The 143,524-nt window shown below is 49.0% G+C and overlaps 3 protein-coding genes and 1 pseudogene across 3 annotated transcripts; 1 reads left to right on the top strand and 3 right to left on the bottom strand.

Moving 5' to 3' along the window:
• Positions 1-39,045: 39,045 nt before the first annotated feature.
• On the bottom strand, positions 39,046-94,423 carry LOC147412726 (serine/threonine-protein kinase PAK 3-like). The gene is made up of 22 exons (XM_086481079.1): positions 94,398-94,423; positions 94,089-94,254; positions 93,587-93,683; positions 93,308-93,503; positions 88,878-89,049; positions 86,166-86,223; positions 85,893-86,076; positions 84,483-84,549; positions 83,835-83,940; positions 83,447-83,476; positions 82,532-82,569; positions 81,418-81,548; positions 80,280-80,437; positions 56,620-56,681; positions 55,494-55,544; positions 52,754-52,866; positions 51,763-51,880; positions 50,812-50,911; positions 50,183-50,379; positions 46,126-46,285; positions 40,622-40,739; positions 39,046-39,121 (listed from the first exon to the last, which is right to left on the bottom strand). Exons 1-22 carry the CDS (start codon positions 94,421-94,423, stop codon positions 39,046-39,048), a joined length of 2,424 nt encoding a protein of 807 aa, XP_086337205.1.
• LOC147412727 (serine/threonine-protein kinase PAK 3-like) lies at positions 64,063-75,890 on the bottom strand (the record flags this gene model as incomplete). The annotated part of the gene is made up of 6 exons (XM_086481085.1): positions 75,850-75,890; positions 70,828-70,945; positions 69,879-69,978; positions 69,246-69,442; positions 65,664-65,801; positions 64,063-64,119 (listed from the first exon to the last, which is right to left on the bottom strand). Coding segments are annotated over exons 1-6 (651 nt in total), but the record flags the coding sequence as incomplete, so codon positions are not given.
• A 1,032-nt stretch (positions 94,424-95,455) lies between the features above and the next one.
• Positions 95,456-108,342, bottom strand: LOC147412728 (coiled-coil domain-containing protein 40-like). Its single transcript, XM_086481082.1, has 18 exons — positions 108,220-108,342; positions 106,867-107,035; positions 106,494-106,684; positions 105,888-105,971; positions 105,580-105,799; positions 104,594-104,748; positions 103,648-103,770; positions 103,130-103,251; positions 102,164-102,407; positions 101,874-102,056; positions 100,388-100,633; positions 99,434-99,647; positions 98,713-98,882; positions 98,497-98,588; positions 97,774-97,894; positions 96,922-97,110; positions 96,552-96,710; positions 95,456-95,788 (listed from the first exon to the last, which is right to left on the bottom strand). Exons 1-18 carry the CDS (start codon positions 108,316-108,318, stop codon positions 95,543-95,545), a joined length of 3,027 nt encoding a protein of 1,008 aa, XP_086337208.1. The 5' UTR covers positions 108,319-108,342; the 3' UTR covers positions 95,456-95,542.
• A 30,590-nt stretch (positions 108,343-138,932) lies between these two features.
• LOC147412729 (acrosin-like) lies at positions 138,933-141,425 on the top strand (annotated as a pseudogene).
• Positions 141,426-143,524: the final 2,099 nt, after the last annotated feature.

A 143,524-nucleotide genomic window follows, 5' to 3' on the forward strand; every position in this document is an offset into this window, starting at 1 on the left:
ATCACTTGCACTTACTTATTCCTGCACCAACACTGACTTGGCTTATCCAGCCCTTCCCCTGGGCATAGCCCACTCCTTAGTGAGAATAACCATATCCATTGGAAAGCAAAGGCTGCAGTAACTCCCCTCCTCTGGTCTGAACCACCAGATTTCCTGCTGCAACCCAGCTGTGACTTGTGCTGCCTGTCCTGGAAATCACAATCTGAAGCAGTCCTAGTGATACCCTCCCAGGGAAACAAGCTTCAGCTGGCGCTGCAAGTGCTGAAATGCTTGCTTTAAGCAAGTCCCTCCCCGAGTTTTAGGTGGGGATTAATACAGGCTTACCCTTATCCTACCCATCCTCCTGAACATGGCTGCTTTGCTGGACTAGAGCTTCTCTTAGGCTCACCTGCTGCTGGAGCTGAAGGTGAGCCCCAGAGACACTCGCTTTTATGGCTGGTGTCACTCAGTAAGGAGAACCCTGGGAGACCAGCACTGCAAGGGCTTCATCTATGGCAGGACTGGTATCTGAACCAAGCCAGCACAGCTACGCCTCACACCAACCCACACCACAACCCCTCTGGTTTGGTGACGGGGGGATGACAATGATGAGAATCAACATCATTAACTTAGAGACACTCGTAAGTGCAGTGGCAAGTCAAGCACAGAGACGAGCTCCTTGCAGGTAGCATCTAAGTCAGAGGGCTCACCGCTAAAATGGAGAGAAGATGTTCTCATCTCACCAGAGGAAGGTCTTTCCTCTGTTGGGAACCAGGGAGGTGGAACTGGCCATCTTTGTGCTGCCTATAACGGACACTTTTGGCCTCTGCTCTGTCAACCCTCTGAGCTCCACCAAGGTCTCTGGAGCAGGGAAACCCTTTGGGGACACTATCCTGGGGAGTCACCCATGGAAGGCTTACAGACCTCTTCTTCTCTCAAGCCTTCAACATTATCTGTGTGTATCTGGGCTACCAACAGAGCTTGTAGGAAATGTTTTTATTAATCCTTCCTCCTTCTGCCTCAGTATAGCCAGCACTCAGCTCCCAGCTGCTTAAAATACAGCAGAGCTGAGGCTGTAAGCCTTGCCTTAGTCTCTAACATTAAAGCTTGGGCACAAGTGCAAGCTGCTGTGGCTCAGTAACTGGCTGCTGGCCAGCTGTCCACAGCACTCACTTTCCTGCTCTTTTGCAGCTGTTTCCCTGGCTTTCAGAGAAGCGTAATCCTGGAACAGGTTCACAAAATAGATATACGGCCGATTTCTCACAGCTTTGAGCAGGCAGAGGAGAGCAGATGCCATGTTGCAGGAAAAGAGGGTCTCCAGGCCATCAAACAACACGCCTTGGTAGCTCAGCTGTGAACCAAGTCGAAAAGGAGAGAAGGAAAGCTATCAGACGCACTAGGGTCTCAGTGGGGCAGTAAATCCCAAGGTCAAAGGACACCACATTAGGTGGAAAATAGAAGTTCCAGAGCATTTCTATGGCATTCCATGGCAACTAGAAGTTCCAAAGCTTTCCATTGGATTCCAAGGCAACTAGAAGTTCCAGTGTCTTCCATAGCGTTGCGTGGCAACTTGTAGTTCCAGAGCGTTTCTATGGCATTCGATGGCAACTAGAACTTCTGCAGCATTTCATGGCATTCCATGGCAACTAGAAGTTCCAGAGCATTTCTATGGCATTTCATGGCAACTACTATTTGCGATGTGTTTCCATGACATTCCGTTAGAATAAGAAGTTCTGGATCGTTCCATTGCATTCCATGGTAAGTAGGAGTTCCAAAGCATTACATGGCATTCTACGTCACCTAGAATTTTGAGAGGGTTTCTGTGGCATTCATCGGCAACTATTATTTGCGATGTGTTTCATAGCATTCCATGGCAACTTGTAGTTCCAGAGCTTTTCTATGGCATTACATGGCAACTATTATTTCCGATGCGTTTCCATGACATTCCATGGGAAATAGAAGTTCCAGGGCGTTCCTTGGCATTGCATGGCAACTAGGAGTTCCAGTGCGTTTCTATCACATACCATGGCAATTAGAAGTTCCAGAGCGTTCCATTGCATTCCATGGCAACTAGAAATTCCAGAGCGTTCCATACCAATCAAGAGCAAGTAGTAGTTCCAGAGTTTATTATGGCATTAGGTGGCCAATAGAAGTTCCAGAGAGTTTCTACGGCATTCCATGGCAACTAGAAGTTCCAGTGTTTTCCATAGCGTTCCACGGCAATTAGTAGTTCTAGAGCGTTTCTATGGCATTCCATGGCAACTGCTATTTGCGATGTGTTTCCATGGCATTCCATGGGAACTAGTAGACCCAGAGCGTTTCTATGGCATTCCATGGCAACTGTTATTTGCGATGTGTTTCCATGGCATTCCATGGGAACTATTAGACCCAGAGCATTTCTATGGCATTCCATGGCAACTAGAAGTTCTGCAGCGTTCCATGGCATTTCATGGCAACTAGACATTCCGGAGCGTTTCATTGCATTCCATGGCAACTTGTAGTACCAGAGCGTTTCTATGTCATTCCATGGGAACTAGGATTTCCAGTGCATTTCTATCGCATACTGTGGTGGTTTGGCCCTGGCCAGACGCCAGGTATCCACCAAAGCCACTCTATCACTCTCACCTTCTCAGCTGGACAGGGGAGAGAAAATATAACAACGGGCACTTGGGTCAGATAAAGACAGTTTAATGAAGCAAAAGCCGCGCGCAGAAGCAAAAGTAAAACAAAAGATCTTATTCTCTACTTCCCATTAGCAGGCAATGTCCAGCCACTTCCTGGGAAGTAGGGCTCCGGTACGCGTAGCGGTTGCTCTGGACGACAAATGCGAAACGAATGTCCCCCCCTTCTTCCTGTTTTCCTGAAATTATATTGCTGAGCAGACGTCATGTGGTATGAAATATCCCTTTGGACAGTCTGGGTCAGCTGTCCTGGCTATATCTCCTCCCAAGTTTTTACCCATCCCTAGCCTACTGGGGAAATGTTGGGGAAGCAGCCTTGGTGCTGTGTGAGCCCGGCTCAGCAGTAGTCAAAACATGGTAGTGTTATCTAGCTACCACTGCACAGCACGGTGAGGGCTGCATCTCAGGCAGACCCATTACACATACCATGGCAACTAGAAGTTCAGGAGCGTTCCATTGCATTCCATGGCACCTAGAAGTTCCAGAATCTTCCATAGCGTTCCGTGGCAACTAGTAGTTCCAGAGAGTTTCTACATCATTCCATGGCAACTAGAATTACTGCAGCATCTAATGGCATACCATGGCAACTGTTATTTCCGAAGAGTTTCCATGACATTCCATTAGAATTAGAAGTTCTGGATCGTTCCATTGCAATCCATGGTAAGTAGGAGGTCCAAAGCATTACATGGCATTCCATGGCAACTACAATTTTGAGAGGGTTTCTGTGGCATTCATCAGCAACTATTATTTGCGATGTGTTTCATGGCATTCCATGGAAACTAGGAGATCCGCAGCGTTCTGTGGCATTCCAGGACAACTAGTATTTCCAGAGCATTACTATGGCATTTTGATGGCAATGAGAAGTTCCGCAGCATTCCATGGCATTCTATGGCAACTAGAAGTTCCAGAGCGTTCCATAACCTTCCATGGCTACTAGTAGTTCCAGAGCGTTTCTATGGCACTCCATGGCAACTAGAAATTCCAGAGCGTTCCATACCAATCAAGGGCAAGTAGCAGTTAAAGAGCTTTTTAAGGTATTAGGTGGTAACCAGGAGTTCCAGAGCGTTCCATGGCATTCCATGGCAACTAGATGTTCCAGAGCATTCCATAGAGTTTCGTGGCAACTTGTAGTTCCAGAGCGTTTCTATGGCATATGATGACAACCAGAAGATCCAGAGCGTTCAATGCATTCCATGGAACTAGAAGTTCCAGAGAGTTTGTATGGCATTCCACGGCCACTAGGATTTCCAGTGCGTTTTCATCGCATTCCATGGCAATTGGAATTTCTGGAGTGTTTCATTGCATTCCATGGCAACTAGGAATTCCAGAGCGTTCCATAGCATTCTATAGGAACTAGTAATTACAGAGCGTTTCTATGGCATTTCATGGCAACTATTATTTGCGATGTGTTTCCATGACATTCCATGGCAACTAGAAGATCCACAGCGTTCATTAGCATTCCATGCCAACTACTATTTCCAGAGCATTTCTATGGCATTTTGATGGCAACGAGGAGTTCCGCAGCGTTCCATGTCATTCCATGGCAACTAGAAGTTCCAGAGCGTTCCATACCCTTCCATGGAAACTAGTAGTTCCAGAGCGTTCCATGGTATTCCATGACAAATAGAAGTTCCAGAGCGTTTCTATGGCATTCCATGGCAACTCTTATTTGCGACCTGTTTCCATGACATTCCATTAGAATTAGAAGTTCTGGATCGTTCCTTTGCATTCCATAGTAAGTAGGAGTTCCAAAGCATTACATGGCATTACGTTGTATCTAGAATTTCTACAGCATTCCATGGCAACTAGTAGTTCCAGCGAGTTTCTATGGCATATCATGGCAACTAGGAGTTCCAGTGTGTTTCTGTCATATTCCATGGCAACTAGAATTTCCGGAGCGTTCCATTTCATTCCTTGACAACTAGATATTCCAGAGCGTTCCATACCAATCAAGGGCAAGTAGTAGTTCCAGAGCTTTTTATGGTATTAGGTGGCAACTAGTAGTTCCAGAGCCTTGCTATGGCATTCCATGGCAACTAGGAGTTCCGGACCGTTCCATGCCATTCCATGGCAACTAGATATTCCAGAGCATTCCATACCAATCAAGGGTAAGTAGTAATTCCAGAGCTTTTAATGGTATTTTGTGGCAACCAATAGTTCCAGAGCCTTGCTATGGAATTCCATGGCATCTAGGATTTCCTGAGCGTTCCATAGCATTCCATAGCAACTAGTAATTACAGAGGGTTTCTATGGCATTACATGGCAACTTTTATTTGCGAAGTGTGTTTCCATGATATTGCATTGCAACTTGAAGATGTGCAGCGTTCCGTGACATTCCATGCCAACTAGTATTTCCAGGGAATTTCTATGGCATTTTGATAGCAAGGAGGAGTTCCGCAGTGTTCCATGTCATTCCATGGGAACTAGAAGTTCCAGAGCGTTCTATAGCCTTCCATGGAAACTAGTAGTTCCAGAGCGTTTCCATGGCACTCCATGGCAACCAGGATTTCCAGAGCATTCCATGCCATTCCATGGCAAGTAGAAGTTCCAGAGCGTTTCTATGGCATTCCATGGCAAATCCTATTTGTGATGTGTTTCCATGACATTCCATTAGATTTAGAAGTTCTGGATCATTCCATTGCATTCCATGATTATTAGGAGTACGAAAGCATTACATGGCATTACATAACATCTAGAATTTCTGCAGCATTCCATGGCATTCCATGGCAACTAGAAGTTCCAGAAAGTTTCTATGGCATTCCATGTCATCTAGGAGTTCCAGTGCACTTCTATCGCATACCATGGGAACTAGAAGTTCCGGAGCGTTCCATTGCATTCCATGGCAACAGAACTTCCAGAGCTTTTCTATGGCATTCCATGGCAACTCTTATTTGCGATGTGTTTCCATGACATTCCATTAGAATTAGAAGTTCTGAATCGTTCCATTCCATTCCATGGTAAGTAGGAGTTCCAAAGCATTACATGGCATTCCAAGGCAACTACAATTTTGAGAGGGTTTCTGTGGCATTCATCAGCAACTATTATTTGCAATGTGTTTCATAGCACTCCATGGCAACTAGTAATTCCAGAGACTTTCTATAACATTCCATGGCAACTAGTAGTTCCAGAGCGTTTCTATGGTATTACATGGTAACTATTATTTGCGATGTATTTCCATGACATTCCATGGCAACTAGAAGATCCGCAGCGTTCCTTGGCATTCCATGCAAACTAGTGTTTCCAGACCATTTCTATGGCATTTTGATGGCAACGAGGCGTTCTGCAGCTTTTCATGGCATTCCATGGAAACTAGAAATTCCAGAGCGTTCCATACCAATCAAGAGCAAGTAGTAGTTAAAGAGCTTTTTATGGTGTTAGGTGGCAACTAGTAGTTCCAGAGCCTTGCTATGGAATTCCATTGCAACTAGGAGTTCCGGAGCGTTCCATAGCATTCCATAGCAACTAGTAATTACAGAGCGTTTCTATGGCATTACATGGCAACTATTATTTGCGAAGTGTTTCCATGACATGCCATGGCAACTAGAAGATCTGCAGCGTTCCGTGACACTCCATGCCAACTAGTATTTCCAGAGTATTTCTATGGCATTTTGATGGCAACGAGGAGTTCCGCAGCGTTCCATGTCATTCCATGGGAACTAGAAGTTCCAGAGCGTTCCATAGCCTTCCATGGAAACTAGTAGTTCCAGAGCGTTTCTATGGCACTCCGTGGCAACTAGGATATCCAGAGCGTTCCATGGCGTTCCATGGCATTCCATGGGAAGTAGAAGTTCCAGAGTGTTTCTATGGCATTCGATGGCAACTCTTATTTGCGATGTGTTTCCATGACATTCCATTAGATTTAGAAGTTCTGGATCGTTCCAGTGCATTCCATGGTAAGTAGGAGTTCCAAAGCATTCCATGGCATTCCATGGGAACTAGTACTTCCAGAGAGTTTCTATGGCATTCCATGGCAACTAGGAGTTCCAGAGCGATTCTATCGCATACCATGGTAACTAGAAGTTTTGAAGCATTCCATTCATTCCAAGGCAACTAGAAATTCCAGAGCCTTCCATACCATTTCAATGGTAAGTAGTCGTTTCAGATCTTTCTATGGTACTAGGTGGCAACTAGAAATTCCAGAAAGTTTCCATTGCGTTCCATGGCAACTAGAATTTCCAGTGCCTTCCATAGCATTCCATGGCAACTTGTAGCTCCAGAGCATTTCTATGGCATTGAATGGCACCTAGTAGTTCCAGAGGGTTTCTATGGCATTCCATGGCAACTAGGACTTTTAATGCGTTTCTAACGCATACCATGGTAACTAGAATTCCAGAGCGTTCCGTTGCATTCCATGGCAACTATACATTCCAGAGCGTTCAATACCAATGAAGGGCAAGTAGTAGTTCCAGAACTTTTTATAATATTAGGTGGCAACTAGAAGTTCCAGAGAGTTTCTATATGGCATTCCATGGCAACTAGAAGTTCCGGAGCGTTCCAATGCATTCCATGGCACCTAGAAGTTCCAGCGTGTTCCATAGCGTTCCATGGCAACTTGTATTTCCAGAACGTTTGTATGGCATTCCATGGTAACTAGAATTTGCAGAGAATTCCACTGCGTTTCCTGGCAACTTGTAGTTCCAGAGCGTTTCTATGGCATTTGATGGCAACTAGTAGTTCCAGAGCGTTTCTATGGCATTCCATGGCAACTAGAAGTTCCAGAGCATTTCTATGGCATTTCATGGCAACTACTATTTGCGATGTGTTTCCATGACATTCCGTTAGAATAAGAAGTTCTGGATCATTCCTTTGCATTCTATCGTAAGTAGGAGTTCCAAAGCATTACATGGCATTCGATGGCAACTGCCATTTTGAGAGGGTTTCTGTGTCATTCATCGGCAACTATTATTTTCGATGCTTTTCGTGGCATTCCATGGCAACTAGTAGTTCTAGAGAATTTATATGGCCTTCCATGGCTACTAGAATTTCCAGAGGGTTCCGTGGCAAGTAGAAGTTCCAGTGTATTCCATAGCACTCCATGGCAACTAGTAGTTCCAGAGACTTTCTATGGCATTCCATGGCAACTAGTACTTTCAGAGCATTTCTATCGCATTCCATGGCAACTAGAAGATCCAGAGCGTTCCATGGCATTGTATGGCAAATAGTAGTTATGGACAGTTTATATGGCATTCCATGGCTTCTAGGAATTCCAGAGGGTTCCGTGGCAAGTAGAAGTTCCAGTGTATTCCATAGCACTCCATGGCAACTAGTAGTTCCAGAGACTTTCTATGGCATTCCATGGCAACTAGTACTTTCAGAGCATTTCTATCGCATTCCATGGCAACTAGAAGATCCAGAGCGTTCCATGGCATTGTATGGCAAATAGTAGTTATGGACAGTTTATATGGCATTCCATGGCTTCTAGGAATTCCAGAGGGTTCCGTGGCAAGTAGAAGTTCCATTGTGTTCCATAGCATTTTATGGCAACTAGTAGTTCCAGAGCGTTTCTATGGCACTCCATGGCAACCAGGAGCTCCAGAGCGTTCCATGGCATTCCATGACAACTAGAAGTTCTGGAGCGTTCCATTGATTCCGTGGCAAATAGTAGTTCGGAGACTTTCTATGGCATTCCATGGCAACTAGGAGTTCCAGTGCACTTCTATCGCATACTATAGGAAGTAGAAGTTTTGGAGCGTTCCATTGCATTCCATGGCAACTAGAAATTCCAGAGCATTCCATACCAATCCAGGGCAAGCAGTAGTTCCAGAGCTTGTGATGGTATTACGTGGCAAGTAGAAGTTTCAGAGAGTTTCTATGGCACTCCATGGAAACCAGGTGTTCCAGAACGTTCCATGGCATTCCATGGCAACTAGAAGTTCCAGAGCGTTCCATAGCCTTCCATTGAAACTAGTAGTTCCAGAGTGTTTCTATGGCATTCCATTACAAATAGAAGTTCCAGAGCGTTCCATGGCATTCCATGGCAACTAGAAGATCCGCAGCATTCCGTGGCATTCCATGCCAACTAGTATTTCCAGAGCATTTCTATGGCATTTTGATGGCAATGAGGAATTCCGCAGCGTTTCATGTCATTCCATGGCAACTAGAATTTCCAGAGAGTTGCATAGCCTTCCATATAAACTAGTAGTTCCAGAGCATTTCATGGCATTGCATGGCAACTTGTAGCACTCTACAGTTTATATGGCATTCCATGGCTTCTAGAAATGCCAGAGGGTTGCGTGGCAATTAGAAGTTCCAGTGTGTTCCATAGCATTCCATGGCAACTAGTAGTTCCAGAGCGTTTCTATGGCACTCCATGGCAACCAGGAGTTCCAGAGCGTTCCATGGCATTCCATGGCAACTAGAAGTTCTCGAGCGTTCCATTGCATTCCATGGCAAATAATAGTTCCAGAGCGTTTCTATGGCACTCCATGGCAACCAGGAGTTCCAGAGCGTTCCATGGCATTCCATGGCAACTAGAAGTTCTCGAGCGTTCCATTGCATTCCATGGCAAATAATAGTTCCAGAGCGTTTCTATGGCATTCCATGGCAACTCGGAATTCCAGAGCGTTCCATACCAATCAAGGGCAAGAAGTAGTTCCAGAGCTTTTGATGGTACTAGGTGGCAACTAGAAGTTCCAGAGAGTTTCTATGGCGTTCCATGGCAAGTAGAAGTTCCAAAGCATTCCATAGCGTTTCAAGGCAACTTGTAGTTCCAAAGCGTTTCTATGGCATTTGATGGCAACTAGAAGTTCCGGAGCATTCCATAGCCTTCCGTGGCAACTTGCAGTTCCAGAGCGTTTCTATGTGATTATACGGCAACTAGTAGTTCCAGAGCCTTTCTACGGCACTCCATAGGAACCAGATGTTTCAGAGCGTTCCATGGCATTCCATGGCAACTAGTAGTTCCAGAGCGTTTCTATGGCATTCCATGGCACCTCTTATTTGCGATGTGTTTCCATGACATTCCATTAGAATTAGAAGTTCTGGATCGTTCCATTGCATTCCATGGTAAGTAGGAGTTCCAAAGGATTACATGTCATTCCATGGCAACTACAATTTTGAGAGCGTTTCTGTGTCATTCATTGACAACTATTATTTTCGATGTGTTTCATGGCATTCCATGGCAACGAGTAGTTCCAGAGCCTTTCTATGACATTGCATGGTAACTAGTAATTACAGAGCGTTTTTATGGCATTCCATAACAACTATTATTTGCCATGTGCTTCCATGACATTCCATGGCAACTAGAAGATCCACCGCCTTCCGTGGCATTCCACGCCAACTAGTATTTCCAGAGCATTTCTATGGCATTTTGATGGCAATGAGGAATTCTGCAGCATTTCATGTCATTCCATGGCAACTAGAATTTCCAGAGCGTTCCATAGCCTTCCATATAAACTAGTAGTTCCAGAGCGTTTCTATGGCATTCCATGGCAACTAGAAGTTTCAGAGCATTCCATGGCATTGCATGGCAACTTGTACTTCTCGACAGTTTATATGGCATTCCATGGCTTCTAAATATGCCAGAGGGTTCCGTGGCAACTAGAATTTCCAGTGCCTTCCATAGCATTCCATGGCAACTAGTAGTTCCAGAGCGTTTCTATGGCATTCATGGCAACTAGGAGTTCCAGTGCATTTCTACCGCATACCATGGGAACTAGAATTTCCGGAGCGTTCCATAGCATTCCATGGCAACTAGAAGTTCCAGAGCGTTTCTATGGCATTCCATGGCAACTATATTTGCAATGTGTTTCCATGACATTCCATTAGAATAAGAAGTTCTGGATCGTTCCATTGCATTCCATGGTAAGTAGGAGTTCCAAAGCATTACATGGCATTCCACGTCACCTAGAATTTTGAGAGGGTTTCTGTGGCATTCATCGGCAACTATTTTTTCCGATGTGTTTCCATGGCATTCCATGGCAAGTAGAAGTTCTGCAGCATTCCATGGCATTTCATGGCAACTAGAAGTTTCGGAACGTTCCATTGCGTTCCATGGCAACTAGTAGTTCCAGAGGGTTTCTATGGCATTCCATGGCAACTAGGAGTTCCAGTGTGTTTCTATCACATACCATAGCAACTAGAAGTTTCGTAACGTTCCTTTGAATTCCATGGCAACTAAAATTTCCAGACCGGTCCATACCATTCAATGGCAAGTAGTAGTTCCAAAGGTTTTTATGGTGTTAGGTTGCAACTAGAAGTTTCACAGAGTTTCTATTGCATTCCATGGCAACTAGAAGTTCCAGTGTCTTCCATAGAGTTGCGTGGCAACTTGTAGTTCCAGAGCGTTTCTATGGCATTCCATTGCTACTATGATTTGTGATGTGTTTCCATGACATTCCATGGCAACTAGGAGTTCCAGAGCATTTCTATGGCATATCATGGCAACTATTATTTGCGATGTGTTTTCGTGACATTCCATGGCAACTGGAGTTCCAGAGCATTCCATTGCATTCCGTGGCAACTAGTAGTTCCAGAGCGTTTCTATGCCATTCCATGGCAACTGGTAATTCCAGGCGATTTATTTGGCATTCGATGGCAACTATTATTTGCCATGTGTTTCCATGAAATTCCATTGCACATAGGATTTCCAGTGCCTTTCTATCGAATACCATGGCAACTAGAAATTCCAGAGCGTTCCATACCAATCAAGAGCAAGTAGTAGTTCCAGAGTTTATTATGGCATTAGGAGGCCAATATAAGTTCCAGAGACTTTCTATGGCGTTCCATGGCAAGTAGAAGTTCCAGTGTCTTCCATAGTGTTCCATGGCAATTAGTAGTTCCAGAGTGTTTCTATGGCCTTCCATGGCAACTCTTATTTACGATGTGTTTCCATGACATTCCATTAGAATTAGAAGTTCTGGATTGTTCCATTGCATTCCATGGTAAGTAGGAGTTCATAAGCATTACATGGCATTCCATGGCAACTACAATTTTGAGAGGCTTTCTGTGGCATTCTTCGGCAACTATTATTTGCAATGTGTTTCAATGGCATTCCATGGCAACTTGGAGTTATGTAGCGTTCCATGGCATTCTATGGCAACTAGTAGTTTCAGAGCATTTCTATGGCATTCCATGGCAACTAGCAGCTCTGCAGCATTCCATGGCATTCTATGGAAACGAGTAGTTCCAGACAGTTTCTATTCCATTCCATGGCAACTAGGAGTTCCAGTGTGTTTCTGTCACATTCCATGGCAACTAGAATTTCAGGATCGTTCCATTGCATTCCTTGACAACTCGATATTCCAGAGCGTTCCATACCAATCAAGGGCAAGTAGTAGTTCCAGAGCTTTTTATGGTATTAGGTGGCAACTAGTGGTTCCAGAGCCTTGCTATGGCATTCCGTGGAAACTAGGACTTCCAGAGCGTTCCACGGCATTCCATGACAACTACTAGTTCCAGAGCATTTCTATGGCATTCCATGGCAACTAGAAGTTCCAGATCGATCCATGGCATTCCAAGGCAACTAGAAGTTCCAGAGTGTTCCATGCCATTCCATGGCAACTAGTACTTACAGAGCGTTTCTATGGCATTCCTGGCAAATAGAATTTCCAGAGTGTTTCTACGTCATTCCATTTCAACTATGAGGTCTGGAGGGTTCCATGGTATTTTAGGCCAACTAGAATTTTGAGAGCCTTTCTATGGCGTTTAACAGCAATTATTGTTTGCGATGTGTTTCCATGACATTCCGCAGCATCTAGAAGTTCTGAAGCATTCCATGGCATTCCATGGCGACTAGAAGTTCCAGAGCGTTTTATAGAATTCCATGGCAACTAGTTGTTCCAGAGCCTTTATTTGGTATTCCATGGCAATTAGAAGTTTTATAGCGTTCGATAGCATTCCATGGCAACTGGTAGTTCCAGAGCGTTTCTATGGCAGTTCATGGCAACTAATATTTTCAGAGGGTTTATTGTCATTCCATGGCAACTAGTATTTCCAGATCATTTTTATGACATTCCGTGGCAACTAATATTTTCAGAGGGTTTATTTGGCATTCCATGGCAACTAGTATTTCCAGAGCATTTCTATGGCATTCCATGGCAACTAGGAATTCCGGAGTGTCCCATGCATTCCATGGCAACTAGTATTTCCAGAGCGTTTCTATGGCATTCCATGGCAACTAGGAATTCCGGAGTGTCCCATGCATTCCATGGCAACTAGGAGTTCCAGAGCATTCCATGGCATTCCATGGCAACAAGAAGTTGCGGAGCATTCCATGGCATTCCATGGCAACTAGTAGTTCCAGAGCATTTCTATGGCATTCCATGGCAACTATTATTTGCGATGTGTTTCCATGGCAACTAGAAGATCCGCAGCGTTCCGTGGCATTCCATGCCAACTAGTATTTCCAGAGCATTTCTATGGCATTTTGATGGCAACGAGGAGTTCCACAGTGTTCCATGGCATTCCACGGCAACTAGAAGTTCCAGAGGATTCCATAACATTCCATGGACACTAGAAGTTCCAGAATGTTTCTACGTCATTCTGTGGTAACTAGGAGTTCCGGAGGGTTCCACTGCATTCCATGGCAACTAGAATTTTGAGAGCGTTTCTATGTCATTCAATGCAACTATTATTTGCCATGTGTTTCCATGACTTTCCATGGCAACTAGGAGTTCCTGAGCGTTCCATGTCATTCCTTGGCAACTATTAATTCCAGAGCGTTTTTATGGTATTATATGACAACTAGAAGTTTTGCAGCATTTTATGGCACTGCATGGCAACTAGAAGTTCCAGTGTGTTCCATAAAATTACATGGTAACTAGTAGTTCCAGAGCGTTTCTATGGCATTCCATGGCAACTATTATTTGAGATGTGTTGCCATGATAGTCCATTTCAACTAAAAGTTCTGCAGCATTTCATGATATTCAATGGCAACTAGAAATTCCATTGTGTTCCATGGCATTCCATGGAAACTAGATATTCCAGAACGTTCCATAGCATTACATGGTCAGTAGTAGTTCCAATGCGTTTCTATGCCATTCCGTGGCAACTACTATTTGTGGTGTGTTTCCATGACATTCCATTGCATCTACAAGTTCCACAGCCTTCCACTACATTCCATGGAAACTAGAATTTCCAGAGCGTTCCTGAGTATTCCATGGCAACTAATATTTCCAGAGTGTTTCTATGGCACTACCTCGTAACTAGTACTTCCAGAGAGTTTCTATGACATTCCATGGCAACTAGAAGCTTCAGAGCGTTCCATAGCATTCCATGGCAACTAGAAGTTCCAGAGTGTTTCTCCGTCATTCCATGGCCACTAGGAGTTACGGAGGGTTCCATGGCATTTAACTGCAACTAGGATTTTCAGAGCGTTTCTATGGCATTTAACAGCAAGTATTACTTGCGATGTGTTTCCATGACATTCCATAGCATCTAGAAGTTCAAGAGCATACCATGGCATTGCATGGCAAATAGAAGTTCTGCACCGCTCTATGGAATGCCACGGCAACTATAGTTCCAGTGCGTTTCTAGGGCACTCGATGGCAAATAGGATTTCCAGAGCGTTCCATGGCATTCCATGGCACCTACAATTTTGAGAGCGTTTCCATGGTAAACAACGGCAACTATTATTTGCGACATGTTTCCATGGCAGTTACATTGTCAACCCAGCTTCATTTCTTAGTGGGAAGACTGGAGAACCAGTGGACCACGACTGCCTCGAGATGATTGAGGCCACGTACTCTAGCCGCATCGACCTCAAAGATGCCCCCATGGATGGGGTAGAGCACTGCTTCACAGATATGAGCAACTATGTTCTGGGCAGAAAACAACATTCCGGCTACGCAATCACCACTACGGAAAAGGTAATAGAATCTGGACCACTACCGGCTGACACCTCAGCGCAAAAGGCCGAAATCATAGCCCTCACTCGGGCCCTGGAGAGGGCTGAAGGAAAGGCTGTGAATATTTGGACTGATTCTAAATACACCTTTGGAGTGATAGATGCCCACGGAGCAATTTAGAAGGAGCAAGGACTGTTGAACTCCCAAGGAAAGACTATCAAGCACGCAAAGGAAATTTTAAGACTTTTAAATGCAGTCCAGCTTCCTGAAAAGGTGGCAATTATGCACATCAGGGCACACCAGAAAGTGAGCACCGAATTGGAAAGAGGAAACGAACTGGCGGACAGAGAGGCAAAACAGGCAGCTAAAGAAATGGTAAAGGTGGGGAGGGAGCACTAGTCCCAGACGGACAGATAACCCTAGAAGGTAAGCCAGAATACACTAAGGAGGATCAAAAGTTAATCACAGATTTGGAAGGAACATCCAATGAGGATGGGTGGGCTGTAACATCACATGGGAAACTCATAGTCCCCTCTTATATGGTTTGGCCATTGGTCCGGGAGGAACACAAGAAGGGACACTGGGGGGCGGAGGCATTACACAAATACCTTATCAGACACGTGACGGCTCAAAATTTATACACCACTGTCAGACAAGTGACTCAGCAATGCGACCTTTGCCTCCAGACTAATCCAAAAATTGTCCCAAAACCAGAAATGGGCCAAATTGGGAAAGGGAATTGTCCGGGACAACACTGGCAAATTGATTTTGCGGAACTTCCTAGAAAAGGAGGGTGTAAATACTTGCTTGTACTAACTGATACCTTTTCAGGCTGGCCAGAAGCCTTCCCATGCAGAACAGCCAAAGCTCGAGAGGTGACCAAGGTGTTGCTACAAGAAATCATACCCAGGTTTGGAGTCCCAGCGGTGATGTCCTCAGATAGAGGGCCGCAATTCATCTCCAAAGTTGTGCCAAAAATAAACCACCATCTAGGGACAGACTGGCAACTACACACTCCATACTGGCCACAATCCAGTGGCCAGGTGGAGAAAATGAATCACTTGATTAAACAACAGATTGTTACATTAGGACAAGAAACCAATTGGGCCTGGCCACAATCTCTGCCCCTAGCAATGCTATGGATACGAACTAGACCCCGAGCTAAGGAAGGACTAAGCCCATTTGAAATCCTATATGGGCGACCCTATGGGGTACAAAAGGGAACCTCTTCACAAATTGGTGAAGAATTGATGACTTCCTATATGGTGGCATTAGGGAAACAGCTTCGTAAAATTGAAAAACAGGTGTTTGGAACCCGATGCAGGGGTTTGGATGGGCCAGTGCCTAACATACAGCCTGGAGACTATGTGTGTGTTAAGTTTCTCACAGAGAAAACTTTGGAGCCACAGTGGGAAGGACCATATCAAGTGCTTCTCACCTCTTTCACGGCAATTAGGCTCAGGGAACAAAGCGCCTGGATTCACTACAGCTGTGTGAAGAAAGTACCTCCTGGGATTTTTCTAAGCTGTGGGTAAAGCTAACCTCTTGGTTGTCAAATCTAACATGGTTAAAGCAATTGCTTGTCACAATGATAACAATTATCCTTTTGTTTATAGTCCTTTGTATAACAGTCTGATGTAGTTTATGGTGTTTTCAAAAGACAGGGGATTCCTACAATGAATTGAAAAAGAACCAATGACGACGGAAGCTTGAGTCTAATAAGTATTTTAAAAATGTTAGATAGAGGAACATTATGTTCGGCTGTAGTAAAAGAATTCACTTAACAGAAAAGGGGGGAATTGATAGGGGGCCATATAGAAAATATATTTTATAACCAAAGATATATCGAAAATATTAATAGGGAGCTACATAGAAAAAGCTAAAACTATTAAAACTTGCTTCCCAGAACTAACACACAGGCAAGTAAGCAATTAGTCACTAACCCCTGCAAATTGCTTGAGAAAGAAGCTGATAAAGGAAACAGAAAGGACAGAAACAAGGACATAATTCATGGCTCAAAGGCGTCAAAGGCAGGAGGAGATAAGAGCTAAGGAGGGCTCGCTAACATCCATCTCTAAACAAGAACAAAGAGGAGATAGCCAGGTGTGCACACAGGGACAGACCAGGCTGAAACCAGTCTGGGACTGCAAGCTCAGCCAAATTAGAGATTCCAGGGGAGAGGTGAGGAGTACACAGCGAGGAAGACCTATGGCCTTCATCCCTGAAGACCCCTGTTCACGACCACCAGGAGGAACTGTGCAAGGGCACCGAGGAGGAGCCTGTGGCGGAGATTATGGAAATGAAGTGACCAGAAGGAACTGCCTTTTCAGGGGTAGATCATGAATATGTACAGGCGTTTCGAAATAGGTGATGTTTTAACTGTATAAATCCTGGACAAGCAGCCACGGTGGGTATGCCCGTGTGTGGAGGAGCGATCCCCCGTGCATCTGCGCGCAATAAACACACCTACTGTGTAACCTTGCAGGTTGTAGAGTCTTTTCCGCACCTCATGTGTCACTTTCCTTATTATCATTTAAAAAAAAACAAACCCAAACAGGACTTGCTTATTGATGATCATGAAAGGGACTTAGCCCGGCACTGGCTACGAGCTGCCGTTCAGGACTGCCAGGAACTGCCCCCCCCCCCCCGCCCCCCAAGCCCCTCCCAGCTGTGAGTGAGCGCAGGTCTCACTGCTGCAAGCTGGGGTGCCCCTGGGGTAACAATGCACGGGCCCAGTGAGGGCAGAGCTCGCTTGCCCTGAGGAGGAGCAGGGGGACAAGGGGAAGGAAGCCAGTGCCTTCTGCCAGGCGAGAGCGTGGCATTTCCCAGCACCCACTGCACTGGAGAGCTGGAGCAGACACTGGCAGCAGCACTGAGCTTGCAGGTACTGCAGGAGTTCAGAAGACAGGTCAGCTTCAAAGTGCCCGTGAGGTGGAAGAAGGGTCTGAGCTGAGCTGTGCTGTGCTTCCTCCCCCGTTGCTGAGAAGCTCGGAGCATGAACCTGTCCCCCCGTTTCCCCTGTCCTGGCTCATGAACATAGAAGAGTGGTTGGCAGAGCAGACTTTGGGGGCTGCTAATGCTGCTGCCTCTGAACTCCGAGGGGGAGAGAAAATCAGATGAGGAGGGAAGAAGAATGGCCTGAGGCGAACTGCAGAGGAAGTCAAGCACCAAGTAAACCGACAGCCCCACTCTTAAAGCCAGCCCTCTGCTGTGTTTCACCACGGCAGGGATTCCAACAGCACAACCTTTTACCTTGAAGATTCTTTTTTCTTAGATGACTAAAATAAGGTAATCTACCTCAGCTGTTTGATGGATTTTTCACTGACAGCTGAGGATTTGAAACCCCCCTCTAAACTACAGAGCACTGAACTAATAAACTGCTGCTTGAAAGTGGAAATGGGAAAAAGATTAGAAAAGGCTCCGATCGATTAACACTGTGTTGTAGCACGGTGCTCGACTGCCTTGAGTCACCCATGCCAAGGTGTGAGGCAATGGATGAAGGTTCACAAAGCCTGAATGCTGCCTACAGCAAGGAATCACAGAACTAATTCAGCTCTTTACAAGGTGCTTGTGCCTGGGGCAGCGACAGCCCCAGCCGAGCGCTCGCTAGGGGGGGTGGGGTGGGTCTCAGGAGTTTGGGGAGCACAAGGGGGACCCAGCATCCCCATGTCCTGGAGGTACCTACAAACCGGACGGAGCAGCCGCTCAGAACGGGGATTTATTCCCACCCCACGTAGCCAGCACTCCGCCAGAGTGCAGTACAGCTCGGGGTCAGCTGGGAATATCACACTCCGCGGCTTGGCCCAAGAATGCCCAAGTTTCACCATCGATCCTTTCGGCACGATGACCCCACTCACAGAGGGGGAACCGGCCCACGCCCGGTGCCCCGACCCTGCAACCACTCACCGACAGGCGAGGGCTTGCTCACGGACAGAATCTGCGGGGTCTCCACTCACCCAAGGCCCCCGGGGGGTGAGGGCTCTCAGCCCCGGGCAGCGTCCTCGGGCACGTCCCAGCCCCCAGGAGAGTCCCCGGCCGCAGCCCCGCTGCTCCCCGGAGGCCTGGAGTGGCTCCCAGCACCTCTTGGTTGGGCTCCGGCTGCGCCCCCTCGGCTCGGGCTGGGGTCAGCTCTCATGAGCTGGGGCCAAGTGCCAAAACCGTGAGGTAAACGCCATGATGAGATCTTACCGGCTGAACTCCGATCGTTGTCTTTGGCAAGTCCCTGTCAATGTTGGCTCTTTGCCAGGGCGGGTGCATCTGCCACAACCCACCCATGACCACAGCCGTTACTCAACTGGTTTCCTGGGAGCGGTCGTGCAGCCACCTCTTGCCTCCAGCGTTAAAAGCGAGCGTGACCTCGGGGAGCTTTCGTGCTCACTGTGGATCGTCATTCCTCAATTATCCTTCTGTCCAACACGGACAGAACAGGTTTCAAGGGGGTGCACTCTATCGTTAACAGGTTTCAGTACTGCACGCCTACTCTGGCTTATTACAATACAAATTACAATAATCATAACTGCAGTCACCTAGTAAAATCCAAACATTCCAAAACTTTCCCCGACCCATTAGTCCCCGGTACAGCAACAACTGCCTCCCAGCCTTTTACCACTTTCTTCATTTCGTTGGCCTGATCCCGAGGTGGCATCGATACATCTCGGATGTGGATGCAGCCCTATTCCACACACTCCTTCTCCTTTGGTCACACAGCATTGTGTCCCACTGAGCACCACACTCAGCTGTCGCCCTGGGAATGTTGAAACGCAGGGTAGTGCCATTCCAGTCCCCACCCCACGGTGTCATGAGCAGGTAGGAAGGAATAAGTTCATCGCTCAGGTGAATCCCACTGGCATTTTTGCCACCACATGGTCATCCAGGTCCTGGTTGTCACCATGGCCAGCAGGGACACCAGGGCAATCGCTGTCCCTGTAAGACAACACGGCTGGCCTCAGCTTGGAAACTGGGCTTCAGGGTTAGAAGTCAGGGATTATCCACCGGCACCAATACGGTGGATTTCCCACTCCCATCCAGGGCTTCCCAGGCAAATATGCCTCTGGGTTTCGCCAGGGTCATGGGCGCAATGCCGAGGGAGGGCAACCTCACCATTACAGGTTGGCCCACGTATGTCCACAGTGTCCCTTTTATCATCTGGTACAGGGGCGATGCCCATCAATGGTCCCATAGGACAAAACGCTCGAATTTTGGGGTTTCCATGACGCCCCCAGTGGTTCTTGTCAATAAAGACCGCCTGTGGTGGCTGTACATCCCAGTTACGGTGTCAGACATCGGCACATCTTTCAATCAAACCACGGGTTCATTCGACTGCATGGTCAGCCTGAGTATGAGACCGTGGATGAACACCCACCTGATGCCCTCCCCTCGAGCCCAGTGCTGCACCGCTGTGGCCATAAAGTGTGGCCCATTGTCACTTTGGATGCACTCAGGAGTGGGTAAAATACCGTGCCTTGCCGGGCACGTTCGATTGTGGCAGCGCAGGAGCGAGCTGCAGGGGCCTGATCCACCCCCAGTTCCCGAAACCCCAATGCTGAGAAAAAATGTGGATTAGAAGGAGAGATGTTAATGCCATGTGCGGAGGAAAAGGAGAAAAAGGAAAAGAAACATCTGCCTGGATGTTGGGGGGTGACAAACAAGAGGATGGGCAGTTGAGAGTCCCTTCTTCCCCTCCCCCGTGTGACCCCGGTCCAAAGGGGAAGAGAGGCAGGAAAACCCAGACAGAGCAGAAAGGACAGAGAAGAAATGGGGAGTTCGGGGCTGTTTCAAGCGGCACTAGAGGGCACTGAGGGCACTCAGCACACACACCCCACACCCCCCCCCCCACAGGTGCCGCTGAGCCAGGCTGTCGGGGTGGATGCTGCGGCATCTTTCTTTCTCCCATCCCAGCACCCCCAAATCTGGTTATATTCCCACCTGCACCCCCAAGTCCAGTTAAATCCCCCACCCTGCACCCCTAAATATGGTTAACTCCACAACTTGCACCCCCAAACCAGGGTGTATCTCTCATCCTGCACCCCCACATCCATGGGTGCCTTGGTGCTGGGGGACCACCCAGGCAGGGTGAGACACAAAAGATGACGCGGAGGCCACGGCCTCGCAGGACGCAGTGTTTATTTTTGGCAGGGGAAACTGAGGCACGGGGATGCGGACAGACCTGTGTCCCACCCCCTGCCACCCCAGCCCGGGGAATGCACCCGTGCCTCAGCAGGCATGGCCACTGCCCCCTTGGGTTAAATAGCTTAAAAAACAAACAACCAAACCAAAACAAGCCCAAAGGAAAAAAAAAAAAAGAAAAAAAAAAAAAAAAAAAAAAAAAAAAAGGAGATTTTAAGGGAAATAAAAGGGTGAGAAGCCCCAGAGCTCAGTGGGGACCAAGGCCGGGGCTCCCAGGAGCCTCGCAGGGGAAACTGAGGCACGCGGCGGTGTCATGGCCAGCACCCCACGGGATGCGGTACCACACCTTCCCTGAGAGCCTGTTTAGTGTTAAACTGGGCAGACCGGAGGCTGCTGGCTGGACCTCCTCAGAACTAGCCCTTGGGGTGGGGTCTGCCCCACGGTCAAGCGGAAACTGAGGCACGGGGTGGGAGGAAAAGTCAGTCCCTCATCCCTGCAAATGGGATCCTACTTTGCTGTCAGCAGGGGAAACTGAGGCACGGACTCATCCTCCACCTCTCCAAGGTGCCCCAAACCAGCTCCCAACTGGAGAAACTGAGGCACGGACCCACTGGTGCTCCCCCCCCCAAAACCCCAGCCCTGCTCAGCAGGGGAAACCAAGTCACGGATCCACCTCCCCCTCACCTCCCCGCCCCCTCCCCCAACAACTCCAGCAGCCCCACTTCTCCCAGTCGCGCCTTGGAGTGCTCCCCCCAGCCCCGGCTAGTTTCGGGGCTCGGGTGGGGGTGACCCCTCGCCGCGGAGGGCCGGGCCGGCGGCTGCCACTCGCCGTAACGCCCCCGCCCGCCCCCCGAACACCCCCGGCCCGGCCGCGTTGGGCGGGGGCAGGTTCGGGCCGCGGAGGCGAGCGGAGAGGCGGGGCGGGGGCCGCAGAAGGGGCGGTGCCGGCGGCGGGGGCGGTGGTCGCGGCAGAGGGTCTGGGCAGGGCGGGGCAGGGCCCGCACCGGGCGCTCGGGGGCGGCTTCTTCGCCCCGCGACGGCCCGCGGCCACCTCCGCGCGTGCCAGGCGCCGCCGGAGGGCACCGGCGGGACCGGGGGGGGGGGGCGGGGGGGCTGGTGGTCGCCCCCCCGGGCGCGGTTTCTCCTCCCTCACGAGCGGGGGGCAAGTGCCAAACGGGCTACTGAGCCCTGCGATCAGGCTTTTGCAGCCGAGGCCGGTTGGTGGGGGGTTGGCCGCGCTGGGATGACCTGATCTCCGCCACACTTTGGCAACCCCTGGCCGCTGCCGGGGCTTTTCAGGGCAGGGCCACGAGCCACAGCGGGGGATCGGTGAAACCCCCCACTCGATCGCTCTTCCCTTCCGACCAAAGCTCCGGTCGTACCGCCGTGTAGGGGGCTGCTCCAGGCGCAGTGATTTGCCACAGAAGAGTAAAATCATTTTGGATGTTGATACAACAGGGAGGAGTTGGTGCAGCTCGGGAGTCAGGAGCGCTGACCAGGATGATGCTGGACTCCCAGTTCATGGGGAGCGTGTGAGCAACCACGCTCAGCTCAGTGTGGGCACTTGCATCATTTAAAGGTCAGGCTCGCTGAAACACTTCCCTGAACCGAAGCTGCACTGGGTTGTGCCCTAAAAACCCCCGGGACCGCCCCGCTGCACCAACCCCAGGCGTCTCCACCGGCGCGCCGTTCCTTGCAGGCTGGCCCGCTCCTGCCAGCACAAGCCCTGATCCCTGCTGGCTCCTCGGGACGAGGCGGGTCACCCCGCTGCCGCCAGCAGCACCTGCCCCAGCAGCGGGGCCGTGTGCCCAAACCTGTGTTTCTCTGGCCATGGAAGTGCAGCTGGAGTGAGGGCCGAGGGCCAGCGGGGACTGCCAGCGCTCACGACACCCCTCTCGTCCGAAGGGTCTTTGCTGGGGCAGTGCTGAGGGACAGGCTCTACTTAGACCATGCACAAGGTGTATTTATTTTTAATCAACTTCCTTGCTGACAGGTGCACACTTCAGTGAGAAAAGATCATTAAACAGCTTTCTGTACCACGGAAGTCTAACCATGCAAAAGAAAGATTATTCTGTTTTTCCCGGAAGAAAACATAAACTCCGAAAACAAGTCTCAGCACTGAAAGCAAATTATTAATTTAATAGCACTGTAAAACCAGATCACAAAACCACACATGCAAGACAAACGATTAGGATGTCTAACTTGGAGCCTCTTTCCCTTGAGAATCAAGACAAAACCAATTTCACTAGAACGGATGGGTTATTTCTGTTACAGCAGCAGTATTTGGACAAGGCAGGTGTTACCATTCTTACAGCTACAAAAGCAGGGCCTGTCCTGGGTTACAGTGTAAAATGTGCCAAAAGAAAAAATATATTCTATTACCATCTTCAGGAGCTGTTGAGACCAGGTGGGGCGGTGCTCCCTGCCTCCCCCCTCTGGACTATCTCCTGTTACTGGGCACAACAATGCCTTATCGCCTGACCCATCGGTAACTCGCTCCTGGGCTATCTCCTGTTAATGGCCCATCAAGGAACTGCCTCACGACTCCCCATCCCATTGTGAGATGCTCCGCCCGGGGAGGGGGGGGGGGAAGGAGCCAAGCAGTCCATGCCAAATAAAAAACTGAGATTTTGAACACCCTAGCCGCTTTTCTTCCACTGGATTCCCAGAGGAGCTTTTTCTTCCACTGGATTCCCAGAGGAGCTTTTCCCCCCACTGGAGTTCCAGAGGACAAGAGCTACCTGCCGAACACTGGACCTTCGGAGGAAGATCAGACTCTTTTACCTGATCGCTGCTTCCACAGAACTACACTCATCACTTCAGGAGGACTGCAGCCAGCATCTTATCGGACTGCTACTGCCACCCTAACAGGGTGTCAGGTTGTATTCCTGACTCTTGTCAGTGTAAACTAGTGGGTTGTTTGTTTTTTTTCCCTGCCTTGTGTTATATACATATATATATTAGTAAAGAACTGTTATTCCTATTCCCCATATCTTTGCCTGAAGGCCCGTTAATTTCAAAATTATAATAGTTTGGAGGGAAGGGGGTTACACTCTCCATTTCAAGGGAGGCTCCTGCCTTCCTCCACAGACACCTGTCTTTTCAAACCAAGACAGGGCCCTTCAGGCTTGACAGCTCCCCACTACTGTTAAGGCCAGAGGACAAGTTCATAGAAACCTCTAAATTGGGCATTACAAGAATTAAAAACCCTCAGATGTGTGATTTTCCCCCTATGCCTATGCAGAAGAATCAAAGCCCAGACAACGACCATCAGAAACAGCAACCGCATTAAACAAGACTTCGTGAGGAATTTGTGAAGTAAAATTTTTCATCTTTTTTTTTTTTTTCTTTTTTCTTTTGGCAGTATACAAAGAGCCAAACCAAACCAAACCCCAACAGACTTATTTTGAGACCTGACTCTAAGATCTTAAAGTAAAATCAATTATTTTTTCCATTCTCTTTTTTTTTCTTCTTAATTTTGCAAGCCAAGGCCTGTAACGTTACACGAACAATCCCTTTTCGATGTGACATCACGTGGCTATGTACTTCCCAGACTAATGCTCAGGAGCAACCACAGCTCAAACACCACCCCGGGGTTTTGTTGGGTTGGTTTGTTTTCAAAAACATTTTATATTCCTCTCCGGTAAGAAAACAACAACAACTTGCCTGGGGTCCTGTGATCAAAACCCCCAAAATTCTGCCAGTGACACAGGGCTCGGAGCCAGGTATTCATCTGATGGCTGTTCCTGTCTCTTCCCTCGTCACTCCCTGCAACTGGAAGGAAAGGAGAACACTACTTGTGTTCCTGATCCCTTCACCACTCCTCCCAAGACCCTGAAGTCTCTCTTGATTGCCCTTGGACTTCTGGTTACAACTTCATCGCTGCCTACCTGGAAAATCAATCCCGGATAATGTACAGGGTACTAACGGATAGGCACACCCTAGGCCATCCCCCCCGCCCCCCAATACTTATAGTCACGCGAATTGGTGGGGTGAATTTCTGTTAGGCCATGATGCTGAATTTAAAGCAATCACTTAGACGTAAAATACAACTGTAACAGGCAGAAAATGTTCACCTCACTCTACAATGTTCCAGTAATTTAACCTTTGAAGGACAAGGAAGAGATAAATCACCATTGTTCCACCAAGTGAAAATCCAACGACCTATTTTCTGATGATACAAGGTAAGCACCAGACTGCAGTACTGTAATTCTTAAAGTTATCTTTTCAGGGAAACGGTCAGTATTTCTCCCCCCTCACTGAAGAGGGTATTTCAAGCAAGAGTTCATGCAGACAGCTGCAGTGCACAACCATCTGCATCAACAACTCAGCAGCCTTTTGCCACCTTACCCACTGTTTTCTATCACCTAAAACTGTTAGCTGTCCCGCCCTTTTCACCAGCAGGGCGGGAGTGCAACATTTCCTGACTGCAACAGATCCAAGATGTTCACAAAATGTACCTCCTCAGGGGACACCACATGGGTGACTCTGACAGGAAAGGGATCTCCTGGACCAGGTAGCGGTGGCAACAGGTACGAAGGCAAACCAGGAACGTCTTCTTCGAGTAGCTCCTAGACCAAGAGAGGTTTTGGTCAGGCATCATGTTTAGTAACAAAATGGAAACTAGCTTTGGTATGATTCCTGGCACAAAGGAGTTATCTGAGAATGTAACCAGCATGTCTTTGACGAAAAAGATATTAATCAACATTTCCAACAAAAACTTAAGCTAAAAGATAACAGAAGAGAACTAGTTAATTAACACTTTTAAAATAGAAAGCATCTATCTTTGAAATGGTCCTAACACACTGACTTGCTAACTTGGCTGCTGTTAATTCAAAAGTGCACTGAATATGGCATTCCCTTTAAAGAGAGAAAATATTTAGAAAGAAAAACGAAGATAACAGCAATTTACCGGCACGGATTAACCCGAATGCCGTGCCCAAGGCTACTGCAGTTTGCCAGAGCAAGCTATCCCTTACGAGAAAGGCAAAGGATAATTTGACTCCTTAGCCGCCAGCATCATCCCACGTTCAAAACAGATCACAGACTTTGCAGGGTACAGATGCCCATTGTCTGGGCAGCACAGCACGCTCCGGTCTGTCGTCTTCTAGACCCTCATATTGTACAGGTTCAGCTCTACGTGCCGTACGCTCACTTGGCTCAGGACAAAATCAACCTTGGCACATTCCATTATGCCTTTAAAGTAAGGATGGATAGCACATAGCTCAGCTGGACCATAGCTCCGGGGTACAGCTCCTGTCCTCTCTCGTACTTTAATGTCATACGTAACAAAAGGCACAATTTCTCTGAAATAATTTATTTTTCAAATATCTACTTCTGCCCAAAACAAAAAGTGGAAGCAATCAGATACCGATAACTGCAAAATAAAACAGCTTAAAAACCCCAACAAACCCATCTTGATAAATACCGGTAAAGAAAGGACATCTAACTAGATCACAGACACACACAAAGTGCCAGATTTCTGCCAAATCACCAGGAATATTGTGACGGGCCACCTGACTGCACCTGGCTCTGAAGATTCCTCTGAAATTCCTGCTTGTTCCCAACAGAGCACTGCACATCGCCCAGCCGGGCACCTTGGTCACCTCTCGTGCGCGTCTTTGAAAGAAAAACTGCCCTCGCAGCTCTGCTGTTGTGTTACCAGCCCTTCCTCGCTGCCAGCAGGGTGCTTACTGCCAGATCTGCCACACCGGGGCGTGGACAGCCCAGTTGCAAACACTGACCCTAAAAAGGTGTCCTGCCAAGACCTCTCAAGGAGCTACCCGTTTCAAAAGGCTGTCCCTCTGCCTTTCCGCCTTTCCGCCTGTTCTTGAAACACCTGAAAAGGCCTCACATTCCTTAATGCATCTTTGAAGCCACAGCCAAACCCTGAATGTTTAATAGATAATTCACACATCACCTAACACTGCACACTTAATAAGGCAACACAGGAGCGCTTTTCAGCACGAGGAATTCAATCCAAAGAAAGCAAAGGGCAGGCTGCAGGGCAGCGTGTCACCTCGTACCTCCTTCACCACGTACGTCCTTCACCACACGCAAAGCTTTGGCCATGAGCAGCCTACATGAGCCCAGCCAGTAGGCTGAGGCATTAAAGACGTCTTTAGGGTGAGGAAGATCGAAGTGACAGTCCGGCAAGTCTCAGATTCTGTACTTCCCCGACACGGACAGGGTACCGTAGACTTCCCTCTCCTGTTGACAAAAGGAAAGCAGAAAGGGCTTTCTACCCAGGTGTTTGCAGAACGCCTTTCCACTGGACTTGTTGCGAACATCAGCCACAGAACAGGTCTTCTTGGTGTCACAGATGGCGGGACCCACGACCCACACAGCTGGCCTTCAGCATACGGCCACAGTCACGTGACAGCCCCGTCCTTCATCCAGGCCTGGCCTGATAAATTTCTAACAAGGAAACAACAGCTCAGGGGATCGGGCAGGTCTTTCAGTCGTACAGATCACCGGTTCCAGAGGGAATTAACTGCCTGTGTAAAAGTGGGGAACAGGGACAGGAGGAATAAGCCTTCCTGCAAGCCGCAGGGCCCAACCACCTCGCAGTCCCAGTGCTAGGATCTGCAACTCTGCCGGCAGTGCTGCAACACCAACTGCAGCATCTGCTCTCCTACCGTGGAAGCCCACGTGGAATCAGAGGAGAAGGAACCAGCCCTTCGCACGCTGCTGCTTCTGCCTAAAGGGTTCTCCCTCTGCCTGAGGAGACGCTGGTCCCTCCTAGAACGGCTGGTGGCTGAACAGCTCCTGGTGAGGCTGGAAGCGCTCAGACGACTACAAGTCAGTCCCATCACAAACGGCTGTGCGTCAAGTCTGTTCAGCACGGCCTTGGCTGTCATTCAGAAGGCAGGGGCTCACTGAATGAACGTGCCCAGGGTGTCAACAGCAGTTTGAAGCGCAGCTCTCCTCCGACCCGAGCTGACGGACTGTTCCAAAAGCCAGCATTGCCATTTCCAGGGGCAGATTACAAGGGACCAGGCTGGCCAAGGGCTCGCTCAGATCATGAGCTTAAAACCTGCAGACCTCAAGTACCTCCCTACGGAGGGGCTGACAGGCAGCGCGGTTAAATACAAAAACAGGCCATAGGAGGAACTGGGGACTTATTTTGGCTCAGACGCTTGGAAAGGGTTTGTTGTCAACTGCTGTAGAAAAAGTAATTCTAGAAATGACGGTTAGTTAAACCTCAGCTCAGAACAAAGAGATTAAAAACTCGTCTGTCAAATGAAGCAAGGTCACAGTCCCCCAGGCCTGAATCTAGGAGCACAAGGCAGCACCTGTACCTACGCGTATGCACACGAAGACACGTTCACGTGCATACGTTCACCCAGAACGAGACTCGCTGCCGTGAGCTCACCACGCCCGGGGTTCTGGGGTGCTCTCCAACACCCTAGTGCTTGCCAGGGAATCTCCTGGCTAATGACTAAGCCGGGATGGTGCTACGGTAACAAAGACCAGCTCCTGAACTCGCCTGTCAGCTCAGCAGAAGCGCATCTCGCAGACAGGAACACACTCTGAAGCAAGACACCGGTGTAGCGGGCTCTGCATAAGCAGCTCATTACCACTGTTAACAGCACGACAACACTCCCAGAACAGACCACAGTCCTTACCAGGTTACCTACCCAAAAACACGCATGTGAAGCAAGGAAGTAAAGTTACTATAAAATAATAACATGGGTAATGGCTGTACTTTACATAGTAATGGTACCCTTCAGCCAACGCAGCGTAGCAGCTGGCTTGTGAGGACGGAGGGCTGCTGAGCCTCTCTGCAGCTAAACCCAGAGCTGATCGCGGCTGAACATTCTCAGAGCTGCAGGCTTCCCCCTTCTGCTGTTCCCGAGGCTCTGCTCCCGGAACCAGCTCGAGCTCTGGACGCCTTGCTCCTTTTCTGGTCCACAAATGAACACCTCCAACACTCATTTTCTTACACATTCTTCTGAACCGCTTATTTCTGGATCGGGTCTGCTTAATGCTACATGCCTTGCGGAGAGCATTCCGGGCTTTCCGAACGCTCCTTGCTTACAACCGCCTTACGCAGCTTGGTGGCTGTTTTCCAAATTTCATTTTTGTTCTAAGGGTACAATCCCATTTCAAGACAGTTTGCAGAAAGTCGCGTGTCACGTGCTGACTTTACCAAAACGCAACAAGAGACTGATTCACCATTGGGGTTTCACTGTTACTCAGTTCTAACGCACGCTGAGAGATTCTTCTAACTGCATCACTGCCATGCACGCCACGATTACATCAGCAGTGACAGCAGCGTCCTCTGAAGGGGAAAACGATCCTCTGAAGCAGAGACGAGCAACTGAGCAGTCTTTTTAATGTCAGAGGGACAGCAGCAAGAGACACACCTACACACACAAAAAAGCTCACCAGCTTTGTTATGTCCTGACCCTCTTCAGCAACACAGAACTTCTGACGTGCCATGAAGGAAGAAAGCGACGTTCCACCAAAACACAGGCTGACGGACAATTTGCCCCACGGGTTATCTGGTAATTCCTACTTAGACAGGACAAAATAAGATTAGAACAGGCACAGTGTGACTGAGGTTTTAGAAACAGCGACCCGGAAGTTCCAACCTGTCAGTCCTACGCGCGCCCCACTCATTCGCCAACAGGACGAAACCCCCAAGGATGGTCGTTAACGTCAGGTAACGACACAAATGGGAACATGCCCGTCCCTGGAACGGCAGCCCCTACCACTCGGTCCAACACCGAAACACCATCCCACGTTCGCTCACTCAGCGATAAACCCTTCTCTTCCACAATATACCATTAGAAATTAAATTATCTGAAATTGCAGGTTTTCAGACAATACAGATTATCTGTTTCCCTGTAGTGTCATACATTAATTTAAGCATGTCCATACTCGATTACGCCCAATTTTAATAACTTAAAATTGAATTGACAAGAATTTATGCTGTTGGTAGGTAGGTTGCTTGTCAGAACGACAACACAGAATACAAACAGCACCAAAAAGCATTTTTGACCTCTAAAGGACGCGTTTCGGGCCTGAAAATTATAACAAAGGTAAAGTCACGGGAGAAAACTTTAGTTTGGGATTTTGATCTGTCTACGCAACACATTTACTGCTGTACTCCTTCACCTATTATTCCTGATGCAAGTTAAAAGGAAATTAAAGCAAGATAACAGAAAGTAAGCCTCATTCCACACCCGTGAATACATTAAGCTACCTGAACATGGATTTCAACCTCCTCATGTGTAAGTAGTTCTTGAAGGCAATCCACTGCACCTTGCTGCCAAAAACTGCCGATCTGTTGGGTGAAAGCAAGAAAATCGCCACACGTTAAGACGCTGACACTAAGCCCCACACCATCCTCAACACAGGGGCATGAAAATAGGCGACTACCATTGAAAAACTTGGTTGAAAACACCCATCACTGGTTTGATTTGTCTACAACAGTTTAAACGTTACCTGCTCTTTGGGACACTAAAACTTTCCGTGTGACAAAGCCCACCAGCCAGTTCAGACGTTGAAGTGGCTTAGAAAGAGACGCTGCTTGCCAAGGCTGACCTTTACCCCAGGCATAACAAGGTCTGTGTGCACAATCACCCAAAGCAGAACCCAAAGACACAGAATTACACTCGGAGATAACAGACAACAGGAAACACAGGACACTTTAAAGACTTCTGTGTTTCCCTGCAATATCTGTCTGCGTCCCAACCCGCAGGCCGATAAGCCTGTCTGTCTGAATCTATCCGTTGAACTGCTCCCAGCAATAAAAAGGTTTTCTTTATGAACAAGTTCAAAAGTGACCCAGTCGTTTCAGTAATTCACCTTTACTAAATGCACCATTCAAATGGGACTAAGGTGTGATGACACCCGAGAACGTTGTTTACATACCAATTACCGACTAACAAAACCCCTAAACCACTCACTCCCATGAGCTGAGCAGCGGTAACAGAGGGTTTCCCTCACAGCTACCTGCAGAATGACAGAAACGCTTTTGCAGGACTTGAAGACTGACAATTTTCTGGCTATTTTGCATTAAGAAATCCAGGCCCCCCTTCTTCTCGCTGCTACTGCAAAACAAACTACCACTCCTGAGTATCATCCTGCCAACTACCGCAGCGTCCCCTCTCACAAAGATTTAATTCCAAGGACAGCTGCTTCTGAAGCACGGTCACTTCATAAAGTAATCCAGCAGCTCCTGGTAAAAGCCTGCCTTGCTGAAACCATCCTCCAGCTGTTCTCCCCATCCTCGCAGGCAAGAAAACACGCCAGCAACTAGCCTCAACCTTGGTGGGACTCAACAGCGTACCAGTTTGAGTAACTACCAGCTAAAACCTCTTCCAAGTCACTGTTGCTCACCGGTACTGTCTTGTGGAGCTCACAGGGTATGCAAAACGCAGGAACACCAGCATACAGCGCGGCTGGATACAGAAGGCACGGAATAACCCTCTCCATGTAACCATGGTCTATGTACTGTACCTATAGGAAAAGAAAAGCTTTCCTGAAATAATTCAGTCAAGTTTACTCAGAGAACGCGTTCATTGACAGCATTCACTTCTCTGGGGGAAAAAATAACGGTCTGCTGAGAGCAGGTGATGTGATGAGGTGGAAATGAAGGAAAGGATTAAAAAACCGCTATGGCAGGTCAGCAGTTCACTTTCCAAACTTGTCTTGCAAGAGACCCCACGTGTTGTGCAATAACCCACAGCAGTTTAGAAGTGAAAGACATGAAGAATGCGTGAACCAGGCTGGAGTCAGACTTGCAAATCTACGTTGAAAGAGGGCAAGCAGACTCAAGAGTTTAGGTAGGATTAACTGCTCATTCGAAAAAGGAGCTCTGTACCTGTGCAGCAGAAAGCATTCAAAACACACAGCCAGCCCCGACTCTCTGGGTGGGGGGAAGCTAAACCCAAGTATTTTCAAAGCGTTCCACACATGGTAACAACAACAGCAAAAGAAGAAAAAACCTGCAAGGGATTACTTACAGGGGATCAAGGGGAGCTTTTTACTTAAGAACATTTATCATCACCAGGAAAACTACGGGAAAGATTGTGACAACTGAGATAGGTACGTAGAATTCATCTTTAACAGAAACGTTAACATCCGGACAGTTACCACACTTTTAAGCAGAATGAGCATCTGGAAAGTCAAGTCAGCTGAATGAAAAAAAAGGTGTGATCATAAACTGACGGTAGACGACTGGATTATTTGCCTTTTTTTTTTTTTTTTAACATACACGTGCGCCTGTTCATACGCACATGCCCCCTGCCCCCATATAATCAAACTTACCTGGAGACAGGCACTGCTGAGTCCTACAACTCTACCTCGATACCACATGGCATCTGGTCCTCTTACAACACAAGCTTCTCCCTTTGCCCAGCAGTAGGGTTGCAGAAGACCAAGGCACTGGAAGTTACTTTGTATGTCAGTCATCAATTGGTTTAGTGCCGTTTCTGGGGGTGGGGGGAGGAATAAAAAAAATCAATTCAAAACAGTCTATAACATAGTAGTGCAAATGATTTCAGTCACCAAACCCCAGCAGATTCAGGTGAAGACCTGTATAAACAGAAACCACACGTGCTGCTCCAAAGAATATTTTCCAACACTGATACAATCTGTATGTTCGACGTCCAGCATATGCAAACACGCTACTGCTCAAAACAAAAAGCAAACTGCATTCTAATTGGGAAGCCATTAGTATTTCTGGACTCTCATCTCAGAGAAGGAGGGTCTGTAAATTTTGCAATCGACACCTTGACAGCACTAGTACAAGAGCCTCTCCATGACCAACGCAACAGATTGCCAGAGACAGCAGCAGGACACCATGAACCACCACCAAACACACGTCCGGACGACCCTCTGGAAACCGGGAAACTGGGTACTGAGCTCACGCGGAAAGAGGAAAGTCCAGCAGTAGCTGAGAACCAGGCTAACTCCCAAGCATCTTTAGGCCTGCACCTTCCTCAACAGCGGCAAAACGTACCACCAGCTCCGCGTTCCAAAGCCAAGCACTCGCTGCTGCACCCCAGACTGCCCAGAGAAGAGGTGAGTAACCCGCCTGTCGAAGCGCTCGGGCCTCCTGGATTTCTGGGGCGGACGGAAGGAGGAGAGAGCTCGTTGGGGTGGGTGTCAGGGCACGGCAACTCCTCCGGGGATCAGGGTTTCCTCTGCCAGGGAGCTGCCGGAGCTCTCCCCACCGCTGCAGCGCAGGGGGTGCACGGGCATGCACCCCTCGCCCCCCCTGCCAAAGGCCTCATCGCCTCCCAACAGCAATCCTCCCCAGCAGGAACCTTCCAGAGCCGGGCTCTGGCACAGGACGCGCACACCAGCACACAGAGCTGCCATGTTCCGATGCACCCAAGCCAGCAGATTCACAGGCACAAACGTATTTTCTCCTCTGGAACCTTACCGGAGGATTTGGGTATTATATAAATAGTTCCATCGCATCCAACGCAACTCACTACAGCTTGAAAAGTCTTCGCTTCAGGTATAAAGGGGGGTTTATAGATTTCACCCATTCCTGAATGACGCTGTGACACACGTGTTTTACACGACTGTTCTTCACTCTCTGAAACAGCGATGTGGTCCTCCAGAGCAGCGCTGGTTTTCACACGTGCCGTTTCTGAACCGCAGCCGTCCAGTCGTGTGTTCCCTTGCTCTAAATGTACTTTAAGATGTTCCTTGGAGACTGAGCGAGCCACACCAGCTTTATGAGTTCTAGCAGATTCAATCAAAGCATATCAACACATTAACTGGCAAAGAACTTGAAAAGTGCAAAAGAACAAAATAACAGAAGTCAAAACCCAAACACACCAAGATGGCAAATGCTTGTTAAAATACTGCCCAACATCTCATCTACCAGCTGAGAGAACTGAAATGTGCACTGGGTACAACTACGAACGTTATAATCCAAGTAGTTCACTGCAGATGGAGTTCAGCTGCCACATGTGCTGTAGAGGACAGTGCAAACTTCTGGTTTACTCATTAGCTTATCACGATGCGAATATGAGAGTCAGAAAGAACATAAAAAGGAAAGTATCCAAACCTCCTGTTTTGAAAAACCAAACCCTTTTTAACAAGCTGCTCTGCAATATCAATCAATTCTCCTGTTTCATCTTTGCAAAGAATTTTCACAGGCAATGCACCAGCCACATCCCTTTCCTGGAGAAAATGAGAGAGATCGACAACATATTACACTGTGCAGCTCCGCTAACTACCGGCGTTTTCCATTGTACTGGTACTGGCCGCCAGTCAGACGTTGTTGAACAACTGGTGCCCACATCAGAAGACAAAAACCATTTGATCTGTGTCACAGTTCCCATCGTTTTACCACCTGTTCTAAACAGGTCATTTAAAAAAAAAAAACAAATCACAGCACAAACCCTTGCTTAGTCCCTCAGCTCTGTCACTTGCATGAGCTGCCAAACACCAGTTTTCCTCCAGCAGGAGCTTTAAGCCCACTTGTAACCACCTGTGCTCACCAGTGCTGTCACTTCCAGACACACTGTAAAGCCTCGCTGGCAGCTGCCAACGGACACTGAATCCATCAACCCCCACAATAATTCCGTTTTGTTTTACCGGTGCAAGCACTCAGTGACTAACGATGCTCGTACAGCATCAGACTCGTTCTTTCCATTTCCGAGCAAACTTGAAAGCTAATAGAGTGGCTGCTGAGACTGTTCTCCTCAAGAACGTGAGCATCTTGCTCACCTGTCCATAAAAGCTGTCAGCATCCAGTGATCCCAAAGATGTAAATATTATTCTTCAGTAACTAAATGTAGCTCAGACTCTGTTCTTTCCGCCCCGGGGGCCAAACTGCTCTAACGCACCAGGGAATAACGAGAGTAAAGCAGAAAACAGAAAAAGCCCCTTTCTCCCCACAGCAAACACCACCTTTCTCCCCACAGCAAACACCACCTTTCTCCCCACAGCAAACACCACCATCTAAGCAAACTCCATTCAGGACTTTTTGAAGAGTAACAACATTCAGAAAAAAGAAATAAAAAATTAAGAGACAACCTGACAGAAAGTTTACAAATCCTGCTGGGTTTGGTTACAAACCTGTAGGAACACTTTGACTCGTGCCCCAGCTAGGTAAGAGGATAAACACTCACATGCTGTTGCTGTCCACTGCGGGCTTCCACCTGCTGGTCTGACACAGAACAATCACGATCCCTTTAGTACAAGAGAAGTTGGCATCTCCTGAGCTTAACCACAAACCCTGCCCTTTACTCGGCTTTTGAATGTTTTTTGAAACTGCCTGAACTGTCAGGGGGAAAAAAGACAGTTTCCATTACAGTCAACAGGAAAAAGAAATGGTTATTCATCTCTGGATCTACACGACAGGAAGAATTCAAAAATCTAACCCCAAAACTTCAAAATGAGGAGCATCAGGAGGTCCAGAAGGATGACGCCTGTCTGAACAGAACAAAGGAAAATCCATATGTCATCTGCAAATTGGCTTTTTATAGTCATTCAGAGAACAGGTTTTACAAACATGATTATTTTTTCTTCACAGCACAGACGGCACATAAACAAAGGCACGGGACGATACCCCGGTTCTCTGACCTCCTGCATGTTTTCACGAGACCAGATTCATCTCAAACTCTGAGACAAGGAAAAAAAGCACTCAGTGCAGTCAGAAAAACCTCTACCATCTGCCCACTATTTTAGAATTCATCCTATAAGTATGCTTTCTTGCTTTCTATAGCCCCGTTTCTGCTTTACTGGTAAGTAGCTCAACCCTTCGGAAAAAAAAAAAACCTTTTTATAGAGCAAATCACAGCTGCCATCCCGTTTCTTCTTTATTCAAAAAGCAAAGCCCATCCAAATCCCAAATAATCAGTGCTAACACAGAAAAATACTAAGTTATGGCATTATTAGGTGTCTAAGACTGCTACTCCGTATAAGGAAAGGCTACCTTATATCTGCCAAGGAACATTCTGTTGCCAATGGCCTAATGATCTTCAGATTTTCCTCGAGTCTTCTTAGACAGCTGATATCCACTGTTTTTTCAGCTCCAAAATCATAAAGCATTACCTGTTACAGATAAGAAACACAACAGAACAGAACAAAACCCCCCTCTCACTCTTTGCTGTAAGGAACAGAATTCAAAGCATGCCTGAAGAGGTGAACAAAATTCAAACAAACAGTACCAGGATTCACTGAGTGGCCTTTGTGCTGAAGTACTTCCTCACACAACACCGGTGACCACCGCAGCGGGCCGAGAGGACAAAACACACACAAACATGCTCAAAGGGGGTCCAACAACTTTACAGGGCCTGTGACTTGAGTAAGAAAAGTTCTTCTCCTGTGCTCCAGTTACGTGGGTGCATTTCAGTTTGTAAACCCAGGAACGGCGGAACAGCTCCTCTCCACCCCCCGCTTTTCACTCCGAGGTGGTTAAAGAGCTGCTCGAGGGCTCTTTGCCTCAGAAAGCAGGCGACAAACCACAAGTAGAGAAGGTCCCACCGCTGCTCCCAACTACCACCACCCACGGGCATCAGCTGATGAGGGTGGAGAGAACCCATGGCAATCCAGCCCTGGATTATCTGCAGGATTAAAAAGCCACTCTGACTTTTGAGGCAAGTGGTTATCTATTCACAAAATGCCTCTTCTGGTGCTCCTCCCTCTTCAAATGAGCGCAACAACATGCCTGTTTAAAGCCGCCCTGTGGGAGAAGCTCCCGGGGAAAACGTTACCCCTGCTCGGCCCAGGGCGTCACCGCCCGTTTAGGGCCCAAGCAACAGCAGGACGGCATGGGCGCTGGGGTGCTGCTCTCCCTTCAGTTGGCTCCCTCGTTTACTTTGGATGAAGCGTGAACTACTGGGACCCTCAGGCTCACGCAGCTGGAATCTAAGCTAAACCATTAGGCTGCAGTTTGGGAATCTGCCATGGTGCAAAGCATCGCGTAAACACCCGCACAGTCAACCTCCTGAGCCCTCCGCCACGGCCGGGCCCCTGCTACAGGCACCTGCGCTTTGATCAGACAGAAAGCTTGTCTGCAGCAACGCACAACAGAACCCGACCTCTCGACAAAAGCAGGAGGCTGGATGAGACTGTATTAACACAGAAGTAAGCAGCAGAGATTTGACATTATTTCAATCAGCGCACGCTTACAACCTTTAGAAATCAAAGCACGAACCCTCCCCCGGCAAGAGGCTTACCTCTGCACAGCTGTCAGGCACAGTCCTGCTTACTCGACCTCTCTGCCACTGTTTCACCTCAGAGCTGTAAACAGCACAGTGCGTGCCACGTTCCCACTTCACGGGCTGGGGCTGGGATTCTCTGTAGGTGGTGGCCATCTTCTCCTGCAAACTAACATTCAAGGAAACCACGTTTCTAGTGGCCCAGTTTTGTCCGGCGAATGAAGGGGTATTTAGCCCACCACTGCCCAACTAGCACACAGGACAGTCTCAGTGACCGTTTAACAGACACACAGTATTGTTGTTTTTCTTCATGACACGTTAGAAATACCTGAAGTGGAGCTCCCAAACACATGCCGTACCTAAACACCTGCCAAAGGCAGGCGGATGGATACACCATGTCTAGAAATGGCCTTCAGACTTTCCTAACAGCCTATTAGAAGCACCTGGAAAGAACGAACTTGACTGAAGCTCTACAATGCAAGATACTGGGATTCTTTAGCAAGATTTCTAACACGGGAACGTGGAGGAGAAAAGAAAGAGCAGAAAGATTTCATCTCTTTCTGGACAGTGTGGCATTTATCAGGCCCCAACATTTACTACACTAGAACTGACCAGAAATAGGAGTTCGACATGTGCTTAATTTGGAATCCCAAATATTTAATAAAACACAACATAGTGCCAATCTGCCTTCTGGCCCTAGACTTTCCCCAACAAAGCCAGGGGAGCCCACAGCACCAGAGTTTGCTCTAACTACACTTCACCAGTTTGTCCTAAGAATGCTTTGAGAAAATTCATTTGGATTTCAGTACCTTTTCAGTGTCCTTTCTGATGACAGCCACTGTAGAAAGATTTTACTGGGAGATACAACATGACTAATTCTCGCTTGTAGCTCCTGCTTAGAAAGGGATTTGAAATCTCCTCCGTCCATGGACTCCACGTCTCTAGGATTTAAAGCTTCCGAGGCTTCAGGAATTTCTAGAGGAACATCCCATATTTCATTGGGCCTTACACCAGTACTTTCAGGGCACCTGTAAAGAGCATAAAGTCATTGGAACGGGAAGTTTAAAGCCATTTGAGACAACACAAAAAAGAGCTCAACCAACAGTTCAACATGACGGGAATCACTCAACGCGGAGAAGAGCGAAGAACAAGTAACTTAGAAAAGCAGACAAAAAAAGGCAAAATCATTTCTAAGTGCTGAAACACTTGGGAGAGTACCTTGCTTTTATTCCCCTTCAGAAGGCATCCTTGCACGTTCTGCTGAGAGATGGCAGCACTACACAGTCCAGGCTGCCAGCAGAAAAGCAAGCCTGACACAAACGGACTGCTGAACATTCATGTTTGCGTCTGGCTTAAAAGACATCAAATGACCGACATCAAGCTTCTGGGAGATCAGTGTTGTCTCCGAGTGAAAGCTGCAACATTCTGCTTCTAAGATGTGTAAGTATTCCTTCCAGACGTGAAGATGACGAACGTCAGCCAAACATTTACCTTTCTAGCGGTCCCTGAGCATACAAACGCACCGCAACCGGTGCCAGCACTGTCCTCAGCAGAGTCCCAAGTGAAGTCTGGTCATGCAACACCTTGACGAAAACTTGTTTAAATGGCCTGAACCGGATAGAATAAAGCCCAGCAGCAACCCAGAGGTGGCTGGTAGGTACTTTGAGCCACAGCCCGGCTCAAGACAAGCCTGTGTGAGCTGCGCCAGCTAGAGCCGTAAGAGACTGCAGCTCCAACAAAAAGCTGTGAACACAAAAGAACTGGCTTCTGGTAACCACCGCTGACCAAAGGAGACGGCAAGCGTGAGTTTAACTGTGGGCACTGCTGGGCCGCCAGGAAGAAGCTCTGTTCTCGGAGATCTACCACCCGTCTATGCCTTCCTTCACGGGAAGGAAACAAACTGCTCTGGCAGAGAGAAATTCCCTGAAGCTTTGACTCACCCACTGCCCACTGCCCCACAGTTATTTCTGCAAACCTGCCTGGGGCAGGCGTTTGGAAACCAACGGGTAAAACAGCCGCCTTGTAGAACCAGGGAAGAAAGGAACACCAAAGCTCACAAGCAACGCTTGCCGTGTGTCCAACCAGCCTGAACTGGGAAACGGACAGAGGCAACGTGCCACAGAGAGCTCTCCCAAGTGAAGCACACGTTACGAGTCCTCCAACACCCTCTCTAGTAACTCCAGTACAGCAGTATCACTGCACACCCATCAGCAAAAACCATCTGTTTGGAATGAACTTCAGGCTCCAAGGTTGCTCCCCGGAATTCTGCATGGACTACTTCCTATCCCAACGCAAGAGCGAGGTGACTAAGGTTTGCTGGCCAGCAAGCCAGCTTCAGCGGAGCTGTGCTCTCCCGCTTAGAGTCTCTTCTACCAGTTCAGGGCTGGCCTGGGCATCCCCCAACAACAACCTTAAACACGGAAGAGTAATCCTAATGGGAGCCGGTGGCACCTCTCCTTTCCTGAAGGGCAGAAACGCCAGGGAGAGAGAGGAGGGAACAGAACAGAGGGAACAGAGGGAGAAGGAACCAAGGTCAGGAGAGCAGAGGGTATTGGAGGGGGGCAGAGGCACACTCCTGAAGGGACCGAGGCCTGCGGAGGGCCCACGCTGAAGCACGGGAAGCAAAGAGCACGGAGGAAGGAGCAGCGGGGAGAAACGGCTGGTCCTGGCCCCAGCCCCTGCCCTGCCCATGGCCTCACCGAAGGGACTGAGGGGAGCCGGGGCATCAGGAGAGGAGAGGGGCTTGGAGCAAACTTGCGCTGGGAAAGGGAGAGGGGGCTGCTGTAACTGTTTGGGTACAATGCTTGCACCAGTCTTGAAGGATTTATGCTAATTAGCAATAAACTAAGGTAAATTGAGTCTGTTTTGCCCACAACAGTAGTCAGTAAGCAACTTCCCTGTCTTCTGTCATGTTGACCCATGAGATTTCTTGCTCCTCTTTCTTCTGTTTTCTCCCCAGTCCAACCAAGGAGGGGGCAGTGAGCGAGTGACCACAAAAATCCACATTAGGCAAGCCACCAACTTTAGACACTTACAGTAAAGTCACATGGCTGCTTGTTTGCAGCTGCCACACAATAAAACACCCCAGTGACAGTGACAAAACAACTCTGCTGTTCAGGTTTCAATAAAGCTCCTTCACTTGACAAAAACCTGACTGAAAAGCGTGACCAGTAAGGAAAAGTCTTCCTAGGATTTAGTCGTATTTCTGAGCTAAGAGACGAAAATCCACTTACTTACTTCCTCCTGAAAAAAGCAAATTCAGAAATTCCCTTTCGGAATCAAAATTTTCTACACAACAATCTTCTTATTCTCATCCCTATTCAAGAATTATTCACGAGAGAGTAATGACTGTTTTTCACAAACACAGCCCACGGATTAGCCTTCCAAAAAGCCAACAAACTAAATGCAGCCCTGTCATCTCCTTATCAGCCCCATCTCCCCCAGCAGGCTTCCCAACCCTTCTGTCTGTGGCTGTCACAGCTGGTTACCTCAGTACTTCTTCTCCAACAACAGACCTTCCACAGAGACGACTCACCTCAGCTGCAGGTCCAACACACAAAAGGGGTATTTCTTTCCTTACTACAAGGGAAGGGGAACCTTCACGATAACCAGTTTGGGAGGACTGGGCACTTAAGCACACTACAAGTATGATGCAGACATTTCATCTCCACCTTCTCCATCAACTACAATTCCAATACATGACGTTGGTCAAGATTCAGCTGGAGAACTCGATCATGCCAAACTGCAGAGTTACACTCTGTAACTCACATCAGCTGAGGAATGTGACTTGTCATGAATTTATCACAAATGTGGTAAGTTACAGTCACTGGAGGCGACATATTAAAGCCAGAAACTTTACTACACAAATTCAGTATCTCCACATACTTTACGTTACACACAGAGTACTTACCCAGTTATGTAGGACGCCAGGTCTTCTTTAACTAGCTGGCAGTTAATACTAAAGATTCTTCCAGGAGGAGCAGGGGAGTCCACGAGTTCAACAGACAAGATGTTCGCCTCTAAAATTTCTGTGAATGAACAATATAAACAGAACTAGAGCCACCCAATGACAGTATAAAGACTACTGACGGCTTTGGAGGCAAATGGTACTATAAAAGACAGAATTCTGTAAAATGACATTTTGTTTATAAAGCAATTGATTCTGAACATCAACAAAATGCAGAGGCTTAGCTTTGCACGTATCTACAAAATTTAACTTCAAATACACCAATAATTACACCATGTTTTTGTACAAAAAAGCCAACTGCTACATGTCATTTCATTTATGAGATGGGCTCCAAACCACCATCCCCCAGGCGCTGAAAAATAACGAGCTACAGGTTAACAATAAATGGTGTTGAGAAAAATCCTACTAAGGCATAGATGTGTTAGCTGAAATTCTTCTTGCTTGTTTCTTCTTTTTGCGATGCTTTACAGCCGCAGCGATCCCACTCCCAGCTACCAGTAAAGTCAGAAGAGTCAAGGACAGCGAGCACTTCTGGAAACAGGCCCCTCTTAATAAACCAGGACACTTATGTCCCTCAAGGCTGGTGTGGTCTGTAAGAGGAGCCATAACCAGAGCTTTTGTCAGCAGCCATCATCTGTTAGGTCTCCTCCAGCTGGCTCATGGTGAGATACTCTCACTCCAGGCCACCTGTCACAAGTACGAGCACAAGCGCTTCCAACAAACACTATCTAAAACACGAGAGTGCATGTTTCAACGTTTGAGTCAATTCAATCATACTGAAACAGAAACTTGATAACTTACCAAAAATTGAACACAGCAGAATTTTACCTTCAGTCATTTCTCCAAATCTTGCCTTGGCTTCTCTGTTCCACTCGTCTGCCCCTTTGCAGGGCTCAATGCCAGCCAGCCTGCACCTGATCGCCTACAGGAAGACTCAAGTTATCGATCTCCCATCACGCACCAAGGCCGTCTCACCACAGCCCCGTCACAGCCTCTGCTTTGCGCTCACGCAGGACAGCGAGACAGCGTGACCTCGGCTTCTGCTGCCACGTCACCGCCATTTGATTGGATCTGAATTAAACACACACACACTATACAGACACCTCCTCACCCCAAGGCAGCCTCAGATTTCATTTAAAACTGGATGAAACTGGATGATCCAAAACCAATTAAACGGGTTTTCAATGTGACAAGGAACTGGCTTAACATTTTATTTACTTCTGAACGTTAACAACCCTCGCCTTCCTCTTCCATCCACCCAGATTCTGTTTATTTTGAGTATTTAATCCAGGCGAGCTCTAATTTACCTTTTCTGGAAAGCTCAGAAACTCCTTTTCGACTCTGCGTATGTCTTTAAGAGTTAAGGTGGCAACATTGCCAAAGTCAACATATTTCACCAAAACTGCTTGATGACTTGGCAGCCCTTCAAGAAAAACAGCCCAAGTTATTAAAACAAAAAATGAGTATCTGATACAGGTTAAAGCACCCGAATTTCAGAGCAAACCCCACATTTACACCATACAATCACCAAATATCACAGCTTCAAGTGTCCTACAACCCAGTTCCAAAACTCTGTTCTTTGAGAGTCAGCTCTGTCACGTTCCTGCAACGACAGAGTTCGCAGTTTGGTCCCCTTCCATCTAACCACTTCATGAGACCCGGGCACATCAAGTATGTGCCCAGGAGACACGCGAGCACACAGGCACGCGGCGCTGCCCACACAGGCAGCACAGGAGCCAGCACAAGAACGGCCAGTCCCCTTCGGAATTGCCATGGGGAATAAGCGACCCACGCGAGCTAGGCTCAGAGGTTGGCTTAACAGACAAACCTGTAGTGCAAACTGTAGCAGTAAGAGAAAAATTATTTAAAATAATTAGATCATAGAATTTCAATAATATATAGAAAATGAAGTATACCGCTTCTCTTGATTTAAAGAAAAGTAAAAATGCATAACCCACTCCAGTAACAGCAAAAGGTCATAACATGCATTAGTACTACTGACTCTATGAACCTCCCGCCAGTCTAAGAACGCCCAGTGAAAACAACAGCTTTGTTACTGCTCACAGCCCGTGATCTAGAGCCACATCTGACTTCCCAACCCAGCGTTAGAGCGAAAGAATCAAGACTTCACCTAGAATCTGCGCTCTGTACCAATTCCCATCTTCCCACTTTGCCACGCAGGCTTGGCCTTCAACTGGGCAGAGCATCTCCACGTTTGTCCCATGCTCATGTCTATACACCTCCTGAATTTTCTTTGCAGGAGACAGAGAATCCAGGCTGTCTGTCTAAAATGAGAAAAACAAATCTCACACACACACACACACACACACCCCCCCCCCGCACCCCTGCCCCGTGGTACTGTTGCTCTCTTAAGGGCCATTTTCTATAGCAATGTACTTCCTAGGCCTCCCCCAACATGACACAGCGGCTAGGAACACCTCACGTGAATCAAAGAGCCTGACAATTGTTGGATATTGCCCTGTCCAATCTCTGCTTGAAACAGTAAACCACTGCATGCCCGCATAGGAACTAACCATCTAACAAAACTGACCAAAATGTGTTAACCTTCCGGAATTCTAAGAATTCCTGGAATCAAGCTAGGATTGTAAGAATTAATCTCACCTACTAATTCCAGGAATCCTAAAACCGGTTACAAGCGACGGACAGTAGCTTATTTAAGGTGGACGACAAGTAGCCAAACGTTAAAAGGTTTGTTCAGAGTTTTATTTAAACAGACCTTATTTCTAAACTTACCCACTGCAGATAGAAATCACTCGGACTATTAATGTGAGAAACTACGACTGAGACTTCTCTCTCCTGTGGAATCCTAGGTGGGCTATACTGCAGGATGGTACTTCCTAACTGACGGGGAAGCTGTGCTCTAAACCTGAGGTAAATAAAATACAACTTGGAATAAATTCTCTCAAAATTAACCGAGAAGGAACCCTTTTCTATTCAAATGTCAAGCTGCCCGTTAAAAAAGTGCAAAATGGTCTTATCAAAATAACTCGATTCGTGTTTGTATGAATAGCTTGACCTTCCCTTCCTGCAGCTGATGCAGCCAATTCTCTCTCATGCTTGTCCCATCACAAACAGAGCACACGAACGACACATGGCAGCTGGCTCCTCAAGACATTTTGTTATTTGGGATGCCCTAGCGCACATTTAAATTGTTAAAAGAAAGACAGTAAAAGGCTAGAATCCACTACCTTGCCAGAACCTTTGCCTTTTCCTCACTTAGGAGGAAAGGCAATTACCCGAGGAACACAGAGGCTGTAAAAAATGACCTCCTGCTGCTCTCATACGTCACACTTAGATGACGTGACTGCTGAAACAATAAACATCTCTATTACTTGTACTATGAACGTGTAGATGCGGTGCTTAGGGACATGGCTCAGCAGCAAACTTGGCAGTGTTACTTTTACGGTTGGACCCGATGATTTTAAAGGTCTTTTCCAACCTCACCGATCCTAGGGAACAATCACGGGATCGTATCGTTAAACGCCAGCCACAGCTGAAAAGCACAGCACAGAAAAATCTCTTCAGCGACACGGGGAAACAGTTGGGTGAAGCACAAGTAAAACCGAGATGTCAGAACTGAAACACTAACTGGATGACCTGGAATGCCAACTGCAATACCAGTATCTGCAGCTTTGCTTTGTTTCATCACACTCTTAGACACCCACTAGCACACGCAGATTTTTTTTTTTTATTTTAAAATTTAATTTCCAATAAATATTTAACCATTAGAAGAACAGGTAAGTTACTGTACCTAGCCTCTTCATTAAAAAACAACAATACTTCCTGCCCTGTTGTTCCCCATCCAATCATGCCCAAGTTTTTAAAAACAGATGTCACCTCATTGGTGTTCAGGAAGAACCTCGAGAGAAGAGAAGAAACGTTACAGAAGGTGATGTGAACACCTCATCACTCTGACAGTTTGCCATAGACCGTATTTTTCACCACAATATTCATCGAGGGACAAAGTAAGAGATTAATCACCTACTCCAGTTCCATTCCTCCCCTCCTATTAAGAACCGATTTGGTTGCTCATCTACCTTCACATTCAGACTTAAAAACTCTCTTGCCTTTTGCTTTCTCTCTCTCTCACGCGCAGAGTACTCCAAAATTCACTCGCTGAGTTTTCACCCCTACACCCAGTTCAATTCAACAGATCATTCTGCACGGAGAAAAGGAATTCCCCAACAGTCCTGAAGAACACCACCATAACTGAAGTCCAAAATCTACCTTCTCTTTGTTCTGCTTATCGCTACGCTCACGAACAGCCGCTTCTTTCACCGATGAAAGCCAGCAAAACCCTTTAAGTGCCTTCACAGTCAGACTGACAGAACTGCAAATGTAACTCCACTGAATCAAACCCTCGGCTCCGCTGTCCGGTTACAACAAGCAATTGGTGAAAACTGGAGCGTAAGCAGTACGGAACAGCCCACCTTCTCTTCTCCCCTCACCCCTTCAGGAACGCACCCACCCTTCGCTCTGCAGCACTTCATGTCTACAGAATGGGCCTCAACTCCTGCACACCTCCTAGTTGTGACTTCTTTCACCTTTGCTGTTATTCGGGAGTGGCACCAGCATGTGAGGCCTCTACCAGATCTCCTTTTTTCCCCCCCTGTTCGAGTTCTTCAAAGGTCTTCCAATGCAAACGAGCTTGATTTTGTCATGTTTTAGCTTTCTTCTAGGTTGGGAGAGGTTGCCATTGTGCATTTCAATAGGCTTCTCCGACATTCTCATTCACCACTGACATCTTCAAAACAGCCCCTACCTACTAAGTCACCAAGTTCACTAGAAGATGATTATGAAGACTCCTTTATCCATATTCTAACGACTCAACTGACACAGCACAGGGGGAGTGGTAACCTTCTCAAGCACTGGAGCAGGCTGCCCAGGGAGGTGGCTGAGTCACCAGCCCTGGAGGCATTTGGCTGAGAGAACTGGGGTTGCTCAGCCTGGAGAGGAGAAGAGGCCGGGGAGTCCTTGCAGCCACCTTCCAGTGCTGAAAGGGGCTTATCCGGAAGATGGGGACAGACTTTTTAGCGGGGCCTGTTGCAATAGGACAAGGGGTAACGGTTTTAAACTATAAGAAGGCAGATTCAGACTAGATATGGGGAAGAAATTTTTTACCGTGAGGGTGGTGAAACACTGGCACCGGCTGCCCAGAGAGGTGGCAGAAGCCCCATCCTTGGAGACATCCAAGGTCAGGCTGGATGCGGCTCTGAGCAACCTGATGCAGCTAAAGATGTCCCTGCTCACTGCAGGGGGGCTGGTCTAGATGGCCTCCAATGGTCCCTTCCAACCCAAACCACTGTATGATTCCACTTGTTTTTCAGCTGAAAAGCACCGAGAGTGGAGACTAACACGAGGGGGCTCCATCTGATGCCTTCGAGTTCAGCTGATGACAAAACCAGGACACAGCGCAGCTCTTTCACCTGCAGCCGCTTCGCGTTTTATCGGCAGAAGGTTCTGGGCAGACCCTCGCCTGCCCACGTCCACCTCCAGGCAGCAGCTCAAAAAGGCCTGAAACTCAGCGGACAGTTGCTCGGGGTTCTGCAGCTCTGGTGTCCTGTTGGTCACTATCAGATCCATCGCCTAGAGAGACAAGAAACACGAGACTCCACCTGTTTCTTTCTTACCCAGAGCTGCTCATAGGGAGCCTGTTTTTTAAGGTCCAGTCTCCAGGGCCAGTTTCTTCCCTGGCAAAGGGTTAGAGATGATTTTTCTATACCTACAAAACAAACCCCGATGCAGCCACAGCTACTCCAACATCAACGTGATCTTGCCTTGACAGCTGATTGCAGTGGCTGACCTCATTAGTAGGAACTACATCAGCAAAAGCACAGTTTGCTTCTCCATGCATCGACACCAGCTTTCCTGGCTATTTTAAAGAGTGAATTCGGGCCAGCTGTATTATTTCAAAGGATGATTACATAAAATGCATCCCTGCAGTGCTCACTGCTCCCTAAAGTACAGCTTCCTTAAAACAAACCTAGTCCAGATTTTTGCTCTATTCTAGATAGAAATGGTAAATGGATGAAATAAAAACTAGATCCATCAGCTTATTCCTTGGATAAACAGAAGCATTTGGAACCTCATTTCTAACACAGACATGTAAGCTGTACGCACAATTTTATTAGGAAGAAAAAACACTATTGGGCAGACAGGAGCCACCTGCAACTATGTCAGCAGTCTCCAAATTCCAGATCAGCAAGTCTTCCTGACAGACCTCAGGCCAAGGAATTAGAACAGAATTTTGCAAAACATGGGGCGAGCATTATCCGGGGCAGTTCACTTGGAACCAAGGTCTCACATGCTGAGAAGCTGGACAGATGAGTTCATTCTGCTTTTGTAAGACGTTCTTTAGAAACACAAGACAAACGTTTTGAACTGTTTGCACCTAAACTTGCAGAATATGTCCCAAATATACAGCAATAATAATGGAAATAGGCCTAGGAGTCTTCCATACAAATGTCCGCCATGACAAGAACAGCTCTGCGCTACTGGCATTTAAAGAGACGGTGGCCAAAGGGACTTTGCTCTTATCCTCTTAAACACAGAGGAAAAATTCCAGGCCTAAAAAGGCAAATGAACTATCCTAGAGGAAAAACAATAAAAGGAAGTTTCTCTACTTTTCCCACAACAGAAGTGTCACAAAATCAGTCCTGTCCCGTCCCTCTGCAGCTGCCCTCAGGCACCGGGCACAGCGGTGAGCCGGAGGGCCTGTCCTCACTGCGGTTAAATGGTGCTGCCCCAGGGACGTCCCTTCTCCTGCGGTAAAGGAACACAGCACCCATGGCAGCCTTGGGAATTTTATTCCGGCTCCATTCACCTGGCTGTGAAACAGGAGTGCCAGGACAAAGGGAGCTCTTTCAGCTGCTCCTTTCTTCACAGAACTCCAATCAGCAGAGTCATCTGTAGCTGGGTACTGCACCTTTTAAACAGTTCTACGACCACAGAAAAAGATCTAGGGGAAGCTGAAGCACCTTCTTGCCGTGTCTCTTTTGCTTTCCTGTGATCCAGCTGGCAGAGAAAAGCAAGTACAGTACAAAGGAAAGAAGTGTTTGCAGTAGCTGCAAAGGGGCAATAAGCTCATGGATTTCTTTAACGTACCAAGAAAGAAGAATGGATTTGGCATACAGCTGCAGTCTGTGAAAATGAGACCCTAAAGTTATCCAGGGCACCCAGATACATGACGGAACAACATATGGATGATTTAGAAGCCTGAAACTGTAGAAGATTCACAGCATTTGGAAAATATGTTATAGGTTTGAAGAAAATTGATGCAGTGTGGTTAATAAAGGAAAAAGCAAACAGAAATGCCTGGGATTTGGTTTGTTGGGTCTTCTTAAAACTGAAACTGGGGAGGTCCGACCGGCATTTCAAAGGATATTTATCGCACCAGTATTTGTCCCTCAGGCCCCAGGCATACGCCTGGTGGAAGGAAATCACAGTGAGAGAAAACAAACACCGTCACAGAAATATCCAGGCCACTCTTGGCTGGAAAATGGTTCATTCCTGTGAGTTCTGCATCGGCTGGGAAGAACTTGAGCAACAGGGGATGCGTTTGCTCTGCACATGGAAAACAACAAACGCATCGACATTAAGCCTGGTTTTAACTCTAGATTAATGATCCTTTAATGCCCTTATAGTATATTTCGGTATTTCAATCCATGTCGGTAATGGAAGCTGCTGCGTGCCTTGCACTATTGAAACACGCAAAGTTTGAAAGAGCATCCTTTGGTTTCCAGGCTTCGCAGAACTCCCTGGATGGGGTCTAAATGTGACTATTAAACCCAACAGCTACTGTGTGCCATCAGCTAAAACCTGACCTGCAAACACAGGCCTTGCTTATCAGCTCTCCTGTCTGGATGCAGCTGAGAGCTCTCACTGCACTCTGTGATTCCACACACAACAGCAGAGGGATCCTGTCCCTGCTGGGGATGATTCACCTTCATAAAACCAGCTGGGAACTGGGGAACTTCAGGCAGTCCATCACAAGCTGTTCACTGTTCCCAGCTCAGGGGCAACAGCCTCTGCCCAAGAGCCCAGGAAGTGAACACAGACGGGACCAACTCCAGGTGCCTGATTTTAACCTCCTGCAGGTTGACTCAGGCACCTGAAGATGCCTTGAAGCTCCAAGTGCTCAAGCTGATCTCAACTCCCGCAGCAGACGAGGCATGTATGAAGAAAAAGAGCATCTCAAATAATCTGGGCAAGGGCAGGAATGGCTGAATGTGAATTTGATCAGAGATAAGAAATCCAGTTCCCTTCCTCACAGTCGACCTGAAGCTTCTCGAGGAGCCCTAATTAACAGTTGAGGTTAATGAAGCTTGGAATTTTCAGCCTCCAAACCAGGGACACAGGCCTACTGCCACCCTGCCAGCTGTGCTGCACTCAGCTGACTCAGTATCAGGCTGAACCCAAACCTGTTTGCTTCTTCTCCCCCCTCACGAGGTGGCACAGCGCACGCTGCTCCTTCTGTGTGCACTGGAACGAAAAACCTTGGGGCACCTACCAAACCAAAAGAAGTCTTCCAAGAAAACTCAGGAACCTTTGTTCAGAGTGGAGGATTGACACTGGTGTAGCTGTTGTATTCCTTTCTTAAGTAGCCTGCCAGGGGGTATGTCCTGATCCTTCTGCTGTTTCTTCTCTCAGCCTGCAGCACGCACTCTGGGTGCTGTAGAGTAGGGAGAGTGCAGCCTTACTGCTGTGAGAAAAGCTACGCATCATGCTCTATTTTAATTCCAGCCTTAACAAAAATTCTGTGTCTATACACATGGGTCACAATTAATTTCCTCATAAATTCCTGCATCCCTATCAGGAATTAACTGTGCAGCATCTAAGTTTGTTCCAGCTACCAGTCATGAGGTTTTATCTTTATATACATTCCTCCACTATTACACACCCATTTGGGATAAGAGCTGGTCATTTCATGTTAAGAAATGAGGATGAAGCTGAAAAGTTCAAATCATTAAAAATACATTCATTTACTACAAGTTTCTGTGCTAAAACACATTTTCAGGAAGTTATTTGCTAATGAATAATTATGGCATTTCTATAAGCAGTGACACCTCCTGAAAGGCTCAGGTAAGCCATCGGCACTGACCCGTTTGAAAAGACTTCTCTGCCTGCAGACACAGCTGGAATGCTTTTCAGAAAAAGTCGCCAACTGGAGAAACTTGCCGCTGAAAAATCGCTGTCACTCAGAGATACAGCTCAAAGAGAGTTCAAAAAACATACGAGGTATTTCAAGCCCCGTTGAAGGCAGAAATGGCATGTTTCTGAACTGGATACAAGTCACTGCTCTTTGGAGGTTCTCCCCTTGACGTCACCAAAGCTACAGTAGATGCTGCTGCGCTCCCTGACAGCTTTAGAAGTGGCCCATGGGGGAACTAGTTCCAGCTGATGCGGCTCGGGTTTTGTCTCATGGGGGACTAAACACGGGATAGATTTGAAAGACACTGGTATCTGATTTTATGTGCACCTTACCCTGAGAGGATCTTCACTAAAGTAAGGAGGTTCTCCATCCACCATCTCTATAGCCATGACCCCAGGCGACCAGATGTCCACCTTGGGGCCATAGGCTTCTTTTCTCATCACTTCTGGTGCCATCCAGTATGGAGTCCTGAGCATTGTGCTCCGTCGACTCTGCTCAGGGATGATCCGAGCACAGAAGCCAAAATCAGCTGAGGAGAAAAACAAGTGGTGTTAAAGGCAGCTTGAATTAGGAAGGCGAGCAAAAGAAATCCCCACTCTATACCTGAGAACACGGTGTGGAATCTATCTGGAAAAGCTGCCATGCTCTGTTTACTCAGTGCTGTAGCCACGGAAATACTGATTTGGCCACTTAATAACACCCCTCAAGTTTTCTGCAGTGGCTTTTATTGACTTGAACCGTTAGACTGTAACTGCCTCCCTCTGGAAGGGCCACACACAAACCAAAGCCACTCTTGACACCTTTTTCCTTTCTCTGCCTCTCTGCATGTTGGAACTGTCCTCGGAGCTGGCAGCAGTGGTCAGCGCACTGCCACAGGCATCCCTTTTGGGGAACTGGCCATCAGTCAAAAGCAGCCCCGTGCCACAGCCTGGGAAGGCTGTGCCTGACCAGGAATACCCACCCAATTTGACAGACCTGTCCATGCCAAGTAGAATGCTGTTGCTTTTGATGTCCCTGTGAATCACTTGCTTTAAATGAAGGAAATCCAGGGCTTGAAGGCACTGATACGTAAAAAATAAACATGAGGGTAAAAATTAATGACCTGATTTCACCACACAAGAAAGGAAATGCCTCTAAAAGATTTAATTTCTAGATTAATTGTGAGTAACGCCCAAATATTGCGCTGTCCAGAGGAATAGCTTGGTGCTTCAACTTACTATTAAAGTAATAACTTTCCAAATAAAGGCTTATCAGGTTTGGAAAGAGAAATGTCCATTACTGTCACAGACTAGCCCCTGAAAGCACAGGCAGGATGGCTGCTGCCCAATCAGTGTGCTATCTCCATCCGTATGACAAACTATGTTTTGCCAAAAATGAGAAAGTCCCTTCCTTCGGTTTGAAGTGGATCACTGTTGGGTGGGAGGTTGCAGGACAAAGATTTTATTGTCAGGCTCTATAGCAGGTTTGGAAATAGCACCTTAGTCATTTTTCAGAAGCAAATGCCATTTTGGGTGGAATGCTATCCTTTTAAGCTGAGGACTCTGACAAATGAGTCTCTATTTTTCTTTGCTGTTCTTTTAAAAATCTGCCACCAGCATGTTTGCTTTTACAGGCAAGGAATGCAGTACAGACATGCTCCAGGCACGTGTTTAAAGAGGTAGAGCTGAGAAGAGTAAAAAAAGAAAAAAAAAAAAAAGAAAAGATAACACAGTAACAGTGTTTCAGAGTGTAATGACAGAGGACAGTAAGTGCAGCGATACTGGCAGGCAGTTCACTTAAGGTGCCCTTTCTTCTCCATATCATAAAGCAACGCAGAAACAAAGCTCTCAAGATGAAATCCCTCATGTTCTTACCACCTGTTCACCAGTACCATCCCGTCCAAGGAAGAGGAAGCACACGCGGGATCCCTCACCTCCCTGCAGACAGCTGCCATCTGCTCTTCATCCATACAAAACTGGGTAACAACATCTCTTAAACAGCCACCAGCCATGTATTCCATCACCACCCGGAGCTCATCACCGACCAGGTGGCTGAAAGAAGAAAACAAGGGCACTGAGATGAACAGGCACAGCTAAATTACCTCATGGAAAAGACTGCTGGTGGCTTTTGTTTCCAGGTCATTTTCAAACGAAGACAGAATAAAATGACTAGACGTTCCTTCTAGGCTACACAGGACTTAGAATCTGTGCAGCCTAAATGAGAAAGGCATGCGAGTGAAAAATTACATGTCTTAGATGGCAAGCAAGTGAAAAATGCAGTTTACCAACAGCAAAGATAAATCTGGAACCAGGACATAGCACATCATCTGGTTCATCATCTTAACGCAAAGATTCCAGGATTAACTCCAGAAACAAGGCAACACAACTTTCATAGACATCCATGGTAGGATGGTGTGTACCACTGAGGACAGAAATTGGTCCACAGTTTGGAAAACCTTACATAAAAAACACACAGAGAGAGGAAAAAAAAATTTAAAACTGGCAAATGATGTGTTTCTGGAAACAAGAACCTAGTCTTCCTGGCATCCACAGTAATGGAAAATAGTGGGAACAGCCCAACGGAAATAATTTCTGTGAGGACTTATCAGCACTTATCATAAGACAGAGAAAATATGATCAATTTAAAAAAAAAAGGAACAAAAAAACCCCAACAACAAAACAACACAGAGGTAGTGAACTCATGGGCTGTTGTTTTAGTAAGACATGGCTGATGCACATTTTTAAAAACAGTCTTCAAACTATATATGCCAGAAAAGATTAACGCAGACAAAACACAATCTTCTCCCAGAAGTAGAGTAGATAAATAATGAAGAGGTCAATCTTCTGCCAGAGACCAGAAGTTTTTTAATCTTTGGCTTGTAGTACGTAAATGAACATTCATGTGATAGTACCAGAACTACTTACCTGTCTAAACAGTTAACAATATTTGGATTCCTATTTTCCCTCATCACCAGGCTTTCGTTAAGAGCTCGTTCCTTTTTGTGCTGTTGTTGGAGATTCATTTGTTTTATGGCCACCTGAAATGACATTAAAAACCATTCATTTGAGCAGTCTGTGGTACGAGATCAGAATGAACATGAAGGGAGTGGGTTTGGAATGACATAGCAGAGCTCTGCCAAGCTGTCTTGTTATTAGACCTAAGAGGTCAGTAACTCACACTACAACGCCCTATTTCTTTGCTAGCTTGGGTGCTGCTTGCAGGACACATGGCCAAATACATTTTGCCTTGTAAATCTGTCAAAATGGTCTACCATTTTTAGGTCTATCTACGTTCTTTTCAAATGGCCTTAGTGTATCACGGTATTATTATTCATGCACGCTTTCAAGCAGGAAGTGATTTTATTGCTGTGAAAACATAAAACCAGCTGGTAATGCTTTAGCAATCGTGATTTTTGATCATTATTTCAGCAATTGCTGGTGTTCTTGACTGCATAACTGAAACAAAACACAAATGCACGTTACGTGGCAAATGCTGTACTAAAAAGATTACTAAGGTTACACAAAAAGTACGACCCTAGCACTTCCTAATGCCTTGAATTTTTATTTTGCAACTCTGAATGCCATTCTTTAGCACAGTTTAGATTTGCAATTATTTTCTGGGTTAAAAAACAATAATCCATTCATCAGTATTTTATGGATACACCCAGGGTCATAAGCAGAGCTTAGGGCTTTTAGATCCCTTGCAGACCTCTGTCTCAGAGCAGCTGTAAAGTGCAGCACTGCAGGTGGATGAGACACTACCCGTGAGATTCAGATGTATCTGTTGACAGCCAGGAATGATAAATCAGAAAGCTGAAGCTGTAGCCCCAAAGAGCAAAGGGATTCTCTAAGACACCACCTTGTCTAATTATCACTAATATGACCACTTTTGCTCTGAACCGCTGTAGCCAGCCTGCCTCTGCCTCAGCCTGGCTCCTGCACCCAGTGCCACCTTCCCCCAGGCAGCCATGGGCCCTGCTCGAGCTTTTCGTCCTGGCCTCCTCGTGAGCCCGCTTCTGCCAGCCCCGTCCCTCTGGGCTCAGCCCTGCTTCCCTCCCTGCCTTCCAGCTCAGCTCCGGCCAAGGGCTCCTACAAACCCACCCCAGAAGAGCCCCCCTACCCGACACGCGCCCGCTGGGGAGACGAGGCCCTGGGGCTATTTCAAGTCTGCCTCTTGCTCCCCCGTAGTCTGGCCAGCCTCCCCCTCTGCCCAGTCCTGCTCTTGACATGGCCCAAAAGAGAGCACCCCTCCGCTCTCGGGCCTGGTTTTCCAGCCAGATTTGCAGGCAGTGTTTGCCCATATTCAAAAACGTTAAGATGCCACTTTAAAGGGGCCACTACAGGGACTGTCAGTGTTAACTCTCCTTCAAGAGCTGCTTCTCAACCCCCCGGCCCCCACTTCACTGCAACCACTCCACGGGCTGTAACAGGCTGTCACCGACACTGGACCTAAACACGGCTGTATTCTTTTGGAGAGAGCTTTGGTCTTGAGATACGTCTTCTCATCTGTCAGGTGTGTGTCAACCAGCTTCAGGATGACTAAAGCACAAAACTGAGTCCTAAACACGATCTCTCCTTCATTAGGTCTTGCATCACACTTTGGAGATGAAACACCTGATGGAAAAAATGCTAAACAGTATTACTGCCTGAAGCTGTGGTTAAGGTAAATTGGGACTGAATGACGGCAGCCTTCAGCAGCGAGTGGATGCATCAATATATTCAGTAACTAAGACAGAGCTAGTGTGGCCTTCTCTGAAAGGAGAAAGTGCCCTCCTTGCGTTCTTGCTGGTTGTTAATAAGGACAAAGTGTGTCCAAAATTAAGTGACGTAACGAAGCTATTTATTCCTCACAGCAACAGGGGAATCTGTGACCACCCCTGGGGTTCTCCCGAGGCCTCTCACTGTGACAGATCTTCAGATTTTACGATCTGTATTACTAACCAATCTATGGCCAGGTCCACAAGCAGTTTTACATGCTGTAAATGTACAGAGTTAAATTGTATATCGAGACCAACATTCTCTGTAAGAGCACAACTTCATGCACAGTGGGGAACAGAGATGTAACAATTTCTAAACCAACACATTCACATTGGCAGTAAAAACTATAGTTTTTAGCACGCCCAAAGGCTTGCTGCGATTTCTTTACAGATTTCTCTCCATTCAAATGCCCAGTCAGGGATGAGGTAACATGGTAGCAGCCGGGGACCAACAGCACTGTGGAGAGCACCAACCTGTCCTCAAGACACAGTAAGTAAAAAAACAGTTCTCTTACGATGGGCCTTGGAAGCGATGGGTGAAGCATCAGCCCAAGCACAGAAAGCACCAAGGCTCTTCCTGATGCCAGGGGGACCAGGACCTCCCCCCAGGAATTCGCAGGCACCTTTTCAGGCATTAATCAACCCCTCGGTGCAATGGCTGCTGGAAAGCGGATAGCCACAGGAAGCGTTCAGTTCCTGAGGCACAGAACCACGGTGCCCTTAAAGAGCTGTCCCTGAAAAGCTGAAGACAGCAGACGAGGTACGTTGCAGGCTGACGCCAGCCTGCGCTTCAGAGGAACAGCCTTTGCAGTAAAGATCTCCTGGCGATCCGAAAGCCCATCCGCTGTTCGCACCAGGGCGGAAATCGCTGAACCCCTGCCAAATCTGCTGGGGCTGCTGACACCCACCTCTTGTCCCGTGCTGATGTCGAGTGCGGTATAGACAGTTCCAGACGCCCCAGAAACAAAAGAGCAGCAGAGACATGAGAAGTGGTTTAGACCCTGGAAGTGAAAGCCCTGACAGGAGCTCTCTGTTGCCTGTAGTGTTTCCAAAACACCTTGGTTCCTCCACTCCTTCAGCCAGCAGTGCACAGCGCAGCAGCCCACCAGCCCCCTGCCATGCAGGCTATCCAAGAGAAAACTTAGGTCCAACAGGAAGAAAAAGGGCTGATGCAAATCTCCAGAGTTCATACTAAATTCTTTTAGTCCACAACTGAAAGGCGAGGTGCCTACAGAGACTGGAAAATAATAGATTTCATTCTTTTCCCTTTTTCTCCAGTTTTGCGCTGTTGGGTTTTATTTTTTCCCTTTTTTTTTTCCTGCGGTGTGTTTGTGTGGGTTTTTTCCGGAGAATGTAACACGCACACAGTCTAGCTGTGCCTTCTCAGATCTCTTCTTTGGATCTATCTGCAAAACTCAGGCAACACCACGCAGTCATTCTGAGAGCCCTGAACACACGTGCCAGCCATCTGAGGAAAGGACAGTGCATCGATACTGTGTTTATTACTGAATTGTTGGTTTTCACTACCTCTGCCAGAAAAGAGAGCTGAATATCTAATCTCTGGTTGCAGTTTCTAAACTATGCCGTTATAATCCTGATCACTGAGTATTTTTTGAAAGCAAAAGATTGGAAAGAAATGTTCTTGAGAAGTGTTATTTATCTGACAGCTATCAGGTTCTAAGCTGCTCTTTCAGGCAATAAAGATTTTTCTCCTTTCTTTAGCGTGCCCGTATTATTTTGAGACACACAAAAATGATTTCCCCTAAGAAAACAAGCAAACGGGTGCCACAAACTTGAGGGACAGTAGATCTTCCAGGTCCTGCCCCTCGCTGCAGACAAGACGTTGCCAGCATCAAGTGCTCTTTGACGACGCCTTCTGACCACAGGCACCAATTCTGATCAGTACTGAGAGACAGGAGAATCTAAGCCCAGGGTCTGAACACGTTTGGAGCTTGCCCGACTTCACGCTTGATATCACACCAGCAAAATACCTGGCGCGTGCTTTTGTGTAAGTAGCTGTGACTGGACTTACCCTTGCCCGACTTGTTCAAATCGAGTGTATTTCTGCTTAGGATCTGCCACGCTCACAGTGCTCCCTGAAAGAAACAACATTAAAAATGGAGACACCCCCTTCCAGCAGATCAGAAATGCCGCCCCACTGTCTGGGGTTGGGAGCCGTTTGTAGGCAGCTGGGTGACAACAACAATACAGGCAGCTCCGCAGCACAGAGAGTCTCCACGAAGACTGATTTTTACAGTCCTCTGGAGAGTCACCTGGACAGGAAACCAAGAACTTGGAGAAACATTCACAGGAGCCGCAGATCAGAAAAGAACAAGTACCAGTGCAAGTGCTTGTTGTCTCGAAACACTAAGGACAGCTGGAACAACAGAGCCTTCATCTTCTTAGCAAGAAATAGTCTGTGCGATTCCCCAGAAGGTTTAAGACTTCTGGAGGTTAACTGCCCCTTGGGTTCTGGAATCCATTCTGATGAACAGGTGCCACTTGCAGACAGGAAGAATATTGCAGAGTGTTCCCAGGAGGGGATCTTCTCAGCGTTTCAGCGGCTTGCCAAAAGAATGCCGTTATGTTTTTAGAGAACAGCGTCTCCTGTTACAAACAAGAGAGAAAAAGCATCTCAGGCAAGAAGCCAGAGAGATTGGGAACATCAAGGAGGAATGCAGATTGGGACAAAGAGGCAGTGAATGAAAAACCAGCCATGCGCTGCAGGACAGAGACAGAGGAAGGAAAAAAGAGGGGCAGGGAGCAGGACAGAGGGAGAGCAAGGAAAACCAAAGGGGCAGGTAGAATAGCAGAACAAGAGAGGGGCTTGGAAAGCAGAGAGGGACGAACAGGGAGCAGGGGACAAGAACAGACAGAAGAAGAAAGGTACAGGGAAGCAAAAGAGTGACGCCAGTGATGGAAGGTGGGAGGGCACAGGCACAGGGAGGCACCCGGAGCACAAGAGGGGTGACACGGCCCCAAGTGTGGACGGAGGGTCGCAATCACGACAAATTTATCTACACACTTGCAGATAAGCCGGCACGTCTTTATTGCAGCGCTGGGAAGCACAGGGACAGCTCCACCCGACGGGCTTCAAAGTTACATCAAAAATTCAACATCTTATACCCTTTTTCTGCAAAGTCAGGATCTTTAACAGATTTTAACATAAGCATGCACGTTATGCCCGCTATTAATTTTGACAGTTACAATGATTGGTCCGCCCTATTCTATAACTTTCTTAATAGTCCTATCCTAACCTAATCATTGGTTATTTTACTGATCAAAATCTCTGATATACAAATTAGGATGGGGAAGACGGGAGAGTCTTCACAGCAACATTCCTTTGTTTCGATGGATTCATCACATAAGAGAACTAGCTGAGAACGTACAATTTCACCCCTTGTACCTGCCTCCCTCCCTCCTCGTTCTGTGTTCTGTACAGTTTCCCAATCCACAGCAGCTTCAGCTTTGGCCATCTTCCTGAGGCCTGCATCTGCTGTCTCTTAGCATAAGTGAGGTTTTGTCTACTCCTTACCATAATGTAAATTATTTGAATCAGGAAATAATTAACTATAAGAAATTAGTTGTTTATTCAAAACAATTAATTATCAATGAAATTCAAAATCAGATCTGATTATAACACAAGGGCCCAGGACTCACTGCCGCTCCCACTCTTGGTGCTGCTGGGAGGATTTTACTGTTGAGACACTTCTGTCTCTGCCTCTCTCAGCTCTTACAATATGAGGCTTCCTACATACACAGCCTCACTGCGCACACACACACACACACTACATGGCTGTACCGTGCTTTGGTTACGCACACAGACCCCGCGGTGCATGTTGGTGACCAGCTCTGCTGAGGACTACTCACAGGGACCCTTCCTCACGCGGAGAGGCCGGCTGTCTCTTGTCTGCAGCTGGGGGCAGCTCGCAGCCGGATCCCCTTCGTGTCCTTCTCCAGCTGCTTTTCCTTTTGCCCATCTCCTCAGCTTCAGCCTGAGCTGGATGCAGCTGACGACATCCCCAGGGCAGGAACAGACAACCGAGCCCCTGGCACGGCCTCTGGCAGAGGGAAAGAACCCTGACTGTCACAGCCGGCCCCAGGCCGGAGCCCCTCCTGCTGCAGCCGCTCCTGCAGACCCCGCTCCTTCCCCGCACTGCTGCTGAAGGCCCCTGGGTTAACAGAGCCCTGGGCCTGCCCGAGGCCCCGCTCGCCGCTGCCAGGACAGGCCGTGGGGCAGCCTGGGGCTGTGGGACAGGCCTCAGGGGAGGGGCTGGGGACGGGGCAGCTGCAGGGGGGGAGCGGGGCTGGGGGGGCTCAGGGGGGCTCTGAGAGTCGGCGTGCCCAGTGCCTGTGCTGGGGGGTCTGTCTCCCTTCTCCTTCCCCTCCCCAGCTCTCAGGTCACCCCCGGGGATGCCCCAACTGACCCGACTCCGGCTTGGAGCTCCCACCCACCACCCCCGGGCAGCCAGCAGGCAGGAGACACCCCCTCCCCCGTGCAAGGGCCTGGCTCACCTCAGGGGCAGCCCCAGCCCTCACCTCAGACGGGCCATGGCTGGAGCAGAGCCTGCACCTCCCGGCACCAGCATGGCCGCCCGGCAGCCCCTGCCCCAGGACTACAGCTCCCAGCATGCCCCGGGGCCTCTTCCTGCTGCCTGCCCCTGCAGGGACACTTCCCCCGGCTCCGCCCCGCCCCCGCGGGCCCCATGGCCCCTCCCCCAAGCCAAGAGCAGGGCGGGAAACATCCCCCAGAGCCTGAGGGCCAGCGGGAGGGGGAGTGTGGGGCAGGGCGGCAGAGAGGGACCGAGCAACGGTGGCCGCCGGGGTGGGGGAGCAGGGGGAGCACGAGGGGCCCGGGCAGGCAGAGAGGAGGCTAAAAAAGATGGGGACAAGGAGCCAGAGTGAGGAAGGGGAAGAGAAGCAGCACAACAGGCTTTAAGGCAGAAAGAGAACAGCTGGAAACCAGGGAGCCAGAGCCTGGGAGAAAGGGAGAAAGATCAAAAATACCGGCTGTGGGCACTGCTGCCATTGCTTGAGCACTGCCCAGGAACTGCACGGCCAGGAGCCTCAAAATAGGGGTGGCCTGTGAAAGCCCTGCCCCGGGCCCGCTCCTGCACCCTGCTGGTGGTGGTGAATGTCGCCTGGCAGGGTGGCCAGGGCCTGGGGGAGACAACCCGTTGCAGGGTGGAATTGCCCAGCTTTTTTTTTGTTTGCTGGTTGCTTTTGCTTTTTTTAAAAAATAGCATTACAGCTCTGAATACAACCTGCAAGGAGAAAGGAACCAGGCGTACCGGGCTGGGCACATTGAAAGCCCAAACCCGTTCAACAGCCGCACAAACCACCGCTGGCTCCCGCTGTGCACACTCCACTGCCCGCCTGCAGGTACAGGCAGCCGCCGTTTCTTGAGCCTTCCCCAGGATCGGCACCACCGGGCAGCTCAACAAAGCGGGTGGGCTGCAACCACAGGCCATCTGCACGACTGCAAGGGTCTCTCTCCTTTGCTCGTGAGCTAGTCCAGCTTCTGGTTTCCCTAGTGAATTGCACAAACACACAGCGCTCCGAACAGTAGCTGGCCCGAGACACTCGCTCTTGCCCACCGCTGGGTCGCCGTGGCCTGTGTTCCCTTCTGCCCTTGCTGGCCGCCAGCCCTCTGGACCCACCCGTGCCCTGGGTGCAGAGTGGGGCCGCACACGAAGGAGTGGGAATCGCTCTCCAAGAGGAGGTAGGACGCACTGCGGTGATCACCTGCAGGGCTCAGTCAAACAAGCACACCAACCAGCAGTTTGCCTCTGTGGGGTTGGCTCCTTGATCCCCCCCTCCCCTCCTTTTTCCATGCCTATACATGCCCCTCAAATGCCTTGACTCCCCTCTTTCTCCGCCCCTGTCTCCTCCCAAGCAAGGGACCTCCCCGCGGGTATTTTTTCCCCCTTGCTCCCAGGTTTGCCACAGCCGTCCACAGGTTTGCTGTTTCAGGCACTGTTAGCTGGGTCACCTCGGACTTCCACGGCATTACCGATGCAGTTTTTTCCTGGGTACTGCTGTCCCTGCCAGACTTCTCTCCCCAAAACCACCCCAGCTCTTCCTTCAGTTATCTGTCAAGTGTGGCCACCTCCCACACCAATCCCCCTTAACTACCTGTGAAATCCAGCTCTTCCTCATGGCACTCTGACTCCCGTCAGCTTCGCACTCGCTTTGCTACAGGCAGCAATAGCTCTTGGCATGCTCAGGCGTTTCCCACGGTGTGTTCAGTAAGCGAAGGCTCCCGGCAGGCCCTAATCTTCAGCTTGCGTGCCTTAAGGCATACCCCCAACGCTGGCTGCGTGTCACATCATTTCCTCCTCTCCTCTTGCTAGCCTCCCTCTAGCCAGTCTTCTCCACCCGACAGTGGCTCTGAGCACCCTCGTCTCAGACCGGGCACGGTTTCAGCTTTTGGAGTGACTCTTTGCCCGTGTGACCGACTTGTCTGCCTGCAGCCTCGTTCTGCAGGTGCTGGGCGTGGAAGTCCTTGCCTTGCACAGGAGACTGGACTGAAGCCTGGTTAGCTGTGAAAATGGTCAACTTTATTTCAAGAACTAAGTCAAGAGCAGCAGTTGTGTGTGCCCTGAGAGGAGCGTGGGCAGGACCGAGCAGGCCACTGGCACTGAGGCTGCCTTTGGATCTCAGCAGGCATTGCCCCAGGAGGAAAGGGTGGTGCTACTCTGCAGCCTGCACTGGATCCTCTTCCTCTTGCTGCTCAAGCCTTTTTCCCCCTTAGCACCTGCAGGAGCTCCTGCACCCGAGTAAAGAACTCCACCAGCTTCTGGAGTGGGAATGGGCAGGAGCTAAACGTGCCCGACTGTGTTGGGATCGGCCTTGGCCTCTGCACGGGGGTGGAGGCGGTGAGAAAATGACTCCATGCCCGCGCCGTTGGAGCAGCCCGGACTGCTGGGTGCAGTCCCATCTGTACCAGGATCCAGTTGTAAAAGTGCTGCGTGGAGGTGTAGACTCCGGGCCGCCTGGCTCTCGCGCAGCCTATCCCCCAGCTGGTCACCCCCACGAGCCAGAAGTAGTCGGCGTGCTTGTCTTGGCAGACGAGAGGACCACCGCTGTCACCCTGCAGCGGAGCGGAGGAGAGTCAGAGGGTTCTGGTGGTGTTGGGTGGCCCCTGTCAGCACTGTGGCTGGCTCCTTCTCTCTCCTGGCACCTGCCAGAGCTGTACCCAGTGCCCAGAAAGGCTCTGCTCAGGTGCTGGAGCCTGCAGGACCTTGTCTGGGAGGGGGTGGTGGGCCTGCAAGGTAGGGCGCTCTCTCCTCTCTGCCCGCTGATCCTGGAGGTGTGGAAGGGGGACGTTCCAGGACTGGGATCCGGACCTCTGGGCTGGGGCAAGAGCACTGGGTAGCCTTTCTGGGCAGAGTGCCGGGGCTCTGGGACAAGAGGGGTGCTGGGCAAGGGCCTGCAGACGGGGAAGGGAAGGCAAGCCCCGACAGCGGTGGGGACCCAGCGGCAGGAGGGCGACTTGGCAGGCGCAACACGCGCCGGGGGACGTTTGGGCGCTGGCGACAGGGCTGCCTGTGCTGCTGGGGGCTGGCGCGGAGCACGCTCCTACCTGGCAGGTGTCGATACCGCCCTGCGGATAGCCGGCACACAGGTTGTGGGGGTGGACGGCCCCTCTGTACCAGCGGCTGCTGTTGCAGACCTTGACATCGATGAGGTGGACCTGGGCCTCCTGCAGGACAGCAGTCGATCCTGCAGCTGTGAGCACAGGAAGGAGTTAGCAGCCAGCAGCCCTTCTGTTCCCACTTCTCCTCCCCTGTGTGGGTGAAGCCCTTCCCTAGGGCCCGCCTTTGCCCCTGCAGAGGCCTTGTGCCGGGCTTGCCCTTCCCTCTCGCTTTGGCTGATGGCTCGGGCCCATCTCTCCGTGGCCGTACGTCCCCACAGCCCGACTCTGGTTTTTGCCGCCGCCGCTGCCCAGAAGCCCAGCCCGCCTCCCCAGCGTGCCGAGCTTACCCTCGGCACACGAATACTCTTTGGGAACTCACATCTTGCCATGGTGGCACCCCAACCGCTGACGTAGCAGCTCGTCAGCTCTGACACTCTCAGTGAGGCGTCGGGCACGCAGGCCAGCTGTACGTAGTAGCCGCACTGGACAGGCTGGTCCAGTTCCAGCAAGGCGATGTCGTTCCTCTCCGTGACGTTATCGTAGTGTTCATGAAGTATCAGCCGATAAATACCGCGCACTTGGGTCTCAGGGCCCAGCTGACCCAAGTGGGTGGCCCCGATCACCACACGCCACATGGTGAGGTACCTGGAAGGCAGATGCAGAGAGGCCTCAGAGGGAGCGGAGCCACATGCTGCAGCAGCCCCACGGTTCCCTGCCTTCTGCTTCCCAAGGCAGGGAGGAAAGCAGCGCTGCGGAGGGTGCCACTGCCCTAGCATGCCTTGGGCACCAGGAACGTGGAGCTGGAGGCTGCTAGGAAGCGGTGGCACGAGCCCAGCCTTCTGCGGAGCAGTCTCTCAGCTGGGCTCGCCAGTGCCCTGGCACCAGGCATACTGCAAGGCAGCGGGATGGCAGGAGCTCGTGGGGCTGCGGACGGGGCGCCTGCTGGTGCTGTGGGGATAGCCCCCTTCCCTGCTCCTCCTTACCTGGCCGCGTTGAAACAGTGGGCTGCTGTGAGGACCCACTGCGGGCTGATGAGGGACCCTCCGCACACGTGGCCCCAGGGGCTCTGGATGCTGACGATCCAGGGCCAGGCCCCTGGCTGGGCACCCGAGCCACCCACGACGCGCGACATGCCGTAGCTAGCCGCCATGGGCCGGAGCCCGCAGGTCCTGGTGTAAGAAGAAACTCATGAGTGTGCTGCTGGACGGCTGTGCTGCTGTTGAGGCTGAAGGTCAGCCGTCTTCCCTCCCCCCGAGGGGCTGCACGGACGGCAGGGCCAGGGAACCCCGTGGCTGTGCCTCCAGCCCTCTGTCCGCTGTAGCCCCGTAGACGGGTTGTGCCAGCAGCCTGGGTGCTGGCAAGGAGCTGAGGCTCCCACAGGGAGTTTGGGAAGCTGTGGAGTGGCCACAGGGGCCGCGCGGGCCCCCTCCAGTGAAGCCCGTCAAGGGCTGCCCGAGCTCCCTCCCAGAACCTCGGCCCACTTACCCACAGCTGTCCCACATGCCGTGCGCAGGCCGGCACACGGCCAGCAGGACGAGGAGGGCGAGCACTTTCATTGCTGCCAGCGGCACGTGTCAGCTGCAAGAACGAGGTCTGGTTGCCTCCAGCGCAGCCGCCAACGTACTGCCCGCAGCAGTCTCGCTGCCTCTGATGGCCTTGGCCCTGGGGTTGATGTCACAGAGCCGCCGTTTCTGGGCGTGGGGCACGGTGGCCTCTCAAGGGGGGGTGGAGGTGGGGGTGTCAGCAATAGGGGGGGTTTCCAAGCAGGAGGGGAGGCGGAAGCTGGGATCGGACAGCCCTGACAAACCCCTGCTGAACACTCTGCCTGTGGGATGAGGGCGTGCAGGCCCCGTGGCTGGCAGCGGCAGAGGCTGGGCTTTCTTTAAAAATGGATGCTGCCCAAAGGAAAAAAAAAAAAGAAATGAACCATTACTTTCCAAACTCAGTTACTGACGGGCTCAAGCAGTGTTCTGCTGGTTACCAGGAATATGCAGAAATGGGACTTAGGGGACCACCTGCACCTGCGTCTGCAATTCCAGTCCCTTGCTATCCCAGGCCAACATGGCCCATCATTCGATTAATCCATTTATCAAGGTGTCTTCAGCTTGCTGGCAATTTTGCCCTGCCAGTGCTCTGGGAATGCTGCTTGCTGTCCCAGGGCCTTGTTCCTCTCAGGAACCTCAAAATGCTCACTTAGGTTCCTGTTTGCTACAGACACGGGCTCTTTTAGTGCTCAGAAAAGATGAGGGGCACAAGCCACACCTCAAGGAACTCCAGTACCTCTAGGAAATGTTTATCCCAGCAATATTTAGGCCCACGTGTTCTTCTGAAGGCCACTGAGGTCGAGAGAAGAGCAGGGAGACAAGTGACAGAGCGCTGATGCACTCAGATCTGGGTTGCAGGGACAGCAGTGTCTACCACCCCATGTCCTGCCCCTCCTGCGCTGGCTGGCACCTTCACAGCAGGGACAGCCAAGGGGCACACGGTGCCACCCCCTATCTGCCACAAAACCTAGCACCAAACCTGCAGCAGTTTTCATCTACTCGACTATGCCAGGCAACAGAAGGAGCTGTGACAAGTCCTGCTCAGCCATCCCCGTTTCGCTGGCAGAAACCTCTACAAGTGGGGCAGGAGGGACAAGCCGGGGCCCCTCTGATGCTCACAGGGAGCACCTGCAGCCCCTTCCTTCCCACCGCCAAACCTCTTTCCGCTTGGCCGGGACTGACTTCACTGCGTTCCTCCCTGCTCATCTCTCGGCATACACCAGTCCCCAACCCCATTTCAGGCCTCTGCACCTGCTATCGTTCCACTGCAGTTATTTTGCCACCCTGTAAACCTGAACTTCCTATCAAAACACAAAAGAGGGCCACGAAAATGACCAGAGGGATGGAACACCTCCCCTGTGAGCACAAGCTGAGCGAGTTGGGGTTGTTCAGCCTGGAGAAGAGAAGGCTCCGGGAAGACCTTCTAGCACCCTTCCAGTGCTTAAAGGGGGCCTAGAAGAAAGATGGGGACAGACTTTTTAGCAGGGCCTGTTGCAATAGGACAAGGGGTAACGGTTTTAAACTAAAGAGGCCAGATTCGGACTAGATATAAGGAAGAAATTTTTTACGCTGAGGGTGGTGAAACACAGGCACAGGCTGCCCAGAGAGGTGGCAGAAGCCCCATCCCTGGAGACATCCAAGGTCAGGCTGGATGCGTCTCTGAGCAACCTGATGCAGCTAAAGATGTCCCTGCTCACTGCAGGGGGGCTGGACTGGATGGCCTCTAATGGTCCCTTCCAGCCCAAACCACTGTAGGATTCCACTGATTTTTCAGCTGAAAAGCAACCAGAGTGGAGACTAACACGAGGGGGCTCCATCTGATGCCTTCGAGTTCAGCTGATGACAAAACCAGGACACAGCGCAGCTGTTTCACATGCAGCCGCTTCGTGTTTTACCTGCAGAAGGTCCTGGGCAGACCCTCGCCTGCCCACGTCCACCTCCAGGCAGCAGCTCCAAAAGGCCCGAAACTCAGCACACAGTTGCTCGGGGTTCTGCAGCTCTGGTGTCCCGTTGGTCGCTATCAGATCCATCGCCTAGAGTGACAAGAAACACAAGACTCCACCTGTTTCTTTCTTACCCAGAACTGCTCACAGAGAGCCCATTTTTTAAGGTCCAGCCTCCAGTGCCAGTTTCCTCCCTGGCAGAGGGTTAGAGATGATTTTTCTCTACCTACAAAAAACCTCTGATGCAGCCACAGCTACTCCAACATCAATGTGATCTTGCCTCGACAGCTGATTGCAGTGGCTGACCTAGTTAGGAGGAACTCCATCAGCAAAAGCACATTTGGCTTCTCTGTGCATCGACACCAACTTTCCTGGCTATTTTAAAGAGTGAACTTGGTCCAGCTGTATTATTTCAAAGGATTCGGACATAAAATGCATCCCTGCAGTGCTCACTGCTCCCTAAAGTACAGCTTCCTTAAAACAAAGGTAGTCCAGATTTTCCCTCTGTTCTAGATAAAAATGGTAACTAGAGGATAAAAAAGTAGATCCATCAGCTTATTCCTTGGCTAAACAGAAACATTTGGAACCTCATTTTCAACACAGACACGTTAGCTGTGTGCACAAATATACTATGAAGAAAACACATAACTGGGCAGACAGGAGCCACCCGCAACTCTGTCTTTGAGCAGTCTCCAAATTCCAGATCAGCAAGTCTTCCTGACAGACCTCATGCCAAGGAATTAGAACGTAATTTTGCAAAACATGGGGCGAGCATTATCCGGGGCAGTTCACTTGGAATCAAGGTCTAACACGCTGCGAAGCTGGACAGATGAGTTCATTCTGCTTTTGTAAGACGTTCTTCAGAACGGCAAGACAAATGTTTTGAACTGTTTGAACCTAAACTTGCAGAATATGTCCCAAATATACAGCAATAATAATAGAAATAGGCCTAGGAGTCTTCCATACAAATGTCCGCCATGACAAGAACAGCTCTGCGCTACTGGCGTTTAAAGAGACGGTGGCCAAAGGGACTTTGCTCTTATCCTCTTAAACACAGAGGAAAAATTCCAGGCCTAAAAAGGCAAATGAACTATCCTAGAGGAAAAACAATAAAAGGAAGTTTCTCTACTTTTCCCACAACAGAAGTGTCACAAAATCAGTCCTGTCCCGTCCCTCTGCAGCTGCCCTCAGGCACCGGGCACAGCGGTGAGCCGGAGGGCCTGTCCTCACTGCGGTTAAATGGTGCTGCCCCAGGGACGTCCCTTCTCCTGCGGTAAAGGAACACAGCACCCATGCCAGCCTTGGGAATTTTATTCCGGCTACATTCGCCTGGCTGTGAAACAGGAATGCCTAGGATTTGGTTTGTTGGGTATTTTTAAAACTGAAACTGGGGAGGTCCAACCAGCGTTTCAAAGGACATTTATCGCACCAATATTTGTCCCTCAGGCCCCAGACATATGCCTGGTGGAAGGAAATCCCAGTGAGAGAAAACAAACACTGTCACAGAAATATCCAGGCCACTCTTGGCTGGAAAATGGTTCATTCCTGTGAGTTCTGCATCGGCTGGAAAGAACGTGAGCTACAGGGGATGCATTTGCTCTACACGTGGAAAACAACAATCATATCTACATTCAGACTGGTGTTAACTCTTTGATCAATGATCCTTTAATGCCCTTAGAGTACATGTAGGTATTTCAACTCCTGTCAGGAACGGAAGCTGCTGCGTGCCTTGCACTGTTAAAACAAGCATTCACGAAAATGTGAAAGAACATCCTTTGGTTTCCAGGCTTCGCAGAACTCCCTGGATGGGGTCTAAATGTGACTATTAAACCCAACAGCTACTGTGTGCCATCAGCTAAAAACCTGACCTGCAAACACAGGTCTTGCTTATCAGCTCTCCTGTTTGGATGCAGCTGAGAGCTCTCGCTGCACTCTGTGATTCCACACACAACAGCAGAAGGATCCTGTCCCTGTTGGGGCTGATTCACTTTCATAAAACCAGCTGGGAACTGGGGAACTTCAGGCGGTCCATCACAAGCTGTTCACTGTTCCCAGCTCAGGGGCAACAGCCCCTGCCCAAGAGCCCAGGAAGTGAACACAGGTGGGACCAACTCCAGGTGCCTGATTTTAACCTCCTGCAGTTTTACTCAGGCACCTGAAGACACCGTGAAGCTCTGAGTGCTCAAGCTGATCTCAACTCCCACAGCAGATGAGGCATGTAGGGAGAAAAAGAGCATCTCAAATAATCTGGGCAAGGGCAGGAATGGCTGAATGTGAATTTGATCAGAGAGAAAAAATCCAGTTCCCTGCCTCACAGTTGACCCGAGGCTTCTCCAAGAGCCCTAAGCAACCTTTGAGGTTAAGGAAGCTGGGAATTTTCAGCCTGCAAACCAGGGACACAGGCCTACTGCCACCTTGCCAGCTGCGGTGCACTCAGCTGACTCAGCATCAGGCTGAACCCAAACCTCTTTACTTCTTCTCCCCCCTCAGGAGGTGGCACAGTGCACACTGCTCCTCCTGTGTGCACTGGAACCAACAACCCCGGGCACCTACCAAACCAAAACAAGCCTTCCAAGAAAACTCAGGAATCTTTGTTCAAGCAGAGCGGAGGACTGACACTAGTGTAGTTGTTGTATTCCTTTCTTAAGTAGCCTGCCTGGGGGTATGTCTTGACCCTTCTGCTGTTTCTTCTCTCAGCCTGCAGCACACAGTCTGGGTGCCATAGACCAGAGAGAGCACAGCCTTATTGCTATGGGAAAAGCTACACGTCATGCTCTATTTCAATTCCAGCCTCAACACAAACGATCTGTCTATACACATGGTCACAATTAATTTCCTCATACATTCCTGCATCCCAATCAGGAATTAACTGTGCAGCACCTAACTTTGTTCCAGCTACCAGTCATGAGGTTTTATCGTGGTATACACGCCTTCACTATCACACACTCATTTGGGATAAGAGCTGGTCATTTCATTTTAAGGAATGAGGATGAATCGGAAAACCTCAAAACATTAAAAATACATTTGTTTACTCCAAGTTTCTGTGCTAAAACCCATTTTTAGAAAGTCATTTGCTAATGAGTAATTATGGCATTTCTACAAGCAGCGACACTGCTTACCTGAAAGGCTCAGGTGAGCCATCGGCACTGATCCGAGTTTGAAAAGACTTCTCTGCCTGCAGACACAGCTGGAATGCTTTTCAGAAAAAGTCGCCAACTGGAGAAACTTGCCGCTGAAAAATCGCTGTCACTCAGAGATACAGCTCAAAGATAGTTCAAAAAGCATACAAGGTATTTCAAACCCAGTTGAAGGCAGAGATGGCACATCTCTGACCTGGCTACAAGTCACGTCTCTTTGGAAGTCTTCCCCTTGACGTCACCAAAGCTACAGGAGATGCTGCTGTGCTGCAGTGACAGCTTTAGAAGCGGGCCATGGGGGAACTGGTTCCAGCTGATGCGGCTGGGGTTTTGCCTCACGGGGGATTAACGGGATAGATTTGAAAGACACTGGTATCTGATTTTATGTACACCCTACCCTGAGAGGATCTTCATCAATAGAAGGAGGCTGTCCTTCCGCCATCTCTATTGCCACGACCCCAAGGGACCAGATGTCCACCTTGGGGCCATAGGCTTCTTTCCTCACCACTTCTGGTGCCAGCCAGTATGGAGACCCGACCACTGTGCTCCGTCGACTCTGCTCAGGGCTGAGCCGAGCACAGATGCCAAAATCAGCTGAGGAGGAAAACAAGTGGTGTTAAAGGCAGCTCGAATTAGGAAAGCAAGCAAAAGAAATCCCCACTCTATGCCCGAGAACACGGTGTGGAATCTATCTGGAAAAGCGGCCGTGCTCTGTTTGCTCAGTGCTGTAGCCACGGAAATATTGTTGAATTGGCCACTTAAAACCCACCCCTCAAGTTCCCTGCAGTGGCTTTTGTTGACTTGAACCGTTAGACTGTAACTCCCTCCCTCTGGAAGGGCCACACACAAACCCAAGACACTCTTCACACCTTTCTCCTTTCTGTGCCTCTCTGTAGGTTGGAACTGTGCTCGGAGCTGGCAGCAGTGGTCAGCGCACTGCCACAGGAATCCCTTCTGGGGAACTGGCTGTCAGTCAAAAGCAGCCCCATGCCACAGTCTGGGAAGGCTGTGGCTGACCAAGAATACCTACCCAATTTGACAGTCCCATCCACTGCAAGCAGAATGTTGTCGCTTTTGATGTCCCTGTGAATCACTTGCTTTGAATGAAGGAAATCCAGGGCTTGAAGGCACTGATAGGTAAAAAGGAAACATGAGGGTAAAAATTAATGACCAGATTTCATCACTCAAGAATGAAACGCCTCTAAAACATTGAATTTCCAGATGAATTGCGAGCAATGCCTGAATATTGCACTGTCAAGAGGAATAGCTTGCTGCTTCAACACTATTAAAGTAACAACTTTCCAAACGAAGGCATATCAGGTTTGGGAAGAGAAATGTCCATTACTGTCACAGACTAGCCCCTGAAAGCACAGGCAGGACGGCTGCTGCCGCAATCAGTGTGCCATGTCCATCCATATGACAAAGTATTGTTTGCCAGAAATGAGAAAGTCCCTTCCTTCCGTGTGAAGTAGATCACTGTTGGGTGGGAGGTTGCAGGACAAAGACTTTATTGTCAGGCTCTACAGCAGATTTGGAAATAGCACCTTAGTCATTTTTCAGGAGCAAACACCATTTTGGGTGGAATGCTATCCTTTTAAGCTGAGACTCTGACAAATGAGTCTCTCCTTTGCCTTGCTGTTCTTTTAAAATTCTGCCACCAGCATGTTTGCTTTTACAGGCAAGGAATGCAGTACAGACATGCTCCAGGCACGTGTTTAAAGAGGAAAAGTTGAGAAGAGTCAAACTAAAAAAAAAAAAAGTAAAAAAATGTAATGCAATAACGGTGTTTAAGAGTGTAATCACAGAGTACAGAAAGTGCAGTGACACTGTCAGGCAGTTCACTTAAGGTGCCCTTTCTTCTCCATATCATAAAGCAAGGCAGAAACAAAGCTCTCAAGATGAAATCCCTCCTGTTCTTGCCACCTGTTCACCAGTACCATCCCGTCCAAGGAAGAGGAAGCACACGCGGGATCCCTCACCTCCCTACAGACAGCTGCCAGCTGCCCTTCCTCCATACAAAACTGGGTAACATCTTCGGTTAAAGCACCTCCGGCCATGTATTCCATCACCACCCGGAGCTCATCACCGACCAGGTAGCTGAAAGAAGAAAACAAGGGCACTGAGATGAACAGGCACAGCTAAATTACCTCATGGAAAAGACAGCTGGTGATAGGGGGCCACATAGAAAATATATTTTATAACCCAAGATATATCGAAAATATTAATAGGGAGCTACCTAGGAAAACAAAGCTAAAACTATTAAAACTTGCATCCCAGAACTAACACGCATGCAAGTAGGCAATTAGTCACTAACCCCTGCAAACTGCTCAAGAAAGAAGCTGATAAGGGAAACAGAAAAGACAGAAACAAGGACCTAATTCATGACTCAAAGGCGTCAAAGGCAGGAGGAGCTAAGGGCTAAGGAGGGCTCGCTAACATCCATCTCTAACCAAGAACAAAAAGGAGACAGCCAGATGTGCACACAGGGACAGACCAGGCTGAAACCAGTCTGGGACTGCAAGCTCAGCCAAATTAGAGCTTCCAGGGGAGAGGGGAGGAGTACAGAGCGAGGAAGAACTACAGCCTTCATCCCTGAAGACCCCTGCCCAGGACCACCAAGAGGAACTGCGCAAGCGCCCCGAGGAGGAGCCCGAGGCAGAGATTATGGAAATGACAAGTGACAGGAAGAAATGGCCTTTTTGGGGACAGGTCATGAATATGTCTAGGCGTTTCGAAATAGGTGATGTTTTAACTGGATAAATACTGGAGAAGCAGCCACAGTGGGGATGCACGTTTGTGGTGGAGCGATCCCCTGTGCATCTGCGCGCAATAAACACACCTACTGTGTAACCTTTCGGGTTGTAAAGTCTTTTCCCTACGTCAGTTTTGGCGAGCCAGCCAGAAGGCTCTCTGCTCGGCTGTGGGATCACCTGGGGAGCGGACGCCCCTGGGCGCACCCCAAGCACTTTCCTCGGAGGAGCCTCCGCTGCCAGCCGCTCACCGCGGGAGCAGACAACAACCTCCTGAAGCCGCGGATCAAACGGTATGTTTTGTGAGAGGGGCCTGTAAGTCGTACGCGTGGCAGGGGCAGCTGGTAAATCGAGCAGAGACATCTGGCGTGCAGCATAGTCCCCGTATGGGAGGAGGGTACCCTGCATGGTAACAGGGGGATTTGCTGACTGATAGGGCGGCCGCTAGCGATCTTGGCAGTAGATCGAGCAAATCCGAGGTTGCCGCTGCATCCCAACATCGGGAGCCAGGACGGACCTGCTAATGACTGGTACATAAGAAGCAGGAGAAGGGTAAGCGGGCCTCTCACGATCATGTCATCTTTCCAATATTTGCAGCTGCTTAGAAGGGTGTTCACTGGGAAGGCTAAATAACTAAACTTAAACCCCACAATCTTGCCAGGGGATATTGGTTATGACTCTTGTCCAGGGAAGTCGGTTTGCCCGTGCCCTGGATGAGTAGGTGGACTCCATCACCTGGCAACAAAAGGGGAGGTAATTGTATGATTTGCCTGGGGATCAACATGAGTCGTTTGTGAATGTCTTTATATGTTAGTTGAAGCTTCCTGCAATTACAATTCCTGTCGTTACTATCAAAACTGTCCGGACATTCTGAGTGTATGCGTGAGTGAGACGTATGAAGTGAGTGAGGAGCTCTATCCGCGGTTCCGAGCTGGGGCGACTGAGGCGGCCGGAGAAGAGCGAAGCAAGTGTAATAACTTGAAGTATGAATAAGGAGTGCCGTGCCCATCCTTGATACGTCTGTGTAACACGTGGATATTGATAAGTAGTAATGTTGGTCCGTGGAAAGTAGAGTTGTGCGGAGAAGGAAGGAAAAGATAAGCGAAGGGTTCGGGTTTGAAAAACAAAAGATGGGGGGAGGAAAGAGTAAACCTCATGAAAAATCCCCTTTAGGATGTGTTCTGACACATTGGAAAGACAGAGCAGGACAAGGGGGCACAGAAAAGAAGAAAAAGTTGATTAAGTATTGCAATCAATGGTGGCCGCTTTATAAGCTGGAAGATGGGGCAAAACGGCCTAAGGAAGGAATGGAGAAGGCAATTCCAAACCCTATAAATCGAGCAGTGCTATATGCAGTGAAACAAGGTCCCTCTGAGTCGCCTTCCAAATTTCTCGATAGACTAAGGGACACGATGTGTTGTCATACACCACTGGACCCCGGGTCAGCAGTGGGAATACAACATCTGGTATCCCTATTTCTAGGACAATCTCAGAATGATATCAGACGCAAATGACAAAAATTACGTCCACCAAATAGTCGAAACTTGGAAGTGTTATTGGAAGAGGCTTGGAGGGTGTTTAGCAACAGAGAGGACAATTATAAGCAGAGTCTAGGCAAATTGGTGGCAGTAGTTAGAGAAGAGAGAGAATGGAAACCTAAATCCAGGATGAGACGTGGACCGGCGCCCCTGAGCAGGGATCAATGTGCTATATGTAAAAAAACGGGTCTCTGGAAAAGGGAATGTCCGGAGCGACAGCGTCAGGGGAACAATAGGTGGCGGGATAACCCAAGAAAAACGATCGCACATGTAATGGACTGATTAGAGGATCCATTGATTACAACGAAATGAGGAGAAAAACAAAGAAAAAAAAAAAAAAAAAAAAAGGAGTTTCTAGTTGATACGGGGGCAACATACTCAGTTTTGAATCAAGCTTTAATGCCTTTAGGAAATGACTATGTCATGGTAAAGGGAGCAACTGGCCAGAGTGAAAAAGCTTGTTTTTTGGAACCATTAAAATATAAACTGGTCAAGCAGGTAGGCATCCATAAATTTTTGTCTATGCCAAATTCACCGAATTCCCTGTTGGGAAAAGACCTATTGGAACAGCTGGAGGCCACGATAAAATTCAAAAAGGGTGAGATTACTCTGGAGGTAAATGATGATCAATATGTACAAATAATGAGCTTGTCTTTGGTGAATATTCCCATAGAAGGACAAATCGACGAGGAGATCATTAATCAGGTCTGCCCCGGGGTTTGGGTGACTGATGCCCCAGGGCGTGCCAAGAATGCCCAACCAATAATAAGAAATTTGAAGGATGGACAGAGAGCGGTAAGAATCAAACAATACCCATTAAAGAAAGAAGACAGGGAAAGGATTCAACCGAAAATAGAGCGATTCCTAGAATTGGGCTTATTGAGGGAATGTGAATTGGAGTTCAATACCCCCATTCTCCCGGTCCGAAAACCAGATGGGTCCTATCGAGTAGTCCAATATCTGAGGGCCATTAACAAAATAACAGAGGTTCTATACCCCGGGGTTGCCAATCCATATACCTTGCTAATCACCTTAACTCCTGATTTAATTTGGTTTACAGTTTTAGAAGTAAAGCCTTCTTTTGCCTCCCTCTCCATGAAGCCAGTCAGAAAAGTTTTGCATTCAAGTGGGAAAACCCTAAGAGCGGTCGGAAGACCCAGCTCACAAGGACGGTGTTGCCACAAGGTTTCAAGAACAGCCCTACCATCTTTGGGAACCAACTAGCAAAAGATTTGGGATTATGGGAACCACCATCGGAAGAAGGAAAAATACTACAATACGTGGATGACATCCTCATTGCAACTAAACCCAGAGAAGCCTGTGTCACCTGGACTGTAAGTTTATTAACTTTTCTTGGGCTTCAGGGGTACTGAGTGTCCCAAACAAGGCACAAGTGACTTTGCAGCAGGTTACATACTTAGGGTATAAGATCAGTGCAGGACAACGGTCCTTGGGGCAAACCCGGAAAGAAGCCCTATGCCAGACCCCTCGGCCACAGACTGTAAAAGAACTGCGGACCTTCCTGGGAATGACGGCGTGGTGCCGGCTCTGGATACATGACTATGGCCTGCTGGCCAAACCACTGTATTCCCTGATAAAATCCAGTCAAAGTCACCTCCAATGGGATGCTGAGTCAGATCGGGCATTCCATCAGCTGAAGAAGGCCCTGATGTCAGCACCTGCACTGGGACTCCCTGATGTGAGTAGACCATTTCTCCTGTTTTCCCATGAAAAGCAGGGAATAGCGTTAGGAGTACTGGCACAAGACCTGGGACCATACAGATGAGCTGTGGCGTACTTCTCCAAACAACTGGATGCTGCTGCCAAAAGGTGGCCTGGCTGCCTAAGGGCGGTAGCAGCAGTCATCCTGAATGTCCAGGAACCTCAGAAGTCTACCCTGGGTCAGAAAATGACTGGTTTCCTATCTCACACAGTGTCTACAGTCCTTGAAGTGAAAGGGGGACATTGGCTCTCCCCACAGAGATTCCTGAAATATCAAGCTATCATGGTCGAGCAGGATGATGTTGAGATTGTGACCACTAACATTGTCAACCCAGCTTCATTTCTTAGTGGGAAGACTGGAGAACCAGTGGACCACGACTGCCTCGAGACGATTGAGGCCACGTACTCTAGCCACATGGACCTAAAGGATACCCCCATGGATGGGGCAGAGCACTGGTTCACAGATGGGAGCAGCTATATCCTGGGCGGAAAATGACATTCTGGGTACGCCATCACCACTGCTGAAAAGGTAATAGAATCTGGACCACTACCGGCTGACACGTCAGCACAAAAGGCCGAGATCATAGCCCTCACTCGGGCCCTGGAGAGGGCCGAAGGAAAGGCTGTGAATATTTGGACTGATTCTAAATACGCCTTTGGAGTGGTACATGCCCACGGAGCAATTTAGAAGGAGCGAGGACTGTTGAACTCCCAAGGAAAGACTATCAAGCACGCAAAGGAAATTTTAAGACTTTTGAATGCAATCCAACTTCCTGAAAAAGTGGCAATTATGCACATCAGGGCACACCAGAAAGTGAGCACTGAATTGGAAAGGGGAAATGAACTGGCGGACAGAGAGGCAAAACAGGCAGTTAAAGAAATGGTAAAGGTAGAGGGAGCACTAGTCCCAGATGGACAGATAACCCTAGAAGGTAAGCCAGAATACACTAAGGAGGATCGAAAGTTAATCACAGATTTGGAAGGAACATACAATGAGGACGGCTGGGCCATAACATCACATGGGAAACTCATAGTCCCCTCTTATATGGTTTGGCCATTGGTCCGGGAGGAACACAAGAAGGGACACTGGGGGGTGGAGGCATTACACAAATACCTTATCAGACATGTGACGGCTCGAAATTTATACACCACTGTCAGACAAGTGACTCAGCAAGGTGACCTTTGCCTCCAGACTAATCCAAAAATTGTCCCCAAACCAGAAATGGGCCAAATTGGGAAAGGGAATTGTCCGGGACAACATTGGCAAATTGATTTATCAGAACTTCCTAGAAAAGGGGGGTATAAATACTTGCTTGTACCAACTGATACCTTTTCAGGCTGGCCAGAAGCCTTCCCATGCAGAACAGCTAAAGCTCGAGAGGTGACCAAGGTGTTGCTACAAGAAATCATACCCAGGTTTGGAGTCCCAGCGGTGATGTCCTCAGATAGAGGGCCGCACTTCATCTCCAAAGTTGTGCCAAAAATAAACCACCATCTAGGGACAGATTGGCAACTACACACTCCATACCGGCCACAATCCAGTGGCCAGGTGGAGAAAATGAATCACCAGATTAAACAACAGATTGTTACATTAGGACAAGAAACCAATTGGGCCTGGCCACAATCTCTACCCCTAGCAATGCTACGGATACGAACTAGACCCCGAGCTAAAGAAGGGCTAAGCCCATTTGAAATCCTATATGGGCGACCCTATGGGGTACAAAAGGGAACCTCTTCACAAATTGGTGAAGAACTGATGACTTCCTATATGGTGGCATTAGGGAAACAGCTTCGTAAATTTGAAAAACAGGTGTTTGGAACCCGATGCAGGGGTTTGGATGGGTCAGTGCATAACATACAACCTGGAGACTAGGTGTATGTTAAGTCTCTTACAGAGAAAACTGTGGAGCCACAGTGGGAAGGACCATACCAAGTGCTTCTTACCTCTTTCACAGCAATCAAGATCAGGGAACAAAGCGCCTGGATTCACCACTCCTGAGTGAAGAAAGCTCCTAAAACTCCTTGGAAAGTAACACAGGGTGAGGATGAACTGAAACTAAAGCTTTGCCAAGCGAAATGAGTATATTGCACCCAGAAGTGTTTAGTAACTCGGCCTGCCAAGATTTAGTCAGGAAAATTGTTGTATTTGTAGTTATCGTAACCCAAGGGTTGAACAGTAACACCCCAGAATGGCCATGGACCCAAGCTCATATTGAATATACTGGGGATATGGGATCGCTCTCTGATAGAAAAAGCTTAAGCCTTGCCACGTGGTTATGCATAAAAATGAAGTGTAGCCCAAAAATTATTGGAGCACAGACCTTCAGAGAATGATGCCTCAACTGCAGGGAATGCTGGGTCAAAACATAAGCGTAGGATGCCGAGGAATTAACGGAACTTCCTACAAAAGGGCAAACCAGATAGCTGTATCCAATATAATAACAAACACAACAAATAGAAAGCCGTGCAGTATCTTGGATTGTTGGCATAATTTTACTCTAACACAACCTGTCTTTGTAACCTGGGTCTGGGCACGTGGTGAAATAAGATTACCATTGAAATCTTGTTGTCTATGCAGGAAACGGTTGTGCTTGTTTAAGAACAACATGTCGCTTTGTGTCTGTAGAAGGAGTAGAAATAGACACCAGGAATCACTCGAACTTCTGTATTTGTAATTTTACCACCATCACAGGATGTGACTTTAGCTACTTTGCTCCTGTGGTTTCTCATCAAATCCTGAGATCAAACTATACACTGATTTCTGAACTAGAACCCACACCTACAGGGATGGATTTAGCAGTGACAAAAAGGTTGTTGAAACACCCAGACTTAATGCAGATATTAGAGGAAGCCAAGAATAATGGACAGGAAACTCTAATAACTGTTCATCATGAGGCAAATGAGATAAGTAGGGTCTTGAAAAGGGTCAAAAAGGATGGAGAACACAAATGGTGGGATACACTTTTTGGGTGGTCACCTTCAGACACTGGACTTTTTCAACGTCCTAATGCATCCAATAGTAGTGTTGTTGATAGCTACCGCTATTTTATTATTTCTAGTAGGGACCCTATATATGTGGGTTTGGCGTATAGTTAGAAGAATAACTTCAATGTACGAAGCATTATACCAACCAGAATAGCCAAGTAAAAGAATTCACTTAACAGAAAAGGGGGGAATTGATAGAGGGACATATAGAAAATATATTTTATAACAGAAGATATATCGAAAATATTAATAGGGAGCTACATAGAAAAAAGCTCAGCTGCCACTGAAGGCCAACAGGGAAGCGTGTGCTGCCTGACGGCTTCTGGCCCACTCGGAGTTGCAGGTGGTCTGAACAGCAAGGAGAGCAAGCAGTCATTAGGGTGCCATGTTTGTGTTGAGTGAAAGAGCCAAGATCTGCTACACTAATCTGAAGGAATAACTGAAAAAAAACATACTGCTTTCTCTGGTCCGGTAGTTTCCCAGATAAAATACAAACAACGAAGGTGATCGCTCAATGCAAATGACTTCTCAAGGTTTCACTTGCAACGTACATCACTGAAATACTTGAAGAATCTTAGTTCAGGAGGAAGACTTTCAGTGTTTCACAGTGTATTTTGTTTGACCCTTCTGGCAATATTCCTGTATCACCAACACAAACACAGGCTTCTTTGTTCACCTGTGCATCCAAAGCAAAACCGGGTGATGCACCATTCACTGGAAGTAGGAACAAACACCTCCCTCCCCTGTCCAGGCCTTTTCTCTGGAGCAGAGGGCTTCAGCATCCACATGGGCATCTGACTGGATGCCTAGCCAGGAATCCTGCCTGCCAGCACGGCAAGATGACGGGGCAACCCCACCACCGGCTACACCCCCTGTTAACACTGTTTTGCAAAGCCTGCCTCAAACATTTAGCCTCTGTTGAAGACGCTCTAATTCCTCCCTTTATAAGCTAACATACCTGCAAGGAACCCTCTGCCCTGGAATTTACTTCATTGTGCCCTCAGCTAAAGCTATTGAACTGAGCCCTTGGATACTCCCTCATGGCACTGAGATTCAGTTCTTGAGAGTCCTGTCAACCTGCTAAGGGTGCAGAGAACTCTACAGGAGCAGCTGAAATCTCCCAGCTGAGGAAGGCTTCAGCCTCTGCAGTCACACCAGCCATCAGTGGCAGGGCAGGTGCGACAGAAAGGGTGGTACAGCACAAGGACGAGCACTGACAGCCGCTGTGAAGAAGCCACAGCCAGACTGCACCCCTTTACAAGCTGTTGTCCCCGTTACAGACAGAATGGTGTTGGCTTTGAGATCACACACGAGGAGGTGTAGCTCCATCCACTTGCTGTCCTAACAGTCAACAGCAGACACAGAGTAAACTGGGCTATGCTATGGACCCAACAAGTTTCCATCTGAGAACACAGCACTGGCCGTTATGAAGTGCAAGAAGCAGATTAAGCTCTTGTACTGCAGAATCACAAAGGGCTTGGTGTCTTTTCCTAGAGTAGGGCCTAGCCAGGGGTTGGGGCCAACGGTCAGGATTCTAATGGTATGAACTGGCTGGGAATGAGCTATGACAAAGTGCCCCGTATCGGAAGGATATACAGTGGATGTGCTGCAGGCTGCCTCCTGAGACACGCCTGCAGTGCAGTTTTACCTGATCGAGCCACGCAGATGTGTCTCGGGTACATCTTTAGAAGCATAAAGCTAAGAAATAAAACAAGGATTGTTATAAAAGTTTTTTCTTTTTTCTGTTGGGGCACATTGAAAACACCTCCTCCTCTCTATCCACAGTGCCAACTGATGTTCTTTCAAAGGAGTTCTCTCTGACAAAAACAGAGAATTCTTATGAAAATGAACTCCCATCTATTAGTAGAAGCAGTAGTAGTAACAGCAGGCATAAAAATGTCACCAATGGAGTATCTGGGGCAGGAGAGCTCCTTGAGGCTGAAAGAATCAGCTTAGTGCTGTGGTTGTCTATGGGTTAAAAAAGAAACCAAACCCAACAAAACCACAAAGCAAAACAATCCCAAACCAACAGCCCAACAGATTTCTGCAAAGTATATTTGGCTCCAATGACTGCCGAGAATCAGGAGTCTAAAGATCACTCAGGAACCCAAATCTTCTGGTCCATTTGGCCATTAGCACACAGGCGTTCGCTAGGCCAGTCAGGAGGTCACAGCCTTCTGCTCAACCAGAAACAATCTCTGCTTCTGCCTTCAGCGGAGAAGGCAGCTCAGGCAAATCCAACCGCGTCACAGCTGCCCTCGGCGGCACAAGGAACACCCAGAGCGCTCTCTCGCTTCCTCTTCAGCACAGTCACAGTTCGTGTAGGGAGTCGGGACGCTGCGACACTGAACTGAGGATGAACACTGAGCACCTGTAACCCCGAGACATGCGTAGAGCACACACTGCTTTATCAGACAAGAAATACAGAACACATACTCAGTTTCTCTAGGATCTCCTCATCGCTCATTTCGGGTTTCTTTCGCCACCGGTCCGTGTCTCTGTACAAAGCATTTGAGTTTTCAGGCTGGCGAGTGGTGGCTCCTTCAGCTGGTGCTGGTGCAGCCGCAGGTTCAATTACAGAGCGGGTGTAGGTCTGTGACGAGAAAGTATTTTGCGTCAGAAAAGCAGCTTGCAGAGATGCCCCTGAGACTGTGTTTCAAATGCAAACCCTTAGGAAGATGCTGTCTGCCCCATCCAGGGCTCTTAAAATGTTTGGGTTTGCTCTCCCCTTCTCAACCTCAACAGACAAAAGTGAAAGGCTGGCTTTACACAAGTTCATGGTCAGTTTCATTTTCAATTTTCATTGATTTTCTGAAAAGATGCCTCAAACAATGAATTTACTGTGGTGCAAGGATACAGAAATAGGTCTGTCCAGGGCCCCAGAGCCTTGTGCCTTGATGCTCGTGTGTTTTCTCGGGTAACGACACGACTCTTTAGCTGCTACGCAAGTGTCTGAACAGAAGCAGGAAGCATCTCCCTTTTCTGATCACAACGGTGGAACTGACTTCTCATCAGGATTTCAAGCCGTAGGGAGTGGCCACGAGGAACTGCGTTCCAGTCCTTCAGAGACCTCCCTTCTCTTCACAAGGCAGAGCTGTGCAGGATTCTCCTCACCAAACTGCAGCCATGGAAAAGCTAAGGGGGCAGCCTAAGCTCTTCATTTACCTACTTGTACAGCCTGCGGAGAGCGACGGCTACCTCCAGGGGACACTTTCTCCTAAGGATCCCGCAAGGGGGTGGACTGTGTCTGATGACCGCTCTCTCCGCTGATGCCAGAGAGCCCATACAGGCACTTTGGACAAAGCTGCTCACGTTGACACCGCTGGCATTAACAGACACAGTGCTGCCTCTTATCTGATACTGATGAACACACGGTCCCTCTCAGAATCACAGGAAACTCATGACTACATGGGAAAGTTCAAGGCACACTTTCCTGGTGTCGGTGACGTGGGTGAAGCACTGGGTCACGGTAGGACTCCAGCCCGTTCATCCGTGGACGGCAAATGCTGTCTGATCCGAAACATGTAGCTCTGAATGACACCCGCTGCAGTGCTGACCAAAGCTGGGACTTCCTGATTTTGTATGTTCAGGCCACGGGGCGATAACAGAGGGAGGTTTGTTGTCCTCTTCCTCTTCTTCATCACCTTCATCCTCTCCTTCAGAAACAGAGGGAGCTGGTGGGGGTTGTGAGGCTGGTTTTGTGCTCTGTGGACAGACAGACAGCAGCGTGAGTGACAGTCCCCATTCTGGCACTTGGGAGGTTTGATAATCACACCACACTTGAGTCTGCTTTTCCCTGCACTGTGACATCCAACCAGCATTCTCTGAGTCGGTAACTTTTGAAAGCTCCCGTCTGGACTGTCTCACCACTGCCTACGTCTGCTAGAGCAAACTGCCACAGCATCTGCCAATGCACCCGTACCCACGGGAAAAGCCATGGGGAAGGCTTATGGTGCTCTGCTGAACCCCAAACTTCCTTTTAAAGGTGTGTTTTAGCAAGATGATGAAAGTGGCATCAATTGAAAATCTGAAGTGTGACTATTCAAAGATGACTTTCATTTTGTTAGACACGCTCTCTGCTGTGTAATCCCAAACCTCAAATTAAGGTGCTTGATACTCGAAAATAAAGGCCAAATCCCCGTTCAGTCATTTGCTATTCAGTCCACTCACATCAACACTACTAAAGCTGGTCAATATTCACGGGGAGGGCATGACTACATCTCTGGGATTGCTATGCAATCCAGTATTCATTAGAGTGGAGGATTATTTCAAACTTTCTTGCAATGGTTCCAGTCACTTACGTATCAATTCTAACCTTATCTATATTCAGCTCCACATCCAGCTGTACTAAGGAGAAATCATAACAAGTAACAGAAATCGACACTAAGTTGTTAAAAATTAAAATGGATTAATTAGACAGTACTGAATACTGTTGTGAATGATATATTCCACCATGCCCAAGAACAGCAAGCGATCTTCTGTCTGCAGAACCAGACTTTCATCTGTCTAAAAGTTCTTGAACAGAAAATTAGAGAACAGCCAGTGACCCCTTTACTGCCGCTGCATAGACACTAAAAGGTATTTTCGTTCAGCCTACGAGGCTGGCACTCTGTCACCAAAGGCAAAGCTCAGAGCCTGCTCCACAGTTCTGAAACGCCATGGAAGGAAGAGGTTCCTTTCACACTCACTGAAGGACAGGCTTCTGGGTATCCATGGGCGCTTTCACCTGCAACGTGCAAGGGAGAATTAACCAGATGCCGTTATAAAACTGCCTGATGGGGGGAACCCCACAAAACAAGTAAATCCAAACAGATAGCATTTCTCTTTCACAACAGCCCTCCAGCAGCCACAGCTATTTTACATAGCAAGCAAGACAGCAGGACAATATACTAGGCTACTCTTTTTCTAGAGTTTCTGGTGTCTATGTTTTGCTCGGTTTTGCCAGCCAATAAAATAAACAGAAACTTGATGAAGAAAATGCAAATTGCTCTTTAACAGTCAATGCTTCTGCTCTGCCCAAGAGCTAAAGCAGCTTCTTTTCGTAGAATGGTTTGGGCTGGAAGGGACCTTAAAGACCATCTCGTTCCAACCCCCTGCTGTGGGCAGGGACACCTTCCCCCAGACCAGGTTGCTCCCAGCCCCATCCAGCCTGGCCTTGAACCCTGCCAGGGAGGGGGCAGCCAACAGCTTCTCTGGGCAACCTCTTCCAGTGTCTCACCACCCTCCCAGGAAAGAATTTCTTCCCAAGATCGCATTGAAATCTCCCCTCGTTCAGTTTCAAACCGTTACCCTTCGTCCTATCACGGCACTCCCCGACAAAGAGTCCCTCCCCACCTTGCCTGTAGCCCCCCTTTAAGCACTGGAAGGGCACGAGAAGGTCTCCCCGGAGCCTTCTCTTCTCCAGGCTGAACAACACCAACTCTCTCAGACTGTCCTCACAGGGCAGGTGCTCCAGCCCCCTCACCACCTTTGTGGCCTCCTCTGCACTATCGGTACCTTAATGGTATTTTTGTTGGAAAATCAACTTGGTTATTAAGGAACAGCAAAAGGACACATCGATACAGAAGCCAGATATCCTGCACCTAGTAAACCCCTCTGCTTACCTGCTAGATCCGTCATCAGCCACACTTTGTCTAGCAAAAACCAGAAGGAATGGGCCAAAGGCAAAAGAACACTGAAGAGCACACCACAGACTTGCTCCTTCATCTTTGCAGTGCTACACTACAAGTCTGCAGACGGGGCCCAACCAAGGGGACAAAAGGGCACTCTCGTCACACCCTCCTGGAAGGAGCGTGCTACAAAGGCTGCTCTGGGCACTGACACCTTCCTTCTCCTCTGGGCCAACGTTCCCGTGACATCATGACAGCAGCCCTGAAAAATGTGCTGTGTCACAAAGCATCCCAAAAAATTCTCTTCCTCTGGAACACGAACACATTGCTCAAAGGATCCCACAATAACTCATAAAACGCACAAAACAAGTATACCCTGTACCCAGTCTGAATTTGACAACAGCTAGAAAAGCTTGTGGGTTCTTCTTCTGCTCCAGTTTTGTTACGCTGGAGGTCTGGACCAGCCTGGCCCACTGCTCTGGAGTGCCCTGCAGATGTCAAGTGGAAAGAAGGAGCATTTAGAATACTGAACAGCCGCAGCCTCACACATCTTGACCAAGCTCCCATGCTACCTCTAAGATTACTTTCACAAATTTTGGTTGACACCTTACCATTCAAGTTAGTAGCTTCTACACTAGATGCAATCATTCTCTTCTCTACCAAAATACACAGCTAAAACCAGGATTAACTTTACAATCAAAAGAAAGTTAGGACTGTGATAGGAAAAAAAGGGCATGAAACTCATCGTTAAATCAACTCTGCTCTTCATGGCATAATGATTTAAGGCTTCACTTGTTTTCCTGGGGATTCAGTGCAGGCACAACCAGACGGTTCTGTATTTGTGGACAATACTGTGTATTTTAGGAGCTTTACACTGGATTTTGAATGCTTAATAACGCAAACCCATCTTGCTGAAATGATCACTGCTGTCTGACTAAAAGCTAAACCCCATCCTGATACAATTCATTTGCAGCCTACCAGGGAACCCTGCGGGCTTAAGAATCTGCATTTAAATTCTCAAAATCCTAACACTGAGTTCCGCCACTGCTGCTAAGGACGCCTCTTTTGCGAGCTCCTGTAGCTCTCTAGGTTCTCTCCTGTAAAGATGCAGAAACCAGGGACTGGGAAAACAGGCAGAAAGTGCCAAAGCCTTGGCTGAAGTCTCGGACACCTTACGAGGGAGGGTGGAATTTCAGAATTGATCCAATCTCTGAAAGCCGCAGCTCTGCGTTCAAACTATATGGATGAACAATTGCTTTAAATCTCCAGTGCAATTTCCTGAATTGGAAAGCCTGTCATTTTCCCCATATACCTGCACAGCCAACACCTACCAGCCAATTGCAGGCCTTACTGAATGAAAAACTCCACCTGAAGAACATTTAAACTTAGCCTTGGTGCCACCCCAATCTAGGGTTTGACTGGCTTGGAAGTCAGTCAGTCTGCGTCTGCGTCCGTTTCTCACCTCCCTCCTAGTTTAACAACTCTCAAAAGTAACATCGCTTGTGGTCATCCATCTCCTGAGCCTTTTACGATTGACAAATCTCACTTCAGCCCACTTTTAGTGACCCTGATAAAGCGTGAGTGGAACAAAGGCTGAGAGAAGCTGCCTTCCCTCTGATGCACCAAGAACCCATGTTCAACAGAGATTTATTTCTCTGAGAAATGGTCACAATAATGCCAGTTCTGGACAACTCCCAAACACCCAGATAAACACGGCATAAACCCACATGCAAACATCTATCCTGCTGGTGGGTACCTCACATATTGGGCTTCCCTGCAGAACCAGCATTCTCCAAGACTAACTACCACGTGGCTGAATAATACAGCACAGAGCTGTCTGTAGGATCTTCTCTAGTGCCAGTGGTACCTCTGTAACAGCCGAGAGGGGAACTGCCATTCTACCAAATACATTTGTCTTTTCACTTGAAAAATGACCGAAAAAATGTTATAGAATCAGAGAAGCGTTTTGGTCGGAAAAGACCTTTAAGATCATCAGGTCCAACCATTAACCTAACACGACCAAGCCCACCCCTAAACTAGGTCCCTAAGCACCACATCTATACGTCTTTTGAACACCTCCAGGGATGGTGACTCCAACACCTCCCTGGGCAGCCTGGGCCAATGTCTGACCACACTTTCAGTAAAGAAATTTTTCCTAATAGCCAGTCTGCCCTGGCCATTACCTCTTGTCCTGTCATTAGTTACTTGGGAGAAGAGACCAACACCAGCCTCACTACAACTTCCTTGGAGGGAGCTGTCGAGAGCAAATTCCTGTCTTACAGCGCTCACTTGCAGTATGCGAGAGCTATTAACACAAACTCAGGAACTCAGTCACGCTTAAAGCGCTCATGTAGAACACAAAACAGTCACATCCTCTCACATCTTTCAAGCAAGTACTCTGCCCCCCAGGATCCCCCCTCACCTCGGCTGCCCTCCTTACCAGTTTAAGGTGTGTCTGGTCGACATATCCTCACCGTGGTGCTGAGCAGGCTTCTCTATAGATCTGATGTGACGTGACTTCACGCTAACAGTTGTGAGAAACCCAGAGATAGACGAGAGGTTTATACTGTGCCTCTCACAGTGGGACTCTCTATCGGGATCTCCAAAGGCCCGTGTATCACTGTCTATCGATGACAACACGAAAACGAATACACGTGCCATAGTAACACATCAGCAGGAGAGGAAGGAGCAGTTGTTCAGGTCCTGTCTTTGCCTTCCGTATTCCCTCCGTGCAGCGCCAGGGACAGCCACGCTATGCACAGCAAGAAGAGCTGGACGAAGACAACTTTGCGTGTGTCTGACTTCAAAAGCACGTGTCCCCATCCACCCTTATCAACCAGGATGGAGCTTTGCGAAATCTATTTCCTGGCACATCAGTCTTCTAACATAAAGCACTACCATGCTCATGGACTTTTAATTAACAGTTTTCTCTGATGTTTTACTATTATGTCTGACAGCTGCCCAAGTTTACCTAGGGGTCTCATCCAAAGCCTGAACTCGCTATGGACCAGCACCCTCCCAGCCTGGGTCTGTCTTTGCTCACAGACACTAGCTCCACAAGGCCTCTCTTGCTGTGCCTTTCTTCTCCTGCCTTACAGCCTCCTTCAGTTGGAAGATGCTCTGCTCTTCTCTTCAGAATTACAGTCTAGAGTACTTTGGATGTTTCTAATCCTTTCTCTGCATTGTTGCATTTACCCTCATTAAATAATTAACTGTCACCTTTGGTCTGTACTGCACACCCCTACACAATGTGAAGAGATGAATTATTTTCAGTCAGCATGCAGGAAAGATGGCAGCAATAGATCAAATACAAAGGCAAAGGCTTTTCTCCTTCTTTTATCTCAACGACAATGTTGTTTAATTTTCAGGATAGATGTTGCCAGTTACAAGACATCATCTCCATTCAGCACATATAACTTTTGACTGGAGATAACAAAACTGGCTTCTCCTACCTCAGCATTTCCAAGCAAATGCAGTGAAAGTTAGATTTAAAGGATCATCAAATTCAGTTCAAAGCAACAGCCAAATCTAGAAACGAAATAAGGCATTCCAGGAAACGTTCCATCAAAAGCAGCACTTGTCCATTCTAGGCCTCTCCTGCCAGCGGGCAAGTCTTCCACCAGCTCATTCCCTAAGATTTGCCTCATCTGCTTCACAGACCTCTGCCTACCAGACTGGGGATAGAACATCCGTCATCCAAATGCTGATAAACCATAAATTAAATACAGAACTCAACATCTCCTTGCAACACCCTCACCCCTCCCCAGTCTAAAAACTCGGACACTTCTCTCTGTGCCCTGCAACTCACATCACTTCTGGGTTATGTAAGCTGGCAAAAGGAGACGAAAAGGCATGACTCTCTTGAAGCAATGACTGAGTGGATTCAAGGGGTTTATACTGGGCATTCCTGTTGGATCTTCTCACAAACACCCCTCACAATACACTCCTGCCGCACAGCAGTTAGCCACAAGGGCCACCCACACTACCTCAGCAACTCTTATAGACCAAAGAGAACAAGGAAAGAGTTTTCTGTCTTCCACGGTCTGCAGCATCACCATCATTACTACGTTAAAAGAGCAGTTGTTTGGCAGAAAACCATGACTCAGCTAAGTAGCAGCTTTTCTCCAGAGAGAAAGAAAGGGTTTGACCCCACGCTTGCGCCCTCCTGTTTGCTTGCCTCCTCTTCATCTCATTCTCTTCTTTCCTCCATCCCCTCTCCCTGCCACTGTCACTCATGCTGTCCTCCCATCCTCCTTCCTGCTCTGCTCCTCCTGTCCTTCCCCAGCAGCCTTGTCCTTTTCTTTCTCCTCCATTAATCTCAACCCTGCTGGGCAACCGGATGGCTGAAGGTCAGACTGCTCCCATCCGCAGCTCAGTCTAGAGCAGCTTCAACGGAACTGAGACTGTTCACCCAGTAATCGTCACATGGATGTACCTCCTCAGCGGAAAGGGGCATCTGAGCTGGGGTGGGCCTGCTGCCCCTGCATTGCTTTAGGCTGAATGCTCTACAGCGCCTTCACGGAGCCACCAGCTCACACACAGCACTAATTGATTCCATAGCACGGCAATTACAGGCGGTTTAATGAAGGAAGAACAAGGCTGGATCAAACAACCAGAAGAACACAAGTCATTTCCTTCTGCTCTCAACTCTCCTCAGGTAAAGCACTCTGCTGAAAGGAAACACAAGTGCTGTCAACTCCACCGAGGCTCCCATCACCACCATTACCAGAACAGCCTCCATAAAGTGTCTTCTCAGGCCCGTACCCAGTGGTTAGTCTAACAGACTGATGCTGGTTTTCTGCAGTGAGTGCTTGCAACTCAAAAAACCCAAAAGCACACCCCCCAACCCCCACCCCCACCCCAATGTAGCATTCCTTTCATTACTTTACCCAAAATAAGACCTATTGTTGGTCTTCCCTGCAGCAGGCACACACGAAGAAGCTATACAAAAGGCAAGTCTCCTGTCACAATGTCGAAGCAGACTGGGTGCTGCAGGCTGTTTGGGGCAAATCAGTGCCCATTTACCATCTACCTCCCCCACAACACCTTGTTCCAGCTTTGTGAACTGCTACAAGTCAACTGATGGAGCCACTTCACAGACTGATTCGGGGCCCCAAAGACTTCAAGATCTTCATCTGAGGTATCTTTTAGACCTTATTTCAATGACAGTTACAGCGGCTCCACTCAATACTTGAGAAGAAAGTCAAAAGTTGAGCTTTAGCATAAAGCCCAGTAGTACGGCCTTGAAAAGAAATCAAAAGGCTTCAGCTCTTTCCAGAAGAACGTATAAAAAATCCTTCCCTTGCTCTCACCAAGGTCTGACATCCATTCTTTGACCAAGTTACTCAGTTTTCCAGGAACAACCAGCCTGTAAAGAAAACTCATCCGTTTGTCCTAAAAAAATGAAGAGGTGAACAAGTTTTACAGCCTTGTTAGACCTGCGATTCAGTTCTTCCTCGTCTTCAAATACCCCACGTGGCTTCATCGCTTCAACCAGCTTCTGAGTATGACGGCAATCTATATCCTTAGCAGGAGCCAAGCTAATTGCACATGTAATTCCATAGTGCCTCCGGGGCTGCTTCTGCAGCCTACAAGTACTGTAGGAGAAAATAAAATGCTGAAGACTCCACAAAAGCAAAAAAAGAAACTTATTGGGAAACACCCTTCAGCTTACAGGTTTCCAAATCAACTTCTACTCTTTTACCCAGCACTAACAGAAATGAGAAAAAAAATCCTGCTGATGATTTTTAGATAACTTGACCCAATTTAGAAGCCACAACTACCTCTTTTGAAAAACATTTGGGGATAGAAGAAAAGATCCAAGTTGCTACCAACTTAACACAACTGATTTGCATTGCTCTGGACAGCTAGAACTAATCACCAGGAAATGAAAAGGTTTCAACCCTACTAAGGGCCACACAGCAGAGGTTTTGGACCCATTTCCAGTTCCATACCAGTTTTGACTTAAGGATATTCCCATCAGCTTCCTGATGACACTAAACAAGACAGTTTAACACCGGCTTCTTTTCGTTCAATGTATTTGCTGTGCTGTTGCTGATTCTGGAAGGGCCTTCTAGTGGAAGGAGAAATAACAAAGCAGTCTGTTAAACACAGCTCATGCAGTAAATTCAGTATTACCTTGGGTTTGTTTATGGAAGAGTGGGAGAACATGAACCAATCTGCAGGGAATGCTGCTGGGAGAGCCTCCTGCTCTTAACACGGTGTTCAGTTTTTATAGTCCAGAGGCTCAGCTGTACACACGGCTGTTTTATCTAAACCAGTCAGCATACAAAGCAGCCCAAGCCAAGCTCTGGTTGTAGAGGGTGTTCAGATCTGGCTCAGCCAGCTCACTGCCCCGTTAGGCAGAGCACGACACCAGGCACCTGGTTTGGAGGCCGCCCAGGTTACTGCCCTGGAACTCCAGCTACAGCAAGGCATCATTTTCACCTCCCACCCTCCACTTGTCCTGCGTGTTGAGGCTCATTTGCAGTCAGAAGCACAACAGACCAACAGGGGAGGTGACTATTCAATTAAAGGCAGCATTAGCTTTTTTTTTTTACACCATAAACCCCTTGCTTTACAAAGTGAAAAAATGGAGAAAACCCCCGACTTTTCACTACCAGCTGAAACCAGCAGAGAGGGAGGAGTGGGACAGGAGGCAAGAACTGTACTTAACAGATGAAGGATCCCTACAGAAACACTAGCAGCAACAGGGGGAGACCCATCAGAAGGTCTATTCAACTCCTCCTGCTTGTCAGAGTCCATACCCAGACCCTAAGGCTAAAGGCATTAATGAGGCCATTACTCAGAGCGGGTATTTTCCCCCTTCACATGTGGACAAGTGCAGAGATCAGCTGGGTCAGTCAAGAGATGCTTTTGAGGTACCTGACCCACTTCAGCTGCAGTGGGATTAGGAAATGCTCAAAGGACAGCTTCGACACTGGGGTTGAAAAAGGACACCTGATTACAGCTCCTCATTTCTAGTCGTTGCCCTGACTCTCCCATGCAGGGAAGATGGATGTCTCTCTCTCTCGGAGCAGCTTTATCCAACTACAGACATAGCTCTTAGTCATCTGGTGGGTTTTCTTCCCCCCTCCTCTCTATGAGCTCCTTTGTCACACTTTCTTCTATGTGCTTTCCAAAAAGCGGGGGGGGGGGGGGGGGGTATTAGCACTGTAAGTCCTATTGTCCCCCCAATCAGGGTTCTTTTACTCAGTCTGCAAAGAGCTGAAAAACACAGTCAGGATATTTGTTTAATTCCAGTCCTGCACAGAAAAGTGTGCTAGGTGGTACCTCCACAAAGCTAGCACCCCTTTGGGGAAAGAAGCTGGGTCTTAAGATACAAAACAACAACAAAGGAACTGCAGTGAAGTAAATGATGTCCCTCCTAACTTGACCTAGGAAATCAGACATTTACCATTCTCTTATCTTCAAACTCCTGTTGTCTTTGAGATCAGTTTGGTGCCACCAAGGTCTGACACCCCTATGAAGACAGGCTGAGAGAGTTGGGGTTGTTCAGCCTGGAGAAGAGAAGGCTCCAGGAGGACCTGGTAGCAACCTTGCAATACCTGAAGGGGGCCTCTAAGAAGGCAGGGAAGAACAATTCGCAAGGGTTTGTAGCAATAGGACGAGAGGTAGTGGTTTTGAGCTAGAAAAGGCTAGATTTCGGTTGGACATTAGGAAAAAGTTCTTTAATATGAGGGTGCTGGGTCACTGGAAGAGGTTGCCAGAGAGGTATTGGAAGCCCCATCCCTGGAGCCATTCAAGGTCAGGCCTGATGGGGCTCTGAGCAACCTGACCTCGTTAGAGATGTCCCGGCTTGTTGTAGGAGGCTTGGACTAGATGGCCTTTAGAGGTCGCTTCCAACCCAATACATTCTACAATTCGATGAAGGAGAGAGAGGAGGACAGGGGCAGGGAGTGGGACATGCAGGCAGAGAGAGAAAAAGCAGCGCAGGCAAGAAGCCAGAGAGACTGTGAACAACAAGGAGGGATGCAGATCGGGACAAAGAGGCAGTGAACAAAAAACCAGCCATGCGCTGCAGGACAGAGACAGAGGAAGGAAAAAAGAGGGGCAGGGAGCAGGACAGAGGGAGAGCAAGAAAAACCAAAGGGGCAGGTAGAATAGCAGAACAAGAGAGGGGCTTGGAAACCAGAGAGGGACGAAGAGGGAGCAGGGTACGAGAACAGACAGAAGAAGAAAGGTACAGGGAAGCAAAAGAGTGACGCCAGTGATGGAAGGTGGGAGGGCACAGGCACAGGGAGGCACCCGGAGCACAAGAGGGGTGACACGGCCCCAAGTGTGGACGGAGGGTCGCAATCACGACAAATTTATCTACACACTTGCAGATAAGCCGGCACGTCTTTATTGCAGCGCTGGGAAGCACAGGGACAGCTCCACCCGACAGGCTTCAAAGTTACATCAAAAATTCAACATCTTATACCCTTTTTCTGCAAAGTCATGATCTTTAACAGATTTTAACATAAGCATGTATCTTATGCCCGCTATTAATTTTGACAGTTACAATGATTGGTCCGCCCTATTCTATAACTTTCTTAACAGTCCTTTCCTAATCTAGTCATTCGTTATTTTACTGATCAAAATCTCTGATATACAAATTAGGATGGGGAGGATGGGAGAGTCTTCACAGCAACATTCCTTTGTTTCAATGGTTTCATCACATAAGATAACTAGCTGAGAACGTACAATTTCACCCCTTGTACCTGCCTCCCTCCCTCCTCGTTCTGTGTTCTGTACAGTTTCCCAATCCACAGCAGCTTCAGCTTTGGCCATCTTCCTAAGGCCTGCATCTGCTGTCTCTTAGCATAAGTGAGGTTTTGTCTACTCCTTACCATAATGTAAATTAATTGAATCAGGAAATAATTAACTATAAGATGTTAGTTGTTCATTCAAAACAATTAATTACCAATGAAATCAAAATTCAGATCTGAGTATAACGCAAGGGCCCAGGACTCACTGCAGCTCCCGCTCTTGGTGCTGCTGGGAGGATTTTACTCTTCAGACTCTTCTGTCTCTGCCTCTCTCAGCTCTTACAATATGAGGCTTCCTACATACACAGCCTCACGTGCGCACACACACACACACACTACATGGCTGTACCGTGCTTTGGTTACGCACACAGACCCCGCGGTGCATGTTGGTGACCAGCTCTGCTCAGGACTACTCACAGGGACCCTTCCTCACGCCAAGAGGCCGGCTGTCTCTTGTCTGCAGCTGGGGGCAGCTCGCAGCCGGATCCCCTTCGTGTCCTTCTCCAGCCGCTTTTCCTTTTGCCCATCTCTTCAGCTTCAGCCTGAGCTGGATGCAGCTGACGACATCCCCAGGGCAGGAACAGACCACCGAGCCCTGGCACGGCCTCTGGCAGAGGGAAAGAACCCTGACTGTCACAGCCGGCCCCAGGCCGGAGCCCCTCCTGCTGCAGCCGCTCCTGCAGACCCCGCTCCTTCCCCGCACTGCTGCTGAAGGCCCCTGGGTTAACAGAGCCCTGGGCCTGCCCGAGGCCCCGCTCGCCGCTGCCAGGACAGGCCGCGGGGCAGCCTGGGGCTGCGGGACAGGCCTCAGGGGAGGGGCTGGGGACGGGGCAGCTGCAGGGGGGGAGCGGGGCTGGGGGGGGATCAGGGGGGCTCTGGGAGTCGGGGTGCCCAGTGCCTGTGCTGGGGGGTCTGTCTCCTTCTCCTTCCCCTGCCCAGCCCTCAGGTCACCCCGGGGATGCCCCAGCCGGCCCAGCTCCGGCTTGGAGCTCCCACCCACCACCCCCGGGCAGCCACCAGGCAGAAGACACCCCGTCACCCACCCAAGGGCCTCACTCACCTCAGGGGCAGCCCCAGCCCTCACCTCAGACGGGCCACGCAGCATCCCAGCAGAGCCATCCCAGGAGCACCCGTGCCCCCCGCCCGCAGCTCGGCCCTACCGATGACGTCCAGGTACTGCCGCACCACGCTCTTGGGGTCAGGGCCCAGGAAGACATAGAAGTCCAGGATCCCACCCGTCGTGCGCCAGGTCAGGGCCGGGCTGGGCTGCAGGAGCACATCTGGTGAAGCACGAGCGCCGGAGGAACAAGCTGAGGATGGGGACGTGGGCCAAGCCCATGCCCAGCACCTCCGTGGGACTCACCCATCGCGTTGCTGTTCAGCAGAAAGACGCCGTGAGCCGAACCGCTGTCCTCCATCACCAGGTAGAAAGGGTGGGAGCCGTAGAGGTTGACCTGGGGCTGGAGTAGAGCACAGCGCAGTGCGGGTGAGGCTCCGTTGGAGGCCCCAGCACAGCACCCACCCACCCACCTGCCTGCCACTGGCCAGAAGCACCGTCACGGCTCGGGGTGCAAAGCCAGGGCTTGCAGCCCCAGACACTGCCTGAGTCAGCAGAGCTCTGCCCCAAACAAGAGCCCTGGACCGTGTCAGGGAAAGCGGCTTCTGAGCCAAACAAGAGCCCCAGGGGGGACAAAGCCTGACTTGGGGACAACGGTCCCACGGGCTTGCCCAGGGCTGAGGCCAGGTCCCAGAGCTCCACAGCCACCGATGCCTTTCCCCAGCCCCAAACAAGATGTCAGAGGTTGCAGGGCCACCCCCACAGGCGCAGATGAGCCACCTCCCTCTCCCTCAGCCCCGCTCCGTACCACAGGCGCCATATCCCGATTCCAGAGGGTGACCCTGGTCCACGCCGTGTCGAGGACCAGCGGCGTCTGGTGCTCCCCCAGCCCAGAAATGAAATAGGAGGGCAAAGAGGTGGAGATCTGCAGGAACTGGTCTGCGAAGAAGAGGGGCGCGACGGTGGTGTTCGGCCTGTTGGAGAGAAAGGGAGACTCCGGCAAACAGCCCCAGCGGTGCCCAGCAGCCGGGTTTCGACTGATCTCTGGGACTCCTGCTTCCCTTCCCAGGCACCGAACCGCAGAGGGGCTCAAAGCAAAGCCCCCGCAGCCGCTGACCGCCACCCTGCTGCTGTCACCGCCATCCCCTGCCGCATCCCTGCTCCGTCCCACGCACCGCTGGGGTTGGGGCCAGGACCCGCTTCCAGACCGAATCCCTTCGGGAAGGCTCGGGGCAGGACGGGCACTTACAGGACCTGCCCGTCGCGCTGCCGGCAGACGACGAGGCCGAAGGGATCCTGGTTGATCTGCAGCCCGTAGAGCGGGGAGGCGGCTCGGCCGCTCGCCCGCGGCGTGGCCAGGGGCACCTCGTACCGCTGCCGGGCCGGGTCCCGCAGCTGCGGGGACAGAAGGGAGGGGGGGGGTGTCAGCGGGGGGTCCGGAGCACCGGGGCACCGGTCCCGGGGCCGGCTCGCACCGTGAAGCGGAGGCGGGTGGGGGTCTCCAGCGCCACGTCCAGCCGCCAGCTGCCCACGGCCCCCGGCAGGAAGCTGGCGGCGACGCGGCGGAGCCGGGTGGCGGAGCCGGTGGCGGTGGCCGTCAGGTTCTCCGCCCGGTAGCTCCGGTAGCCGCTGGGGAAGAAGCACCAGGGCGAGCCGGGGCTGGAGCCGGAGCCGGGGCTGGAGCCGGAGCCGGCGGGTGCGTAGCAGCAGCCCCGCTCCTCGCAGTCCGCCCGCGACAGCAGCCGCTCGGGGCCGCAGTCGAAGCGTTCGCCCGGGGGCACCTGGCAGCCGGCGGCCCCGGGGCTGCCCGCCGCGGCGGAGCCCAGCAGCGCCAGCAGCAGCAGCGCGGCCGGGAGCCCCGGCCCCGCCATGGCCCCGCCGGCCCGGCCCGGCCTCCCAGCAGGCGCGGCGGGACCGGCCCCACGGCACGGAGGCGTCTGCGGGGCGGGACCGGCCCCGGGAGCGGGCGGGCGCCTTCTCCCGCCGGGGCCGGGGCCTTCCGCCTCCCGGAGCTGCAGGGAAAGGCGGTGAGAGAGGGGGGGCCCGGAGGGGAAGGGGGCGGCTGCCCCCAGCGCCCCAGGCCAGGGGGAGGGATGAAGCCACCCTTGTGCAGCCAAGGAAACAAAAATCAGTTGCACTGCTACAGCTTTGGTGACCACTACCTGCTACACAGACTTAGTTTTTAGATATTTGTTTATTTACAAAGCCTGCAGGCTCCAGCAGAACAAGAGCTGAGGGTTACATGGATGGGGTTGGTGGCAGTCAGGCTTCCTGCGAGCCCAGCCTGGAGCCCAAGCACTGTCTGAGCCACTGGAGAGTCCGGTAGTGCTGGGGATGGTCCTGCTGGATCTGCTGGACGATGGCATCGATGGTCTGGAGCCGGTGGCGCAGTTTCTGGTGCTCATTTCTCCAGGCTTGCTCCGTGCGGCACAGGGGAGTGTACGTCCCTTCCTTCAGCGCCTGCAGGTGCTTCCGGCGAGTCTGGTAGGACACGATCTCCAAAAGGTTCTGAGGAAAGCAACAACAGAAATTGCTTTGACAGCAGGCCGCAGAGAGAAAAGCACTAAGAAAGGCAGGTGACTTTTGTCACCGGTACTGGAACCATCACATTCTGAAAGGGAAGGGCTTCTGAAGAGGGACAGGGCTATCAAGTCCCCCTTGTACCGGCAGAACAGCTGCTAACGGGTACAGCCAGAGAAGTGGTTAGGTTGGAAGAGACCTTTAAGATCATTGAGTCCAACCATGAACCTAACGCTGCCAAGTCCACCATTAAACCGTGTCCCTAAGCACCACATCCACACGTCAGCTAATAGAAAAAAAAAAAAAAAAAAATTAAATGTTCATCACAGAATTCCATAAACCAGAGAAATACCTGCATGCACAGGGCAACCCTCGCCAGGATATAGTTTGACCAACTTACAACCTTTGCAGGAGGCCATTCAAGACCTTCAGCTGGCTCTCAAATCTGTAACATATGAGCAGCCAGAAAGCGCTCACAGAGGAGAGCTGTGACCGGGTATTTTCAAGACACAAACCATGTCCTTCAGGCTGATGTCTCCAGGTGAATGCTGCCTCGCTAAGAGTACAACTGCAGCCCCAATTCAGGACCCCCATGAGCCCTCAAGGTGTGCTCAGTTAACTTAAAGTGCCGCTAAAATGCCAAGCACACTCAGTTCAGGATGGTGGCGAGACAGGGAGATGGGGAGCCGGCACCAGGAGAAAGCAGCCGGTCCCGTTGGGCTCGCGAGCTCCAGGGAGCGGAGCCGCTCACCCGTCGCTTCCTGTTCCAACGAGCTTCTGCGTCTGCATCGAGGCCGTCGCACTCAGCCTCCAGCCTGCGCAGTTCTCGCTGCTTTTCCAAGAAGGCGGCACCGAGGGACGCCTGGGCGCTCTCCAGCTCCAGGAGGGTTGCGTTGCAGTCCTGAACGTTCTGGCAAACGGAAGAGAAGGAAAGGGCAGAGTGTGGTTCTTCGTCCAGCTGCACTCCCAGCCATCTCCCCAGAACTCTCCTGTGGGGTTTTTTAAGGAGCCTCCAAAGCCTGTCCCGTCCGTGTCCCGACACCCCGCGTGTCTGCGCTCAGCCCACCCTGGTGCTCCTTACAGCCCCGGTGAACTCCTGCAGCCCTGCTCTGCTCGCTCACCTTCTGGGCTTTGCTGATCTTCTTTCTCAGCTCCTGTTTCTTGCAGTGGAAGACGCTCTTGGGGACAAGCTTCTTGTCTCTTTTGTTCTGACCCTCTCCACGAAGCGCTATCACCTCTCTGCGAGAAACAGATGCCTCCATATCACGAATCATCTTCTCCTGCTGCTTCATCAGCTGGCCATAGCGGACCTACCGTGTGTCAAGATATGAAATAGGCTGAAAGTAACAAATGTTCACAAACGGCACCGAACCGATTCTGTGCGGCACATCCCCTCTACATAAACCAGACATACATGACACGTGAGCGTTGGCAAGCCAAATTTGCTCTAAACCCAAACCCGGCTTGCCCTGTGTGGATCTGGAAAGCAAAGGGCTGGATTATCAACTCGTCTAAAGTAATCTTCAAAAGGTTTCACTGGAACTCCTTAGCAATAGGAAAAGCAGAAGAGTAAAGTAACCTGGGAACAAAAGGGAAGAGTTGCTTTGCCAGAAGACAGAAGGCTTCCCTAACCAGTGATTAAGATGATGCAATATTTAGTCATCAACATTCCTTTGCTTATAAATTGGGGTCACGGCATAAGGTGGCAAACATATTATGTTTTAAATAGATTGCTCAGGTGTCTCTAGACTCTGCTGCAGCCCATTACACGGCAGGCGCAAGGAAGGCACGAAGAGCACGCACGCTGGATGTATTTCATTCGGCCCAGCTGGAGGGTGTACGATTTCCAACATTGCTGTGGCCTGGCAATGCTGCTTCCCCAGCCCATTTCTCATCTCCTGCCTTCAGCAACGCCGAAGCTGAATCCATCGTGTGCAGCTTCCCCTCTCCAGTGCTCCTCCCCCGGGGCTCACCTGCATCCTGTGAATCTCTGTTCTCATGGCGTGGAGCTCGCCGTGCCCTGACTCAGACTCCACCGCCGCACACATCTCTCTCGTCAGCTGGATCTTCTTCTCCCACAGCAGGATTTGATGCCTTCAGTGACAGAAAGGGAAAGCGGCACCTTTGTCAGTGCCCGAGAGGACGCTCGCTCCCTGTACACGCGTGGCAGCACGCTCCCGAGCTCAGTCCTGAACATGGAGCTGAAGGTTCAGCAGAACCTGAGGGTTTGCACGTGGGACACGTAAAAGGGCAGCCAGGAGCAGCGTGGAACCAGACAGGGAGCTCCGCCATCCACAACGTGGCACGGTGGTGGCACGGTGACTAACAACAAGCGTGCCCAGGCTGCCGGGGGCTGGTGGACCCCAGTGAGCTGCCCAGCGCAGCACGCTCGCTCCGAGTGACTGGCGGAGGAGAGCGCAGGCAGAGTCACCCCATACAGATCTCAGCAACGTCCAGCACGAGCCTGCTGGAACTGTTAAAGCCGACATCCTCACGGCTCTCGCTGCTTGCAGAGACAGCTAAAGCACCTTTCAGCTTCTGCGCCCCAAAATCCATGAAACTCCTTTCATCTTCTCCGAGAAGGACAGAAGCACATTTGCTGTTGCTGGTTCAGTTCGATGAGCAGAGAGGAAAGGTGACATGGACACCTACATTCAAAGAGGGTGGCACAAAGCAAGAACCTCTCTGGTACCTACTCTGCTTCCACCAGGCTGTTTAGGAGTCTTTCCTTCTCCTCAGTCAGCTGACTGTGCTTCTCCTGCATCTCAACCGACTCTTTTTCTGCTGCCTAGGTTTGGGAAGCATAACATTGTCAGACAACACAACGTGGTCAGACTAAGAAAGATTTACACGGTCACTGTCTGCCTCCGATCTGCACGGGAGGCTGAGACCTGGAAATGAGATGTCTGTACCTTGAGAGAGCGCACAAACTCGTTCTCGGTGATCGTGTTGCCATGTTGCAGCTCCTCGAAGCTGCTGCTGTTCTTGTGGATCAACACATTCAGCTTTATCAAGTCATTGGACATGTTCCTCATGTGACGTTCGATGTCCTTCTGCTCTTTTGTTTCCTGCTGAATTTCATCTACAGGTGAACAGAAAAAAAAAAAAAAAAAAAGTCTTAAAATTCCCACAAGCAGCAGGTGGAACACAGGCAAGGCGTGACAGACTGCCATCAGACCAGACAACGCTGCCTGCAGAGCCACCTGCGTCCCACGTACCCAGCCAAACCGTTTTTCCACAAGCCCAAAACCCAAATACGGTTTTGAAGGAGACTGCTGTGGAAAAGAGCTGGTTTGAGCCAAGGGAAGCGCCATCGTGGTGGGGACATTTACCCACCAACTACTTGCAAACGTTATTTAAGAAGTGTAGCACGTGACACGGCCACTTCGGTTCGGTTGTGCCCGTTAAGGCAGCGGGATCAGTCGGGACAGGGAATAACGCCAGGCAGAGCAGCAGAGGTGCCTGGCTCGTAGCCCCAGAGCAGCGCTGGGGCCGCCTGCGTTACTGCTCACACGGACGTAGGAGCACGGCGCATTCTCTGGTGAAGGTCTGGCTCACCCGTCCGTAAGCCCTCGCTCCCTTTTTCCTCCATTCACAGCTGAACGTTTTAAAAAGAGTTGGGGAATGACCTACTTTCCCTGCGCACTTTCTTCTGCTGCATTACTGTGATCCGTTTCTTTAACGTGTCCAGGGAGGCTACTTGTTCCTCCCGTTGGTGTGTTAACTTGACCAGCTCTTGCTGCTGATTGAGCCAGTGCTTTTGTAGCGTCATCACCTCAGAGTGATATTCTTCTATCTGCTTGGACAGCTTGTTGATCTCCATTTCCAGTGGCCCCAGTTCTTGACCCTGGATGAGGGCAAGGTTGGGGATTAATCAGGCAGAAGCTGCTGAAGCACTTTTTGCAGAAGGCCAGTCCAGCTGCTGAGATGCCTACCGAATACTTCCGCTATACTGTTACTTCCTTTGTGCCTCTATTTCCCAGGAGCTGGATGGGACCAATCATTCCTGACCTCACGGGAACAAATGCAAGGGAAGCCCGAACAGCTCTCAGGCTCTGGGGCGAGAGGGGCCTCCTAAGCTCCTACAACAGGCACACCTGGGTGTCCAAGAGTCTGCCACAGCACTCATTCTTGCATTGGGCTCTATAAAGGTCTTGCAGCTCACGGTGCCAGGGGCAGACCTGGGTATCTATCAGCTGAATGGGGCCAAGCACCAAGTGATCTACATCACCCCGCCTGCTCCATTCGCCCCTTGTCAGGATTTGCAGGTTTTCTGATGAGACCCTAGTTACTCCCAGAGTATTGATGTCATTCAACGTTTTCATCGGGCGCAGACAACTCCCTGCAGAAATCTGTGCTGGGCACACCCTCATTTCACAATTCCCTCATGCCAGCTCCTCCCCCCGTGCACTAAGAGCTGTTTGACAGACGTAAACATTTACATTAACTAGTGCAGCTTTTAAACCTCTATACTGATGCCTGAAAGTTTTAACTACTCAGCACTTACACAGTTACATTTATCAGGGGCACCTGTGGTCACCACAAAGAATAAAATCAAGCCTGGGACTGAAATGGGAATGTACATACCCCCTGCCGCGCAAGAATCTTCTCCAACCTCTTGTTGTACTGGCTGAGCACCGCTTGCCTGTTCTCGGTCAGGAGACTGCACCTTGCAATCTCGCTTTCCCTGCAGCTGATCAGGTCACGGGTATTTTTCACTTCCTTGTCCAGCTGACAAAGTGTGTTTTGGAGAACTGTCAGCCTGCAGCTGGTATGAGTTCCATTCAGAATAACCTGGGCCACATCATTCTCAACCTTGGAAAAATGCAGCTCCTAGGAACGCCAACAGACAGAAAACAAATTACTGTCACCAGCAGCAGCCCACTGATTTGGAACGCCCGCTTCCCGAGGCACAGGAGTCAGGGGATTTAGATTCTCCTCCCAGGTCTGTGCCACAAGCTGCGAGCCAGCCACTTACCCGCTCTGTACCTTTGTTTCTCCATCTCCTGACGGAGATACCAACATTTACCTCTGCCATAAGGCTGCTGAAGAGCATGAAGGAGCCCAAACATCCCAAAGCCTTTAAGAGGCCGCGCTCATCACCTCTGCAGTTACCTGCCCTGCCTGGGTGTCTCCAGCTGCCCGGCTCACTGGAGCAGGACATTCTCCACCGCACCCGACAAACACGTCCCTCACCGAACCACCACCGCAGCAGCCAGAAAGGCGGGTGCCTGTTGAGCGCAGCGCGAATGCAGCCGGGTGACTTCTGCTGCCCCCGCGCCGCCAGCGGCCACGACTCTCTGGCTACATCCAGCCGTGCACCGCAGGTGCTGATGGGAGACAACGCGAGTGTCCGCTTGTTGGTGTGCCTGTGGGAAGGGGGCGGGGGGCCCCTCTCTCACAACGGAAGCCAGCCCTGGAACTCTTCCTCTTGCTCAAGATAATGCCCCCGATTTAAAAATCCCAGGGCCAGGCTGAAGTAACCCGCAGAAATACAGAGGTGTGGGTGCCTTGTTAGTGCCAGCCCACACAACTCAACACCACAAACACTACGCTGGATCTTCTAGTTTTTCTATCTGTTCCAGTTACACACTCCCAAAGAGAGCAACTGATCGTGCCACAAAGAACTGTGGGTCTGGTTCGATTGCTCCTTGGGCTGTAATCCTCACTCAGGAACGAGAGCAGGCCTGTATCGCATTCCATGATGCCGGACAGAGATACAGGTTAGTTCAATGTGGAGTACAGCAGTACTACATATCCACTGTCTTCCTCCAATACATAAGAACTGGTACTACTTTATGGTAAAAACTCCCAGAATTCATCGTTCTGTCCCGTTTTTTAAGTAAAGAAAGAACAGTACATTATGTGTCAAGGCCTTTTTGGCCAAACCCTCTCGCGTACACCAGAATCCCACAATAAGAGCACTGGAAGAACCAAACTGAAGTCACAAACTCAGCAGACCTTCAACTGCAGATCTGAAAAGCAGAACGAAGGCACGGACGAAACACACTTGAGAAACACCGCTCAGGGCGGTTTCCTTCCCCCGCCCTCCCAAACGGAAGAGATAACACACCAGGTCTGTTTTTCTCCTACGGAGCTTTGCAGCCAGCTGCGAGAAGTGCTTTGTGGCTTTGCTGGACACCATCTGGTCCTGAAGCTTTGCCATGATTTCGTTCTCCATCTGCACTTTGGCATCAGTTCCTTTCTCTATGTCCTTACTGATGGACAGCAACTGATTCAGACAAGCAGCTTGATCCTAAACGCAGGAAAGACAGGAGACAGGGTCACTACAACTGTTTGGGGAAGGGGATTAAACATCTGTGTCTGATTTGAAAGGTTCTTCTTCCAAGTAACTCTCCTCACCATCCTGGTCCTGTTGAGGGCCTGCTCTGTCTCGTGGAGAACGCGAGCGTAGGTGCCAGATTCCACCTTCAAGGCCTCCTGCCTGGAAAGGCACTGGGCAATCAGCTTCTTTGTCATCTTGGCATCGTTCTGTGAACGGCTCAGGATGGCGACAAGCAACTCATTCTTCTCCTCCTCCTTCCTGATTGACTTCCTACAGCCATGGATGTCCGTTTCTAGGGACTTGAGGTCATGTCTGTACTTGCTGGAGAGGCAAAGAGGATGGAAAATCACCACAGGGGTAGACTCACGCGCTGAACAGTCATCTACAAATTCCTCTTTTCAAACACGCTACTGCAGCGACAACAGACCAAGGAGGAAGATCTTTACAAAGGCCACCCTGCTGTGACAGTGCAGAGTCATCAGAAGATGGATGGAGACAGAAGACTGAAAAGCAAACGTACGTAGGAAAATTAATTCCCGCTTTCAGTCCTGTCCCCACCCCCCACTCTTACCAGGATGCCACCATCAAAGCACATTGCAGGGAATCAGCCAGGCTGACTCCAGAGCAAATAAGCGCTTCCTTTGGCAACAACAGGACGGTTTTCCTGATGATTTCTGAAGGCATCACAAAACCCTAACTGAGAGCGACAGGTAAAATCCCTCTTGAAGTCTAGCTCTTTGGATTGAGAGATGTTGCAAAGGTGAAGGAACTCTTCTAAAGGACTAAAATATGAACAGAAAAACTCTAAACAGCTTTAAAAACCCCACACATTTGGGGGGAGAGTTGTGTTTTGGATACAGAATAGTGACGAAGAACTGTGCTTCCTATCCTTTAACCTTACTACGTGCTTCAGAGCAGCAAACTTGTTCTGCTTGACATATCCTGCACGCGCAGCAATAAACTGGAGACGCACTGCCCCTTTCAGCATCCCTCCCGTCCAACCCGTGTGAGGTCTCTCCTGGGACTGTTCTCAGATACCGTACCTCAGCAGCGCTTGGGTGGCGATATAGGCCTCATCTCTCTGCTTCATTCCCGCCAAGCTGCTATTCCAGTGGTTCATCAGTCGCTTTTTCTCCATGTTAATAGCCTGAACCTCCATACAAGCCTGGGGGAGAGAGGATGTGTAGACAGGATAAATCTATACTAGGCTGGGAAACCAAATTCACGTTACAATGCCTTTTTTTGGTGTGTGTTCATAATACGCTGGGCAGGAACAGCTTCAGCTAACGTGCCTCTGGTTTATGGTCACCCCCGACCACAGAGCATAGGTCTGCAAGGAAAAAAATGCAGAGAGGGTGGGGGAGGAAGTGATTTATAGGCAATTCTTGAGGACAAAGGGAAAGACAAAACAAACCAAAACAAAAAAGTCTTCATTCCTCCAAACAGGAACTGATCATACAACTCTGTCCTACACTGTAGCTACCACGTGAGCATGAGCCAACGGGGTCGGTCCTTCCAGAGGGAAATATTAACCAGAAGCAAAAAAAAAGCATTCTCCTACCTCATTTGCTGCTTGCCGAGTTACTTTTGTGTCCTCTGCCTGAGCCACAAACTGAGCTTCGAACAGAGCAATCTGTTCCTGCAGCTCGTAGGCTTTCCGGGTCAAGCGGTCTACCAGAAGATCCTAGAGAGGCAGAGCCAAACAGCTCAGGATGAGTAACATAATCTCAGGCTTAACCAACTAAATTCTACAGCAATAACTTGGGCTGAAAATGAATTCAGTTAGCTTTGATTCCTACTGAAACTCTTCCATTCCTATCCAAACGACTCCTGAATGCAGCAGTGACAATTTTCAAGAGAACAAAACCTTCTTTGCTGGTTTTTATCGTTCCACCCACAGTAGGAAATTGGTCCTTCAGATCTGAAGCAGCAGTCATCCCTGCCAGCATGGGTTACATTGCGCCACCTCTCCAGCAGCTGGGAATCTTGATAATTTATGGTTTAAAATCCTTTGTTAAAAACCATCTAAACCCATTCCATCTCAACCGTTTGCCCGCAATTCTGCATCAACAGTAATTAGTTGGTGTCCTGCTGCAAGCAGGAGGCAGCAGAGGGAGCTCCAGCACACCGACCGCTCAGTTCACCTTCCAAGTTCGCTCTTCCTTGGGACTCAGAGCAATTCTCCAGACTTCAACATATGATACTTCTTTGCTAAATATCTTTCTGCCCCCACATCCCCGTTGCCTGCGTGAAGAGTGATCACTACTGATTACTACTTCCTATATAAGGCTCATAAAAAAATTCTGTTCAGTACATGCCACTATCTTGGTGGGGGGGATTCTTCTCATTTTCAATTATTTGGGGAAAATATCCCCACGCACCTTCCATGGTGTCTGTATATTCACTACAGCCTTCCTTCTGCCAAGGCAGCACGTCCCCCGAGACTCGCCGCTAGCTGTCACCTGAATTCATTTATTTATTTGAAAGAAGAGAGTTTTACTTGATACCTGTTTTTTCTTTTCCACGTCAGCTTGGGCCTTCTCCAGCTCAGCCCTCTTTGTCGACCGTTTCGTTAGTAAAATATTATGGTGCATATGGGCCGTGTTCTGCACGTAGAAGAGGTGCAAGGCCAAGTTTTCAACCTGGGTCTGCATTGCAGAGACTGGGGAGGCAGGGGGAAAAATATTTACAGAAAAGTATGTTTGTAAGACACACTTTAAACAGAGGTAAAAGGGAAAGAAACACAGAAACACCCAAAGCCAAATTCGCACACTGACCAGCCAAATCAGCCCCCCTGAAATGTGAATTTGCATCGGCTTTGGAGTACAGCTCCACAAGCACAGCTAATATCTTGGTAAGCAATTCATTGCTTCCCAGCACTCAGAAGCCCAGGAGATCAAAGAAGGGGCGGCCTTGGGAGGCTGTGACTCCACTCCTCTGCCCCAAAACAGAACTGTCTCTTTCTCAGTCTGTTGAACGGTTCTCTATTTTTTTCAGCAACCTGCCAAACCTTTCTAGGCAGTTTATCCTACGCTGAGCTACCCTCGCCATCACAGTTGTTTTCCTGTCCCCTACCCACAGGCCTGCAGCACAACCAGCATGAGTCAAGTCCATTTCTTTGGCTGGGACGGGTTCCCACACGGATGGCACTCTCAGGCTCCCGGGTGCCCCTCACGACCCACCTTTGCGATCTCGTCACACCCTTACAGAGACACAGGCAAACGTAACAGAGCGACAGGATCTTCCTCCTTCTAAGTCACAGAGCAGCCCATCTGCCCGGAACAGTTTTAGTCCTAAAGACCTTCTTAGAAGTACAAGGTAGCCACACGGTCTTAGAAACAACCAGGAATACCTGTGAAAGGTTTCAGCGAGTGCCTTATTCCTGATCAATGTTACTGTATTTTTCAACCCAATGCTTGACTTGGATTCAAATAAATCCCTTTCTCCACACAGTACTAGAGCCAGGAAACCTGGCAAGGGCTGCCTCGGTCACCTTTCTGGCGTTCATCGTGTGTGTTCTGACACATTTGCTTGTAAGTAAGCCTGAGGCCCTCCAGCTCCTCCTCCAGCTGCTGACGTGCTGTGGCCACCTGAGAACGGCGGTCGTGGCTCTTCTCCAGTTCCAGCTGCAGGCGGGCCAGCTGCTGCTGCGCTCCGTAAAGAACCAGCCCAAGCTCTTCCCTCTCTGCTTGCCCCTTCTTCGCTGCTGCCCTCTGCAAACACAAGAGGAAACCAGTTACCTGGCTTCAGCTCGGGCAGGGGTGGGCTGCTGCGGGAAGGCAAAGTAAGAATGCCACGTACCAGTTCCTGAAGCTCTAGGCTCACTTTTTCCATCTGCTTAGTGAGGTGACTCTTCAGGGCAGCCTGGAATCTTCTCATCAGAGGCTGTCAAGAAGTATGACATTGATACAAGTCAACGTACTTGTGTAAAGAAATTATGAAGAAACCTTACTGCTACCCCCGCTGTTAAATAACACAGCGTATTTTCTGCCACAGACCCTTGCATTCTTACTTTAGCTACGCTCACTGTAACGAGTGAGAGGAGTTACACAGTGGGTATTTGTTGACAGCAGAAAGCCACTACTGAGGATATCTGAAAGTCAGAAACACATCAGAAGAGCTGCCTCTGAGAGCCCATCCCCTCGCTCTTGCTGACAGTACTTCTCTTTCAGGAGCACTGAGGAGTATCAGATTTACCCACTACACGGCTCCCTCCTGAGCCTCCCGTTTGGGGTTAACCCTGAGGGAGCAGACACGCTCAGGAGTCAGTACTTCTGCAAAAGCCTGTTTTAAACACGTGGTTTCAGCCTATGGCTGAGCCGCTGCTGACAATCTAGCTTGTGTATTTCATACAAATAAAAACAGCAGGTCTGCGAAGAAGAACGACAAGATTGGAGGACTTCTCACATGTTCTAGATCCAAGACAACCAGCTCTGTTTCTTCTACGGTTTCTTCACTTCTTCCACTCATTTCGTGCCCCTCAGCTCCACGCTGCTGGCATGCCTGTTCCCGCCTTTGGTCACCATGCTCACTGGTGAGCTGATCCAACTGCTCAAAGGCAGTCTCTGAGCAGAGAGAAATGGGTTCTCCAATGTCACCTGGACCCCACCCCCCAAGAAAAAAAAAAAAAAAAAGAGAAGAAAAAGACAAAGAAAATGCTTAGATTTCAAAGCGTTGTGCCTCCAGTTGGACTAACAATGACGAGAAAGGGAGAAAACTAGAAACTGTGCTTGACGGGTGGTACGGAGTGTTGTACTGTTAGCAAGGGACTGAAGGATACCTGACTCTGTGCAGCTGTTCCGCTCCGCTGACCACGCAGACACCTGCTGAGGAGCTCCTGAAGGAAGGGGAGGGTTTTCTCTCTCGGTTACTGGCTGCTCCATGTCACCCAACGCAGGAGGACAACTGTCTAATTCGACTTTGTCCAAGAAAGTCTCAGGGGATTTTTTCTGAAACGTAAAATCCACCACCTGAAACAGCTTTTCAGTCTGCCCTGACAATCTGCTTGTTTCTGTCATCACGAGACAAGAACGATGCAGACACAGAATCGGCAAGAGGGCCTTGTTCTAAACTCAGCCCACAGATACACTGGCAAAGCTGTGCCTCTGCCGATTCAAAAACCACCTTTACCCACATGCAGCACGACAGAGGAACCTCTCCAGCTCTGTCACAGCTTTTGTAGACTTTGTGCCTGACCAGTTAGCTTCTCTCTGTTCAGTTCTGGTCGGGTTTGTGTTGGCAGCAACAAAACCGCCCCAGGAGAATTTGAAGTTACAAATACCGGCCATGCCTTCTGTGAATAAGATTGTGTGTGTTATTAGTGTCTCACCTCTGCAGAACTAACAAACAGCTCTGTAGCTCCTCTTTCTGCTGGTGGAAATGTCTCTTTTTGGTCCTGCAGAGGAACGGACCCTTCTTCTTCACTGTCGCTCCCATTCTCCGCCTCTACTGCCTAGCACACACACAGGCAAAAAGCAGAATAGCAGCGTTACAGCAGGTTGTGCATTTGGTTTAATGCTCATGCTACGGTGCTGTAACAACTGCTTTCTGTCATGGGAGTTTAATTTTGAAGTTTAATCTCGTTCACAAAAACAGTCACCCAGGCAGCATGAAGATGGTAAAGATCCTGACAAAAATTCTACACACCACTTTTAATTTCAGATGTGTCTCTGGCTCACGTCTATTTTTTAATAAAATGCCCTTAGGGATTTTAGTCCTCCAGCTGGTGCTACACGTAGCCAAACTATTATCTTCTTTTTAAAGAGACACTGTTTTATCCCGTACCATCATTTGCCAAATTCAAATATCGTGCAGTACCAACAGACAAAAAAAACTTATCACCACCAACCTCGAACACAGCCCCCGTACGTGTGTCTGTGAGATGGGGGCAACCTCCCGTTTAACATGCCTACAGCCATCTGGGAGCTGAGTGAGAAGCACATGCTTCAGGACGCTGCTGACACACAGAACTACAACTACATTTAACTTGGTTTTTTTAATAGGCAGGGCAAGACTTCAACAACCGCTCCCTTGTTTTACTTCTCCCTATCGAAACTGCTTCCACGAAGCCATCACTCTGCAAGGAGAGCGTAGGAACATCATGCTGCCCCGCGAACGTTCTGAAGGAAATCACCTCCATAGCAAGAGGCGACGGAACTCGGACGATATCCCGCGCAGCGGAGCCGGATTCCACCCCAGAGCCCTCTGCTGCGGCACCGGCGGCCTCCTCCATATTGCTGGGCTGGGGATGGCCTGTGCCTGCAACCAGAGCGGAGGGAAGAGTGAGAACCAGCCCGGCTCCCCGGGGCCCGCCAGCTGCAGGCCGCCGCGGGGCTGGGCACGGGCACCCGCGGGGCCGGGGAGGCCGGGCGGCCGAGGGCCGGGCGGTTCAAGGCCCGGCCGCGGCCCAGCCCCGCACTCACCCGCCGCCGTCTGCGCCATGTTCCCGTGTTCCCGTTGCCAGGCGACGCAGCAACACCCGGTCACGTGAGCGCTCCGGGCCGCACCACCTCAGCCCGTGGAGGGGGGGGGGGGGGAACGCGGGCCGCACCACCTCGGCTCGTGGAGATGGGGGGGGCTGTGGGGGGGGCGCTCGGCCCGCACTACCTCAGCCCGCCGGGCCCGGGGGGGGCCCGCGGCGTCCCGGCCGCCCTGGCGGCGCCAGCCCCGGTGCGGGGCAGCAGGTAACGGCGCCGAGGTCTGGAGTCCGGGCGGGGGGAGCTGCGGGGACGAGGCACCCGGGACGCTGCCCAGCACCCCGGGGACGCATCCATTTTCTTTTATCCCGCTCTTTGTCTTCCCTTCCCACCGGAGCCCCGAGGCGCTCGGTGTGCTGCCGGCTGGGGGCTGGCGGAATGCGAAAGAGTTCATTTTAACTTTATTTTAGTTCATTTTAACTTTATTTTATTATAGGGCTGGCTCCCTAAAGCTTGGGGTGTATTTAGGATTGCCTTCCTTTTGGGGAGGGGGTCCTCTCTCAAATTGCCCCAGTATCTACCTCTTCCTTTGCTGTTATCAGCAGAGACATGAGGGTGGATGGTCGGTGTAATAAGTAACATATTGTGCTTTGTTCATTAAACCTGTATGGGAAGGTATGGATGGAAGATTTATGTGCCCACAAGGCTTGATAGCCCAACCGAAGGACATCCGGCAAAGTAAACAGGACCCGCAGCTGAGGGGGTTGAGTAATCACATTCTTGCATAAGTTCACCCACAGGGCAACGAGGAAGACCTTCAGCCTTCATCCTTACGACCACCAGGAGGCAGAGAAAGACCCCCCAGCAACAGAAGGAACATGCGCAGAGTATCGCCCTGATTGCGACATCGCGAATGCAGGAAATGAGACTGTATATAATGTGCTTACACGAGGCGGGAAGGCGCGAGCCGTTGGCGGAGCGCAGACTCCCCGGCCGCCCAGCGCTGCCTTTGCTCTTGTTCTCTTGCTAATATAATAAAATTCGCACTGGATTTTGACACTTTAAATTGTCCGTGTCTCTACTTATCACAAACAGAATGAGTTAAAAAATTTCAACAAAACAAGGAACAAAGTCTGAAATACAAATTACTGGGATAAACCTATGTTAAGGCAGGTTTATTAAATGCAGTTCTTCTGTCACAGAACAGATTGACAGAACAGTCGAGGTCGGAAGGAACTTCTGGAGACCATCTAGTCCAACCTCCCTGCTCAAAGCCTATGACCTCGTCTAGTCTTTCAGTTGGCTTTGGATTTTTTTATTTGACTTCAGTTTCTACACAAAGGTATTCTGACAAGTGTTCAAGCCATCCAATCACAGTTAACCTTAAGCCCAACAACAAAGAAGCAAAAGAAAAGGTAAGTGAAGGTAGTTTTCCTTCAAGGCAATAAATACTATTAAACATCACCAATTAACATGTGTACGCCCTGCAACTGAAGCATCCTGAATTGACAATAATTATAGCAGTGAGTCTAAAGTTTTACAATACTTACTTCAGAAAAAACAATTCCAAATCTAAGACTTTGCAGCTGTTTAGTTTAATATCCACCTACACCTGTTCTTTTACTCATTTTATTGACTCTATCAGCCTGTCTGGGCTCTACATTTTTCAGAATGCAAGATGTATATAGATATGGTCCTACTTTCTATCTCAATGAACAGTGACACAGTAAAGTACTTGGACATTTCCGATCATCACTCCAAGCTGGGCTAAAAACTGGCTGGATGGCCAAGCACAGAGAGTGGTGGTGAAGGGAGTTCAATCCAGCTGGCGGCCGGTCACAAGGGGTGTCCCCCAGGGCTCAGCATTGGGACCGCTCTGGTGTCACATCTTGATGGATGAGCTGGATGAGGGGATTGAGTGCTCCCGCAGGGAGCTTGCAGATGACACCACATTGGGTGGGAGTGTCGATCTGCTGGAGGGCAGGGAAGCTCTACAGAGGGATCTGGACAGGCTGGATTGCTGGGCCAAGGCCAGTTCCACGAGTTGCAACAAGGTCAAGTGCTGGGTCCTGCACTTCGGCCACAACAACCCCCAGCAGCGCTACAGGCTGGGGAGGAGTGGCTGGGAAGCTGCCCGGCAGAGAGGGACCTGGGGGTGCTGGTCGACAGGCGGCTGAACGTGAGCCGGCAGTGTGCCCAGGTGGGCAAGGCGGCCAACAGCATCCTGGCCTGTGTCAGCCATGGGGTGGCCAGCAGGAGCAGGGAGGTGATCGTGCCCCTGTACTGGGCACTGGTGAGGCTGCCCCTCGAATGCTGGGTGTGGTTTTGGGCCCCTCAGGACAAGACAGACACGGAGGTGCTGGAGCGTGTCCAGAGAAGGGCAGCAAAGCTGGTCAGGGGTCTGGAGAGCAGGTCTGATGGGGAGCAGCTGAGGGAGCTGGGGTGGTTTAGTCTGGAGAAGAGGAGGCTGAGGGGAGACCTTACTGCTCTCTGCAACTGCCTGAAAGGAGGCTGGAGTGAGGTGGGGTCGGTCTCTTGTCCGAAGTGACAAGTCATAGGACAAGAGGAAATGTCCTCAAGTTGTGCCAGGGGAGGTTTAGGTTGGACATGAGGAAAATTTTCTTTACTGAAAGAGTGGTCAGACATTGGAACAGGCTGCCCAGGGAGGTGGTGGAGTCACCATCCCTGGAGGTGTTCAAAGACGCACCCATGTGGTGCTCAGGGTCCTGGTTTAGTGGTGGGCTTGGTAGTGTTAGGATAACGGTTGGACCTGATGATCTTAAAGGTCTTTTCCAACCAAAATGATTCTTCTATGTTGCGCCAGGGAGGTTTAGATTGGACATCAGGATAAATTTCTTTACCGAAAGGGTTATCCAGCATTGGGACAGGCTGCCGAGGGAAGTGGTGGAGTCACCAGCCTTGGAGGTGTTCAAAATCGTGTTGATGTAGTGCTTCTAGACATGGTTTAGTGCGCATGGTGGTGTTAGGTCAACGGTTGGACTTGATGATCTTAGAGGTCTACTCCAGCCTAATGATTCCATCATTCTATGATCACTACTGGCACAGTTTTAAGAATGGGTCAGTTCATACCTCAGAGCTATTGTTTTAAGCTCTCTGACAGCTCAAGCAGACAGTGTATTACTGGATTGACTTGGTTTTGGTGTTGAATGTTTCCTGGCAACTACAACTACAGAACTGGTTCTCATTTGAAAACAAAATCAAAAACACAGGTCTACCTCTGTTCCCAAGATACTTTCTTTTATGTCCCCTGGGATTGCTGCTATTATTCTAAGAAGTTTGGCTTTACACAAAATCCTGCTTAAATTGAAGATGGCAAGGAACAGCATGTATTACACAAATCTGCACACAAAGTTCCACCAACAGAACTTCATTGATTCAGGTTGTGAAAATTTATGGCTACTGATCACCATGTTCAGAAAAAGGAATCAAATAGCTACACAAGTTCACTACAAATATTTCAAATCTTACTGTATTAAGCCTTTGAGTGGAATGGATCATCAAAAGCAACAGGACTGCTTAAAGAATGGAAGAGAACTTGCATTTCCAATGCACTGAGAAAAAAAATAATAACCACCATCATCATCATTTAGTCGGATCAAAGTAAGTCCTCGCTTTTTATCTGTTATCTGTTTAAAGGCTCCATATTTAATAACAGAGCTTTAATAAAGAACAGAGGACTTCCCACATTTAAGATACCCAGAGGACTTCATTAAGCTCCTCAGTACAACCTGACACCTGAAATAACAACATCCAAACAAAACACAGACATCTCACTGCGTTACTCAAAGGTCCATGGGGACTAAGGGTTTCTGTACAAAAGCCGGGGTAGTACAAATCTGGAAAAAACCAAAAACCATAAAGCACACTGGAGACTTTTTGGACTAAATAGTTGCCAAAGGAAGGTGCAATGGAGAGGGGATAAAACTAAACAAAATACAATCCGTTTAACTCCCAGGACACTCTACACTTTGTAAGTGAACAGGACAAAGTCTCCTTATCACAGTAACAGGTAAAACTTGGGGATAACACTATAGATTAGCCATGAGAGGTAGTTTCATGCATTTTATGCATATGAATATAACTTTTGATGAAGCTATTACAAAGTAAACATTTGAAGCCAGTTTATTCCCTACTAGTTGGTTTTCTGTAGTGGTTTTATTGCTTTTTACCCAAGGGCTTACAGAAATAAGCATTAATTAGGTCTTTTTTTTTCCGCTGATGGCAGAATACACAAATGGTAATCTGCCCAAACCATTGTTTTCCCATGCTACAGCTACTGGCATAGTAGAAGCTAGCCCTAAAAGAAAAAAAGAGAGGACTAGAAGCTACTGAATATATTTTCCTGTTCATTGTCAGAGAAGTGATTGTCTCGATCTCTTTCAAAACAGACTTTGCTTTATACCCGTGTGTTTAGATACCCTTGCAGCTGGTTACCCTATGGAGAACTCCAAAGATTAACAACCAAATCTGAAGACCCAGGTGAACCTTGTAAAACACCATTCAGTGATTCTGCACCTTCCATACTGGTTTTGTTCAGCCATGTGCCTCTAGTGGTATATTCTACTTTTTGTAGTGAGATGCTCTAAGAGCTTTTACCGGCACATTATGTCAGCTTACGTGCCCCGTCATGACAAGCTTGAGTAAGGAATGCACTTGAACTCCAAGCTATGACTTTTCCTAAAGTCACTGGACGTGACCAGATCCGAAAGCACGCAGGGTGTTAACGTCAACGGTGTGATACACTTTGCAACAGCCCTACTGCTCATTGCTTAGTGAAGACACAGCTCAAAAGAGCACTTAAGTCTTCCTCAGAAACTATCACTGACATTTCCAAGAACTGAAAAGACAGGCTGTCTTTCTGAAGCCGTGCAACAACTTCATGCTAATCATCCAGTGTCAGGAGACAGATCAAGAAGTTGGCCAAGTTCAGAAGTACACTGACAAATCATACCTCCAAGTTTTTTGTCCCCGAGGTCGGTTGGAGAGTTATCGCTGCAGTGAACTCACAGTCCACAAAGATCACTAACTAGTAAAATGTTTTGGGGCTCTTGAACTATAAAGTTGCAACTGTCTCTCAAAATAAAAAGGTTGTCAGGACACACTCAGTTTTGTAAAGCAGTCAGAGTACTACTTAACTAGAGGCTCTAGTTTGAGACTGGAAAACTCTCTGTGAACACCAGTACCACAGAACACAACTATTCCCGTTCTCGTGTTTCAGATTTGGAAGTATTTGCATTTTATTTCCAGTACTAATGGCATCACTTTTGTTCTAGCCAATTTTATTATTTTGCTGTCCTGGCTCCCGGTCCTTTTGAGAGAAAGGTTTCATTCAATCCTTTGAACAATAACGATGAGGTTACTAACAATGAGTTTAAGAAAGAACTGACACACACAAACTTGTTCAGGCATCCAGAACAAAAGAACCTGGAAGTATTGAGAGCAAAGTTCAGGACGATGAAGAAAAGGATCTATTTTTCATTTGTAATTAGACCAAGAAGGGAAAATGCTATAAAGTAGATTCAAATCATTCAGATCAGATTACCAGTGCAGCACTGTGCCAAATTATAAATTAGGACTTTACTTCATTTGACATTTTTATCGATATTAGAAGCATTTTCCAAAGCCTCAGTAGAAATTGATGGAAAAACCAAAATCTGAACTCTCACACCCTAACCATCAGACTGCTCTTCAGTCAACACTTACTCTTCCAGTGGTCATTCCAACACTTGGGACAACTGAAATAAACAGACTGTAACCAGGAATAAAAATCTGTGCTTTAAAAGTATTTTGCATAGTTAAGGCCAACACTTGACTGATTATTGCAAGTCCTGGCCAATTAACTTGAGTATATCAAAAGTAAAATAAACACAAAGTGCATTGAGAGCAAAGCACAAACCAACAGGAACTTCTCACACAGATGACCGCCACAGCATAGTATTAATAGTGATGGCTGTGGCTGGGACAACCACCTGAAAACCTCCTATTGAAGGAAAGTAAGACTAAGGCTTGTGCAACTCTACAGAGAAGCTGGCCATTCAAATCCCTGGGGCTCTAGCCCTTTAAGAGACAAAGAATTCCTTTATTTCTAGGAAAAGCAGAAAAGAATTGCCATCGAAACCACCAGAAGACCTTGAGATCTAAAACCACAGGTCAGGCTATTTATTTTGTCGTGGCTTTGGTCAGAAACTCATTCAGCAGTGTCACCGGGGTGTTTCTGCACTGTCCTGTTCTAAAATGAATGCTCCAGCAAACTTCATATTCATTTCTTCAGAAAAAAAACTCAAAACAAAACAAAAACCAACCTTTAAGAGAAAAACCCACTATATTTCTAGCTCTTTGATGACAAAGGCAGACTTCCAAATAAGAATCATTTCAACCCTGTGCCTGTAGAAAAATTGTTCCTCTGCCTCCTCTGTTGCTATTCAGAGATTTCTAAGCAGCTAAGAGTCCCGACCAGACAAATGTAACAAATTCAAACACTCCTGGCAGAGGCCTGTTTATTATTTTCCAGTATGACTGTCTGCCAAGTTTCCCTGTCCAGGGTTTGGCTTGGCTTTGTTTGGCGCCTTTTTTTTTTAAAAAAAAAAGAAAGGAACTGTGTGAGCTAAGCTGTGTCAGGGACTCTCCTTCCAACAGTTCTTGCAGAAAGTGGAAGTGCACCAGCACGTATGCAGACTTGTATCTGAATACGGTTCAAAACCATTACAAGACACAGCACAGTCAAAACTTTAGTCTTCAAAAACCAAAATGCTATGCTGTGAGTCTTGGAAATCATTTACCAGTACAGAATACTCAAAGTTGTTCTTAACACATGATGAAAAAAGCATAAACTTTAATGAAATCAAGCTGAAATTGATGAACACAGACATCTTTGGCTGCCCTCAAAATACAACCTTTTAATAACACCTTTGGTTTGATGACTTTTCAATGCAATTCTACAGCGCCTGTTTCCAGTCTATTGCCCATCAGTTTAGCTGTACAAATCTGCACACAGCGTTACAGCACAAAGGCACAGATCTGGTGAGGGTTTCTTAGAAGCACTGCTGCACACTGTTATCTTAAATGATGGTCTTGTGATTAAGGCACCTAAAGGCAAGAAAAGGAGGACGAACCCCCCTTCAAACCCCTCGCGACCCTGTACAGGTCATCCAATCCCTCGCTCTATATTCCACATCTAAAATACCAAATTAAGAATTGCTCAAATATTTTAAATTTTTTAAAATCATTCGCTAACTGCATACGTGGCACTCAGACACAAATGCAGTCAGGCAGTCTGTATGGGCGATAAACACTGAAAACAATTTCTTTGCAGGAGTAGAATTAAAAGCAAGAAAAAAATCAAGAGCCTTTGCAAAGGTTCTGCACACAATTCTCAGCTTTCAATCTGAACACAGTCTGGAAAGGCCAACGTGAAGGAATCATCCTCTGGCGAGAGTTTAATCCAATTTCAAATAACTCCAGTAAAAGCACCCAACAACAGAGATATTGCTTAAAAGGGCAGGGGTTTGACACGGCAAGCCTTTTGATTACTCTTGCTATTAGGAGGTTTTCAGGTCTTGAGGTACAAAACTCTGTTCAGGACATGAACTGGGGAGTTGTGGGGGAGACAAAACCCTGAAGTTATGACTGCATGAACAACAGCAATCACTTAAAAGTTACCATCCTGAAGAACTAAAAACTTAAGCCCATACACGACTCACAAATGAGACCGTGGGTTCTGCTGCTTCTCTCCTACAAATAAGTAACTCTCCTTGACAATTATGCATTAGAAAAATGCAGGGCTCCAATTATTGTTTCTAACTAAAAACATTTGTAGCGTATTTCTAGGAAAAAAGGATTAAGGGTGGAACTCCTGGAGGCAGCCAGACATACACTGATTTTATAGGAATTGTGATCATTCTATACTTTTGAAAAACCACGTTCTCGATGTTATGGAGCCAGACCAGGCAGATCATCTCCTGACAAACTTCCTTGCACCCAACGGAAGGATTGCCCCTTGAAATTTGAATCATGTCTCAACTATTAAGAAACTGTCTTAAAACAAAAAGATAGATCTAATACATGATTTCCTACAACAACGGCAAGCTAACAAAAATATTTAAATGTGACATTTTGGACACATTCATCCTGTTATTGTGGCTGCTACTGGTCAATAGCCAGGGATCAAGGTCTCTGTTAACACAGACAACTCCAGAACATAATCCTCACATGAATACACTACCTCTAGTGCTAGCAGTACCCTGGTTTGATGAGCTGAAACAGCAGAATTCTTCTGCAGAGCTTCAGTGTGTGCAGTATTTCAGGACACACAACTGGTAGAAAATCCCCTGCCCTTCTTTAGTTACTCATCGCAGCATCCACAGGCAGCTCACAAAATACTCTGAAACAGTAAACTACTTTCAGCTCCAGAACAACTCAAACCTCCATTAGTGCTAACAAAGAACTCAGTCATTTGAGGACAACAGACTGAGTCGACCTCCAGAAGAAAAAACCTGAACCAAAACACCCCCCAGCCCTCCTCAGCTCAGCAAATAAATCGCATCAGGCTTTCCCCTCTGCTTCCCCCTGCCCCACAATTCTAAGTGACTTTCTAGTCTAAAGGCACTCACAAATAGCCACACCGTGCCTTTGTCCAAACAAGCCCAATGAAATCAGACGGCTTCAGAAAGCAACATTTACGCCGTGTGACGGCTGCTGCATCAAACCCTCGCACTAGGAAACTCCTGTTCACTATTGCACACCACGAAACATCTAGGATTATTAACGAAACATAAAAGAAAAATAATGCAAGCTACTGGATTTGAAAACTCAGCCATCCACCTTCAAGGCAGGTGCAGATTCAACTGTATGACCAAGCTTCCAGTTTCAACTGATGGCTGCTGCAAAGCAGCTGTAAAAACGGCCAAAGTTTTGATCTACTCAGTTTTAAGCATTACTTGTGCTTCTCCTGACCCTTCTACACCAAGTTATCTATCTTCAGATAATAAAAGCATTATGCTGCAATCTTAGTCGCCAAGGTTTCTCCTAAACCAACTTCTTACTAAAGGCTCTTTGGCCAACGCCACTCTGATCTACTGTTACTTTTCCATCACCATTTTATCTCCACAATTTTATTGTCAAATGTATAAGCTTCGGCCTCTCGCCGTCAATGTTCTGCTATCAAAATACCAAGTCCCTGGTCATGAGGGTACTACAAGTAAAAAAATGGAACCGCTCAACCTTTAGAAACTACAGAATTCAAACATCCAGTGAAATTAAATGGTTTACTACGAGACAGATGACTATTGACAGAAACCAGATTATTAATAAAATTAAAATATCGCATTGCTAGTGGTTTCCACAAGAGAATGACATTCTGAAAAAGCCGAAGACTATCTTGGAAAGAATCAGATGTTGCTAAGGTTTTCTTTCAACAACTCAAGCTCCCACAAAACAAGTAAGGTATTTATGGAAGCAACTGAAGAACATGACAAACAAACAGGCTACAGAAAGCCTCCTGAGCCTAAAGAAGAGATGATCAGTTGAAGAAGTGACCTGTTTCTCACTGTGTTTGTGTTTTGTTCTGTTTTTTAAATCTGCCACATAGGCACCTAGATTAGGCAGCTCCACCAAGCTTTCTCCGCCAGCAAAAGTATTTTCTTGTGCACGCATCACCCTGCAGTCAGGCTTGAAGTCTGGCTGGGTTTAGTTTATTTCTGCTGATACACGGGGAAGATGAACACTAGATATTTGGAATCCATTTTATTTACATTTTCACATCCCTTAACCTAAATATAACCACCCAAATTTTCACGAAAGCAGGCAACACAAAACGTGCTCACAAACTGCACAGTGCTCACGAGAACACTGTAGTTCTCCACTATGTTCAACACCTCTTGGACACTTCTCAGCCAGGGGGACTTTGTTCTCCTTCTCTCCTCTCCCACTGCACAGAGCAATCAACCTCACCTAACACTTCATCTACTTCCACAAGTCTGGAGATAAGAAATTCCAGGGGATGAGTCAGCCCCGTGAACCAAAGCAAGCGAAACCAAAAGGGAGCACCTTGGATCACTGGTCCCTGTTGTTGCAACTCCCACTCAGCATTTTCTGCAGCCCTGGCTCTCAGCACTCTCTTCCTCCAGCCACCCCTACCCTCCCCCCCAGCTCACCTCACATGCTCTGCATCTCCCTTTCCACTCCCAGCCTTCCTTTCAACACATCCTCCCCTCCTCCTGTTTGTCCACTCGGGCAATCCCTCCTACAAAATTTCACTTCAAAATGACGACTAACAATATTGCCATGCCATCTGTTTTCGTAACATATCACTCTTCCTACACCTTTTAATTCCTCCTTTTATAGAGAACAGAATTCTTTTGGAGTGAGGACTATTCACCATTACACTGTCTAAACCAACTCGTTTCTGTTCTTAAGTCTTTCATCTTTAATATAGCTGTGGTTAAAAATGACTATTTATTTCCTTGATTAGTTTTCCAACTGCTGGCATAAGAACACAAGCTCACCAAAACCTGACATGCTGGCACAACCTCTAAATCCTTAGCAGAGCTTTAGTCTGTTCTTCCCATCTATCCTATGGTGGGCGGTTTTGTTGGTGGGTTTTGGGGGTGTTTCAAGCACCAGACTCAAACCAGAAATCTAGACTGTAAAGGTACTAAATCCATCTCTGCACGGGCATTGCAGGTTCACAAACATACATGTGAATGCACAAATTCCTTAAGAAGCATCCATTAAAAAAAAACATAATAAAGAATGACCTGAATTACCATGGCAAGTTAAATTACTTTATGCACAACATATGCCACTCTTCTGAAGTAAAGAAAACATGGGACAATTTAAAACTGTATTTCTGGTACAGAACACCTTCTTAGTCAAATGACGACTTATATTCAGTTATTTTAGATCATTCCTGTGTTTTCTGTTCAGGTAATACATACCATCAAAAATCAGAAAATACAGACTCAGGATTTGTCACTATTACTTTAGTCATACCATACTCAAGATATCTACATAAAAGTTTTCTAAAAGCTACAGAACAAGCCTTGCTGTAATCAGAAATGAAATGCATCACGTACACGTTCACCCCAGAGGACGGCATGTTAAAAAAAGGAAGAGGTAACAACAAAACACACCCTGGAGAGCTCTAAACCAGATTTGGCTGTTATGCAGCGGAGAGAGAAATGAAACTGAAGTGAGGAGAAGCAGCCTTGTGGTAATGCAACACAGAGGCCAGTCACTAGTGGTGCTCCAGAGGTCAACACTGAGGCCAATATTGCTGAACACCTTCATTAACGGCCTGGACAGCGAACAGGTGTACCCTCAGCAGGTCTGCAGATGATAACATTTGGAGGAGTGCCTTACACACCAGAGGGTTGCGCTGACATTCAGCAGGACCTCGGCAGGCCGGAGAAACGGGCAGAGAGGAATCTCCTGAAGCCCTACAAGGGGAAATGCAAAGTCCTCACGTGGGGAGGAATAACCCCGTCCCTCACTGCGGGCTGGAGGCAGACTGTCTGGAAAGCAGCTCTGCAGAACAGGACCTGGGGTCCTGGGTGAAGCAGCCAGCAACGCGCCTCGGCCACAAAGGCGGCCAACAGTGTCCCGGGCTGCATTAGGAAGAGCACCAGCAGGTCGAGGGACGTGACCCTTTCCCTCTGCTCAGCACTGGTGAGACACATCTGGAGTGCTGGGCTCAGGTCTAGGCTCCCCAGTACAAGGCAAACACGGACATACTGGAGCCCTTAATTAAGGGCTTGGAGCATCGGACATACAAGGGAAGGCTGTGTGAGCCAGGATTTTGTAGCCTCAAGAAGGACTGGGGGTGGCGGGAAAGAATCTTATTGATGCGTATAAAAACCTGATGGGAAGCAGTAAAAAAGAGTGGGTCTGACTCACCCAAGTGGTGCCCAGTGAACGGACAAGAGGCAACAGGCACAACTGGAAACACAAGAAACTTAAAAAGGAAGTTTGGGGTGGGTTTGGTTTCTTTCTTTCTTTTATTTTTTTTTTTTTTCCCCCTCTTGCTGTTTGTTTTGTTTTTCTATGAGGGTGGTCAAACACTGGAACTTACCCAGACAGGTTGTGGCGTTTCCATCCCTGGAGCTGGTCTAGGTGACCCTGATGGAAGCAGGGCGCTTGGACTAACTAAATGATCTCTAGAGGTCCCTTCCAACCTGAACATTAATCTGAGGGTAAAAAACCCACTTCTGTGGTAGGAAACAGAGGAACAGATAATACTCACAGCAGAACTGGGTTGGTTTTCCTGCTGCAATTTACACCTAACAGTAAAGATGATTAAGCCTCAGTACTACAAAGCTAATTCAAACAGCCCAGAAGTCAAAATAGTTGATACCAAGTATTTATAAAACCAGCTTCATTTTACCTCAATGTAAGAAACTGCCTGTAATCTCTCTCAGTTTCCTAGAGACACTACACTGGGTTTCACTGCTTACAAATGTGAATGCTTAACGGTCAACGGATAAAACCACACAAGAACATGAAGCAAGATCCATCTGTGATGAAAGTCTTTTGTAACATTTTAGCTAGGTTAAATATACAGCTTTTTAAAAGGAAATACAAAAGCTGCTGTATCGAGAACTCCAGAAAACAACCTCCTCCACTGGATGACAAATATAATAGGGGTGGCAGCAATAAAAACGTGTTCATTACTGATCTGAAGGCAGGACCCGCAGAAGTGAGGCCCGAATCAGTTTCCAGTTCCCACTGCTTAACCAGAACTGTGCTACACAGAAACCCACCTCGGCAGTTTCAAACACAAAAGGAAAGACTCATTGTACATCTCATCATACACAACTCAGAAAACTTGTATTGCAAACCTCCCCTGAGGAGCAATGCCAAGCATTATGGATTAGCTGCAACATCCCACAGCCCTTTCAACATTCCCACTGGGTACCGCGTACTGATATTGCACCTGAAACAGGACATACAGCCTTGCTGTAGCACACACTGGTTTAGGCAGCAAACAGCACAGAGGCACAACTGGGATGGAAATAAGCAGGGTCTGCTCCTACTTTCTCTGCAAGTTTCAGGAAAAGAACCTGTCACTGAGGAACAAACCCAAGCTGACATGGGCTCTGGAGTTAATCTCTTTCTTTTCTTCTGCTTTTCAAATCTAAATCAGTTTTCACTAACAGTGCCAAAACCTGCCAGTAACTTTTACAGCTGCAGGGTCATCAACTTCAAGACAGCTACTTGGCAACCTTTCCACACCATTTGGATGCGACTGTGTTCACCCGGACACACAAACAGGCTGTACAGAGAGAGACAACATAAGACAGACAACTGTTTTCAGGCCAGCATGTTATTTTGAGGAGGTTCACTTTACACCCTGAAAAAGAAGATGTTTCAACAAGCAGCCAAAGAGCACCCTTAAGAAGTATGTGACAGAACTGGAAGTTGTGGCTGAGAGACATAAGCTGTTAGCCTGCTTCCAGGGGCACTGATCATAAACATCAGTCCCAAGTTATATGTTAGACCCAGTATAGATGCAGCTACTTTGTGAAACGCTTTGAAGTCTGCAGCTGATGGAGTTCTAAGCATGCAGTGTCAGTTATACATGTGGTTTTTTGGTTGAATTACAAAAGCACAACTATATTCAGTGACTTGATCAAGAGGTGACCCACAGTGGCAAACCGAAGAACGGTTATGAAAGCAATATCTGCATTCTAGAACATCGATTTTCTCACAGTATTTTAAGGTTTATTCAAGAAACAGAACTAAAGCAAGCTGTATATACGGTACCACAGATGGGTACTAAATTTGCTACTGAACGAGTTTCATGCCAGCAGAGCTGAATCTCGCAGTCTATTCAGGCAGCCTCTCATTGCTCAAACAACTCAGCAGGCAATCTATACAAAGTATGGAACAAACGCCTCAAAAAAGGAGAAGGTTCTCCAAAAAACACCCCCACGACACACCAGACAACACATCCTTTTAAGAACCAGGGAAGGTAGAGGCTAATGACCTCCCATCTCATCACTGACAAAATTCCAACACTGAAAACAATCTCAGAATAACTACACGGTCTCCAATTCCTCAGTCCTACTCCAGCCCTATTCACAGCTCACAGAAGCTATAAACCTCTGGAGAAAAAAGAGAAACAAAAGGACAGGAGGCTATTTTCCAAAGAGCTCTTCAGAAGCACGAGAAGCCTGCCCGTGCGAGGCGCAGAAATGGTGTGCTGGAAGCGGAGCTACACTGTACGATGCCGACAATCTGCGAGGCCACGCTGCAGCCCGCAGAATAACCCCCTGTCCGGAGCTGGACGCTGGGGTAGTTTGGGAGAGGGTGTGAGAAAGGAAGGCAGAGGCATAAGCCGCACCACAATGCCTGTATCCGCTTTGCAGCCTCAGCCCCTCCCTATGAAACCGCAGAAGGGACTGGAAGGCTGTTGACAAGAAGTGCCCACTTCTGAAAAACGGAATACGGGAAGTGATGGCAACTGGAACGATGCTGGGCCGTGAGCACTGGGACAGTGAACCAAGGAGGCTACGGGGCAGGAGCACTGTGGGAAACGAAAAGTTACTCCCGCGCTGAGTGTAGAAAGCAGCGAGTTCCTGCCATGAGCTCATTCCTTCTCAAGTGAGCAGCAGTGGAGGAGAGACAGACACTTGGATGGCATCAGATACACAGCCCAGCCAGGGGAGGGAAGGGAAGAACAGAGGAAAGAAGAGAAGCAGGCCCCCTCACTGAGCCAGACCAGAGCTACTGCTGCTAGAAGGGAGCCAGATTAGAGCTGGAGCACTTGCCTCTGCTTTTTTCCCCTCTCAGAAAACCAAGGAGAAGCCACCAAACTTAGACCCCTACCTGAAATGCATTCAGATTTTGCTGACTGCAAACCCCTACTCTGAATCACACCTAGCCTCAGAAAAACTTGCCATCAAAAGCACGCAAGAGTGACTTCAGAACATCCTCCTCTTTGGCTGAGTGTTTGTGCTGCCCTGAAGTAAGATTCATTCTTGGATCAGTGATTTCATAATGTAAAACACAAAACCCTTCAAAAAGAAACAAATACATAAGGTGGCAGTTAAGGACAGCAGTTATAATATTCCTCAAATTACACGTTGCTTTCTCTTAGGTAAATTCCCAATCTGCCTTCTCCAAAGGCCCTCCTGTCAACTGAACACACATTTCTCAGGCTAACACCCTTCAAATGCAATTTTAAAATGTGTACCTATTTCTGTAAAATTTGTCACGTAGCAGCCTCAAATCAGAATTCTGATTTTTAAAAACACTTCACCTATCTGTTTTACAACACTCAACACACACCAACAGGTATCTTGTATGCTGTTTACTCTCAGTGTCCTCAGCTGCTTTGCACTCAGGCTTGTTAAGCAAAGCAGTAATTTAGCAACGTCGGCTCGTTTGTTAATGTCTCCCCTAACATGACATCTAGTCTCCCCCTGATTTCTTTACAGCTGGATTTACAACTTGGTTCTGTCTTCCTGCAGCTGAATAAGCACCTGACAGAAACGCCCAACTGAACAGTCACATACTCATTTTGAAGCAGTCACGGAAATCTTGAGGAAAGACTCAAGAGCTTGAAATGGCCAAGAGCTGGTAGGAAATAAATCAAAACTTTGATACCTCCATACACCACAAGTTAGCAACAAGAACAATTCAAGAATCACCAACTAAACAAAAGGCCGTATGTAAACAGAAAACCCCATTTTCATTATGATTTTTCTCTAATAAACAGGCCTTGCAATTTCTCAAAGGGTTTTTTTTGTGTGTTGAAAGGAAATACTGCCTTAGAAGGTAACAAAATTTTGTTTCACAGTTCAGCATTGCCTAGTGAATTACAAGCTATTGTTTCTATATATAAGCAGCAACATTGTGAGACTCCTTTAGAGATACAAAGACTACCGCATCAAATAATACCGACAACCTTACACCTCAAAGCATGAATTTAACTCTGCTTTCATTGTATTACCACCACAGCAGCGTTACAGCATTTCTGAAATTACACTTTTGTCCAAGTCACTGTGTCAACAGACAAGCCAGTCTGCTCCAAGCACCGAAGGGCTAAAATGGAATAAAACAGCTCAACCAGCTAAGATGCATTCAAACATGAATTCTAGTGGTGCTTCACTTCACTTTGCTACTGTAGTCAAAATTTTACTCTCTGTATTTTACAGAACAACAGAAAATCGTAGGCGGATTTTTGGGTTCAAACAAAAGTTTGATGCCTTGCCTTTCAAGCTCTTACTACGTAAAGATGCAGGACATCAAGAGAGGACACCCATAGTCTTGCCAAATGCAACGAGATTTCTCCTTCAGAAGACCTACAGAAGTTGTCAAACCTTAGTGCCAGCACAGTCCATTCGAGGAGCTGATCCTTCCACCATTTTCAATTAAAAGTCAGGGTTTCACTTCCCCCAACCACCACAGCACAAACCACTTTAACTTCCTAGATTGTACCAGCAAACCTTTACAAACCGATGGCTGAGCACAGGAGCACACAAAAGCCCTCAGAGAGAAGAACACTGGCAGGCCTTGTTCATACACCTCGCTGAGCACAACCCCTCCAGAAGAAGAGGCAGAAAGACTAGGTAGGCAGCTTCAGAGCCAGCGCCCACAGCTGGCACTAGCCACGAGCTGCAGCGCTGCTGGACGTTCGGCTTCTGAACATCTGCATCAGCCGCTTCCACGTGCCCATCCGCCCCTTCACTGCGCAGGTGGAACGAGGAGCCTGGGCTGACCCTGACTCCCCAGCAGCTGCCCAGCCTGGACACCCAGCCTGACACAGACGGAGGCTGGTGCAGAGCTCCCCACGCCACAGGAGCAGCAGCCTGTACAGGCAGGGTGGGTGGCTGGCAGGCAGGCAGCCCGGCAGCTGAGCGCCTTCCTGCAGGCAAGACACGCACGTCAGACCCCGTGAGAAAGGGTCGTTCTGATCCCTACCAACTCCAGGGAAGACAAGCATCGCGCTGCCTGCGAGCCAAACAGGAAGGACACTCCGCTCTCTTGTACAGCAGGTTAGAAGTTGTTTCTGCTATTTCTTTCTCCTCAAAGAAAATGTCAGTGTGGACACAGGCGATTACACTTGATTTCATTCTGTATTTCAACTCTCAAGCAAATAATTGGATAGGTGCCTCTCTGAAGTCACCTACAGGACTTCTGACAACGACTGCGTGGGTCCAACACCTCTGAAAAGAGACAGAATTACATTTATCTCCTTTTTTTTTTTTAAAAAAAAAAAACAAACCACAGATGTAATAAGAAGTTCTTGAAGCTTATTAGCAATCATCACTAAAGGTAGAGAAAGCAAAAAAAGCCATTAAAAAGTTTCACATGGAAACAGATAGAAAATGGCCAAATCACACTTCCTTTGCAGACTATAGTGAAGTGTCTTCTCTAACCAAGATAAATTAGAAACGCCTGTATTATGCAAACTCATATCACAGTTTACGGCTTGAGAAGCCAGGGATTTCCTACTGTGTTTCTAACAGCTGGACAACTAAACTACTTCACTCTTTACTTTGTGATGCCGCATTCGTGATATGGCAGAGCCTAAACATTTTCTTAAAAGAAAACGAGCCTGAAGGAGTTAACCTCACACACAGAAAGCCTGATACCTGCCAGACCACCTCAGGCTCTACAGTTTTTAATAATGAGTAGTTACTCATGCATTGCATAAATATTATTACATCATATCTCGTATGTATGCAAAATCAGAACTACAATAAAATAGGCTCCTCTGTTTCAATATTGTATCAATTAACCCACTCATCCACTTAATTTGGAGCTGTAGATGCATCAGGTCACAACAGCTTTAACATCTCACATGCCTCTGTGTCTAAACAGGGAACAGACAGACCATTCTAAATACAAAAAAACCCAACCCACCACCATCAACAACAAAAGCCCCAACAAAAAAAACTTGCTTTACCATAATAACTGGGTGAGAGGAAAGATACCATTACTGTGCTTTTTTATTATGTTTTTGTCTTGCCTAACATCTAATGTACATATCAACACCTCACTTTCAAGATGTAAGTCAATAAAACACGCAGAAATACCTTCATCCCCAAGGTCAGCATTACACAATGTGAGTATAAAATGGATCACAACAAGGACGCTGAACATGGCTCACACCTCAAAGAACACGGCTTTTTTTCCAACTCGGTAATTAATGCATGAGTAAACTACAATAAGTATTACATTCATTTTCCTAAATATTAAACTCATTAGAAATTTGTTCTGACGGTCAGAAACACACTTGAGACACGGGAAGACTGTAACCCTGAGCCCATGGAGAAGGGGCAACGAAGAAGTGGGATGTGACATGAGGAAGTCTCGGGGGCAACACGGGCCAGGGGTTAGGACGTTCCCTTCTGCAGCGCAGCACCAGTGCCCACCGTTGTAGGCAGTTTGTACCACGCTAGCGTAGGACCACCATAAAACCCCCACTTTGCAAGTCCTGCACAAGTCTCCCTTGTGACTACGCCCAGAGGCTTCCCCTCGCACGCTCACCCCTTCGCCACCCGCCCCGCAGGAACACACCTCCTGCTGTGCCGCCTCCACCCCCGCGCCCACAGACTGACCCCCCAGGTGACAACCCAGGAATCATTTACAGCCACATGAAACATCTGAATTCGAATTACTTCACATCTCCAGCTTCTGACTAGCAGCACGAAATTCAGTGGCTTTAATTGTGAAACAACCTTTCCTAATTCTAAGCTGCTGAAATAGGCTGCTGAGTCAGCACCGTATAAAAACTTAAGTCTTACGCTAAAGGGGGAGATGAAAACACAGGAATTTGTGCCCCCCTGTGCTGCACAGTAATCCCACCCCAAAATTCCACTCCCCGTGGCTGAGCGTAGGCTGTATCTAACAGACCCCAGCCTGGCACGAGCAAACCTGTCCCCACGGCATTCCAGAAGTCTGGGCAGAGACCGACTGCTGCTCCTGGCCCTGGCAACTCGGACCCGGGGGTCTCCCTCTTCACCACCTGACGTTGCCCTTGGCAAGCGAGCCCTGGTTTGAACACCTCCCCAGCAACCCACCAGCACAACTGGTCTTGTACCAGACAGCTGCCCTTTTTCCTGACAGAAGCAAGGGGCTCGAGGAACTGGAAGACCAGCAGCCAATTATCTTTCCTAATCACAAAACAACCCCGCAGACCTTTACTTCAGCTGATGGCAAACTCCTTCCGTTCACAGCTCAGTCCTTGCACAGTCCTCACCATCCTCCAGGAAACTGGGTGGGCCTGGAAATAACTGGGTTCTCTGGACATGCACACACTCTTCACCTTGAAGGTGTACTGATAGCTACACCCACAAGGTACCGCAGGGGTCACAGCATACAGGCCTGTTCTTCTGCCAGAATAAAACACACAGCGCACACCCAGAAACCTGTACCGTGAACTCTGATCTGAGAATCAGAGTTTTTAAAATCCCCAGTTGCTGACACTGCTGAACTGGTAAAGCACGGTAGAGGTCTAAAGCTTTTCCAAGAAACTTCTCTGCCTACGTTGTATTTACGTGCACAGGCTACAGGTATTTAGAGGTTCTTATTCGTGAGTGCCTAAATTTTAACCAAACCTTCTGAAGCACAGCAAGTTCTCCACTACTTCAGGGTTCTTTGTTTTCGAGGAGACTTTCACACTTGGAATCAGCCTGTCTCTAGCTAGATGAAGCTAGCCATTCCCCTCCCCCTTCATTGCCAAAAAAGCTTGTTTCATGTCCCCCCGAGATGGAGGTGTTTGTTAACTGACCTGCTCCCGTCTCTCCAATCCCACACGTGGGACCAGTCCGTAAGTATCGCCTCGGGGTTGCTCAGCCATAGCTCTCCAGGCTCAGCTTCTCCTCGTCCACCAAGCACCTCATAAAAAAAGACGTAAATACAAAAGTTACTGCCTTTGCAAAGTTGTGGGATTCTAACTGGGCAGAAAAGTTCCCCAAGTCATCATACTACCCACTGTTACAGCACCCTCAAACACAGGGCTCAACTGGCGGTTCACAGGAAGGCTGAACACTCCTGCCTCGAGCACAGCCACACTCAGAAGGACCAGGAACACCTTGGGGGGCTGTAGCAGTTTGGGCTGTCTAATTGCAGTCCACGGGCCTCAGTCCGTTAGAGTTTGCATCCAGCAGCGTGCCTGGCTACGTCACCCCTGAGCCATGACTTTTCCCAGTCCTTCCCCCTCCACCTCTACCAGGAGAGTTGTTTCAAGGGACACAGGAAAAGTTGTGTTTAAAAAAATCCAAACAAAACCACAAAACAAAATAAAACAAGAGATAATTCTAAAGCCTCACTGATTTACGTGAGCGAGCTTAAAGCTTTGCAGAAACTTCAGGCAAAGCACCTAGAAACTGAAATGGCTATTTTTATCTTCTTTGCTGGAGGCATCTACACAAAACTGTTTAGAAACTCCACCCAAAAGGGAACGATTCCTAGGTACTGCCTTTTGATTTGGGTTGAGGTTTGGGAAACTGTAGAACAGTAGGTACACCAGAGACATCAGAGAGGACTTCTCTGAAGGAAGGTGAGGCTAAGAACGCTTCTGAACACACTGCGAATGGTCAACACAGCATCAAATTGGGACTGCAGACAGTAAAACAGTGTTGAGTCCTTCATACCAAGTAAAATACCATCTCCCCTCAAAACCCACACCGACAAGCAGCAAGGGTTACTGACACTGGCATTACTGAAGCTACAGAGAACTGTGCCTGCTGCAGCTCAACAGCTGAAATTTTTACCTCACCTACAAAGCCAAAAGCTAGAACATTATCTTCCCATGGAACATATTTATTTGCCACTTAAGAGGCCACCTGAATGCAAAACCATCGGCTCTGTTCCCACAGCTTTCAACAGCGAGGGTTCTCCTAAGGAAAACCCACTGTGTGCTGTAAGAAAGCACAACCAGGGGCATTGATTGTCATTTTGCTTCAGTTAAACACAACCGCATCTCCGAGTTCAACGATTCAGCTCTGCCCTCCCTCGCTTCCCGGCGAGGTGACCTCGAGTACGGCGTCACGGCCAAGGTGACAAGTCCCGAAAGCTGCGGCTTCCCAGTTCAGCTCCCAGCCCCCACGGTCTGCAGTTACGGCAAGGGCCGTCAAGCACTTCCCTCCCTCCCTCCCTCCCTCCCTCCCTCCCTGCCTCCCCCCCCGGCAGCGCCGAGATGAAACCCTCTCACCTCCACCCCGCCGCGGCCGTCCCCGGCAGGCGGCTCTCCGAAGGCACGGGGCGGCCAGGGAAGGGGAGCGGGCCCGGCGGCAGGGACGCAGAGAGCGGGACCGGAGGCCCCGCGGGCGGACGCCGCGTTACCTCGCTCCCCTCCGGGGCCCCGCAGCGGCGCTCCCGCCGGGAGAGGCCTCCCGGCCGCGGGGCTGCAGCTCCCTCGGCCCGGGCCGGGGCTGGTGTCGCGGCAGCCGCAGCGCCGGCCCCGCCGCCGGACGGCGAGGCGGCCCCGGCAGCGCCTCTTCCCCCGGGCTCTCACCGCAAGTGCGAGCGGCGCAAGAGCGCAGGCGCCGGCGCGGCGCGGCGAGGGCGGCCCGGGGCGGGGGGGGGCGGGGGGCGGGGCCGGGGCGGCCCCTCCGCTGCCCGGGGGAGGGCGGGCGCGTCCGGGCCGCGTCTCCCGCCGTGCCGGCGCCTGCGGGACAACGGTCCCGGGGCTGCGAGCGTCCCGCCGGTTGCTTCCGCCTTCGGTCCCCGCTGCGGCGATGAACGCGCTCGCGGGGCGGCGGGCGGGAGGCACGCGCGGCTCCGAGACAAAGCCGCGATCGGGCACAGGGTCATCGGCCACCGCCGGGGCTTGGGGCCTGACCCCCCCCTCTGACGAGGCTGCAGAGCTGGCAGGTAGGAGGTGCCCTTGGGCCAGCGCCTTGGAGCTCCTTTTTAGCTGTTTTTCATCTCAAAACGGAGCGCGCGAGCTGGGGAGGCTCGTGGGGCGCCGTGGGGGATGTGGCTGGGGAGCTGACGTAGGCAGGATCTCCCTGCGGTTCCTTCCCTCGGGCAGAAATCAATCTGAAACTCGACTTTCCCGGGTGAGTTCGCCTTCCCGGTGGCAGCGTGGGATCCAGGAGCAGCATCGTGAGTGATAAACCTCATGTTCGCCTCCGTGGTCAGAGCTGAGGCTTCTGCTTACCCGCTTCAAACACCTCCCCCCCACCCCCCCGTTCTTTTTTACCTTCCAATCTAGAATTTATTTTCCTCTGTGAGAGAAGGGGAAAGTACTGTTTCTGTGAGGTACATAGTGGTAAGGGGATGGCACGACTTGCAACTGAGGAAACGGTTTCAACCATTGAGTCTTGACGGTGCTGTAAGCCTTTGTGTTCTGTCTTGATGGTCACTGCTTTTTAAACAAGATCGAGCTCGTTTTATACTTTGGATATAGGGAGGAAAGGATTGCAGAAGAGTTGGATTTGTGGGACAACAAGGGGAGGCAACTCATCCTACTTCTACTTACGGGAGAGGGAGTGGGGAGGGGGAGTGGTTTGCGGGGTTTTTTTTGTACTTGGTATTGATGTCCTCAACTTGATTGTCATTTAAAAATGCAGCCAACAAATGAACCAAACCCAAAAACCACAACCAAAACCAACCAACCAACCAAAAAAACCCCATACAAAACCCCAAACTGGTTTGGATTTTGCGTTTCAGTGGGGTTTTTTTCACTATGGTGAAAATTCTTGTTTTAAGACAGCTTATAGTAGCTTCTCAGTACCTCCCTACTTCTGGCAAATTTGGAAAATTCAAGCCTTGTTCTACACCTATTATGTTCTTAAGTTTAGGCTGTAGAAGTTGTAGGCATTTGAGCATCTGAAACTTGGGCCATTTTTTGGTTTAAGTGTATGTTTTAAGAAAGTTTTAGTCATGTGTTTAGTGCCATTTGTGTTCAGAAAAATCACAGAATCACACGCTCTGCTGACTTGTGCGTCTGTGTATCTCTTTAAATGTGTGTTTTGAAGCTTAATTTGCCTCTGCATAGTTAAAATCTTGATGTTTACCCAAACTGAGTTTTTCGTGAGGCCACTTCACCTCCAGAGCCTGGGAAGCATTTGCTGAAGCAGTGCTGTAACTGACTCAAAGAAAACTCACTGACAACTCAGTGTTATTAAGCAGGGATTCTGTATTACGGTGCTGGGCAGCACGGGGGATGGCTCCTTCCACCCGTGCTCCAACGGGTTAGCAAAACACATCAGTTCCTATACACAAAAATCATACGTTTGTGAAAATGAATTTGTGAAACATACCTTTGTGTAGAAACTGGAGTCAAATTAAAAAAATCCAAAGCCAACTGAAAGACTAGACGAGGTCATAGGCTTTGAGCAGGGAGGTTGGACTAGATGGTCTCCAGAAGCTCCTTCCAACCTCAGCTGTTCTGTCAATCTGTTCTGTGACAGAAGAATTGCATTTAATAAACCTGCATTAAAAGAGGTTTATCCAACTAGTTTGTATTTCAGATTTTGTTCCTTGTTTTGTTGAAATTTTTTAACTCATTCTGTTGTCTTCAATGACAAGAAGGAATAGCTGAGTCATTTCCACGTAGTAGAAATTAATGGAATCAAAACTAAAAACAAGTTTTCAGCTCTTCCTCAGTGTTGAAAGTTTTACAAGACCTTTTTCAAAGGTGTTTTTTTCTTTTATTTTATTAAGCTATCTTGAATATTCCATAGTAGACTAAACAAATCTAAGAGGGAGATGGTCATAGACCTAGGGATTATTAGTCAGATGACTGAAGAACTTGCTGAACACTAGAAAAAAGAAAACAAAACCAACCCAAACCCCTCGCTCTTGCCAGATCCAGTCCCTGAGCACCTCATCACACACCTGAGCTCAGCACTGGACACAACTTAGTGCAAGGCAGCAGCAGCAGCTCATGCTGCTGCAGAGCTGCACTTTCAAACCCCAACCTGTTTGTGAGGTAGCAGGGTCTGGTTAAAGCTGTTGGTTCTCTGAGTTCATTGATAACGTCAGAGTTAAAGAAATTAGACCGAAGCCATTCAGTACAATACTTGAATGTGTAGTGCATCAGGCAGAGGGCTTTTGGGCAGTGATTGAGTTGCTTACAAAGAACAGAACCAGGATTACATGGGGCTGTTCTTTGATATTTTGGGATTTTCAGTCCTTTGCCACCCATGTGTGTGATTTTCAGCTACTTTGGTTTTTCTTGTGAATGGACACAGTGAATACCTGGCTATCAGTGCTTTTAAAGCCTTACTAAAGCATTGAATAATAAATAAATAGGGCTGGTTTTTCTCATGTTGCTACCTCCACATGCAACATTTTGTGATGTCTCGAACAAGGTGACAGTTCTTAAACTTTTGGGGTTTTATGCTTCCTGTACTACTTGTGGCATCCTCAGGCAGAAAGCACGATACCCAGAGCAAAGCAGCAGACTTTTGAACTGGGCTAACTTGGATTCTTCCCTTAGTTCTCTTGCTGCAAAGCACGTTCTAGTTACTCCTCACGGTTAAAAGCTTGGAGGCACAATTACCAGCTGACACAGCTCCCGTGTCATTTCTCTGTTTTCCCAGATGTTGAAATCATAATGCAGTGCCTCATTCCTGGAATGATGACCGGGAAAATGCTCACCAGCTGCATGTTATACTGTGTTTTCTTCAGTGTTCTGCAAGTCCAACAAAAATACAGTTCAGTAAACGCTTGTTCCCTGACTGCAGCATGGCCATCCGCACATGTTGTTGCAGCCTGTTGGGTGTTTATTTTTCCATAGGTAAAAATTAGAAGTACTTGATTTTCAGTTATTAGGGCTAAATGATGAGGAAACACATGGAAAAGTTCCACTGTATGTGATAGAAAATGTACCTTAAAAGCGAGAGTGTGGCTGTTTATTTTGGAAAACTGGTTGTCCGTACTTTAAATTCAGGAAATGTGAGTGTGTACTCGCACAGTTGGATACAGCCGTGTTTACTCTGCATTTCTGAAATTACAGTGACTGTATCCAACCTGTTGTGCAGTATCGTGTGGAGTCCCTGGTGCTGCGTATTGCAAAGCCAACGAATTGTGTTCCTGGGACACCCAGCATCCAGCAGCGAGCTCAAGGGAAAGCCCTGCAACGTGCTCCCTCAGTGCCGGAGCCAGAATCCCGCTCCTGCGGCAGTGCTGTTCTCGTGTGAGCCTTCCAGCCGTTAGAGCCTTCCGCTGGGATAGCGCACAGCTACTGGTTTTCAGCCTGCCTGGGACAGGTTGAAAGCTTAGGGAAGTAAGTGGTTCATCTTTTCTCACAAACTTGAATTCCCTGCAGACTTTAGCATCTTTTCAGAGGTACTGAGAACCCTTGGGTGTCATTGGAAACCAGGGGCAGGTGTGAATAGCACCATTTTCTGCTACACAATAGAGATGATAAAAATCTACCCTGTGGGTGTGTGTGTGCACACACATATACCTATGCACATCAATAGGTATTTTTAATTAAAAACAGAGAATTAGACTCTGTTCTGTTAAAAAAAAAAAAAATCAACTCTGTATGTCCGTGTGTGTAGGGCTGTCCCATTCTTGTGGTGAGGCCGGTTTTTCCCGTTGCTTCAGAATAACTTAGAATGTCACATCGATCTACTTCCTGTTTTCCAAACTGGACTGGTATTATTCGACTGTATGTTAATAAATGATTGTTGTTCTCTTTTAACAGTTGTAGTTCATTCTGGTCTTAACTATGCAAAATGGAAAGATACAATGAGTTACTCTGTGTGGCCTCTCTTATGGAGCTTAACAGCGATTCTGTTGATTGGAAATCTCATGGGTCATTATAACGTGTTATTTGTAATTGTACGTCGCTAAGAAATTTTGAATGACAGTATGTTTGTTTATGGCTGAGATTATAATTGTGACTGTATCCTTGGTAGTGTTACCAGCATTTAATGTGAGTTGGTGGGTTTCCTTGCTCGGGCTGTAAATGAAAGAATTGTCTTCATATTTCATTTTCCTCTTTATCAGACAGGATGCATTCCAATCTGGCCGTGCATCTCTCAGAGCCCTTCCTGACTGACTGTACCAGATTAGAGATGATACCGCAGTGTCACCCAGTGGAGGAGCTTTTGTCAAGGTGACGCTATCAGGGCTCTGTGACAGGCACTTTCCCTTCCTGTTGGCCAAGCAGCTGAACATCAACTTGATCTTGTGGTTTCTATTTTGCTGCATTACGAGCAGACAGAAGGGGGGGAGGTTCAGTCTCCCATTTCCCCATGTTTTTTGGTATTTGTCAGACGGCTGAACTTCTGGCAGTTCAGGAAATATTTACGCTTTATGCTTTCATGTACCCTGAAGGCTCATTTCATCAATAATTAAACTGTGTTTTACTTGTGCAGTTTGGGGATCAAACAGTAATTATCTGTGTGTAACACTTCATTCTTCTTCTGCCTGTAGAGCAGAATGTTTTCCTAGACAAAGAGTCGTAGTTCAGGAGATGAAACTCCCTGACCTGCTTTCTGTTGTTCTCGTTTTATATGAGGTGTCTGCTGGCTGCTTGGTAAGGAAGTAATAAATATGGCCTGGAACTCTTTCAAATAATTAGCCAGTCACCAGCATACACCTATTTAATGTAAACCACAAACTTCAAGTAAAGAATATTTGCAAGATTTTTAAATGACAATGTTCCTTTAGCATTTACCATTAGGAGAATGAACAGTTAACTCTTGAAGTCCCGTTTCAGTTAACAAGGGTATCTAACCAGTGGGTGAGTGGGGCTGAGGAGAACAAAGAACAACAAGCTGTTTACCCTGCCCTTGAGAGCTCTGCCTGCACTCGGAGTTGCTCCTGGTAGTTGTGGGAAGAGCCAAACCGTTGGTGCCTGAGGCACCTTGCAAACTAATTTGTCCTCTGAACAGCGATTATCTTAACAGTTCTGGGGTTTGCTTTTACTCCTCACTCTTTAGGTTGGGCTTTTGAACGTGATTTTTTCCTTGGTTCCCTTTGTGGCAGCCTTCAAGAAGAAAGGGTGTGCTGGCGGGAGTGCTGGGAGGGATCTTGGAGCCGAGGACGGCGGTGAAACAGCCCGTGAAGGCTTATGAGCTTGACAAGGCTGTAAGTGGAATGCCTGCAGCTCGGCAGTCGGGTCTGGAATTTACAGCTGGTGTTACATGTCGTGACACCGCTGCTAATCGTTCTGGAAGAGTGCCCTGCACTGAGGTGAGCCTTGCAGGTAAAAATGCAGAAAAACTGTGGAAAAGACACTGTTAATAAAGCATAGTCAGATAACACAGTAGTATTATTTGAAACATGTTTAATGTAAATACCTTCACAAAAGCTGGTTTTATTTGTAGTACTGAAAATCGGCAACTTGGGATTTATTTGCGATCCTTTCTTTAAAACAAAAAAAGTCTGTTATTTTTTATTCTTCCCATCAAAAGAGCATTTGGAGTTGGCATTTCTGTAGAACTCTCTCCAAAAGTAGATTACAGTTGTAAGAGCGGAAATAAAATAAAACACTGTGGCTGTTTCATAGTTTTCATAAAAGGAAGAATCAGAAGAGTCCAAAAACCAGATAAAATGATCCTAAGCAATCTTGTCATGCTCCTTACACTGCTACCATGCCTGAAGACGTTTAAACCAAATTTTCCTTTAATTTAATTCTTAAGAATTTGTGATCACTCTTCCTTTAATTTGTGCTATTTTGGGGTAATGTAAGCAACCTTTTTATTTATTATATGCATTTAAACCCTTAAATAAAATATATTGTCTCAATATAGTAATTTTCATAAGCAAGGTTGGACTGTGTTTACCAAAAGCTAGTACTGGGTTTAGCAGTAAAGATTTTCAGTCTATTTTTAACTTTGTAGGTTGGGGATAACCCTGTCCACAAAGCCAGAGAAACGCTGGAGCGCGCGATAAAACTGGTGAAGGACACAAAACCCGGGATGCTCACTTGTGTATGGTGATAGGGACAGGCATTAATGGTCTGCCTCTCACAGCGTTTTAAACGGTAGTAGTTCTTCATAGATCTATTTTTCTTTTGTCTCAGCAAGGGAAATTTTTGATACTGAAAAGAGTCTGTGGACCCTCTTTGGGAGGTTGCTTACTGTCTTGCAGGATATGCAAAGTAAATAATCTTTATTTCCTTGGAGTTTCTTTTGGGACTCTTAGAAAGAACTTTGAGGGTTTCCTTTCCTTTGAAAATTATGTGGAAGAGAAAGGGGGGGATTTTTTTTTTGGGTGTGAATTAATGTAAGTTTTATTTATTGAATTAATATTTTTGTGCCTGCTTCTGATGAGATTTTCTTATTTTGGAAAATAGAGTATTTATGATCCAGTAGGCGTTGCATGTTGATACTCAGAGCAAGGCACTGTTTTTAAGCCTCAAAAGTGGACACAATTCAGAAGCGACCACCAGAGCATACAACGAGATGATCAGGCGGCCTGAAAGACATCCATATAAGTATCTCCCATCTCTCAGTCTAGGATACACTCTGGGCATGGCCATCTCTGGTGTTGGACTTGGGTAAGTTTCCAGCCATGGGAAACAAGGCCTGTCTGGCTGTCCTTCCTTAATAACCTGTGAATCCAGTGAGTGAGTTCAGCCAGATTTCCTGAAAGACTTGAAATTTCAAATATACTAAATTCATAGTAGCTTCAACAACCAAAAAAAAATTGTTGGAGAAAGGAAGTAAGATCCTGTTGCTGCCTGTAGTGGAAAAAAAGAGCTCTTTCTAGTTGTTGTCTCCTGGGCACTCAGGTTTTGCAGTGCCTGGGAGCAGTCATGTCTCTGCCTCCCCAGAGAATCACAGCATTTGTTGTGCCTCTGGCACTCCTGATCTCATGCTGAACGGAAGTTTCTGAGGTTTTGGGCTTTTCCAGCTGAAGGAAGGGAATAGAATTACTAACAACATCCCTGCCTTGCCACCAGGAAACTATAGCTTATAAGTTTCAGGAACTACGTGGAACAGATTTGTGCTTGTTTCCTGGGTCTGATTTCCCGCAGCATGTTCGTACTCTTGACAGGAGCCACGAAGGAGCAGTCTTTTAAGACCGGTCCAGAAACAGCAACAAACCCCAAACCTGTTGAACTGAAATGTGAAAAGGTAAAAGGAAAATACTTTGCTTCAAGTGTGTTGGGTGAAATCATGATTATCCTAAAAAAAACCAAACCAAACAAAACAAAGGAAAAAAAAACAACAACAAAGAAAAAAGTGTTATGCTTTCTAAAACAAAAAATAGAAACTAAATCCCTTAGCTTAGAGATTTACAAGGATCTTTCCCTCAAAACCATGTTTTTACTGACTGATTTGTTCTTGCCTAAATCCCATCTCTTAGTTATTGGCTCTATCTGACATAGGGGAAACTTCCAGCAGCTTCGTACAGAAGCCACCCCTGTAGCCCCTCAGCTACCAAAACCTTGCCACGCAGACCCGTTACAGTGCCTTCTGTCTGTCCACCCAAGCCAGGATGACGGCAGGAAGCTCCCGCACCTTTCACGAGCTTGGAGGCTGCCGTTCTTCAAGCCGCTGCTGTCTCCCCTCCAGGGACCCGGCCCTGCTCAGCAAATGCCACGCACGGTGGCTGGCTGCTGCTGTGCTCCCGTGACTGCCCTGCGCTCCAGCACGTGAGCAAGGCAAGGCTCCGCCATACAGCTGCAGAAGGCGGACTGGTGAGATGAGGCTGGTGCAGGGCTTCCCAAAGCCGTGGAGAACGACATGTGCGGCTGAGAGCAGGAGCATTCTTCTCTGTCTGGAGCTTCAGCTTGCACGTCCTGGGCCGCACGAACCAGGCGCCCCATCGCCCTTGCCAGGGTTGGCTCGGAAGGGCGACAGACCTCCTAGACAGCGAGGACAGGAAGCCTGCCAGAGGGTGTTGCTGTGGCTGCCCTAGCCAGCGTGGACTGTGCTGCATCTGTGTTTCACTGGGCTTTGTGCAGGGAAGTTGGCCCTGCTTGGTGTGGGGGATGCTTGACTTGTTTGGCTGCACATCGCTGCTTGCCTGCCGCGGCGATGACCGGACTGGCTCTTCAACACCCAACAAGTGCGTCCTGCCCAGAGCAGTTATGTTCTCTGGTGTGTGGTTTTTGGGAAGGACCTGGAGGCAAACAGCTGTGGAGAGCAGGGTGGCAGTGAACTTCCCAAAGAGGCCGTGCTGCCACGCTTGCTCTTTTCCTGCTGGCTGTGAGCAGGCAGCGCTCGGAGGCAGGCGCTACTGCCTGCCACGGGGCCTGCATGCCCTCATCCTGCAGGCAGAGTGTTCAGCAGGGGTCCGTCAGGGGGGTCCGATCCCAGCTTCTGCCTCCCCTCCTGCTTGGAAACCCCCCATGTTGCTGACACCCCCACCTTCACCCCCCCGAGAGGCCACCGTGCCCCACGCCCAGAAACGGCGGCTCTGTGACATCAGCCCCAGGGCCAAGGCCATCAGAGGCAGCGAGACTGCTGCGGGCAGTACGTCAGCGGCTGCGCTGGAGGCAACAAGACCTCGTTCTTGCAGCTGACACGTGCCGCCAACAGCAATGAAAGTGCTCGCCCTCCTCGTCCTGCTGGCCGTGTGCCGGCCTGTGCACGGCATGTGGGACAGCTGTGGGTAAGTGGGCCGAGGCTCTGGGAGGGAGCTCGGGCAGCCCTTGACGGGCTTCACTGGAGGGGGCCCGCGTGTGCCCTGTGGCCACCCCGCTTCCCGAACCCCTGTGGGAGCCTCAGCTCCTTGCCAGCACCCAGGCTGCTGGCACAACCCGTCCATGGGGCTGAAGCGGACAGAGGGCTGGAGGCACAGCCACGGGGTTCCCTGGCCCTGCCATCCGTGCAGCCCCTCGGGGGGAGGGAAGACGGCTGATCTTCAGCCTCAACAGCAGCACAGCCGTCCAGCAGCACACTCATGAGTTTCTTCTTACAGTGGGACCTGCGGGCTCCGGCCCATGGCAGCTCCCTCCGGCACGTCGCGCGTGGTGGGTGGCACGGGTGCCCAGCCAGGGGCCTGGCCCTGGATCGTCAGCATCCAGAACCCCTGGAAAGTGGGCACGGGCCACGTGTGCGGAGGGTCCCTCATCAGCCCGCAGTGGGTCCTCACAGCAGCCCACTGCTTCGTCGGGGCCAGGTAAGGAGGACCAGGGAAGGGGGCTATCCCCACAGCACCAGCAGGCGCCGTGTCCGCAGCCCCACGAGCTCCTGCCATCCCGGTGCCTTGCAGTACGCCCAGTGCCAGGGCACTGGTGAGCCCAGCTGAGAGACTGCTCCGCAGAAGGCTGGGCTCGCGCCACCGCTTCCTAGCAGCCTCCAGCTCCACGTTCCTGGTGCCCAAGGCGTGCTAGGGCAGTGGCACCCTCCGCAGCGCTGCTTTCCTCCCTGCCTTGGGAAGCAGAAGGCAGGGAACCGCGGGGCTGCTGCAGCACGTGGCTCTGCTCCCTCTCACCTCTCTCTCCATCTGCCTTCCAGGCACGTCACCATGTGGCGCGTGGTGATCGGGGCCACCCACTTGGCTCAGCCGGGCCCTGAGACCCAAGTGCGCAACATTCAGCGGCTGGTGGTTCACGAACACTACCGTAACGGCACGGAGAGGAACGACATCGCCTTGCTGGAACTGGACCAGCCTGTCCAGTGCGGCTACTACGTACAGCTGGCCTGCGTGCCCGACGCCTCGCTGAGAGTGTCAGAGCTGACAAACTGCTACGTCAGCGGGTGGGGTGCCACCACGGCAAGATGTGAGTTCCCAAACAGTGCTCGTGTCCCGAGGGCAAGCTCGGCACGCTGGGGAGGCGGGCTGGGCTTATGGCAGCAGTGGCGGCGAAAGCCAGAGTCGGGCTGTGGGGACGTACGGCCACGGAGAGGGGGGCCCGAGCCGTTAGCCAAGGCGAGACGGAAGGGCAAGCCCGGCACAAGGCCTCTGCAGGGGCAAAGGCGGGCCCTAGGGAAGGACTTCGCCCACACAGGGGAGGAGAACTGGGAACAGAAGGGCTGCTGGCTGCTAACTCCTTCCTGTGCTCACAGCTGGAGGATCGACTGCTGTCCTGCAGGAGGCCCAGGTCCCCCTCATCGATGTCAAGGTCTGCAACAGCAGCCGCTGGTACAGAGGGGCCATCCACCCCCACAACGTGTGTGCCGGCTATCCGCAGGGCGGCATCGACACCTGCCAGGTAGGAGCGTGCTCCGCGCCAGCCCCCAGCAGCACAGGCAGCCCTGTCGCCAGCGCCCAAACGTCCGCCGGCGCATGCTGCACCTGGAGAGTCGCCCTCCTGCCGCTGGGTCCCCACCGCTGTCGGGGCTCGCCTCCCCTTCCCCGTCTGCAGGCCCTTGCCCAGCACCTCTCTTGTCCCAGAGCCCCATCGCTCTGCCCAGAAAGGCCACCCAGTGCTCTTGCCCCAGCCCAGAGCTCCGCATCCCAGTCCTGGCACATCCCCCTTCCACACCTCCAGGATCCACTGGGGCAGAGAGGAGAGTGCCCGACCTTGCAGGCCTGCCAGCCCCTCCCGGACAAGGTCCTGCAGGCTCCAGCACCTGAGCAGAGCCTTTCTGGGCAGTGGGTACAGCTCTGGCAGGTGCTGGGAGAGAGAAGGGACCAGCCACAGTGCTGCCGGGGCCACCCAACAACACCAGAACCCTCTCTCTCTCCTCCGCTCCGCTGCAGGGGGACAGCGGTGGTCCTCTCGTCTGCCAAGACAAGCACGCCGACTACTTCTGGCTCGTGGGGGTGACCAGCTGGGGGAAAGGCTGCGCCAGAGCCAAGCGGCCCGGAGTCTACACCTCCACGCAGCACTTCTACGACTGGATTCTGGTACAGATGGGACTGCGCCCAGCAGGAACGGCTGCTCCAACGCCACAGCCAGTCTTCACCTCAACCCCCGTGCAGAGGCCAAGGCCGATCCCAACCCAGTCGGGCAGGTTTAGGCCCTGTCAGTTTCCACGGCAGAAGCTGCTGGAATTCTTTAACCTGCTGCAGGAGCTCCTGCAGGTCCTAAGGGGGATAAAGGCTTGAGCAGCAGGAGGAACAGGAGCCAGTGCAGGCTGCAGGGTAGCACCACCCGTTCCTCCTGGGGCAAAGCCTGCTGAGATCCAAAGGCAGCCGCAGTGCCAGAGGCCTGCTCTGTCCTGCCCACGCTCCTCTCCAGGCACACACTTGCTGCGCTCGACTTAGTTCTTGAAATAAAGTCACCAGTTGTCACAGCTGACCACGCTTCAGTCCAGTTCAGTCTCCTGTGCAAGGCAAGGACTTCCACGGCAGGCCCTTGCGGCAGGAGGCTGCGGGCAGACAAGTTGGGCACAAAGGGGAAGCATCACACCGAAGGGCTGAAACGGTGCCTGGGCAGAGGAGAGGGTGCTGGGAGCCCCCATGGGATGGAGAAGACGGGTCACCGAGGCTCGCAAGAGGACAAGAGACAAAGACGTGCCACGCAGACAGCTGTGGGGGCACGCGTTAAGGCACACAAGCCCATGCTTAGGGCCTGGCTGGGGTGGTATGACCTTGGTTAGATGGCAGGTGCCCACCAAAGCCACTATCACTCTCCCCCTCCTCAGCTGGGCAGGGGAGAGAAAAATAGAACCACAGGTTTGTGGGTTGAGATCAGGACAGGGAGATCACTCGGCATTTACCCTCATGGGCAAAACAGACTTGACATGGGAGAACAAATGTCATTTATTACCAATTAACTCAGAGAGAAGCACTGAGAAATAAAACCAAATCTTAAAACACCTTCCCCCGACCCCTCTCTTCTTTCCGGGGCTTAACTTTGATCCCGATTTCTCTCCCTCCTCCCCCCCAGCGGCACGGGGCGGGAGGGAACAGGGAATGGGGGTTGTGGTCAGTTCATCACTGTTGTTCCTGCTGCTCCTTCCTCCTCAGAGGGAGGACTCCTTACACACTTCCCCTGCTCCAGTGTGGGGTCTTCTCTCATGGCAGACAGTCCTCCATGACTTCTCCAGCGTGAGTACTTCCCAGGGGCTGCAGTTCTCCATGAACTGCTCCAACGTGGGTCTCCTCCATGGGGTGCAGTCCTTCAGGAACCGACTGCTCCAGCGTGAGCCCCCTCACGGGGTCACCAGCAGCAAACCTGCTCCAGCGTGGGCTTCTCTCTCTCCACGGGCTACAGGTCCTGCCAGGAGCCTGCTCTGGTGCAGGCTTCCCACGGGTCACAGCCTCCTTCAGGCACCCGCCTACTCCGGCGTGGGGGCCCTCCACGGGGTGTAGGCAGTCCTCTGCTCCACCGCCCATGGGCTGCAGGGGGACAGCCTGCCTCACCGTGGTCTTCACCACAGGCCGCAGGGGAATCGCTGCTCCGGCGCCTGCAGCATCTCCTCCCCCTCTTTCTGCACTGACCTTGGTGCCTGCAGGGCTGTTCCTCTCCCATATTCTCACTCCTCTCTCTCGCTGCGATTGCTGCTGCCCAGTAACTTTTTCCTCTCTTAAACACACTCTCCCTGAGGCGCTGCCACCGTCGCTGATGGGCTCGGCCTTGGCCAGCAGTGGGTCCGTCTTGGAGCCAGTGGCACTGGCTGTATCGGACACAGGGGAAGCTTCCAGCAGCTTCTCACAGAAGCCACCCCTGTAACCCCCTCACTACCAAAACCTTGCCCCGCAAACCCAGGACACTGGCGTAAGCCTTAGCTCACGGAACAGACCGTGGGAAACTCCTGAGCGTGGCGAGAGAACTGGGCGCCCGTAGCAAAGCGGGTGAGAAGCTGACGGAGTTACAGTGCCATGAGGAAGAGCTGGATTTCCCGGGTAATTCAGGGGATGGATGGGTGAGGCGGCCACACTGCACAGACGACTGACGGAAGGGTTGGGGTCGTTTTGGGGAGAGGAGTCTGGCAGGGCCAGCAGTAACCAGGAGACTGTAACAGTGATGCCGTGGAAGTCCAAGGGGACGGAGCCAACAGCTCCTGAAACACCAAACCTGTTCAGGGATGGGGCAAACCTGGGAGCAAGGGGGAAAAATAACCGGGGGGGTAGGGGCCCTGTTTGGGAGGAGACAAGGGTGGAGCAAGGGCGGGGGGGTCAAGGGAGATGAGGGGGATGTATAAGCCTGGAGAATGGAGGGAAGGGGGGATGGAGGAGCCAGTCCCGCCCAAGCAGACTGCGGGTCGGTTCGCTTGTTTGCTGAGCCCTGCGCCTCAT

Source organism: Leptosomus discolor, unplaced genomic scaffold (genome assembly GCF_034619465.1).
Source record: "Leptosomus discolor isolate bLepDis1 unplaced genomic scaffold, bLepDis1.hap2 HAP2_SCAFFOLD_54, whole genome shotgun sequence".
Lineage (NCBI taxonomy): Eukaryota > Metazoa > Chordata > Aves > Leptosomiformes > Leptosomidae > Leptosomus > Leptosomus discolor.

Coding starts and splice junctions, on each gene's coding strand:
- LOC147412726 (XM_086481079.1), bottom strand. CDS start 94,423: ATGGCGGTGACAGCAGCAGGGTGGCG. Junction 86,224..88,877: donor ATCGCAGGTCTAACAAGGCT/GTAAAACTTGTT, acceptor GTCTTCGTCCAG/CTCTTCTTGCTGTGCATAGC. Junction 80,438..81,417: donor TGGCCTGAACATACAAAATC/AGGAAGTCCCAG, acceptor TTTCTCGTCACA/GACCTACACCCGCTCTGTAA.
- LOC147412728 (XM_086481082.1), bottom strand. CDS start 108,318: ATGGAGGAGGCCGCCGGTGCCGCAGCAGAGGGCTCTGGGGTGGAATCC. Junction 102,057..102,163: donor CCCTCAACAGGACCAGGATG/GTGAGGAGAGTT, acceptor TCCTGCGTTTAG/GATCAAGCTGCTTGTCTGAA. Junction 98,883..99,433: donor GAAGAAAGTGCGCAGGGAAA/GTAGGTCATTCC, acceptor GTTCACCTGTAG/ATGAAATTCAGCAGGAAACA.